Source organism: Triturus cristatus, chromosome 3_1 (assembly GCF_964204655.1).
Source record: "Triturus cristatus chromosome 3_1, aTriCri1.1, whole genome shotgun sequence".
Taxonomy (NCBI): Eukaryota; Metazoa; Chordata; class Amphibia; order Caudata; family Salamandridae; genus Triturus; species Triturus cristatus.
Genome location: NC_140583.1, coordinates 153,488,394 through 153,632,572, shown reverse-complemented (window position 1 = coordinate 153,632,572; position 144,179 = coordinate 153,488,394).

The following is a 144,179-nucleotide window of genomic DNA, read 5'->3' as shown; positions in this document are numbered from 1 at the left end:
AGCTGTGATTGATTAACGCCCGCTCACTCCCAAGACACATATCAGATATAATAACCTTGCTACAGGAAGACCGCCTAGACATATTGTTTGTGACAAAAACATGGCTCAATGAGAGTGCAGGCCCAGATATCCACCTTGCCCTCCCCCGGGTTATCAGATACACATGCTAGACCGGCCAGATACAATTGGGGGCGGCATAGCTATTGTCTTAAAGGACGAATTGAAACGCACTATAACTCAATTCCTTCTTCCAACATGTGAAAGTGCCCAGTTTCACATTGTGCTATCCCCTACCCGCACTTTCTCAGGAGTACCTATTTATAGACGCCCAGGCACATGTAGCAGATTTCGGGAGGCACTACCTGACTCCATAACCAGTCTGGCAATGGAAAAAGCCCATCTGACAATTCTCAGTAGCTTCAATTTGCATTTTGATGCGTAAGACACACCGCATATCAAATGGTTGCAGGGCGATATAGAAGCAATACAATTAATACAGCATGTAACATTACCTACTCACGAGAAAGGGCATATATTGAACCCAATTTTTTCCAATGATACACAGATCACAGTATTAAAAACGATCCGAGTCCCCTGGTCAGACCACTTTGTAGTCATTTTCAGCCTACCGAAACCTATGCAACAGATAAAACCTAAAGCCCAAACTATTACAACCAGATGTTGGGCCAAACTGGCCCCTAAAACCTGGCAGATGGTCCTCCGGGACAACACTCCCATTTTTGTTAGAAGAGAAAAACCAGCAATGGGAAAAGTGGATCACACAGTCGGCTGACATTTGTGCTCCAAAGAGAACCATATATAGTAAATCTCATCCTAGAACAAGTCTATGGTGCAATGAACAGCTCTCGACACTGGAAAAACAATGTAAGAAATTAGAGAGACTTTGGAGAAGAAATAATGACCCTGCCCTCAAATCTGATTACAAACTGCTATTCAGGATTTATGAGGAAATTCAGAGTGCCAAAGCTAAATATTATGAGGATACAATCTCTATGTCTGCCAACTCACCTAAAGAGCTCTTTAAAGTGGTCAAAACCCTGACTTGCCCTCATGGAAGCACCAACAACTTCCCCCCCCCACATTGGTGGGAAGATGCAATGAAATAGCAGCCTTTTTCTAAAAAAAAGTGACAGACATATATGAGCAATTCCTGAGGAACAGGCAACCTGATTTAGATAAAGGATTTAAGACTATATCCTCCACAACATTAGCTCAATTTCCTAGACTGGAGGAAGAGACTGTCCGAAAATTAATTAAAGCAACCAAATTCGGCTCACTCATCAATCCAGTACCCCACATATTCTAGCAGAGGCATTGGAAATCATTCTACCATCTGTAACGGAAACTACGTCTGGTCCCCAAACCCTGGAAGCGTGTGATTATCAGGCCATTACAAAAAAAAGCCAATCTTGACCCTACCATATACAACAATTTGCGTCCCATCTCCCTTCTACCGTACCTCTGCAAACTTTTGGAGAAGTATGTAAATCACATACTGACCAATTTTTTTAGAGACCAACAATATCCTTCATCCTACTTAACTGGTATTTCGAGAGTCGCACTGTAAAGAGCCAGCACTACTGGCGGTTACAGAGGAGTTAAAGGAGATACTAGATGAGGGCAAATCAGCTGCTATCCTCCTACTGGACCTCAGCGCAGCTTTTGACACCGTAGATCACACTATACTAAAAAAGAGACTAAGGGTAGTAGGAATTCAGGGCAAAGCCATGGACTTGCTTGCCCCCTACTTGGAGACCAAAACCTTCCAAGTGATGGAGAGGGACTGCTTCTCTGATCGCCTCCCAATCACGTGTCCCTCAGGGCTCATCCCTTAGTCCTACCTTATTTAATATCTATGTACGACAGCTTTCCAATGTAGGACATGAATTTTTAATATCAGTTGTGTCATATGCTGCTGACATCCAGCTGATAGTGTCTCTGACACACTGCTCCAATCCAAGCAATCTTAAGCTGACCCACTGTCTTCAGAAAGTAGTAAACTGGATGTTTAACGGCTGTTTGAAGCTGAATGGTGGGAAAACAGAGCTTATGTTACTGGGAAATCTGGCCATCCACACACCCTCAACACTGTGGCCCAACTGTGTGGGCGACCCACCCACCCCCAAACATGCTATAAAAAACTTGGGAGTCTGGCTTGAGGATACACTTACACTGAACTGTCAATCAAAGAAGCTATCAGGAATGTGCTCCTCTGTTCTCAAAATGCTAAGGAAAATTATTGAAGAAAACTGTGATTCAGTCCCTTTTAATCTCACGCTTGAACTATGGCAACTCGTTGTATCTGGGCTCACCCAAGTATGTAATAAAGAGACTCCAAGTGGTACAGATCGCGGCTGTGAGACTCTTAATAAAAATTCCCAACGGCGTATCTACCAAAGAACCACTTAAACAGCTACATTGGTTGCTCATTGAACCTAGAATCAAGTTCAAAACCCTCTGTATGGCACATAGTGCCATCAATAATAAAGGTCCTGTAAAACTTAGGAAATTGATATCAAGGTGCATTCCGACTAGACACCTTAGATGCTCCCAACAACAGCTTCTCAATACAAGCAGAGTCAAAAGGGCTACTTGGGGTGGCAGATCATTTGCCCATCAGGTACCTCAGATCTGGAATACCCTCCCTCTTGAAATCAGAGCCCTACCGAATGAAACCTCCTTCAGGAGAAACTTAAAGACCTGGTTGTTTCCCCGCTAAGTACCCGTAGACTCACTGTTGCACTAACAGAACCTCTCCAGCGCTGGGAAGCCTCTGGGCAGCCATGCGCTTTACAAATCCCATACATAAACATAACACAATGCACACAATACTTTAGCAAAAAAACACAGTAAATAGCACAAAATACACAGTGGGCCCCGGGGGGACCAAACCATATACTAAGAAAGTGGTATAAGAACCACGACTCAGATCAAGACAGGATTGTGAGGACCTAGTCGTGCTGGGTACCCAGAGAACCACCCAAGGTAAGTAGATAGGGACCCCACGGAGAGCGTGTACAGTGTGAAAACACGACCGCTCCGTACAAATCTACATGTAAGTCGTGGTTGGATGTTTTAAGATTAAGGACCCTCCTCAGTGGACCCTGAAGAAACCCTTGGAAGACAGAAGGTTGGAGAGCCACCCCACCCTTGGATACCCTAATACCCATGTTACCTACACCAAGGAAGCCGGGTGCATACGTGTGAAGTGGTGTCGGAAACCGCAGTCGAACCCAACGGAGGATTTCAGGAAAGTGCCGTTGTTGCAGAAGGAGAAAGTGTCTGGTGGAATCTGAAGGTGGAACTAGATGAGAGTTACCTGCAAGCAGAGGGGACAGAGTCTATGTCACTCAGGGGTGACCAGGAGACTTGAAAGACGAATGCCCTCCGATGCCGGGTGTTGCAGGATGGTTGACGATAACCTTGACTCTGCAGCTGTGAGGAGCAGGCGATGCCAAAGTGGACCAGGAGCCATGCACGAGCTGTCCATGAAGGATGTCGAGTACTGAGGGGTCATTGTCCGGCAGGAGCACCAACAAGTCTTGGCAAATTCAACCAATGCAGGAATTGAAGAAGGAGCAACGTCGGGACCAGCAAGGTCTAGGGGACTCACCACAAGCTGGGGAGTCAGGATAGGCCCTGAGCAATCAGTGGAGCCCAAAATAAACAAGTGTGACTCTCAAGTGGACCCACAGGGCGAAGGCACTGGAGTCGCGAGAGGACCTCAAGCAGCTCACCAAAAGATGCAGGCCACGATGTACACAATGGGGTGTGGCTGAAGATTCTGGTCACTGGAGATGTTCGAGGTTGGGGTTACTGGGAGCCCAAAGATCTTTTTGGAAGAAAGCTAACAAGCCTTTGCAACTGCAAGTTGATGGGGTTCACAGGGGTTCGGTTATTGCAACCCCCACAATGGATACTGGCCTCAAACTTGGAGAGCGGACAGGGCAGGCCGCCGAAGCTGTGGAAAACCACCACCTGTGGTGCAGAATCGTACGGAGTCCAGAGGAGCTCAGGATCAGCAGACCGGTCGACTTAGTTGTGGTGCCTGCGAATGCAGGCGACTGACTCTTTCACTCCAAGGGAGATTCCTTCAAGTGTCTTTGATGCTTCACATGCCTTGGATGGTTCCTGTATGATGCACAGGAACAGACAATGCAGCAGACTGGAAAGGAGAAGAAGTAAGGCACAGATGAAGTCCAGGGAAATCCTGAATGCCCAGACGGTCGAAGAAGTGGTGTCTGATCTGTATCTTATCTCACGACGAATCTAGGGACCTACACCCAGGTAAGCCCTTAAGTACCCTAGAGAAAGGGTTGTGAAGATTCAAGGGACCCTCCCAGGGGAGGGTCTGGACAGGGGAGAGGTTACTACCAGGTCCTTTAACCAGTTTTGCGCCAGAGCGGGACCCAACGGCTTCCCGGACTGATTTGAACTAGACACCAAATGAGTCCGTCATGCATACTTTGTGGTGCTGGAAAGCGCACCCACCTGGTCCCAATTCCCTAAATCCTGTCTAGGAGGTGGTCATACCTCCCTGTGACAGGATGCCTATTGTCCTGCCTTTCCCTGCTCAAGCTTGGCTCAGCAGCTGTCCAGGTCTAGAAGGTTGGCTCGAGAACACTGAGAGCCTAACGGAGGGCTCTTACAGTGTTTGGAATCATAACTCCCACACCGTTTACGGTGTGGGGTATGATTCCAACATGTTTTTTACCAAACATGATAGGATTAGTCGCAGCTAGTTTCGGGAAGGTCATCGTGTAATTACGCAGTGCCCCTCTATATAGTATATGGCTGCTTCACTGACAACCCAGGAGAATGGACTCCATAGGCTGTAGGGGTGTCCTTCTCTGGCAGGGGTACCCTCTCACTTAGAATCAAGCACCCTGCCTTCAATGGTCTGATATAGGGGTGACTTATAGGTTTTAAGTGCAGTGACCCTAGATGTAGGAAACCTATATCTTTTGTAAGTGGTGCAGGCACCAACTTACACAGGCTGCAATGGGAGGCCTGTATTTCCATTTTAAATGTTCTCTCATGGGTGGCATAATACATGTTTCAGCCCATGGGAGACCTTTGGGGTGCCTATCCTCTGGGTGTGTACAGGAGTACCATTTACTAGGAACTTATAATGTTACCCCAGGATCCAATCTGGGGTGTACCTATGTACTGAACATAGCAATTTACGGAGAAAGCAGATAGACTGGGGTCCTGATTAGGTGGATCCCAGTCAGACCAGTCAAATACAGCTTAGTACCAGGCAATAAGTGGGGATAACCATAGTAATAGTTCACAACCACAGACAACATGTCCACAAGTGCTTTAAATGTCCATACACTAATAAAATATATGTAGACAACCTCTACATCCAAAAGCATATTAACAGAGAAACCTGATCAATGCATTCATCTTCGTTTTGGCAAGTTAGGGAACCCAAAAACATGTATTTTGCACTATGCATAGAAACACAAGAGAGAGAGAGATACTTTATTGCCATGTAAATTATTTTAACGTTTGAAAATGTATTAGTTGACAAGTTTTACATTTCTTTAGACAAAATCACTTTATATATTATATAGCCAACACATTTAACATTATTACATTATTGATTTGAAAGTCAACACTGTCATCAATCTTTAGCAAAAATATACAATGAAAACAACAATAATGTATTGATTTGACTGGAAAAGTAGTTCAACAACAATAAATAATGTACTGTATAATGAAAAGGTAGAATGTTAATTTCTAAATAAGAATAACTTTAAAAGAATGATAAATATTGACATACAAACATTTTATGACATACCTTGTTGTCATGATTAAAGAAAGTCTAAAATGCCCAATATATATTAATATGTATTGGTTTTGAATATTTGTATCTCAGTGTATTTTTCTCTTAAAATATTTATAGAATTTTTAATTATTAACAAAAATGTTTAGAAACAACATTTGTCATTACTTAGGGACTGATTCCGATCCCGGTTGGAAACCGTACCGACCGACATGGACCTGGACTGGAGTCCGACCGACACGTACACACGCCGTACGACTGTCCAAGTACAATGCAATTCCAGTGAAGTACGAACGTTTCGCACTGAGCACAATCTGCACAATCGAAACGTATGGAAAATGGTGATTCGGCCAGAAACTGAACGGTAACCATTCTGAAAAACACGGACCGGGAATGTGTCCGACCGACACAGACACGCGCTGTAGGTCTGGCCAAGCACAATGCAATGCGTGTGAAATAACAACTACTCGCGCGGAGCACATTCAGGAAGACAGAAATGTATGAGACATACTGACTGCCACGTAAAAGAGCCCGTCGCAATTGACGTGTATGCGTATGCTGCAACATAGCATAATGTGAGTGTGACAGACGCGGATGAGTCTGCAATTGCCGCTTTAAGCGTCCGTCCCGGAAAACTGAACGTCTCCGTCATGTTCACCAAAATGACATAGAAACAAACTGAAAATGACCAAACAAACAGTGTCAAAGTCAATAAATAAAAAAAATATATATATATGGAACAAAGACAAACCCACAGCTCCACCTACATGAAGGGCCAAAATGCCTACCATGATCCTTTGCAAATTCCTCACATATGACAGCAGAGAACACCACCACCCTGCACTCAGAGACACACTCACAACTCACCCACCACACAACCTTCACACCATTTGCACCTCTCAAACACACTCTCACAAACACCCAGATAAACTGACACCCACTCACGCTCACTTACACCCTCACACACACATCAATCTCCACAACCACCCATCACCATGCCCCCAAAGAAGAATCCAAAGTTCACAGATACAGGGTTGGAAGTCTTGGTTGATGAAATCCTCAGAGTAGAGACACATTTATTTGGCACATTGGTTCAACAGACCCTCATGTCACAGAAAACAAAGATGTGGGAGAGGATTGTCGACAAGGTGAACGCAAAGGCACCTTGCATGCACACAATGAAGGATATCAAGAACAGGTACTACGATGTGCAAAGGAGGGTCAAGAAGCTAATTGCCAGAGACCATGCCCTGAGCCAGCAGACCAGCGGTGGCCGTCCTGCAAAAGCAACGCACTTCACTTCCTGGAAGTAGAAGGTGCAGGCCATCCTTCCACTGGAGGGCATCCATGGATTCATAGGAATACCAGAGCCTGGTGAGTACATAACCAACTAGACAATATTGTGAGGCAATACACACACAGACATTACTGTCAAGGAGACAGTGTAACCAATCACTGTTAGCAAAGCCATAGCAACCAAAACTGTTTATCATGCAATGTGTATGCCACTTAGATAAACACAGTACCTGCAATCTCTGAGTAAGATGGAACTATGTCATAACATGTACAAACTTACTAACAAATACAGAAACGCATTGGCCCAAAACACCAACAAACATAAGATGAGTCAAAAGGAAGGAAGGTTGGGTATGCTGGGAAGGTGGGTGTAGCCCAAAGCATTATGGCAGTCGTAGTCACAGCCAACAATCCTCCTCCCACATGGCCCATCAAGCTCACCCGGAACCATGCTCACCTCACAGGGAGTGGAAAGAGACTGACAATATGGCTGACACCGATCTCTGCCATGGGGAGCACTAGGCCCTGGTGGGAGTACTGCTCAAACAAACAACAGGACACAACTGCCTGACATCCTGAATGTCAACTGTGACTCCCTGCAATGGAAGCATGCTTCATGGTGGCCCATCTGGCAGGGTGGGGAAGGAGGAGTGCTAGCTCTGACTACATCTACCAGCAGGCCATGAAACACACACACACCTCCCACCAACACCAAACAACACACCTGGGACTATGCTCTCCAAGAGAGTGAGTCAAAACCCACTTCCAAGATGTCTGTCACTGGGCTCTGCTGTAGGGAGCACAAGGCCTTGTTGGGAACTGTGCACAAACAAACACTAGGCCACCACTGTCAGCCATACTGCCAGCACAGTTACACCACCTCACAGGGAATCTGATTCACAGGAAGGAAGGTTGGGTATGCTGGGAAGGTGGGTGTAGTCAAAAGCATGATGGGAGTCGTAGTCACAGCCAACAGTCCTCTTCCCACATTGCTAATCAAGCCCACCCTGAACCATGCTCACCTCACAAGGAGTGGAAAGAGACTGACAAGATGGCTGACACTGGGCTCTGCTGTGGGTAGCACTGGGCCCAGGTGGGAGTACTGCTCAAACAATCAACAGGACAACACTGTCAGCCATCTTTCCAGCACTGTTACACCATCTCACAGGGAAGCTGAGTCACAGGAAGGAAGGTTGGGTATGCTGGGAAGGTGGATTTAGACAATAGCATGATGGAATTCGTAGTCACAGCCAACAGTCCTCCTCCCACATGGCCCATGATGCCCACCCTGAACCATGCTCACCTCTCAGGGAGTGGAAATAGTCTGTCAAGATGGCTGACACTGGGCTCTGCTGTGGGGAGCACTAGGCCCTGGTGGGAGTACTGCTCAAATAAACAACAGGTCACCACTGTCAGCCATCTTGCCAGCACTGTTACACCACCTCACAGGGAAGCTGAGTCACAGGAAGGAAGTCTTGCTATTCTGGGAAGGTGGGTATAGCCAATAGCATGATGGGATTTGTAGTCACAGCCAACAGTCCTCCTCCCACATGGCCCATTAAGCCCACCCTAAACCATGCTCACCTCACAGGGAGTGGAAAGAGACTGACAAGATGGCTGACACTGGGCTCTGCTGTGGGGAGCACTACGCCCTGGTGGGGGTTGTGCACCAACAAACAACAGGACACCACTGCCTGTCATCCCCAACGTCAGCTTTGACTCCCTGCAATGGTGACATGCTACGGGGGATTAACTGGGCTCTGTGGGTAAAGGAGGACCTGCAAGGACTCAAAATACTATGAATTCCGGCTCAACACACAACTTCACAGCCAGAACAAATAGCACCCTTGGGACTAGTCACCCTGAAAGTAAATGCCCTGGCAAGATGGCTGACACATGAGCATGATGTATACATTGGCTGTAAGTCAAACCCAGGCACTGATCCCCAAGCACGATCACATACACAGCCATCGCAACTGTATGTTTCCACTCACTGTCTGTGGAAGCAGTGTCCCAGAGGTGCCGCCTGGCCTGGCTGTGAAGGTGTGTGGGTTACATGACAATTGGGGAGATGCAGACATAGCACCTATCAAAACACACACAAAGCTACATATATATCATTGACAGGGGACATATGACAGTGAATGGAATGGCCACAGCAAGATAGCTGACACTGTTGCATGGTGTCATGTACACAAGGTGCTGTTGTGAGATGCATTCCACTCCTACATCATGCAGCGTTGTCAGCATCGTTGACACAACACACCCCTCACTGTCATTGACACTTGCAACACAAGGAGTAACCTGAACTGGGTACGAGGAGGCATACAACTTACAGCAGCATAACTCAAACACTCAAACCATTGACCCTCACTGTGATGAGCATTGAAAATCAAGAGAGCCACCTTGGTCAACTCTTCTTTCCATGGAGGACATTGACAAGATAAATGACGTCATCACGTACAAAGCTCAGCAGCAACATCATTTGCTACGGTAATACCATCACATGTGTACAATGAGATGTAAACAAGGAACACGTACATCAATATGGTAGCTCACAAGAGATATCAGACATACCGGACTGTGACCATGTTGTACGACAGACCAATGTGACTCAAATGAACATGCACAAAGGTCAGCACACAATCCCCAATCTTGCAACACATCAAAGGGGAAGTGCATGTATGTCCTTGATAAACCACTAATGATGATAAGGAAAACACACCTGTGTCAGGCACAGGATAGCACTTAAGCAGCAATGGCTGTACCTGAATCAATACATGAGCTGACCATGCACACAGCTCCAACTGCCCATAAAAACGCCTCAGGTTGCCAAGGTGCTTAACCAATATAGACCTCTGTCTGTGACAAAGGAGGACAAAGCAATGTACATACACTTATCATGAAGTACAGTAGCAACTGTAATGTGTGTGATCTGTTGAGGTGTGCTGAAAAACAACATACATTGTATGTCTCTTCCACCCAAAGGGGATTCTGGGGACATTACAGGGACCGAATAAGGATACCAGTCCCAGACTCAGGTTGACCCGGTGGGGATGTCTCCCAGTCCTCTTCTGACGACGACGAACGACCTGGCACCTCCGATGTGGCTCCGCATCCAGCCCCAGCAGCTGTAACATCAGCACCCCCTGCCACCACTCCTGCCACATCTGCAAACACACCAATGACCCCTGCCTACACGGACAGACCAAGGCAACAGCACACCAACGGCACAGCTACACAGGGCACCCTGGAGGTGACGGACAACAACAGCAGTGCCAACAGAGAAGGGGGACCAGTGTCGTCAGTGCCTGCCACAGCAGGTCCTGCCCGTGTGGGAGGGGGTGTTGTGAGGGCGGGCAGGCTGAGGCCATGGACTGCAGATGGTCCTGGCCTGCAGGATGATCCACATTTGGGACGCATCATAGATGCGTACCAGGAAAGCACCGGAGGCTTTGGCCTGGTAGTGGGGATCCTCAGGGACATAAAACAACAGCATGCAGCCCATCATGCCAGATTGGACTCCCATCATGCCAGATTGGACTCCCAAATGTCCCAGGTGGAGACACACATGTCCTGAATGAAGTCCAAAATGGACAATATTTATGACCTCACGTTGGTGCATAGGGACATACTCACCTACCTCCACCAGATAGCTGACAACATGACCACACCTCCCTGTGTGCCCACCACATCTGTTGCCACTACATCTGCAACTGCCACAGGAAGGGATGATGACTCCGGCGGAGAGTCCCCGGCAAAGCAGCAGCCTGCACTTGAGGGTCCACCTGGAAAGAAGAAGGAGGGTTGTCCGAAGAAGGACAAGTGAGAGGTAGATGGCCATGCATAGCCCCCAGGAAGTGAATACCTGTTCCAGACATCCTCCATTGTGTGCAAAGCGTTCACCTTGTTGACTTCATCTACCAACACTACCAACTAATCTGTGAACTTTGGATTCCAATTGCACTGTATAGCACTTTCATTTACTTATACTATTCAAACACAGGCATGTCAATAAATTCACAATCACACAAAAATTGCTTCTGTTGTGACTTAAACTTGTTTTGCGTCATAGAGATGATGACCTGCCAAAAGAATACTGTGCATGAAAACTACTACAGCAATGTAAAGACAGTTATGTGAGTCATGGTGATGTGACACACATGAGGGAGACACAGCACTACGTCAACACAACACATACCTACCATGGCCATCTAACTCATCGCATACACTTCTGTGAACTGAAAATACAGTGGAATGCACGTACACAACACACATCCTGAGTCAGTGGCAATCAGCCCACAGGTACAGTGTGCAATAGATTGTCGGATGTGTGGACACAGACAAAGCACAGTCCAAAGTGATGCACAGGTTTATTACACAATCACTACATGTGAACTCCACAACAGATGGAAGGTAACCTCATGTGACAGTGAGCACAAAGTAACCAAGTGGTAAACAATGATAGTCCAGGGGTGTGTGGCACATCATCAGGTATGACAATGGCAAGTTGCACTCTGTAACAGGAATCCTTGTTTTGGGGTTCACACATGAACAATCAACAGCCAAAGGACCATGTGAAGGACAGACATACAACACTATCAATATCACAAAATAACAGCATACATCTCCAATACACATGCCAAACACAAATCTTAAGATACGTGAACAGAACCTAGTAATCATGTCAACACTGTTTGGGAGTACATACTAACTTAAAGGACACATCACTGCAAGCATCCTGTCAAGTAGCACACAGTCAAACATATGCAGCAACATTGCACCACCTACACACATCAGGCCATGACAAAACGTTGACAACACATCACTGTATACTCACAATCATGTGAAAAAGTTGTTGATGAGCTGTGTCCGAACATCCCCCTCACCCTCATCATCACTGGCAACATGACCCAGAGCAGGATTCTCCACGGCTGGCGGCCATCATCATCCTGGATGGGAGCCAACTCCTCCCTCACTGTCAGGTTGTGTAGCATGCAGCACACAATTATGATTTTGCACACCTTCTGAGGGGCATATGGGAGGACCCTTCCTGTTCTGTCCAGGCAGCAGAATCTGCTTTTCAGTAGACCAAATGTCCGCTCTATCACTCTCCTGGTCCGCCCATGTGCCTCATTATAATGTATCTCCGCCAGTGTCACAGGGTTCCTGAGAGGTGTCAGCAACCACAGCATATTTGGGTATCCGGAGTCACCTACATACAAACAACCAAACATTTTATATGTCTGAAAAGAGGTTTGAAGACATTTTTTACCAAAAACACACACGGGAAACAGATACTACACACTGACAAGCCAGGCACGCTGGTTCTGCAGCTGTGACATTGTTGGGATCCGACTAGTACGCATGATGTAAGCATTGTGTTCTGAACCAGGGAAACCTGCACACACATGGGATATTGTCAAGTCCGGCAGACATACCACCAGGACATTAATGGAGTGGAAATGTTTTCGGTTCCGGTATGTCTGCTCATGTGCTTGTGGTGGTACCAAAGCCCCATGTGTCCCATCTATGGAGCCTATAACATGTGGCATCCTTCCCAGTACATAAAAGTCACTCTTTATGTCAGTGAATTGTCCTGGGGTTGGGAATTGTATGTACCGGTCCAGGACATGTAACATCACCACCAGAACATCGCGAAGCACACGGCTGAACATGGTCTGTGACATCCGACCAGCAGAAGCCACAGTGTGCTGGAAGGTACCGGTGGCAAAGAAGTGTAGGGCCGCCATCACCTTCACCTTGGGGGTCAGCGCTGATGGATATGTCTGGCCAGGTTGTAAATGTGGGGCCAACTGCTCCGCCAACACCTCAATTAGTGGTCTGGTGAAGCGGTACCATCGGATGCAGTCACGTTCAGCCATTGTTGCTAGGTCTGGGAACTGTCTATGGACAGCTGGTCTCCTGCAGTGCATAGGTGAGCAAAGAAAGATTGTCAGTTCCGCTACATACGTTGCAATGACCATGCCCAATATCACATGCTACATCATAGCAAGAAACAATTACTTGATGTGTGTGCTGTTGGGCATGGACACATATGTCAGCTATGTGCCCTAACCTGACATCCCAGCTCAACATGGTGTCACAACAAGTGCAATGCTGTGCTGGGAACAATCTATGGGGTCTGTCACAGTACATCTGCACAAATGTCACATACCAAACACATACCTCAGTGACTAGTAAGGATAGATGTGTTCCCTACATGGCAGGTGCTATGTCAGTCACACACACAAGGATCTTTTCATGCCACAAGGACACTGTCATGATGTAGCATCTGATGTACACGTACCAACACACCCATGAAACCGACATGATGTGCTACCAGATTTGTACTCAGGGCATACATGGATGTCTGTGACACACAGACACAACAGCAACGCACATGGACAAATCACATGAATGTTGTAAATGATTGACATCTACCACATACAATTAGAGACATGTGTGTAGAACAATATGCATATACTCAGGACCAAACACACAATGGTAGCCCTGGGACACCCTGTGACACACAGTCCATTTCACCTATGAGTCAGGGTGTACATAACATGTCATCACACAATGTGCACCCTGAACTGTGTACAGGGCTCAGGGGTTTGATCTTCAAAGTTGGGAGTGTGTGCCACTAAGTCCCACGTCCAATATGACATGTGGAGCCATACACAAACACATGTCATGAAGCCTGAAATGTCCTTCCATATACTGTCTGACAGGCTGTATGTTTGTTGTAGAGCACCGGCGTCACAGCCAAGATATTCTGTGTGGCACGCCTTGGCTCTTGACTGCAATGGTGATAGACCCATGTGAGTGTTTCAAAAGATGAGACGTACATTGAGGGTCCGAGCCGGGCGCTCGTCTTGGCTCCTGACTGTAATGGGGACTGACGCATGTGATTTACCAAAAGACGCAATGTACATTTAGGGTTCGAACTGGGCGCACGCCTTGGCTCTAGACTGTAATGGGAACTGACGCGTGTGATTTACCAAAATACGCGATGTACATTTAGGGTCCGAGCCGGGCGCACGCCTTGGCTCTAGACTGTAATGGTGACAGACATGTGTGATTTACCAAAAGACGCGATGAACATTTAGGCTACGAGCTGGGCGCATGCCTTGGCTCCTGACTGTCATGGGGACTGACGCGTGTGAGTTTTCAAAAGATGCAACGTACATTCACGGGCCGAGCCGGGTGCACGCATTGGCTGCTGACTGTCATGGAGACTGATGCGTGTGAGTTTTCAAAAGACGTGACGTATATTTCCAGGACAAGCCGGGCGCACGCATTGGCTCTTGACTGTCATGGAGACTCTCGCGGTATTGATACTTGTACGAATGGCATTCAAAAAAGACCTTTGCAACCCATCAACATTGTATCAAAGTCAATGGTGTCATTATGGGGAATATTTGAACGATGTGTATGGCGTGTACGAAGCGTGCAATGGATTGGCCAATTTCATACAAAAGCAAACGTCTCAGACCTATCGCTTTGGACGCATGGGACAGATTCTGCCTCTGCAGCACAGATATAAGGCTGTCTGTTCCCAGAGACTTCACTTGCCTGCACTACATGCCACAGGACTACATCTACCACTACCACTGCTGCTGTCTCTGCATCCCCTGGCTACTGCAATGGCACAGACTGTGAAGAGGGCTCCAGCATTCACTGAGGAGGAGAACCAGGTCCTGCTGGACGGCCTCCTGCCACAGTAGAGCAAGTAGTATGGAAAACCAGGGGAGCAGGTGAGTATGCAGTTCACTGCCTTTCTAATTGTGCACGTTGTCTGACTAGCACTACTAGCATTGTGTTCACCAAGGGCAAGCAGGCTCACTGAGTAATTGTATGTCTCCAAGTGTGTAGAAATAAGTAATGTACAGGTGCAGTTTCTAAGACATGGCATTTTGTCTTTGCTTTGGATTAACATGCACTGTTTTCATGTTGTCAATTCTGGCTTGCACAAAGGACAACTGTCCATGTCCATAGTTGCACTACCTGTTTCCATCATATGCACTTCAGCAAATGACATGTATGTCCAACTGTGTGATGAACAGACATATTGCATGTGTGCCAATGGTGTCTAACTTTGTCATCCATGCAGGTTGATGCCCATCTGAAGCACGAGATTTGGCTGACCATCGTCCGGGCAGTAAGATCTGTGGCGGTCTACAAACGCCGCAACTGCCACTGCCAGAAGAGGTGGCAGGACCTTTGTGGCTGGACCAGGAGGATAGCCAGAGTCTAGCTGAAGCCTCCACGAAGACGGGGCAGATGATGGACACTGACCCCCCACATGCTCCGAATCCTGCTGGTGGTCTTCCGTGACCTGATGGGTAGTTGAAGGCTAGACAGCAGTAAGTTCATGCCTTTTTGGTGAACTATGTCTAACTTCAGCCTGATAACACTCCCACAGTTCATCTGTCTGCTGAGACAAGACTCATGTGGCTAAATTTGGTGATGACGCATTCTCATCTGATACCCAGGTGTGTCCCTTTCTGTCTGTGACTTGTGTCACTTGGGTTGTGTGTTCTTGCTGTTGTCCAGGGTTGATGTTGAGAACAGCATCTGCTACAGGTGCATTGATTTGGGCTTCATTATTGGGGCTATTGCCTGACGTATGTCAGCACATTGACAAAAATCTGACCTGTACTCTGTGTGTGCAATACATAAATGTTCAAATTGCTGACCTGGGTCACCATAGGTGTCTGAGGTATTGACCACACACCCATGCAGCAGGTAAGACCAATGTTGGGGCCTCAGAGCAATGAAATGCATGCATGTAACTGATGCATAGCCACCTGACAAGTGTTCCTGATAATCCCATGTTGCACATGGTCCAGGACAGGTATGGCAACATCGGCCATCCGAGACACTCTGTCCTCCTAATCCTGGGTGTCATCCAACATCATGACCATTGCGAAATATGCAATCAGGTGTCTGACTCTGTGTCATTGTAGTGTGGCATAGCTTTTTGGGACTTCAGGAGTGGTAAAATGTTTATGATGTACTGACATATGATTTGTGGCTGTTGGATCTGCACATAGGGTAGAACATATGTGTGTAATAATTGGACTGTGCCTAATGGGGTATTCCACATTAATGTGCAAGCAGCTTTACTTTCTTTTCGTATGCCGGTGATGTGTTCATGTATACTGATTTGTGTTATCACACACTCAAATGTCTCTTTTGGTTAATGTGTGATCATCAGATTGCTTCTTATGATGGCTATCATGGGGTGTACATGTGTACTTGACCACTACAGAGCTTACATTCACCGCAAAAACATGAGTGTGACATGGTGCATACTGTTGTGTTTGGATGCACGGTCCCTGTGACAGGAGCCAGTAATGACTCATTGGCCAGACAGGCCTGTGGCATGGTGTACCACATGCCATTCTGGAGCCTGCAGCATTGTCAGTTGTCCTGCATGAACTCCATTGTAGCATTGACTATCAAGACATGAGGCCATCATGGTGTCTGATGATGGAAGCATATCCGTCATATCAACAATGAGCACGGGCAGCCCATTTGCTGACACAAGTAGTGCATCACTGACAGGAGATGGTATATGTGTGTAAAGACACATTAAACTCACAATCCTTGCAGATGAGTAAACTGGCAATGTGGTGCATGTTTGCACATATAATCAGTGATATCATACATGCACCGGAAAGATGGGTCCATTCCCAGGATAGGTACGAGGGGCATTGGTGACTGGCACACTGACAAGTGCCTGGTTCACATATGTGCCATTCATTTAAGCAATTATTTTCTGTTAATGCCAGGGCTTGCTCTTTGATGTGCTGCGTCATGAGTCATGTGTCAAATCAATACAGGTGACTAATGTGCTTATGTTTTTCCTCCTTGTTTCCAGCACCATCTTCGGCTAGTGGAGGAGACAACTCCACGGACCAAGAGGAGGCGCAGAGCCAGACTGGGTCCACTGTGGATGAGGCAGAGGAGCCCAGTGGCATGGAGGGTGAGGGGAGCCACCCTGAGGGACACTCAGCAGCAACCACCTCAGCTGAGGAACACTCCAGCTCCAGTGAGAACTCCCTTGTGGAGGTGGGTGTTACAGGACCACAGGCCACAACTAGCGAGTCTGTCCCCGCCACCACCACCTTCTCCACCCTCCCAGCTGCTCCCATCCCAGATGTCCGTGGAGCCCCTGTGTTAAGGAGCATGTGTCCTTCAGTCCAGGCACTGCACCCCCTGCCTCTGTCTCCCCTGCTGCCCTGAGTGTGGAATCTGTGGACGTGCTGAAGCAGATCCATGTGGGGTAGACATCGATGCTGAGTGTCCTCCATGCTCACACTGGTCTATTGACACAATGGGTGTCATTTATGGAGGGCATCTCTGCAAACATGTCGGCCCGTCAGCGGACCACTCAGTCCATGGCCTCCTCACTGACAGCAGCAGTGTCCCTCCTCCAACAGTCCCTCACCCCTCCTACCTCAGCCCCATCCACAATCCCCACTACCCTATGTGCCCAACGCACACTGACACAGGTACATGCACACACAACAGACACAAGCACCACACAGCAACGCCAGTCCAAGGCAAAACGCGCAAACACGCACACTCAGGGGACTGATGGCACACACACAGGGGATAGGGTACAGACACACAGACAGGCATCCACAACCACTCCGCAGTCCTCAGATACCTCTCCCTCCAAAACCCCTTCCCTTGACTCACCTGCAACCCCCCTTCCCAGAAGCTCTTCCCCACAGATCCATCAGGTCCAACTCACAAGGGGAAGAGGAAGTCTCCACACACAGAGGGTAGACCCCCCACATGCACACTCTCCCCAGGAGCAGGAACACTGAGGCCCCCACCAGCAAATCCCCCAGGAAGAGCAAGACCCCACCACAATCCCGCACTCCCACTACACAGTCTTCGTCCTCCAGCACCCAGGCCACCACTCCTTGGGTTCCCATGCCACACCCTGCCCCAGGTTCACCCATACACCCCATCCCCAAAATGATTAGGCACTCACCCCCTTCCACATGCACTTTCACCCCGACCTCACACCCTCAGCCTGTTCCTACGACTGTTGTGGAGACCGTGTCCCCCCATCTGACCTACACACTTCATCTGAGCCCCAAACAACACCTTTGGACATTGGCACTGCTGTGGAGACCCCGTCCACTCAGTCTGACTTGAGCACTGCAGTGGTGGTAGTGTTAGCCATCCCCCCTATGACTTGAGACTGCTGGTAGTGGTAGCCATCCACCCCCTATGGGTGAGGACTACTAGTAGTGATAGCAATCCCCCACCTTTGAGTATGGACTGCTAGTAGTGATAGCCATCCCCCACCCTATGGGCTGGACAATGCTGGTATTGGTAGCCATCCCCCCCTATGGGTGAGGACCACTGGTAGTGATAGCCATCACCCCACATATGATTTGGGACAGCTGGTAGTGGTAGCCATCCATCCCTAATGGGTGGGGACTACTGCTAGTGATAACCATCCCCCCTATGAGTTGGGACTGCTGGTAGTGGTAGCCACCACCCCACTATTGGTTGTGCAATGCTGGTGGAGAGGGATATCCATCCCCTATGTGTGTTTTGTATTGCGGTGGTTCGTGACGTTTGTTTGTGTGGTGGGTGTATGACTGCGACATACGCGTCGTTTGCTGTTGTTGATCTGGTCATAGCCATCCCCCACCCTATGGACTGGACAATGCTGGTAGAGGTATCCATCCACCCTTATGGATGAGGACTACTGGTAGTGGTAGCCATCCACCCCCTATGGGTGGGGACTACTGGCAGTAATAGCCATCCCCCCTATGAGTTGGGACTGCTGGTAGTGGTAGCCACCCACCCCCTATGGGTGAGGACTACTGGCAGTGATAGCCATCCCCCCACATATGATTTGGGACTGCTGGTAGTGGTAGCCATCCATCCCTTATGGGTGGGGACTACTGCTAGTGATAGCCATCCCCCTATGAGTTGGGACTGCTGGTAGTGGTAGCCACCACCCCACAATGGGTTGTGCAATGCTGGTGGAGAGGGATATCCACCCCCTATGTATGTTTTGCATTGCGGTGGTTCATGACGTTTGTTTGTGTGGTGGGTGTATGACTGCGACATACGCGTTGTTTGCTGTTGTTGATCCGGTCATATATGTACAGTACAGGGATGACCTGCTTGAGCGCATTCATGGTTGGTTCGTCTTGTAGGCGTAGATCGGTGGTTCGTCTCGTAGGCATAGATCGATGGTTCGTCTCGTAGGCGTAGATCGTTGGTTCGTCTCGTAGACGTAGATGGTTGGCTCGTCTCATAGGCGTAGATCGTGTTGTGGCACGTTTCGGACCTGATGTACTGCTCTTCCGGATGCTGTGACGTGCTGGAGGTGGCGACCTGTTTGGCGTGTAGGACGTATGCATCGTACTTTGCCGACTGGAAACTGCTGTGAAAATTGCTTCCGGACGACTCTGCTCAGCATTTGCGCATCCGGCTCGTACGGGAAATGTAGCTGGAATCGGAGCGTACGTGTTGCTCGGGATTTGGACACATTTGCGCATCGTACTTCATTGTTCAGACGGACCGGCTCCCGGGATGAGTAGGTCGTAAGGTAACGCTATGGACAACCCTCATAGGGCTGTCCAAGCGAGATCAGAATCGGCCCCTTAATATGTAAATAGTTTGTCACTTACAGATTGTTTTCTGTTATATATGTTAACAATGTCAAAATAATTTTAAAAAATTGACACATTCTCATTCTTCCTTTGTGTCAAACTCTCCATGTGGACAGGATAATCTGAACTGAAACCTGTGCCTGCCCCACTCTAGCCCCTGAAGAGAAGTGTCTGAAAATGTCTGCAGAGGTTTCTGCTTAGCTGCAGAATGCCATAGCCTTTTTTCCCATACCATATATGTAGTCATATGCTGGAGAGTCAACCAATCCATCTTGTCTGCCAAACTCTGCAGGTCTTATATCCGACTCACCAGATGTTGTACCAGTTCTGTTCTGGGCCCAAAGCCATCAAAGGAATAGATCCAATAATAGGAAAAAACCCTTGAATGTATGAAAGGATTATGAATAAAGATGAAACTGTAAATCTGTAACAAATCAGTTAGCAATAATGAACTCAAGTATTTGGGAACAATTCAGCACAGTCTGAGACAGAGGAAACTGAACATAAACTTATATGTGGTCCCCAGAGCAGAAAGTAGGTGCATTTGTCTGAGTCGGTCTTGATGAAGGTTTGACTATCGGCCCCTCGACCCTGGTTTCGACCATGTTCCTATAGCTTAGCGTTTTACAAAATCCAGGATATTTTATGTACAAACCATATGTATACGAAGTGCATGCGTATTAAGTGTGCACAATGGTGTCCATATTATAGGATCTATTAGGAGTGGTACACACGGAGCTGGTTCCCGTGGAGTCCTGAATAAGAGCCAATAGGGGCATGGCTTGAAACATGTTGGCTATCCATTACTGAGACAACCAGACTCATTATGGTCTTTGTTTTCAGTAATAACCCCTGATTTTAACCTTACTAACTAGGGGAGGGAATGAAATAGTGACCCACTAGATTAGGTATTTTTAACTACACTTTATCCACTCCCCTTTACTTCACCTAGTTTATACCAGTAAGTGCTCCTGCGTGATCGCCAAGTCGCAGCACGCCTCAATCCGTAGAGGATTGGGATGAACCCCAATGATGAAGCATGCCACCTACGGGTAACCCTGGTGGGAGAGGGGTGTCTAGGAAAAAAGTATTTTTTTTAGTAAGCGATTAAAGTGGATTCTCGCTGTATGCAATCACCATTCCCTTGGGCAGGTTTTCTTCAAAGTATTTTATTTTTGTGTGTTACATATTAATAAGGAGGATAAACCTAGCCTCTACCTCTACCTCTCCCCCTTTTTTACGTATACATAAACTTACATATCCTGGAAGAAGCAGTCAAAGGCAATTCAGTGAATGTAAGAGTCTGAGCTGTGCACCTCATTGCCACAAGACTAAGAAATGAGCTCTAGAAAATTAAGGCAACAACACTGATAAACTATCTCCTGCAAAAATAAGCATCCAATATAAGAAAGGTTTGCACTGTGTAGGGGCCAAGTGGACAAGATAGACCACAATTTCTGCACTGCCAGAGGGCTATTTGCTGGAGGAGGAGCCTGCAGCACTTTATAGCTCACCTGCTGCACCCGCAAAGTGGGACAAAAAGACTGCATTGTATAGGGGAGAATCAGACTACAACATCCACAATCCCTGCACTGCCAAGGGGCTGTATGCTGGAGGTGGAGCCTGCCGTGCTTCATAGCATACCTACTGCACACACACAGCGCGGATCAAGAGCAGGATCATCTGCACCAATCAGAGCCCAGAAGAGGATGGGCTGGGCCCGGCCACTCCTCTTGGCCCCTCAAAATAAGATCTTATGACAGTCTTTTGAAGACACCTTGCAATTTATCTAAAGCCCTGATGACCATAGGGAAGAGATACCAATTTCAGTAATTTATAGACAGGTTAAATCAGGTTCAAATGCCTTATTTACCAATTATCTGACAACTGTTATCCTGTCCATGTTTACTGTAATTGGATTGGGAGAGGTACAGTCAAGCCAATTATCTGATGAGGTGCAGTCTCTAAGCTAAGCCAGGATTCAGCACTATCTGACTTTTGGAAGACACAGGTATTGATAGTGGAGTATAAAAAGATGGAATGAACCACTCTTTTTACCTCTCTTTCTTTGTTACATTTTGCAGCTATGGTAATGTGTTCATCCATAATCATGGAATAAAGCGTGCCCCACATTGTTGCAATGCATATTTTGAATATTTCATTTACTTGTATGAAATGCTAAATTGCTCCATGTACTTGAGTTTGGACCTCATCTATTCGATGAGGTGGTGATTTCATCTCTAACTATGGCCAGCACTAGGCGCGTGAGAGTGTCTCAAAGTTATGCATATCAGGGAGTCTCTGACAGAGTGAAACCTCTGTTCTCTACTTGTTCAGTTCTAGCTAGAATATGGAATGTACCAAGAAAATAATCTAGTCTGGCATAGGTTTGCCTAGATTCAGAGTAGAAAGGGAAATCTTTGGAAGGTGCTTCCAAGAGTGCTATAAATCAAAAAGAGGTCTTTAGCCACTCCAACTTGCTGCGGGATAAAGAAACTGCCTGACCTATTCATTATGCTGACCTGTACATTTGCCTGTCCAAGACTTCACTTAGGTTACCCATTATCAGTATTTCCTCATCAAGTAAAGTCAACTATTGTGTAAATGGCCTAATAACTTTTCTTGATTTTCATTGAGAGCGGATATTGCCAGATGGTGAGTGGGAGGCCATTCAGAGACTGTCACAAGGCCAGGAGCATCCTTCCCACCACTGCAAATGTGGTTAGAAATGTCCCCAAATGTCAGGAAGAAAAAAGTCTAAAGAGACATCTGGATCTCAAGCTGCCCTTCGTGTCCAGGATGATGGTGAAACATCTGAGACCTTCCCAGTAACCAACAGCGTCAAGCAAGGGTGTGTTCTAGCACCACGCTGTTCAGCATGAAATTATCTGCCACTCTGGCCAATGCCTTCCAGCACTGCACTGAAGGAGTAAGCCTGAAGTACAGAACTGATGGGAAAGCATTCAATTTGAGACGACTGATAGAAATGAGGTTTCTGATTGGCTGGAGTTTGCAGCTAAGCGAGGTAGAACTTACCACTCTATTCCAGGTAAGAAAATTACACACCCAAGATAGCCCCTGCTCACCGTTTGGTAGCTTGGCACAAGTAGCCAGGCTTATCCCAGAGGCAATGTGTAAAGTGTTGGCGCAACACACTCACACCAGTGACACAATAAATGCACCTCAAAAGAGACACCACCCATGATTTTATAAAAATACAGTATATATTGTGCACATAACATAGACCAAAACAACATGAATCAATAATCACTTTGCCGACTAGGCAATTCTCATAACATCAAAATGCGTGCAATAAACGAGAGGTCTCTGTGGCACATGTCAACAAAACACCATCGCTGTACATATTATGCAGGTCCTGAATCTGTACTCATTATCCTGACAAACAGGCATCCAAATTACATAGGTATTATAACATCAGGCCAGAAAAATGCAGTTGTTATGTTGAGGCATAACACCAAACATCATGAAAAAAAGCATTATAGTGCACACTATGCAGCCCCTGAATGAGTAGTCGTTATCCTATTAGTAATGGGCATGAACACTACATACAATAATACTTAGGACATATAATGCAATCTACAACATTAAATATCACTAGCAGTACATAAATCAACCAACATCACCATACAAGCATAGGAGACAGGGTACGTGTCCTCCTACCACTACTACATGTTGTAGAGTAATTTAATGGTGCCTCGTGAAGTACAGGGGCCTCTGCGCTCCTTCTAGCACCATTACAGTACTTCCTTGAGCATTACCTACACAGGGTACTGAAACTCCTGCGCTTCTATTTGTGGTACTATGGGGACTGACAGCTTAAGCGGGAATGGGGCTCCTTCAAGGATTCCTTTCCTTCCTGAAAGCCAAGTCTAAATGCCCCCAAACGTATGCCACATAGAGGGGAGGTGGCACAGACACGAAATCGATGAGATCCACGCGCGACTCAGTAAGTGTGCTCCCAATGGTGATATGGGCCAACAAGGTATGTCAACAGGGGTGGAGGCCCCTACCATCAGTGGCGGCTGTTGACATTTGAAAGTGGTAGGTCGTAAAAGTTCAAGATCAGTGCCTCGTGGCGAGTGAGCTTAGCTAGCGAGCCTGAACCTCATTAGGGGGGCTTCAGGGGTTCTCCCCCCGATAATTTGTTTAAAAAAGAGAGACTAAATTGAGCCTTTTCAAGCATATTTGAGAAAGCAAGAAGTAGCTTTGGCAAGCATTTGTAGCAAACACTGAGAAATTCATTTCCCAGTCCCTCCGCTCCTAGGTACTCAGTCAGTATGCAACCTAAAAATGATAAATTTTGATCACTCCAAAACCAATTAATAATCCCTGGCATGGCAAACATATCCTGCTGCTATGTGAAGCAGTGAGAGGGGTCTGTCGCAGCTTGGGAAAATAGCCAGGGTTCACCTGAGGTTTTCCCAGTGCATTATTCATGGACATAAAAAAGGATTTTGGGGGCTCTGATCCAAACATATTCTGGGGGCCCCTCTTCAGGACAGCTTTGAATTTATGATACAATTTCAGCTTGTTCATGCCCAGTTGGCCAGGTCACTCACAGTGCACAGGCACACTCATCCAAATTCTAAATGTGATTACATTTACTATTCAGGACTAGTGGCATGTGTTTTCAATATTGTAAAACAACAGCAGCTCACTAATATTAATGTAAATAATATCTATGACCCCCCTCCCATTTCTCCTATATGAGGTTCTGTTTTCTTTGATCAAAAATAAACTTTTTTTAAAGATGTTGCATGAAACACGAACACATTTCATTGCAAAATGTCTGTAATAGACTCCACACCCACTTTAAACATAAAGGAAAACTGTATTTAAAACTGTTTCAGAATTGTTTACTATGAAAAAATTTCTTCGGCATTATCCAAGTTAAATTAGTATTTCATAGTTTGGTGAGCCCCGGCTTGCCATTGTGTAGTGGGAACTTGTGAAAGGGCGGGCGAGTGAGCTTAGCTAGCGAGCCTGAACCTCATTAGGGGGGCTTCAGGGGTTCTCCCCCCGATAATTTGTTTAAAAAAGAGAGACTAAATTGAGCCTTTTCAAGCATATTTGAGAAAGCAAGAAGTAGCTTTGAGGGGTCATCACTGGCAGCTTTAAATAATGCAGCCTTCAGAGGCACAAGCCTTATTCTGTCTGGAAATATGACGTTATCTAACGTAATTTGTGGGCGGGCCCCAAAAAGGGCCAAAACAGTGACTACTGGGCTGGCACCATGTTAGCTCAGTAAACTAAACTTTAATGTGGCACATGCGCAAAGCTTCACAAGGAACTGCCTGCCTGTCCTGCCTGACGCCCATGCCTGACTCGGTGCATCACAGGCAGGCAGCAGGACTGGGGCAGGATTCTGCAATCATTTTAAAATGGTATGTAACATTGCTACTGCTGTTACTTAACATTTTAAAACAAATGCTGAATGCCGATGCTGGATGGCGCGGGAATAGGGTGGGCGCAGCCCCCCGCCCATTGAAGGAAACCAGCCCTGCCCACTATGCTGGTTTCAGTGGGGAGGCCTTTCTTGGTCCCCCATGCACAGTGGAGTACAAGGCGACTGCCCACTAGCATGCGGTGCAGCCGCTGCCCACAAACAAAGCCTTCCTTCTCCCCCCAAGCGCCCATACTCTGTCTCCCTTGGGGAAGGTGAGCCAATAATGCTGGAGTACTTTTTCTTCAGCAGCTACAGTGCCAGCACATGGGGCTTCTCTCTGGGGAAGTATCGATACAGCACAAAGTGCACACCACGCACTTTTTTTCAGGGCCAAAGTCAAATCCTCCATGAGGCGCTCTCCACACACTTTCAAAGCTAGTCCTAGAGAGCTCATTGTTGAAAGGGAAAGCATTTTCACACCATGCTCCAGCTCCAAGAGGCACACAGCGCTCACCACACGCAGTCATCAGTAACACAGGGTAGGCCACCAAACCCTGAGAGATCACTGGGGCACACAAGCAGGCATGTAGGCAGCAGGCCAGTAGACAGGGTCCTTTGTAGGTGAAGGGGCAGTCCATCTTAGCAGGTCAGCACAACAAAGCAAAGTCCCATGGTGGTTCCTTTTGGTAGCATAACAAGTTCCTCCGGGCAATGTGCAGCACAACACCTCCATTCAATCCCAGCCCTGGTTCCAGACAAACTATAGGGGTGTGGAGACAGTATTGTGATAGGGCAGACACAGCCGTAGTCAGGTGTCAGTGGCATCTCCTCCTATCAATCTAGCTCAGATAAACCCAACAGCCCGGTGATGGACTAAAGCATATGCAGGGCACATCTCAACTCCCTTTGTGTGACTGTCTGGAGTGAATGCACAAACAAGCCCCTGCCACTCTAAACCAGATTTTGATTGGAGTCAGGCTGCAAAGCACAAAGAGTCATAAGCACATGTTTATGTTTAGGTTTTAGTTAAGAGCCTTTCTGCCCTAATGCTTCCCAGTGCTGATTGAGAGTTGATGCCAGAAAAAAGTGGAAGACCCAAATAAGGAATTACTGCGGGAACATCCATGCCTTCAGTTTTTCCTAAAGCTAAATTACTCTTCCAGAAGTCTCAACCCAAAGAGCATGGGCTTCCAAAGCTTCAGGACAAAATGTCCCAAAGCAAATTAGTAATGAAAAATCAACCTTCACCAATAAGCAGGGTTTATCACTGCTATTTCAAACATACCAAACACAGCAATGCTACTCCTTGCAGATCAGAAATTACCACTGAAAGACATATCAGGAAATTCCCAATGCAAAACTATGAGACGAGCAGGCCTCGCAGCAATGAGACACCAAACAGGCTGTTTCTCACTACCAGGACATGCCAAACAATAAAAGCACATTGTCCTACATTTTACCTACACAACACCCAGCCCATAGGGCTACTTAGGGCCAACTTTAGGGGTGACCTATCTTTAATAAAAGGGGAGTTCCAGACTTGGCAAGTAACTTTAAATGCCAAGTCACTGTGGCAGTAAACTGCAAATGCAGGCTCTGCAGTTGCAGAGGTCTGAGACTGGTTTGAAAGGCTACTTCTGTGGGTGGCGCAAGCAGCGCTGCAGGCTCACTAGCAGCAGGCCCTGGGTATATGGGATATCACTGTGCAAGAGACTTACAGGTAAAGTAAATTTGCCAAACAGGTGCAAGCCAATCATACCAAGCTTAAAGGAGAGAGGCAAGGCAAAAGGTTCGGGGATAACCCTGCAAAAAGGGCCGGGTCCAAAAGTGACTATGTGCCACCACTAAAGTGAAGGAAACTGTGCTGCAAGACTTTCTTTTTGCTAATGATTGTGCACTGAATACTAGTACAGAGTCAGAATGGCAAACCAGTATGGACATGTTGAATAGCAGAGGGGTAAATCTTAATAATCCCACTCCAGTGAATAAAACAGTAGGGAACATGTTAGATAGCAGAGAGCTGAAAATTACTATTCCCACTCCAGTGAGTGCAACAGTAGGGAAAGTGTTTGATTTCGGAGAGGTAAAAAATACTTTTCACACTGCAGTGAGTTCAAAAATAGGGAACGTGTTGGATAGCGGAGGGGTAAAAAATACTAATCCCACTCCAGTTAGTGCAACAATAGGGAAAGTGTTGGATAGCAGAGGGGTAAAAATTAATATTCCCACTGAAGTCAATGCAAAATTAAAAAAGAACAAAATATCAACTACAATACAAAAGATGTTAAAAAACAAAAAAATATATAAAAATATAAAAGATGACAAAAAAATTACCTACAAAGATTATTTTTAAAATAAATTGCAATAATTTACAAACAAATACCTATTTTTAATTGGAATTAACTATAATCAAAAACATGAATTATTACGTAAATGTAATCTATTTTATTTCCTACCCTATAACACCCCACAATTCACAACACACATGTAAAAAATGTAAAAAGTGTACCTCCATAATTAACATAATTAATTATCAATTAATCAAATATAATTAAAAGACAAATTAAAACAGATACAAATTAATTTACTCACTAAGGTGCCGATTCCGATCCGTTAAAAAACAATTACCGTATGACTCGTATCCATATTTTTTTACGTACGAATCGTACAAGTGCCGTCCCACCGGTGAAGTATGATTCGTACGTGAAACATACATACGAATCGCTTCAGGAAAAGTCTACGAGATGTCCCCGGACAGTTTTACATACAAATCGTAAAACTGAAGTCCGAGCGCGCAAGTACGAACCGTACCGCCCTTCCGAAAACACAAGCGCATGGAAAAGGCCCCGTACGGAGCGAACGCCGTACCACTCGTATCCGGGTAAACTTGTGCCCGGGATACGAGTCGTACAGCCCCACTCCCCCCCATATGTCAGCACCGTACCCCCCCATGTCCGCACTGTACCCCAGCCCTGTACGTGTACGCACCGTACCCCACCACCGTACCCCAGCCCCGTACATGTATGCACCGTACCCCACCACCGTACCCCAGCCCCTTACTTGTACGCACCGTACCCCACCACTGTACCCCAGCCCCATACTTGGACGCACCGTACCCCAGCGCCATACCCCAGGCCCGGACTTGGCCGCACCGTACCCCATCGCCGTACCCCAGCCCTGTACCCCAGCGCCGTACCCCAGCCCCGTACATGTACGCACCGTACCCCACCACCGTACCCCAGCCCAATACTTGTACGCACCGTACCCCACCACCGTACCCCAGCCCCGTATTTGGATGCACTGTACCCCAGCGCCATACCCCAGGCCCGGACTTGGACGCACCGTACCCCAGCGCCGTACCCCAGCCCCGTACATGTATGCACCATACCCCACCACCATACCCCAGCCCCGTACTTGTATGCACCGTACCCCACCACCGTACCCCAGCCCCGTACTTGGATGCACCGTACCCCAGCGCCATACCCCATGCCCGTACTTGGACGCACAGTACACCAGCACCGTACCCCAGCCCCATACTTGTACGCACCGTACCCCAACACCGTACCCCAGCCCCGTACTTAGACGCACCGTACCCCACCACCATACCCCAGCATCACGTATGTACGAACCGTACAACAACATTGCATATGTGAGCACTGTACAACAACATCGCGTATGTACGCACCTTACATACGCTAAAACGACTCATACAGAACCAGGACACTGTAAAACAGCACAAGGATGGTCAATTCGACTCGCACAGCACCACAAAACACGTCTACAGTAGAGAAAACATCTAAAAGACTGACCTGGCACATCCAAACAGGCAAACAGAGGCCCAAACTCACAACCACCTCTTATAACACACCCACCAAAATTTCAACCCCAGCCACACCCACAAATGGACCAATAAAAAGGGCCCACACTCACAAACCATGAGCCTTTGCAACAGACCCACTGCTGACAGACACCACACACAAACAACTGTACCCATACACCTTAACTTACACACCTTCACACAACCTCCTTCACACATACCCCCTCTACACATTCACACACACCTACACATTCATACCCACACACCCACAACCGTCCACACCCACACCCCACACCATGCCCACAGACAAGAATCCAAAGTTCACAAGGGAGGAGCTAGACATCCTTGTCTACGAAGTCATTAGAGTCGAGCCACAGCTCTTTGGAACATTGGTCAGACAGACAGGCATAGCCGAAAAATCACACCTGTGGCAGAGGATCGTCGATCGGGTGAATTCTGTTGCGCCCATCAGAAGGACCAGGAATGAATGCCAAGCCAGGTGGTACGATCTGCGGAGGGCAGTCAAGCGCAAAATGAATGAGGACTACGCCCAGAGTAACATCACTGGAGGTGGGCTGCCCCACAGACCGGTACATTACCATCCCTGGGAGGAGAAGGTGATGGCCCTGCTTCTGCCGGTGGGAGTACACGGAGTCGAAGGAGTTGCCGAGCCTGGTGAGTACACAAACAACTTACGTAACATGGGGGTAATAGCATCCACACCCCAACTACAACAAATGCACTCACCTACCCCCAAGCCCTCATCGGACACAACCACACTCAAAAACAACGCTCATGCCACTAACATGTGTATGCCCCATTCACAAAGCAAGGCCATGCCATGTCCCACCCTACACAAACCACAAACCCAAGACTGGATGTCCGGGATGCTGGGAGGGTGGGGATCACTAAACATATTGTACAACTCAGAAACATACACTATTGCCCTCAGCCCATATGGCCCAGGTACATACCCATGCACCATGCTCAATGCACAGGGACTGGCAAAGTACTGACAAGGTAGCTGACACTTGGCCCTGCTGTAGGCAGTACAAGGCCCTCCTGTGACCACTGCAAACTCTAACACAAACACAACAAGCTCAGATATCTAGGACAGGAACTCACACTCACTGACATGGCAGCATGCTCCATGGGGGGACAGATACATCACCTGGGAGACCCACTGCCAAATCACACTACACCCACCAGCAGGCACCGTCAATCAATCAACAGTCGATCAGGGAACTTTTAAGGCACGCTACTTACCTTTGAGGGTCTCAAGGCGCTGAGGGGGGGTCCACTACTGCTCGAAGAGCCAGGTCTTGAGGAGTCTTCTGAAGGCAAGTAGATCTTGGGTCAGTCGTAGGTGGGTTGGGAGGGTGTTACAGGTCTTGGCGGCGAGGTAGGAGAAGGAGCTGCCACAGGCGATCCTACGTTGAATGCAGGGGACAGCTGCGAGGGCGAGGCTGCCGGAGCGGAGCTGGCGGGTGGGGGTGTAGAAGCTGAGTCTGATGTTCAGGTAGGGTTGTCCGGCATTGTGGAGTGCCTTGTGTGCGTGGGTGAGGAGCTTGAAGGTGATCATCTTGTCGATGTGGAGCCAGTGCAGGTCACTCAGGAGGGGGGTTTGGATGGGGGTCCTGCGTAGAGTGCGTTGCCGTAGTCCAGTCTGCTGCTGACGAGGGCCTGTGTCACTGTTCTACTTGTTTCGGTCGGGATCCACCTGTAGATCCGGCGGAGTGTGCGTAGGGTGTTGTAGCAGGAGGAGGAGACGGTGTTGACCCGCTTGGACATGGAGAGGGAGGATGCGAGGATCAATCCTAGGTTGCATGCGTGGTCGGTGGGTGTCGGTGCTGTCCCCAGAGCGATCAGCCACCAGGAGTTGTCCCAGGCTGAGGGTGTGGGTCCGAGGATGAGGACCTCCGTCTGGTCCGAGTTCAGTTTCAGATGGCCGCTCCTCATCCAGTCGGCGATGGCCTTCAGACCCTCGTGGATGTTTGTTTTGGCGGTGTGAGGGTCCTTGGTGAGGGAGAGGATGAGCTGGGTGTCGTCGGCATAGGAGATGTTTCTGAGGTTGGGGTGGCGGGCCACTTGTGTGAGGGGGGCCATGTGGATGTTGAACAGCGTTGGCTGAGGGATGATTACTCACCCCTTACACAAGCACACACCCCCGGGGCAGCCAATGGAGTTACCCACTCTCACAATGGACATGTGACACAACAAGATCAAGCCACAGCCAAAGAAGCATCCAAGCCCAAATTTGACATGTCAAACACCCTCGAGAACATTTCAATCAGTCCCCTGCAACATACCCATCCACAAGTGAACATTGATGTGAATGCTAGGCACATACAACTACCTGGAGGAACTGTGGCAACTAGAGTATGTATGAAACATGGATGTCACATTAAACAGCATTAACAGTGTCTCTCTCTCACACACAGGGCAACGTCATGGCTCTCCCCCCAACAATGGGGGGGAAGTACCACAGTCCCAGGCTTGGGAGGAACCTGATCCCACCGGCAGCGACACCTCACAACACTCCGCGGATGACCCCAACCCACCTGGCCCCTCTGGTGTCCAAGCCCCTGCAGCACCTGCTTCAGGTACATCTGTGCCAACCACCACCCCCATTACTGCCACATCCCAGGAGACACCCAGGAGCCCTGCCCACACTGAACAACTGAGCCAGTCTGACCTGGAGGGACAAGGTTCGCCGGGCACCCAGGAGGAGGCAGCCAACACCGACACTGCCATCCCTCAGGGGTCCCGTAGACCCGATATGCCCACAACGGCAGGCCAGGCTCGTGTGGGCAGGGGTGGTGGGAGTGGAGGCAGGCGGAGGCGAGAACCTGACCAGACAGCTGAAGGGATCGGTATGTCACATGTACGCAACATCATGGAGGCATACCGGCGTGACACCAGGGCCATCAGTAAGGTAGTGGCGACCCTCACAGACATTAAGAATCAGCAGGCCGAGCAACACGCCAGTCAACAACAACACCAAGGACGGATGGAGGCAAGACTGGCTGAGCTCCTGGCAGTGCAAAGGGACATAAGCCATTCACTCCGTCGGATCGCCGACAACATGGGCAACCCTCCCTGTGACACCAGGCGCAGACCAGCACCAGCCACAGGGAGGGAGGAGGAGGATTCGTCTGACGGAGCGTCCCAAGCATCGTCAAGACCTGCATCTGAGGTTTCCCGGAGGAAGGTGGGTCATCCACAGAAAAGACCGTGAGAGGCAGCGGACCATCCACATCTCCCAGGTCACCTGGCCTGGCACCTGGCTTTCAGGCGCAACAGCAGCACATCCTTCACTGACATTCTCTGCCACATGGACTTGCTGGTCACAGTCTGACCAATGATGACCAACACTGTGGTCTGGACTCTGATGACTTCAAATGCCAAGGATCCCATCTCCCCCTGTGAACTTTGGATTCTATGCACCCGGTAGAGCACCTTATTTTTTCTAACAAAACACGCACCCCACCGATAATAAAACTATTTATTTGTCATTAGATGTTGCAGTCATTTTGCATTAGTCCACAACATACGTGTGGGTAAATGTCAAACTGTGCCTGAGTGTTGAACTAACTCCAGCCATCCATACCCTGGGATCTGAGTCCGGTACAGGACACACATGGGTCACAATGTATCATCTGACACAGCCTGGGAGCCCAATACTCACCCGTTATGGCCTCAAGCTGCTGAGGGGGGGCTTGAAATACTGTGCGGACACACCAATCAGGAAGAGGATGATGAAGGCTGTTAGAAATGAGGGGGCTCTGGTTGGCGCAGGTGTGTACCCACAACAAGCAGGGACCCTTTACTTCTTGTCAGGGCGAAGGATGACTCCCCAGAATAACCCCTGCTCACCCTCTAGGTGCGTGGCGCGAGCAGTCTAGGCTAAGTCTCAGGCGTACACGGTTAAGCAAGTGCAATTATACATACAGTAAACCCCTTGCATGCACCACAAACGGACACCAATCAGGAAGTATATAAAAATAAGCTTTTATGTAGATTCCGCAGATTCAATACAAGGCCCAGTAACGTTAAACTGATGGGGCCACAACTCTTAGGAATGCGGTAAAGTTCTCTTTGTTACGGAAAGTTCTTAGGCGGGCACAAGGTATCTGTGGGCCTCAGCGCACTTCGTGCTGAGGTGGCGACCGGGAAGCACACGGCAGATGACAGGGAAATCAGAACGTTGCGGACCCTGGATCCGATGCGAGCTCGCGGTCGAGTTCGTAAGTACAGTACCTTGTTTCTTGACGCAAAGGCGGGTGCGGCATTTCAGCGGCTCTTCGACAGAAGGGCGAGGCGGCGTCCGGGGCTCCCACACTTCACGATGGGGGTCTGATCTTCAGGCTCACGACTAGAGCGGGGTGTTGCAGTTGGCGGGTGAACAAAGCGGGGCAGCCGGGCACGCAGGTACGTCCGGGCTGTCCGAGGCTTGGAGATGCTCACAACGCCAATTCCGGCGGGAGGGTGAAGGTGCGCAGCGAGCCTCCGGCGAGCGAGGTGACAGGGGCAGCCCAGCACAGTGTAGGGGGAGCGGCTCAGATCGAGCAAGGCTCTTCCCAAGGCGGGGGCGGCTAAGCAGTCCTGGTCACGGCTCAGGGAGGGACTGGGGCACGAGGGTCACAGCTCCGGCGAGGGAAAGGACACCACAGTCCAGCGGCAGGCGAGTGAAGATCAGGTAGAGCCCAATGGTCCTGGGGCTCAGTTCAGGGGGCAAGCTTGTTTCAGGCCCTTGGAGATCGTTTCGTAAAGCACAAGTCTTGAAAGTAAAAATAAAGCAAAGTCTTCAGCAAAAGGTTCCTCTTCTCTCCTTTGGCAGCAAGGTCATCACTGCAGGCCAGTCCCCCAGGATAGGGACAGTCTTCCTCCTTACAGCTTTCCCGGTGCCTCCTCCTCAGGCAGAGATTCTTCTTGGTCAAAAGCGGATCTAGTTTCTTAGGAGCAGGGCTCCTACATTTATACAGCAAATCTTTTGTTCTCCCAGGCCAGGGGGGCCCTTGCATAGTCCAGTCCGGTTTCTGAGCACTTTGTTTACGCGATGCAGGCTTCTTCTTTCAGAGTGCAGGGCAGAGTAATCAGAAGCTCCACAGGGGGCGGAGCCGGCATTGTGGTGGCAGAGCACTGTCCTATTCAGAGCCTAGGAGTACTCCTCCCACCCATCTACCTGTCGATCATCCTATTCACCCCCAGGCTACCTAGCCCTGCCCATCTGGGTTCCCCCAGCCCTGTCACTCACACCAGCCAGACATCAGATACACATCACGCAGAGGCGGGCTGAAATGTTTAGGCAAGCAAAGGCCAGCTTTCTAAAAGCGGCATTTGCAAACGCGGAATATTAAAATAAACCTTGGGAAAAGATGTACCTTATTATTCCGAGTTCAGGCATACTAAACTCGATCTTCTACCATGTTCCCTGGGTCGGTTAGGATCATAGGATGTAACAATCCTAGCCGCCCATGCTGGCCTATGAGAATAGGGTAGCCTTACAGTAGTGAACAACAAGATGGCGGTAATTCACTACTAGGACATGCCACGCATCCAGGCTTGTCCTACCTTATGCTTACAACGCACCCTGCCCGTGGGCCTACCAGAGGGGTGACTAACATGAAGTTAAGGGAAGGTTTAGGGACCGGCAAGTGTGGGCACTTGCCAGTCAGCATGTCAGTACCAGACTGCACGCAGGTTCTGCGATGGCAGATCCTAGACATATTTTACCGGCCACTTCTGTGGGTGGCACAACCAGTGCTGCAAGCCCACCAGCGGTGTTTGCATTTACATGCCCTGGCGCTCCTGGCGCACTTTACTGGGGTCTGACAGTAAACCAAACAATCCAATCATGGAATCCAACCAACATATATAATTTACATAGGAAGCACTCGCACCGCGACACTGGTTGGCAGTGGCACAGCGCGCTGAGCGGCCAACACCATAAAAGCACATGAGGCACAGCGACAAAAAGAGGAAGGGAGACTCACGCCAAGGTGCCAGGTCTAACAAAGTCCTAGAGGTCATGGCTCATGTGGAGGTTCCCGGGGAGGGAGTCCCAGGTATGTTTGTCCAGGTGGGAGAACCATCTCCTTCATGCTGGAGTGTTGTGGGTGTGAAGAATGGTGGCCAGGCCATGTTCGGATGCATAGAGTTGTGCCAACGGGGTCTTGGATGACAGACGTACAAGGTTGATTTTGGGGTCTGGGGTTGTTGACTGCCTCCTGAGTGTGTGTGAGTTGTGTGAAGGTCATCCTGCAGCACACAGTGATCCCTTGCAGCTATCTCAGATGGACGGTGATGTGGATGGGGTGCGGGATGTTGAAGCTGAGTTGTGCAGATGCACCCTGGATGTGGACAAGTTTCCCGTGAGTTTGGATGTACTTGCTCCGTAGAGGGCGGGGCAGTAGTTGACATGGCTGGTGTCGTGGACCTGGGGGATGGTCTGTCTTTCCTTGGAGTGGATCTATCTGTGGATCATGTGCATCATGCAGAGGGTGTTGCAGCACAGATGGTACAGATGCTGGTGATTTGCAGGTGGGTTCTGGACACATTGAAGATTGACACGCTGAGAGATGATCCCTGGGCCATGTGCCAGATGACGCCACTATACTACATTCTGAAGGCTTGAGTTCCACTCCCATGGCCTTGCTGGTGGACGGAGCCGGTGTGGAGCAGGAGGGAAATGATCTGGTTGGTGTGACAGGGCCTGGAAGGCGGGGCAGCACTGTGTAGGCAGTTGGAGTTGCACACTCAGCATGCAAAGGTGTTGTGTGTGCGCTTAGAGTATGCCTGAGACCAGGCGGTTGATTTTCGGATAGACATTGCTTGGAGGGTGGCTGCAACATCAGACTGTAGTGTGATGTGGGTCATGCAAGGACATGAGGGTCGTGCAATGTGCACGTTGCATGTGCTGATGGTCCTGCCTTTGGCACCGCGTGGCCGCAACAGTGGCACAGACAAGATGATGACAGCCAAATGAATGGGTGGAGGGAGGCAGGGAGGAGCATCTTTAAGGCGTGTGTGTTGCCGAATCCCACTACTTTGTGTGCCCTTGCTGCAGGGGCCGCAGCCAGCGGCATGTCCTGGAAACTATGCCAAAAGTAGCACACAAAGACAAGGATGTCAGAAAGGACAACTGCAACAGGCGTATGTAAAGGAAGGAGTGTCCGGTTACCCATGGCACACCCAGAGACAATGGATGCACAATCACCAAAAATGACTGACACAGGATCAGGAAACAGAAGGCCGAGCCGCGGACAGGAGACACACCCTCAGCAGGCGTTGACGGCCCGTCGTGGGGACCAAAATGCCCAAATACATACACAACCATGGACTTCATGCACAATAGAGATTCTAACCCATGAAGAACTGCATGCATGTAGCCAAACTACACATAGACTCATATGCACAATATTTGACAACTATGCCAGAGATGCCGCATGCAAAGTGGCAAGAGACCTGCATTGACAGAGATGAGGCACCTTGGAGGGTGAGGAACCCCTTTATTACTCAGGCTCACACTAAGGGAAATGCATCAATATGAACAGACTCACAGGTCATTTGGCTGAACATGTGGGACCTACACTGGACACCCCCTTCACAACACAGATGTAGTAAATCCAAATGGCCTGGCACACAAGTTAAGGGGATGAGCCAAACACCCCCTGCTGCACACGGAGAGGCTGCAATTCCCCATTGAGCCTATTATGGGGATGTCCCACACTATGTCCACCCGTAGCATCCTGTTGGACTTGGCCCTTTTTGCAGGGTCATCCCTAAACTTTTTGCCTTCCTCCTGTATTTTTTCTGACCTGTTGTTGGCTGTTTTATGACTCTGGACACCTTACCACTGCTGACCAGTGCTAAGGTGCATATGCTCTCCCTATGGTAAAATGTTGATGTTCATTGGATTCCATGATTGGCTTATTTGGTTTACTATCAGCCCCTAGTAAAGTGCACCAGGAGTGCCAGGGCTTGTAAATACAAATGCTGCTGGTGGGCTTGCAGCACTGGTTGTGCCACCCACAGAAGCGGCCTAGTAAAATGTGTCTAGGGTCTGCCATTGCAGAACCTGCGCGCGGTCTGGTACTGTCACGCTGATTGTGCAAGTGCACCTACTTGCCAGTCCCCAAACCGTCACTTAACTACATATTAGTCACCCCTCTGGTAGGCCCAAGGGCAGGGTGCATTGTAGGTATAAGGTAGGACATGCCCTGATGTGTGTGGCATGTCCTAATAGTGAATTACAGCCATTTTCGTTTTTCACTATTGAAGGCTACCTGCTCTCCATAGGCCAGAATGGGCTGCTGGAATTATTACACGCTATAATCCCAGCGGACTCAGAGAGCATGGTAGAAAGTCAAGTTTAGTATGCCTGAACTCAGAATAATAAAATACTTCTTTTAGTAAAGTTTATGTTAATATCCTGTGTTTGTAAATACTACTTTTAGAAAGTTAGTATTTACTGACCTGGCCATTTCAGTCCGCCTCTGCTGTGTGTGTGTGTTCTGCCTAGTAACAGTAAAGGAGCAGGGCTGGGGAATTCCAGGAGACAGGCTGCCTGCCAGGTGGTGGGTAGAGAGATTACACCAGGATGGGTGGGAGGAGTACACCTTTGACTCTGAATAGACCTGTGCTCTGCCACCACAATGCCGGCTCCGCCCCCTGTGGAGCGGCTGATGTCTTTGCCCTGCTGCTGAAAGGAAAGAGCAGAGTCCCCACAACAAAGTGCTCCAAAACTGGACTGAGCCAGGCCCAGGCCCCCTGGCGACAAAGAACAAAAGAATTGTTCTATAAAAGAAGGAGCCCTGCTCCTAAGAAATCAGATCCTGTTTGCGCCAAGAAGAAACTCTGCCCGATGAGAAGGACCTGGGAAAGCTACATGGAGGACTACTGTCTCTGACCTGTGAGACTGGCCTGTGGTGGGTGCCTTGCTGCAAGAAGGAGAGGAAGAAAAGACTTGAGAAGAAAAGACTTTTGATCAACTTGTGCTTTAAACAATCTCCAAGGGCTTGCTGGCAAACTTGCCCCCTGAACTGCGCCCCAGGAACAGTGGGTGCTACCTTTCCCCAAGAAGAAGAGAAGCTGCTGGAGGCGATCCTGTAACGCTGACCCCAGAGGACCTGTGTGCCCCTCATCTGAGCACCGCGACATCTGCCACCGGGGCAACTGTAAGCACCGCAAGGGCCTGCCTGCCTGGCCCAAGCACCGCAAGCAACTGCCCCCCGAGCCGTAGCTCACACCGCAAAGAAGAGACTGATCAGGCTCCAAGCACCGAGCCTCTGCGACCCTGCGCTGCCGAGATCACTGCAAGGACCTGTGCACCGTTCGTCACCTGAGTGAAGCCGACAGCGCTACGCGCTGAAGAAATTGCCCCCGAGCTGCCCCTCCTGCTTCTGAACTGGGTCGTGTGCCTGGGACCATCCGAAGCGCCCCACGAAGCATCGCCGCCCGCTGATCAGGAGAGACGACAACGCGACGTGGGACGCCCCTCTAAGGACCCCTGGGGCTGCTGCGACCCTCTTGCCCAAGACCAAAGGTATTGTGAACTGCCCGCCTTGGTGCGACACGTACTTCACTCCGTACGAGCCGTACCTGCACTGTCGTCCGTGTACGGCGCGTCCCTGTCTCTGTGCGGCCCGTCCAGCATCAAATACATTGCCGGTGCTCACACGAGAAGCGTGAGGTTTTGGAAGAGGCGTACCGAACGTGTATGTCACTTACCTACGAAGGTACGGTCCGTACGGTTCACGTCCCGAGTACGTGTGCTCACGTGAGAAGTGTGGGAAATGGCAAGGCACGTCCAAAACTTTGTACGGAGCGTACCGGAGGCGCTAGGAAGCGCACAATACCCCAAAGAAGCTTGTTTTGAGTAGAACATTGCCATTTTTACATCTGTGGACTGCCTAAAAGCCTTGAAAGTAACTGGAACCTTATTTAAAGAGAGAAGACTGTATTTGAAGCCTGCATAAGAGATTTATATAAAGAACTATATTTTCATAAGTACAGCCTTGTGTCTCTGTGTGGTGGGGTGGTGATTATTGTGTGGGATATCTTGAACACTTAACCTAATGCTCTCTGGAATCTAGCCTGACTGCTCGCACCACGTTACCTAGAGGGTGAGCAAGGGTTATTTTTAAAGAGGTAATCCTACGCCCTGACTTAGAGGAAAGGGTCCCTGCTTGTCGCAAGTGCATACCTGCGCCAACCAGAGACCCCGGATTCTAACATTGGTGGCAGCGGTGGGATTTACGGATTTGCGTTCTTGGTGTCTGCGCAGTGATTACTAACCATTGCACAGTGAGGACAGTCCAGTAGCTTAAGCCACAGAACTATTTATTTTCGCTTGCCAAGTAAAGAAGATCCCTTGTGTTGGAGTCATGCCTGGCCCAAACAGCATGGAGAAGTCCGTCTCTGAAACCTCTGAAATCCTAGGAATGGAATGGGAGGCGTCAAATCTGGACAGCTACAAGAGAACTGAACTCAAGTACTTCTGCAGGAAGCTCAAGGTTCCACATGCAGGATGCAAAAACAAATCAGATCTCTACAAGGCGCTCAAAGCCTGGATTGAATCAAGGGGTGCAACTAAGGAAGTTACACCATTGAAACCAGCGGAAAGCGTTCGCAGTTTTGGCAGAGGTCTGTCGCCAGAGGAGCTGGCAGGCAGACAGGCCACCAGGGATCATGAATTGAAGTTGGCAGAGCTGGAAGTAAAAATCCAATTGGAGCTAGAAAGCAAGAAGCTGGCTCTGGAAGAAAAGAAAATGCAAATGGAGCATGACTTTATAATGAGGAAATATGATATGGAGCTGGAGAGGCTTGAGGCCATGAGTGTCTCAGCCCAGCGACAAGAAATGTGCGTAGCTCAGAGGTTGAGCTTTTCTGAGTGGGAGGAGGAATCCAGCTCAGATGGTGGCAGCAATATCGAATTTTCTAGTACTGAGAGAGTAGTACGCACACCCAGAGATATGGCGCCTGACTTGAAGGAGGGGGTTAACATACACCAGGAGGATCAAGGCCATGAGGTAGCTCCAGTAGTGTGCAGCATCCCTGAAGGGAATAGGGTAACTGGCGCAGGGGTTCATGGTCCTAGTGGCGGGAGGGACACTCTACTGACTCTAGATGAGAGGTGCAGGGAGAGGGGTTCCCCCAAAATTGAAGTCCTGGTATGTGAGTGTGAAGACCGCCCAGAAGAGTGTGGGTTGTGTGACAGAGACAGTCAGATACTGTCTTGCCAGTCTCAGGAGAGTGGTGTGGAGTATGTGTGTGAGGCACTAGATGGTGAGGTGAGGGATAGTTTGGTTAACCCTGCTAGGGGGCTGTGTGTTCCAATTGTGGGAGAGCATATTGTAAGTCCCTGTTTTCCAAAGCTGTGCCAACACCTGTGTGAGGGTGAGTTCTCTGACCGCAGAGAGCTCACATTGGAGGCAGACCTTTTGGTGGAGTCCAGAGGGTCTGGAAAGGCATTGGGGAGTGATCCCGAGAGGAATGGTTCAGGAATCTTCAAACCCAGTGTGGTGGAAGTGGCTCAGAGTAGCCCAGCTAGATCCTGTAGTAGTGAGAGGGGTGTAGGGCCTCACGTCCTGTCTTTAAGGGGAAGGAGTGAGAATGGATTATGTCCCGGTAGTGCCCAACCTCAGTCTCAGAGCCTGGTTGGTTCTTTAAGGGAACACCAGGTGGGGAGCCTAGTCTGTCCTGAGGGGCTGCCCGTTGTGTGGGATCCCCTAGTGTCTGGTGAACGGGGAGTGTCTGTAAGCAGGCCTCCCTCAGTTCTGGTGTCTGGCAGTACCGCTCCAGTTGGGAGGGTGCAGAAGTCCAGATTGAGGGGTGAGAGGGGGAAAGAGTCCCCAGTGGAAAAACCAGTGGGTCAGGGGCCAGCCAGAAGGGCTGCGTCACCAGTGAATGACCATGGTGACACCACTTCTGTCCTGGGGGATCTTCAGGCACTGTCAGATGGACAGGGGTCGGGAGATCAGCACCAGGTAGACTGTCACACGACACATGAGTTATGTGTCACCCTCAGGGGGGGCATGCGTGCTCCCCGGGAAGTCCTGGTGCGCCAGGCGAGCGTTCAACCACATGGGTTAGCCCCAGGGTTGGGAAGCCAGGTTCAGGTGTTGTCTGACCTGGAGGGTGGGATAACTGTAATCAGTGTCCTGACCCAGGTTGCTTCTAGGGGTACCACGCCAGTTGGGAGTGGGCAGTACTCTGGAAGGGGGTGCAGAGGGAGGGAGTCCTCGCCTCTGACCCCGGCTCAACTGAAGGGTTTAGACCATAGGTTGGAGGGCCAGGTTCAGGGTGTCCCCCCTGACCTGGACGCCCAGTTGTAGGATAGAACTCCTGAACTGGTGGGCGAATTGCGCAGGACACCTGCCCCAGGTGCCCTGGCAATTCTGGAAGGGGGTACCACTCCCAGTGGGAGGGTACAGAGCCCCAAGGAGGAGGACCAGGTGTGGGAGAGGCCACCCCAGTCTTTGGTCCAGCCGCCAGATACAGGCCTGGGGCTGGTGGGTCAGTGCCAGGATGTCATCCCTGACCTGACAGGAGGGAGAATGGACAAAGGTTGCCAAGCACCTGGGGCTACTGCCCCCCGCTCCCTGGCGCCACAGAGGTTTGAGAGCTCTGAGAGGCTTCGGCCTGGGTCTCATCCCTGACTACTGTCAGTGGCCACTGTAACATTTTGCTGTCTGTCTGTTGGGACACACCTGTGGGCCAGTTAAGGTTAGGCGCTGCACAGGTGGTGTCCACAGATGAGGAGAAGGGTTCCCCATGGATTGGCTTGGTGGGCCCTGAGAGTATGGACAGAGGGATTCCAATAGGTTCAGATTGGCATAGAACTAGAGTCTGCCCCTGCAGTTGCGGGCCAGGTCCTTGTTCTATCGCCCCCCAAGCAGGGAAGACCATCACGGTGGTGATTGGTCTACCCTGCGTTTTGGCTGGAAGGGGGTTGGGTTGGACTTGGCCCTTTTTGCAGAGTCATCCCTAAACTTTTTTCCTTCCTCCTGTATTTTTTCTGACCCGTTGTTGGCTGTTTTATGACTCTGGGCACCTTACCACTGCTGACCAGTGCTAAGGTGCATATGCTCTCCCTATGGTAAAATGTTGATGTTCATTGGATTCCATGATTGGCTTATTTGGTTTACTATCAGCCTCTAGTAAAGTGCACCAGGAGTGCCAGGGCTTGTAAATACAAATGCTGCTGGTGGGCTTGCAGCACTGGTTGTGCCACCCACAGAAGCGGCCTAGTAAAATGTGTCTAGGGTCTGCCATTGCAGAACCTGCGCGCGGTCTGGTACTGTCGCGCTGATTGCGCAAGTGCACCTACTTGCCAGTCCCCAAACCTTCACTTAACTACATATTAGTCACCCCTTTGGTAGGCCCAAGGGCAGGGTGCATTGTAGGTATAAGGTAGGACATGCCCTGATGTGTGTGGCATGTCCTAATAGTGAATTACAGCCATTTTCATTTTTCATTATTGAAGGCTACCTGCTCTCCATAGGCCAGAATGGGCTGCTGGAATTATTACACGCTATAATCCCAGCGGACTCAGAGAGCATGGTAGAAAGTCAAGTTTAGTATGCCTGAACTCAGAATAATAAAATACTTCTTTTAGTAAAGTTTATTTTAATATCCTGTGTTTGTAAATACTACTTTTAGAAAGTTAGTATTTACTGACCTGCCCATTTCAGTCCGCCTCTGCTGTGTGTGTGTGTTCTGCCTAGTAACAGTAAAGGAGCAGGACTGGGGAATTCCAGGAGACAGGCTGGCTGCCAGGTGGTGGGTAGAGAGATTACACCAGGATGGGTGGGAGGAGTACACCTTTGACTCTGAATAGACCTGTGCTCTGCCACCACAATGCCGGCTCCGCCCCCTGTGGAGCGGCTGATGTCTCTGCCCTGCTGCTGAAAGGTAAGAGCAGAGTCACCACAACAAAGTGCTCCAAAACTGGACTGAGCCAGGCCCAGGCCCCCTGGCGACAAAGAACAAAAGAATTGTGCTATAAAAGAAGGAGCCCTGCTCCTAAGAAATCAGATCCTGTTTGCGCCAAGAAGAAACTCTGCCCGAAGAGAAGGACCTGGGAAAGCTGCATGGAGGACTACTGTCTCTGACCTGTGAGACTGGCCTGTGGTGGGTGCCTTGCTGCAAGAAGGAGAGGAAGAAAAGACTTGAGAAGAAAAGACTTTTGATCAACTTGTGCTTTAAACAATCTCCAAGGGCTTGCTGGCGAACTTGCCCCCTGAACTGCGCCCCAGGAACAGTGGGCGCTACCTTTCCCCAAGAAGAAGAGAAGCTGCTGCAGGCGATCCTGTAACGCTGACCCCAGAGGACCTGTGTGCCCCTCATCTGAGCACCGCGACGTCTGCCACCGGGGCTACTGTAAGCACCGCAAGGGCCTGCCTGCCTGGCCCAAGAACTGCAAGCAACTGCCCCGAGCCGTAGCTCGCACCGCAAAGAAGAGACTGATCAGGCTCCAAGCGCCGAGCCTCTGCGATCCTGCGCCGCCGAGATCACTGCAAGGACCTGTGCACCGTTCGTCCCCTGAGTGAAGCTGACAGCGCGACGCGCTGAAGAAATTGCCCCCGAGCTGCCCCTCCTGCTTCTGAACTGGGTCGTGTGCCTGGGACCATCCGAAGTGCCCCACGAAGCATCGCCGCCCGCTGATCAGGAGGGACGACAACGCGACGTGGGACGCCCCTCTAAGGACCCCTGAGGCTGCTGCGACCCTCTTGCCCAAGACCAAAGGTATTGTGAACTGCCCGCCTTGGTGCGACACGTACTTCACTCCGTACGAGCCGTACCTGCACTGTCGTCCGTGTACGGCGCGTCCCTGTCTCTGTGCGGCCCGTCCAGCATCAAATACATTGCCGGTGTTCACGCGGGAAGGTACGGTCCGTACGGTTCACGTCCCGAGTACGCGTGCTCACGCGAGAAGCGTGGGAAACGGCAAGGCACGTCCAAAACTTTGTACGGAGCGTACCGGAGGTGCTAGGAAGTGCACAATACCCCAAAGAAGCTTGTTTTGAGTAGAACATTGTCATCTTTACATCTGTGGACTGCCTAAAAGCCTTGAAAGTAACTGGAACCTTATTTAAAGAGAGAAGACTGTATTTGAAGCCTGCATAAGAGATTTATATAAAGAACTATATTTTCATAAATACAGCCTTGTGTCTCTGTGTGATGGGGTGGTGATTATTGTGTGGGATATCTTGAACGCTTAAGCTAATGCCCTCTGGAATCTAGCCTGACTGCTCGCGCCACGTTACCTAGAGGGTGAGCAGGGGTTATTTTTAAAGAGGTAATCCTACGCCCTGACTTAGAGGAAAGGGTCCCTGCTTGTCGCAAGTGCATACCTGCGCCAACCAGAGACCCCGTATTCTAACACATCCCGTATGTTTCTGAGGGAAGTTTTACACACATTGATGCCTTCATCAGAATCCACAAACCATTACAGATGACTGACGAAGGTTGACTATCAATTCATGCTACATGTCATGTGCCCCATGGTGAGTCGACATGTATGCATGGTAACCCAACATTCACAGGAGCAGTCCCCACACATTCCAAATACGTAACACCCCCAAAATGCCTTGCTGCAATCCTCACCCAAAATGACTTTTCCCCATGTCCGTGCATGGAACGCTGATTCAGCACACGTTGCAATACTCATGAGGAATAGCAGGAGGGCAACGATGACACGACCAGACAACATGCGCAAGAACCTGTGGATGACAGACACACAAGAAGTCAGCTAAAAGATTGTTATCCGCATACATGGTCATTTACTCTACAGGAATAATATTGTCACCATGCGATTTGAAAATTTAGTGTCTCAGCTAAAATGAGTGGAATGACATCATCACTCGAGTGACACATCAGAACACACATCTAAGTCACTTAGCATACAGTCAGCTGGACACACACATTGCAACACATGCCACAGAAGGTTCCAAGCGTGCACACTCAGACCCAGTGACTCACCATTATGAGAAGAAGTTGCATATGAGCTGACTCCGGATATCCTCCTCCTCCTCCTCACTTGCCTCATGACCAAGCCCTTCATCCTCCACGGTGGATGTTCCTGCTCATGCTGCTCCAGGATGAGTGGCACTGCCTTCTCCACTGCCATGTTGTGCAGCATGCAGCACACACGGAAGATTTTGCAGACCTTTGCCGGTGCTTATGGGAGGGACCCGCCTGTCTTGTGAAGGCACTGGAATCGTCTCTTCAGGAGGCCAAACGTCCTCTCAATCACTCGCCTGGTCTACCTGTGTGCATTGTTGTAACGGTGATCTGCAGCTGATCTTGGGTTGCGGAGAGGCGTCATCAGCCATGGCATGTTGGGATAGCCAGAGTCCCCTACATGGAAACATCATGTAAATAAGTGGGTCAGGAGATGCTGTAAGATACAAAGATACTGCAAAACACAGGACAAACAGAGTATACCCACCAACAAGACATGTTCGTTCGTTGTGCAGCCGCAGCATCATTTGTGGCACCCTGCTACGTCTCATGATGTAGGCATCGTGTGCTGACCCTGGAAAACGTGCACAGACATGGGAAATCAGCATGTTAGCAAGACACACCACAAGGGCATTTATAGAGTGGTAATGTTTACGGTTGCGATAGGCAACCTCCTGTGCCTGTGGTGGTACCAAAGCCACATGTGTCCCATCAATGGACCCAATGACATGGGGCATCCCTCCCAGGGCATAGAAATCACCCTTGACACCTGTCAACTCCTCAGGAGTCCGAAAATGGATGAATTCATCCAGGTGCTCCAACATGGCTGCCAAAACATCATGCAGGACACGGCTGAACATCGTCTGTGACATGCCACCAACATCAGCTATAGTGAATTGAAACGTACCTGTGGCAATAAAATGTAGGGCTGCCATCACCTTCATCTTGGGGGTCAGCGCAGTAGGATACCTGTGTTGTGGTTGGAGGTGTGGTGCCAGCTTGGCGGTCAAGTCCTCAATCAACTGTTGGGTGAATCTGTAACGGCGTATGCAGTCACGTTCCCTCATGGCACCCAAGTCTGGCATTGGTCTGGGGACAGGCGGTGCCCTGCAGAAAATTGGAATGAATAACGAACAGTGAGAACATAACAACATCAATGTCAATGAACTGAGCACATGCTCAACTGCTAATACACATCTGCTAAATACAGAGTCTGGTCTGTGCAATACATCCAGGACACGTATGCCAGCCACACCCGTTGATTGTCAAGTCTACATGACATGCCCTGAAACAAGCTGTGGGCCAGTGTCAGTGAACAGCAAGAGACATCACAAGAGTGACATACATCCACATATCAGCATTTGAAGGATGTCATCTCATACAGACAGCTGACGGCAAGCTAGACGCACAGATCACATGGAATGTCAAATGTACAGATCACACACATTGCGATGAAGGGGTACACGTGAAAACAGAAAACACAGACATTGAGACGACGCAGATATGTCCTCATGTCAAAATATCATGTTCGATGCATACAGACACACGTTACGTGGAAATCTACACGTGGCATGGTGTGCGTAGATGTGAGCCATGCCCATCTACACACAGACACATGTTGGATGCAGCAACAGCAGATGCAGTTGACGGAACACCAACAGCAAGCTCATGGGAACACATGACACACACATAACATAGTCACATCGGTGCACGCTGGTTGTTAAATGTCAGCTGTTAGTGTCCCTGTCCCTGGCATCAGGGTACAGTTGCGGGTGGTGGTGACTGTGCCATACCAGTGATGCTGTGCTTGACACGTGTGTACTACATGCACACATGTGCAAAGTGTGAAGGGGAAGTGTGCCACATAGTGTCCCATCACACATGACATGTGTACACAGGTCCTCACACATCAATTGTGCAAATACATGAGGAGACACGTGCAATATCACTGCCTGACACACCTAGGCCCTGCACATGTAGGACATCAATGACAATGACTTGATGTACATCCTTGTGCGAGTCTGAGACCTCCATTCCTTTCGTGTGCGCATCCTATCAACAGTGTAAGCGTGTGAAACGCACCGTACACACGCTCTGAGGGCGTGTGTACGGTGCGTATCACTAGAGTTGTGTGGCCGTAGGAGTACGCGTGGTACGGACTGTACAAGTACGGTCCGTATCACTATAGTAGTGGTGCCGTAGGAGCACGCGTGGTACGGACCGTACACACATACGTGTACTACCAGTGCCTACACGTACGTGTACTACCAGTGCGTACCCGTATGTGTAGGCACTGGTAGCACATGTACGTGTAGGCACTGGTAGTACACGTACGGGTACGTGTACTATCAGTGCCTACCCGTACGTGTAGGCACTGGTAGTACACGTACGTGTAGGTACTGGTAGTACACGTACGTGTAGGCACTGGTAGTAGACCTATGGGTACGTGTACTACCAGTGCCTACACGTACGTGTAGGCACTGGTAGTACATGTACGTGTAGGCACTGGTAGTACACGTACGGGTACATGTACTACCAGTGCATACATGTACATGTAGGCATTGGTAGTACATGTACGGGTATGTGTACTACATGTGCTTACCCGTACGTGTAGGCACTGGTAGTACACATACGGGTACGTGTACTACCAGTGCCTACCCATACGTGTAGGCACTGGTAGTACACGCTCATGTAGGCACTGGTAGTACACATACGGGTACGTGTACTACCAGTGCCTACATGTACATGTAGGCACTGGTAGTACACGTACGTGTAGGCACTGGTAGTACACGTACAGGTACGTGTACTACCAGTGCGTACACGTACATGTAGGCACAAGTAGTACACGTATGTGTAGGCACTGGTAGTACACGTACAGGTAGGCACTGGTAGTACACGTACGGGTACGTGTTCTACCAGTGCCTACCCATACGTGTAGGCACTGGTAGTACACGCTCATATAGGCACTGGTAGTACACGTACGGGTATGTGTACTACCAGTGCCTACACGTACGTGTAGGCACTGGTAGTACACGTACGTGTAGGCACTGGTAGTACACATACGTGTAGGCACTGGTAGTACACGTACAGGTAGGCACTGGTAGTACACGTACGGGTACGTGTACTACCAGTGCGTACACATACGTGTCAAACGCACTGTGCAACTGGTGCCATAGGGGTACATGTGAAATGCACCGTACCTGTGTGTAGATTTGAAAATATATATAGGGGACACATAAGGGACAAATAATAGGCACTAAATGCATGCTAGTTGTCATGGATACAGAGTTTTCAGTTCAAATTTTTCCATCAGGTGTCCTGTAAAAGTCAGTTGGCCACAAAATATAATGTTGCAAAGTGGTTGGTGACTTGATGCTCAAAATTTGAACAATGCAAATGCTGTCACTGGTGTATGTGGAAAGGGATTGGAGTAAACGTAAGATACGAATGAATCTGACCAATCACTATGTACTCCTCCAAATGAATACCCCTCAGCAAGACAGATATAAGTCAGCCAGAACCCATGAGAAGGCACTTGTCTGCACAACTTTCCTGTTGACAACACTGTTGCTGTCTGTGCTTCCTCTGGCACCATGTCAAGGTCTGTGGAGAGGGCCCAGCCATTCACCCAGGAGGAGAATGAGGCATTGCTGGATGTCATCCTCCCACAGTACACCAGACTGTATGGGAGACCAGGGGAGCAGGTGAGTGCTGACTCCACTACCTTTGACTGTGCACCTTTTTTGTGATTGTCACTTCTGGCATTGTGTCCAGGTGTGACAGACATGCAATGTTGTTTAGAGTGGGTCCCAGGGGGGGGAATGGCTTATGTCTCCCATGCAGAGCATGATGTAGTGCATGTGTGCACTCCTCACTTGCATTGTGCTTACTGTGACATTCACTGCATAGTGCATGACACATTCAGCCTAGCTAATCCTTTGTGGCATTTTTTGTCTATAGTCCTGAGGTGATTCAGTGGTCCCCCCGGTGTGACAGGTGACTGTACCCACAGATGTGTGTGAGTTGAGTGGAGCTGTTGTGAGAGTGTCCAAGTGATGTGTACGCCCCCTGGACATTGATGTGTGTGAATGTTCCTTGTCATGTGGGTGAGTGTCTATGTGAAGTGTTGCACCACAGCTGCATGGAGGAGGCAACAGCTCTACCCATCTGATGTGAGAAGTAAGCTGTGCTGTGTGTCTGACTTGCTGAGCTCACCCCACACCTGTGACACCCCACAGGCAAGTGGCACATGTGCAGAGTGAGGTTTGTATCCGCTGTTGCCAATGGCATGTGATTGATCTGTGTCTGTGTGTGTCTGTGTACCCTGCTGAGGTTGTGTCAGTGGCCTGGGGAATGTAACTGCTTGGAGGTGCTGTCCATCAGCCTGGTGTTGCTTGTGATGCACAGTGTGTGCCATGATCATGGAGTGTGTCGCACCCCTCATGCCACCTGTGTACTTTCAATGCCATGTAGTGCATTGGGGCTTCCACAGAGGCCAATGTCCATATTACAAAAATGCTATTCCTTGGCAGCATCCTATGCCCTGTTCAACATATCAAAGATGTTCAAATGTGTGTCTCTCTGACATGGAGCAGGTGTAGTGATGTTGTCTCACTTTGTCATCCTCACAGTTAACTGCCTACGAGAAGGGGGAGATCTGGAAGCGGGCTGTCAGGGCCATGAGATCGGTGGAGGGTCGCAGTCGGCGCCTAGCCCAAGTCAGAAAACGGTGGCAGGACATCCGGTGCTGGACCCGGAGGATCACCCGGGTCCTGCTGGGGGACTCACCTCCACGTCCCCACGGCGGGCGCCGACGCCTGACCCATCAGATGAGGCGTGTCCTGGCGGTGGTCTTCCCTAACATGGATAGGCGGTTACAGAAGAGACAGCAGCAAGGAGGGGGTAGGTACATGTGTGTTTGTTGTGTGTCACCAGCTTTTGGAAGTGCTCAGTCGCCTGAATACACTGCCAGGGTTTATATGTGCAGTGCATATCCTGTTCCCCCAAGTCAACTGGTGCTGTCCTTGCTCCCTTCACCTCCTTGACATGTGTTCCCTGGTCTGTGTGTAATCACTATTGCACATGGTCATCTAGGCTGCCAGTTAATCCAAGTGCACATTGCTTTCTGCATCATGTGTGGGGGTGGTCTGTGACATGTGTTGGTACCTTGCCTGTGCCCTGTCCTGTTCAGTCATTTGGAGGTCCATATTTGTTGGCACTGATGCTGAGTCTCAACATAGGAGTGTGAGGTTTCAAATTAACAGACTTTCAGCATGCATGACCGGTGTTGTGGCCTCAGACATGATGTGCATGAGTGGGAGATATGCATAGTGCCAGGACGGTTGCTCATGTTACAGTCAGATCATTCCAGGACCATGGAGCAGTGTGCCCACTACAGTCCCCTGAGACACCCTTGCCTCGTAATCATGTGTGTCATCCAACACTGTGGCCATTCTCTGTGTGTTCAGCATAGGTTGGCCTCTGTGGCATTGTTCCCTGGCCTCATTTGTATTTATCTAAAGTGTGCTTCATGTGTCCACTGGACAGGGTGACCCCATTTGGCTTGTGCATACTCATACTGGGCAGTGCCTGTGTGTCTATTTACAACTATCTGTTGATGGTTGTTTGTCACAAATATGTGTTGGCAGCCTCACGAGGTGATGTGGAGTACATTTTGGAATTCTTGATGCACATTTTTATAAAACCCTGATTAAGAGGTGTCACTTCTTGATCTGTCTCAATCACATTGTCTCAGGTATGGGGGGTTTGTGCGGGTGAGGCCTACATGTCCAAACCTTATGTCTCCTTGCCAGGTCTGGCCTGTATGTGATAATTGGCTGGACAGACACTCAACATGCAGTGACCCAGTGATGTTGTGCAGGCTTTAATGTTTATGCTTTGCAGCATGTGTCAAACGTTTAAATACATGATTCCTGCTCATCCATTTTTGGCACCAGTGTGTGGTCCAGATGCTACGTAGTTTTGTCTTTGTGTGCTGACATCTGTGTGGACATTCTTGCTTGCCATGAGGGTGTCTCCTCAGTGCAGGTGTGCCTTATTCTGACACAATTGCAGGCCCATTAGCTTATGCATTGTCCTGTGTTTGGACATGTGTGCCACTCCACATGACAGGCAGTGGGTCAGATGTGTTGCCAACTGTGTCATCATGGTACGGATGGCCATGTGACAGGTGGCATGATTCAAGTTGTTAGTCAAGAAGTCTTGTACTTTGGCACTCACTACACTTGTCAACATGTCTTGATGTTTTCAATGCTTGACTTTGATGTTTTGTTGTGAAGGACAATAATGTGCCTGCATGACAGATGTCTCCCAAGGAAGTGCACAAGAAACCACCTTTACACTTTCAGGGGAGACGCTGGCACATTTTAAAGAAAGGCACAGTTCGAATAAGACTGTTTTTCAGATTATACATATCCATGTTCCCACAGTGTGGTGGCATTTGGGTAAGTCCTTGGTTGTTGCTGATACCAACTTACGAGTGTCAAGTCATCCAGACCGTGTGGTGCCATGTATATGTACTTACTGATACCCCATTTCTTTCTAACAGTGGCTTCTTTGAATAAGGCTGGCAGCTCATACAATGACTGTGTAAATGTAGTTTTGTGTGCACCTCCTTGTGTGACTTCTTTTATACAGGCACATGTGTGTTCTGTTCACAAAGTGGCACATTCACACATTCTAAACATGTAGATTGTGTAAAGTTGTGTGATTCCCAAGGGATCACAATGTATTTCGTTTGGGTTTCCAAAGTACTTACAGGTCTCTGAGTGTGGGGACACCTTCAGCATTGAGGTCTGTTATTTACCCTTGGGTGCACCAATACTGTTTCTTTCACAGTAAACAACTGGTGGCATGCCTTCATAGTATTGCTGTGCTCAACTTTTCCCAGACACTAGCTTCTCAGTATATTTCTAAATCAAGTTTTTGGCTGTTGTGTCCTATTTTTCCTTGTTTCCAAGTGGCATGGTGGGTCAACCAACTGGGGAGTACAGGGCTTACATATGTGCGGAGTAATCTAGATGTTACTCATGATGCATTGCCTGATATGCACTGTGACCTATTTTGTTTGGACTCATGTGTCAGATGTATACAGGTGACTGATTCTTTTCTGTATCTTCACCTTGCCCACAGCATCATCGGAGGAAACCGAGGGAGACACCTGCACGGACCTGGAGGAGGGATCCAGCACCGGTGCCACCAATGCTGGCGAGTCTGCGGGAGCAAGTGGCACGGAGGGCGAGGGGAGTCAGACGGAGTACCTGTCTAGTGGCGACACCGACTACGATGCTGACGGGTCCGAGGCAGAACTCATTGAGGGGGCGGAGGCTGCTACAACACCTGGCAGCAGCACAACATCTGTCCCCGCCTCCTCCATTCCCATCACCGCCCTCCCAGTTGCTCCGGTCCCTTCTGTCTGTGCAGGGCACCACCATGTCTCCTTCGTGCCAGGCACCGCACCCCCTGCCCCTGTCACCCCTGCTGCCCTCACTGCAGAGTCTGTGGACATTCAGCGGCAGTTGCAGGTTGGCCAGACATCGATGCTGAATGTCCTCCATGGCCTCACCAGACTGCTGACACAAATGGTGTCGTTCATGGAGGGCATGTCAGCAGCGATGTCTGACCAACGGATGTTGCTGAGGTCCATGGACTCTTCACTGATGGCAGCAGTGAGTCTCCTGCAGCGCTTCGTTCCCCCCTACCCCAGCCCCATCCACACTTCCCACTCCCACGTCTGTCCCATGCACACCCAGACATTCCCAAGCATGCACCCCACCAGACACAGGCAGCATACCAACACGTAAGGGCAAGCACACACCTCCTGGCACGCACACTCAGGGGGATAAAGGCACACCCACTGGGTCTGGGGCACACAGACATACACGCAGCCACAGGCTGAGTCCGCATGCCTCACTACCCAGTCCCTCCAAAAGCACTCCCATTGGCTCCCCTGCCACACAGTCAGACAAGGAGAGCTACATGTCTGTGCTGGGCCTCAGCCCCACTGGGTCACCAGCCCACAAACGGGCAAGGCACTCCCCGGGTAGGGGAGTTGAGTACCCCCCATGTCCACCCCCTCCCCCATTAGCGCTGCACCCCATCCCTCCGACCCCCCCCCTCCTTTGTGGCTGTGGTTTCTTCCGGTGCAGGGGATACTCTGGACGCCCTGGCAGAAGTGTGCAGCGCCGAGCTCACCTCCACCCTTGGCGCTGCCCCACCCCCTGTGGTGGAGGCGTCCGGCCCTGCACCCACCACACCTACCCTTACACCTCCTGTCACTGCGGTGCCTGGTCCTTCCCCACATGATGCCCCCCCCAGTCGACGAACCTGAGGGTTCAAATGTGCAGGCAAGCTAGGGGAGACGCGTGCCCATGTGTCCCCCCAAGGACTTCTATTCTGGACTGGCCATTGGCCTTTGTATATAGTGTTCTTGAAAAAAAGAATTATGCTGATTAAAGCATTTTCTTTGAACACTAATGAATTTCAGGTATTGATGTTGGTTCTGATGCTCCAGGAGTTGGGGTTGTGGTAATGTGTTATGTTTCTGGCAAAGGTTCGAGTCTGATGGTCATGAGGTGGACCATGGGATCTGCGTGCCATCACAAGGTCTCTGCAAAGGATCTTTGGTTGTGAGTGTTATTTGTTTTTTGATAGATTGTACAAAGGAGTGTCCCTTCCTCCGTGGCACCTGACATCTTCCCTGCAGAGAGTTGCACAATTGTTGTGCTGACCTGTGTATATATTCCCTTTGTTGGTGACGGATCCCTTCAACTATGGCCATCCTGCTCAGCAATGTCTCCGGCTGCATCGTCTGTGCCATCCTTGCTAGTCATCGTACTTCTGTATTGAGTATGTTGCCATGCCTTCATGGAGAAATTCTCCCTTTTCCGCACTATGCATGTGTGTAATCCCAGCCTAGCACACATATGGTACTTGTTCTGCAGGGTATTTCGGCACCTGACTCACAATTGTGGGCATTGTATCTGTGGGAACTCCACCCTATTCCTTCCATGAGAGACAACATCTTGGTGGCTGTCCCAGCACCTGTACATTCCTATCAGTCCTGGGATGTGTGTGACAGTGTGTGTTCCCTTTGGCTCTCTTAGTTTAGTAGGCATTGACATGACTATACAGTCTTGTGGCATGTTCTCTGTGTGTGTATTGTGCTGCATCCGCCAGGGGTGGGTATGCATGTGTCATTTGTTCTCACACCCACATGTGGTGTGTCATGCAGTGGGAGAAAGACATCCATCCTCATGGGAGTGGGACACTGCTGTCAGTGATGTGTTGTTATGGCACTATCAACATAATCGAAAATTAGGGATGCGTACATACATCCATGGAGTTGTGGTCATCTGATAATGATGTACACACCCCCATGTCTCTGTCCACTGCTGGTATTCCTCTGCACCCACCCCTCACATGTCTCTGTCCACTGCTGGGAGTGATAGGCACCAACCCCTCACATGTCTCTGTCCACTGCTGGGAGTGATAGGCACCCACCCCTCACATGTCTCTGTCCACTGCTGGTATTCCTCGGCACCCACACCTCACATGTCTCTGTCCACTGCTGGGAGTGATAGGCACCCACACCTCACATGTCTTTGTCCACTGCTGGGAATCCTAGTCAGCCACCCACCCGCACCCTTGGTGCAGTACACTGCTGTCCTAGGCATACATACACCCCAATATACTGGTTATATGCTGCACCAGGCCCTAAGCCACCATTGTAGTGGTGCCGTAGCGGTACGTGTGGTACGGACCGTACCACTTTTGTAGTGGTGACGTAGGGGTATGCGTGATACAGACCGTACCCACGCTCTGAGGGCGTGGGTACGGTCCGTACCACGCGTACCCCTACATCACCACTACAATGGTGGTACGGACCCTACCCACGCCCTCAGAGCGTGGGTACGGTCCATACCACGCGTACCCCTACATCACCACTACAATGGTGGTTTGGACCGTACCCACGGCCTCAGAGCGTGGGTACGGTCCGTACCACCATTGTAGTGGTGATGTAGGGGTATGCGTGGTACGGACCGTACCCACGCTCTGAGGGCGTGGGTACGGTCCGTACCACCATTGTAGTGGTGATGTAGGGGTACGCGTGGTACGGACCGTACCCACGCCCTCAGAGCGTGGGTACGGTCTGTACCACCATTGTAGTGGTGACGTAGGGGTACGCGTGGTAAGGACCATACCCATGCTCTGAGGGCGTGGGTACGGTCCGTACCACCATTGTAGTGGTGATGTAGGGGTACGCGTGGTATGGACCATACCCACGCTCCGAGGGCGTGGATATGGTCCGTACCACCATTGTAGTGGTGACGTAGGGGTACGCGTGGTACGGACCGTACCCACGCTCTGAGGGCGTGGGTACGGTCCGTACCACCATTGTAGTGGTGATGTAGGGGTACGCGTGGTACGGACCGTACCCACGCCCTCAGAGCGTGGGTACGGTCTGTATCACACATACCCCTACGTCACCACTACAATGGTGGTACGGTCCGTACCACACGTACCGCTACGGCACCACTACAATGGTGGCTTAGGGCCTGGTGCAGCATATAACCAGTATATTGGGGTGTATATATGCCCAGGACAGCAGTGTACTGCACCAAGGGTGCGGGTGGGTGGCTGCCTAGGATTCCGAGCAGTGGACAAAGACATGTGAGGTGTGGGTCCGTCCCACCATTGCAGTGGTGATGGGTACGCGTACATGTCCACTTCCGTTGTTGCGGTACGCAGGGATTGGTGGACACGCCCCCCGAAGTTACCAGACCCTGGAGGTAATGTATGTCCTCCATATTGTATGTTTTAATTTGTGTAGGGGTTATTTTTCATGCCCCTCACCAGGTCGTAGGCTAGGAGGGCCGGGATGACACGTAGGATGGGGTCCATGGCTGTCCGTCGCGTATCGGTGCTCCTTAATCGCGTCGTACTCAATTTCCCGGGAATTTTTGGCTGCTGTAAAAAATGAGCCGTGCGGAGTGATGTAGGCACGAATCGTACTTGCTGGTCCGTAAAACGCTGCCTGACTCCGTATGGACGTCACGTACACGATGCCCTGGATCAGAATTGTGGGTATTTTTTAGCCGCACGTCGTTTTTTACGAATCGTACGGAAATGGTATTTCTGTACGAATCGTACTTGTTGGTTTGTGAGGTGGATTTCCTGGGTACGAGTAGTACAGAGAATACGCTCCGTACGACCATTCGTACCCGGGTTTTACAGGATTGGAATCGGCACCTAAATGTTACCCCTAGAAAAGCAAAATCTACACAGAAAATAACAATAAACAATTACCATAAATATTTATCAATTAATTCATTAATATTAATGATCAACTAATTATTCATTGATTAAACCTAAATTTCTTTCCACCCTCTACCCTAATAAACACCACAACAGAAACCTAAAAATCATTACACAATTTCCATATCAAATTTTACAATATCAAATTATTATCGATTAATAAGAACTTATTAATTAATTTAAAAGAATTTACTTTGCAGCCTTCACCACTATAAACCTCACAACTCACATCTCAAATTAATTACACATTAGCCATATTTAAATTTGTAATTAATTAATTAGCATTAATTAACAAATAATTATTAATTAATTATAAATAAATTACGTCCCACCCTATTACCCTATAATCTCCACCACCAGTTCCTAAACAAAGGACACAATTAACATAATTAATTAGCAAGCAATCAATTATTTAGTACTAATTAACAAGCAATTGATAAATAATTATTAATAAATGAATTCCCACAATTTACACTATAAATATAAAACAAATGAATATTAATGTATAAATATATTAATAAATGAATTACATTACTTTCCAACCTATTCCCCTATAATACCACCATCCGCTCCCAAACAAATGATACAATTAACATAATTACAAACCAATTCATAATAATTAACAACCAATTAATAAATAATTAATAATACATTAATTCCCACAACTAACAGTATAACATATACATTAAATAAATATTAATAAATCAAATATATTAATATATTGATTATAATTAAATTACTTTCCACCCTATTCCCCTATAAACCCGCAACCCACTCCTAATAGAAATTAACATAATTACCAATTTAATAATTAATTACAATTAACAACCAATTAATAATTAATTAATAATAACTTAATTTCCACAATTAACACTATAAAATCTAAATTTAAAAATGTTAATAAATAAAAAAGAATAATTAATGTAATATAATTAAATTACTTCCCACCATATTCCCCTATAAACCCACAACCCGCTACAGAACTAAAAAATGCACAATTTAATTAACATAAAATTAATAACTACAAAAAATTTAACACATATTAAGAAACAAAAGCAATACTTATACAAAATAATAGATCACATACTTTGAAAATACATACTAAAAAACATAAAACTAGGGGGGCGTGGCTTACGTGCCAATCAAAATGGCAGCGTAGCGTCGGAGCTCTGTGAACCGACACCTAATGCCTTTTGTGTAGAGGGAGAAGCGCTTCATTTCCTGACTATAGGATGTCAGGAATTACCTGTTGACAATGCGGTGAGCCTTCTGACATCTCTAAATGCCGCCCACATTGCCTTTTCGGCATTTTCGATGGCACATCTCGGCTCTGCTCAATAGCGGATCACTAAGCTCTCTGCTTCCACTAAAGTTGCTACGTGTTCTGACTCAGACTCTAATACTAATTTTAAGGACATGGATGATCCTTCGCCTCACAAACCTGATCAGTCTTCAGGCACCATTCCTAAAATGCAACTTGCTAGTAAATTACCTGCAATATCTACTAAACGCTCTGCCTCCATGGATTTAATTCTTGCAGAAGTTCAGGCACTGAAACCTTTCGTGGAGGACACTAATAAAACTTTACAGTTTCTTCATGACAAATTATCTTCACTGGACTCGCGAATGCTTATTGTGGAACAAACAATGGAATCCCTTCAAGCTTCTTGCTCCCGCATTTCCTCTTTAGAATCTGAAGTATCTCTACTAAAGAAACAAGCTGAAGATTTGGAAAATCGAAATCGCAGGAACAATCTTAGGCTCTATGGTCTCCCTGAAAATATTGAGGGCTCCAACCCAACTGACTTTTTCAGTAATTTTTACCTAAACTTTTGGACTTACCAACTACTCATTCTCTTAATATTCAAAGGGCTCATAGACGCGGTCCAAAAACTTCTGTGAAACTGCGTGGTGTCATTATGCTTTTCCTGCAATACACAAATCTCCTTCGAGTTCTGTCAGCCATCAAATCCCCAAAACACATTTTTTGTCATCGTCTTTTTCTTTCTCAAGATGTTGCGAAAGTCATGGCGGACCGGCGAAATACGTTTCTTGATCTTCATCCTCAACTACGTGCTATTAACGCCAGGTTTGGTCTTCTACATCCCTGCCTCTTCATGGTTACTTATAAGGACAGGACCACAACTTTTAAGGACCCCGCGGCGTTGCAAGAATTTTTTCGTCTTCATGGAAAGGATGTTATGGATACTTCAAAACCTGCTTGATTATTATTACTACCTCCTGTCTTGTACTTGTTCCCATGTTTGATTACATATTGAACGTTGTTTTGTTTATATTCTGGTAATGTTTTAATATACTGTATTTTGCTTTATATGTTCTTCTCACTTTCTCCTTCTCAATGGTATTGCTTCTATCTTTTATTAACTTCTCGTTCTTTTTATACACAGTTGTATTTCTTCTTTCGATTGCGTCTCTTATCTGTTCTCCCTGTTACGTGGTAATCTTTGATGTAGTCTGTCGGGTTGTTGGTGGAGTCTCCCTGCTGGCATCGTCATTTTTGGTGTAGCCATTCCCCACATTTGTATCCGTAGGTATGTTCTTCAGTCGTCTTATGTCTGACTGGTACTGTCTCTTTATTCTTTATCTTCCTTTTTTCCTTTTTGCTTTTTCCATTGGTTCTTTATCACCTTCCTCCTTGGTCTTTTATATCTATTTATCCCTTTATTATCTTTTGTATTCATTTTACAACAATTGCTCAATCTTACCTGTCTTCTTTTTCCATATCTTTTTCACTCATTCTCATTTTCTGTTCTTGTAAGCATGAAATTTGTTCATACATTACGGGTAACAACTTGGAGCATTAAAGGACTAAGTAACCCAATCAAAAGGCAATGGGTTTTATCCCACCTAGCTAAGTTAAAAGCTGATATTGCTTTACTCCAAGAGTCTTATATTTCTGAAGACGAAGCTTCAAAACTGAAAAGATGCTGGGTGGGGCACGTGTTTAATTCTCCAGCCTTGGGTAAAAAAAATTGAGTTCTGATTTCTGTTTTTGTGTCACAAAAAGTTGCATGTTCAATTGTTCATCAAGAAATTGATGCTGAAGGTCATTGGGTTATTGTTAAACTCATTATTGAAAAGATCCCTTTAACCATTTTTAATGTGTATGCCCCTACTATGATTGATAAGGTTTTTTGGACTAATGTATCTGACAAACTTCTTGCCTATAATGATGAGTACATTATATTTGGGAGTAACTGGAACCAAGTCCTCGACCCATACTAGATAGAAATTCTAGATTTAAGTTTTGCCCATCTAAAATGCATTCACAGTTTACTTCAACTATTCGTCGTAAAGCTTTGGTGGACATTTGGATACTTTGCCATCCTGACCTTAAAGAGTACAGCTTTTATTCAGCCCCACACCATTCCCAATCACGTATTGATTATCTTTTTCTGAGTAAATCCCTAGCCCAACTTGCCACTCACTCTGAAATTGGTTCTATTTTAATCTCAGACTACGCCCCTGTCCTTGTAGATATTGACCTTATCCCCTTTTCCCCTCACCCAGGCCGTTGGCGATTTAACAGTTCCCTTCTCCTTGATCCAAATTTTTGTCATAAGTTTAACTCCTTTGCCTCTGAGTTTTTTGCTATCAATAATACTCCTGACTACCTTTTTGTTATGGTTTGGGACTCTTTTAAGGCTGCTGCCAGAGGTTTTAAAAGAAGAATTCCATAAAAGTCCAAACCTCCCAATTACTCAATAAAATTAAACAATTAGAATATACATATTATCACTCAAATGATGAATCCTCCCCGAAAAATCTTATTGATGCTAAACTTATCTTTAACAGACTCTCTACTGTTGCTGCCTCTAATATTTTATTAAAAAGCAGTTCTCGTCATTATGGGGGTCAGAACAAAATAGGGAAACTGTTAGCAAAATATTTAAAAGTCAGAAAAGAAAGAACAAAATTTGAATCCTTGCAAGGTCCTGCCGATATTCCTATATTCAAAGATAAGGATATTTTGAACGAATGTATCTCCTTTATAAGAATTGATACACTCCTGAGAACCCGCCAGAACAGTCTGACCTCCTTTCCTACTTCCAACCCATTCCTCCTCCTCCATTCAGCCATATTGATTTTGAGTCTTTGGATGCTGATATTTCTTTAGCAGATATTTCCCATGCTGTATCGGTATTACGTTGGGGGAAAGCTCTGGGCCTAGACGGTTTTACCATTGAATTTTATCCTTCTTTTGCGAGCATACTTTTGCCAAATCTTTTACTTTTATTTCAATCTTTCCTTGACAATGGTTCTCCCCGAGGCACTTTTCAAGAAGCGCTGATTTGCTTGATTCCTAAAGAGGATAGAGATAATTCCCTTTTTAAGAACTACAGCCCAATTTCTTTGGTCAATACAGATTATAAAATCTTTGCAAAGATTTTGGCCCTCCGGATGGATCCTATTCTTCCTGATCTTATTGGCCCGGAACAGTCAAGGTTCATGAAGGGACGACTTGCCTCTGATAACTCATGAGTTCTCTTCAATGTTTAAAGTAAATCCTCTTCTTTGGATAACCCTTTTGCCATAATCTCTTTAGACGCTGAGAAGGCATTTGATAGAATTGGTTGGGATTTTATGTTTCATGCCTTAAAATGGGCCGGTCTCTCTTCTAAATTGATTACTTTCATTTCTTTATTGTACTCTGGTCCCCAAGCCTCAATTTTTGTCAATGTTATGACCTCTGATTATTTTTCATTGCATAGAGGAGTACGACAAGGATGCCCCCTATCCCCTCTACTTTTCGTTATTGCTTTGGAACCCTTTTTAACTAAAATTGGGCAGGATAGCCATATTACTGGATTTCATTTCGGTCCCCATCAAGTTAAAATGTCAGTTTATGCAGATGACATTCTTTTATATTATTCTAATCTTGAACCTTCCCTTCCTCCTTTTTTCCAACATGTGTCATCTTTCTCTAGTATTTTGGGTTATCGTCTTAATGTAGCCAAATGTGAAGTTTTACCTTTAAACACTCTATGCCAAAAACATATTTTTGATCATTCTGGGTTTTCCTGGAAACCTCTAAAAATCAAATACCTTGGTTTATGGTTTGCTCCTTTATTTTCTGAGACATTGAAATTAAATTTTGATTATATTACTAAAAAATGGAATGATTCCATCATGCATTAGCACCCCCTTTTTCTGTCCTGGTGGGGTCGTTTAGATTAATTTAAGATGATGCTATCTCCTCTTATCTTATATACCCTCTCCATGATGCCTATTCACATCCCTGAATAATATTTTAAAACGTGATTCAATATTAGTAAAATTCTTGTGGAAAGGTAAACCCTCTTGTATAGCTTTGTCCTCCTTAAAAATAGTTAGGCCTAACGGGGATCATAGGTTTCCCGACTTTAAAACATATCACTCTGCTTTTTCATTCAAACAAACGGCTAGATGGTTATCTACAGATCTTCCTTTATATCCTCCCCTTTCATTAAAAATAGAGAACGTTTTTATTGCTCCTTTCGATTTTCAAGAAATGTTAATTTTTACTTCCAACACTGCTTCTTTGCGTTCCCCTATCATTTATCATACCCGCAAACTTTTGATCCCTACACTCTCCTCGTCTTATCCATCTTATAACTCCTTACATCAGCAACGTATTTGGCACAATAAATTATTAAGAATTCGTAATTGTTCTATATACTGGAAATCTTGGCACTCTAGGGGCCCGATTCACAGAACTAACTTAAGACAAAATCCTAAACTTACTACCATTTTGGTATTCACAGAAGGCACTTACTCATTTTGGTATTCACAGAAGGCACTTACTCATTTCGTTATTCACAGAAGTTAGGAGTGCTAACTTTAGGACTCCTAAATGCCTTCTGTGAATACCGAAAGTCTTAAAATTAGGATTTTTCTCAGTTTAGTAGTAGTATAGTTAGGACCCCTAACTTTAGGACTCCTAAATGCCTTCTGTGAATACCGAAAGTCTTAAAATTAGGATTTGTCTCTATTTAGTAGTCCTATTCACAGAAGGCATTTAGGAGTCCTAAAGTTAGGAGTCCTAACTATACTACTACTAAACTGAGAAAAATCCTAATTTTAAGACTTTCGGTATTCACAGAAGGCATTTAGGAGTCCTAAAGTTAGCACTCCTAACTTCTGTGAATACCGAAATGAGTAAGTGCCTTCTGTGAATACCAAAATGAGTAAGTGCCTTCTGTGAATACCAAAATGGTAGTAAGTTTAGGATTTTGTCTTAAGTTAGTTCTGTGAATCGGGCCCTAGAGGTTTAAGCTGGATATCCCAGCTATCATCAAATACTCAACCTCTTACTTTCTCTGATCTCCAAGATCAATTTTCATCAAGCACACCCTCCACTTGTTGGTCCTGCCCCTGTCCTGCTGCTGATTTAAAACACATGTTGTTTCGAATGTCCTCCAATTCATGAGTTTTGGGAACTAGTTTGGTCACAAATCAATAAAATATTTAGAGTTTCGCTCCTTTTTTCATATACACACATCTTTTTAGGTACTCTATCCCCCTAATGGCCTCTGAGTTTTTAGCTTTTAGCTATGCTTTCCATTTAATAACCTCTAATTGGAAGCAAGCTGATAAAGTCAATTTCAAATCATGGTGGAATGCAGTCTGTTTTCATCACCGACTGGATACTAACTATGTCACCCCCATATCTTTTGCAATTAAAAGAGATTTTTATGGCTCCCTTTAACAAATTATGTATCCCTATCTGCCTCTTTTAATGCTGCTTCTAAAAATAGTTCAGATGATTTACGAAAACCACCTTAATTTTCCCCTTTGCCTCTTAATCTAGATGGTTAGTTAGTCTTTCATTATTGATTGTTTCATTACTATGCTTGTTTTATAATCTCATTCATTGTTATGCTTACTTGGTTAAATATTTTTGTATAAATTGTTTCTGACCTTCAATTGTTGCTTACTTTGTTGCATCCCTTTTCTACTGAATCCCCCCCCACGTCGCCCCCCCCCTGTTTTCTTATTGTTTTATATGATGCATTTTACCTTGGTATACCATGTGATACAAATATTATTATGGACCTTCATTCTCATCTTTGTATCTTTATGTTAAATAACGCTTTATTCTATGGTAATATTGTTATATTTATTTTCTTTGTTTGTTTTTTAATAAACTCAAACTTTTAAAAAAACATAACACTAATTAAATAATCGATATTTTAAACAACTATATTTTTGCGAACGATAATAATGACTTTGATATTTTCAAAAACTATATTTCTTACCTTAAAGTAGATATACTTGCTGTCAATATTTCTGTACCACGATATTTCCAACTCGATATTTGTGTATGTCGACATTTAAAACTCGACATTCTGTCTGTGCACCCAGATGAGTGCATCCCCAAACAGCTCTTCTTCGAAGAACTCATGCAGGTAAAGCACTCCCATCAAGGACAAAAGAAGCAGTTTAAGGACATGCTGAAGGCCTCCATGAAGTTCCTCAAGATCAATACCACCACCTGGGACACCCTCGCACTGAACAATCCAGCACAGTGCAGCCTCATTCAAAAAGGCTGCCAAACCTCCAAGGCAAGGAGAACTGCTGAGGCTCAAATAAAGTGTGAGCTGCACAAGTCCAGGGCTGCCAGCACATCACCAACAGTGTCATAAAATGTCTGCCCGACCTATGACAGAATTTTCCATGTCCAAATCTGACTACTCAGTCATCTTCAGATGCACAGAGCCAGTCAACTAATCAATAAGATGGTGAGGTCTTCATCAACAATGATGGACAAACATCACTCACCTTTGTCTCACTGTCTTGGAGAAATGCACAAAGACCACTGCCAGCGACACCTATTAATGTGGCCCAAGATACAGGCTGCAGACACCAAATGGTTGGGACAAGACAATGCCAACTTTCTAAAAGTGCACAAAAAACGCAGATCCAAACCTGACACTCTTTCTAAAGTGGCACTTTTAGAATTGTGATTAAAATCCGACTTCACCTTTAAAGGGGAGTTTTAAATTGCCATTCTTTAGACAACAAACTCAGCATTCCTACTTGCTCCCAATTTATCACTTATTAACTGTAATAAGTTAACCTAATGTTATCCTAGGGGTGAGGCAGGCCTTGCAGTAGTGAAAAACAAATGTAAGAGATTTTCACTACCAGGACATATAAAACTTAAAAATACGTGTCCAACTTTTTAAATACACTGCACCCTGCCCTTGGAGCTGTTGAGGGCCTACCCTAGGGGACACTTAGATGTATTAAAAAGGATGGTTTAGGCCTAGAAAGAGGTTTATTTTGCCAGGTCAAAATGGCAGTTTAAAACTGCCCACACAGGCTGCACTAGCATGCCTGAGACATGCTAAAAAGTCTACTAAAATGGGCGGCACAATAAGTACTGCAGGCCCATAAGTACATTTAGTTTACATGCTCTGGGTAAATGTAGTACCACTGTACTAGAGACTTACAAGTAAATGAAATGTACCAATTGGGTGTAAGCCAATGTTACCATGTTTAAGAGAGAAAGCACAAGCACTAACACACTGATTAGCAGAGGTAAAGTGTGCTGAGTCCTAAAGCAAGTAAAAACAAAGTCAGGAAAAACAGGAGGGTGGAAGGCAAAAAGTTGGGAGAAAACCACGCAAAGTATGTCGGGTCCAACAACTTCCTTACCTTTGTTGGCATCATTTTACTTGTTTGCCAGCATTTCTGCCCGGTCCATAGCACCATATAGATTAATTGGCCCTCGCTGATAACTCTGCATGCTTGATGTAAAGGCACACAACCCCTGTGGCTAAGCTGGCTGCTCCCTATAAAGGTAACATTTCTGCATCTATCTTTCTCATTCCTTTTCCCATCACATCGCCATTCACTGCGCACCATAACATGATACCAGCACCTAAGGGGTCACCATGCACAACATGAAAACACTTTCCACTTAGACTCTCAACATCATTTCAACCACACACTCTATATGGTGTAGCTTGTTATCCATGTGGGTAAACGCTCCAACTCCATCCATAGAGTAGTAAGAGCTATACAATCCCACAATACAGTACAATGCCAACAGAGGAATCTGTGCCCATAGTAATGAGGTAGAAATCAAACCTCAGGGTGGTACAGATGGAACTGCAGGGCACCGCACTGGTACTTCCCCATCTTGTCTCGCTCCTTGGTCCAGTGGACCTGTGTGGCCTTCACACGCTCTCCTGCCTCTCCTGTGCTCCATGCCTTGCAAACGCACACGAATGTCATTGGACCTGCTGCTACACCCAATGACCACTCTTGCTGCACGACTTCAAAAGTGACATTAATGAAGAAAGGGAAAAGAAACAAAAAATGAATTCGCCATATGGAAAATGGTGGCCATCTTCGAATATTGTAGTCATTGCCGCCTTTGGAAAACCCCAGTCTTAAATGGTCCCCATTGACACTTATAACTGAGAGCTGGCCTTGTTATGAACGTGGAGCATGGAGGGCGTCACTGGTGAACACACCTGCTCTTGACACTCTCCCCTGCAGCACCCGCCATTGCAAGGAACCGCCCTGCAGGCACGAGCCGCTCCTTCATCCATGCCGCAAAGGACCCCTTTATACCCAATCTTCATGATCAATATGCAGACATCAGCGATATCCCCTGGGACAATACCAAACTTGATGGACACGCTATTCACCCAATGCCTGAAGGGGGAAAACAATTGTTTGCGGGTTGTCTTGGGATTACTAAAATGGTAACGGAGTATGAACTCTGTCAAGTACGGCAAGTGCCATGTGCCAAAAACATCCATGCTGAATAATAATCGGGTATGGCGCCACGAACTCAGAGCAGAGAGCCCTCGAACTGCAAACATAAATTACCAGAGCACCACAGCTGCACGTAACAAAAAAACGACTAATTTCCATCAGCCTCGCGCCAGAAAGAGTATTCCCTTTGCTTTGTTTATCTATCGTAGCACACAACGCCCTACAAACACATCAATCACCTTCAGAGCTAATAATCCCATCACACCCCTCCGCGCTTTTCTTCTCTTTGAAAATACCAACAAGCCGAAAGAAAACATTTGCATCCCCCCCTCCGAGCCTTCCTCTGTTTACGTCTGGTGTCACTTTTAATATATCGCGCCAGCCTACTTTTCTAGAATACAACAGCGAGCTGCGCCTAAAGCTATTTAACGATCTCCATTGCAAGATGCCGTCTTTGTTTCCTATTGGACATCAATATGGTTCCCGCTGTGACATGTCTTTCTGTCATGGAAATGGGATGCTGCGCCCTTACAAAAACAAGCTTTGACGTACAAAAGAAAACACCTACTACTTCATTAGTTCATATCGATTACACGTGATTGGAATGAGTTCACTATTTCTTCTGAGGCGTGTCTGTAATCTGCATGGCCTGTTGTTTTATTTCTTCATCCAGTTAAACGCGCGGGGGTCGTTTAAAGTGGATGGTGCTGGAAGTACCGTGATCTAACGGAATTATTTGTCAGCGCCATAGATATAACGTGTAGACTCAAGCTGCAGGGGTGATCCGTGTGCTTCTTTGTCACTGCTATACATGTTAACACGAGCTGCTGTGTAGTGTGTAAGGGTTACTTAAAGAACATTATTTTTTTTCCCTTACCTGCGCGGACTGACGCGGAGTGTAGTTGGGGCGAGACCTCCCTCATCACGTCAAGTGTTGTGACACTAGGGGGGATACCTGTGAGCATTGTATGGAATGGGAGAAGGGCCCACCATCATGGTGCTCCCCTCCTCCATTCCCTTGTCAGGGTTCTGGAGATGGGATCCCGGGCCCCTTTGCAAGGGTCCTGGAGATGGGATCCCCAGCCCCTTTGCAGCTTCTTGGGGGAGGGGTGTGATGGTGCTTACCCACTTCTTTCTATTGGGTGAGGGGCCTGGAGATGAAGTCTTGGGTCCAATGATGAAAAAGCTGGCCTCGAGATTGGGATCACAGGGCCTCCATGACTCTATGGAGGGGGTACCACCACCCACGTCCCCTCTCAGGTCTCATTCATTATTAACAAGCCCTTGATCTATCCTATCATGGGGGTAGAACCAGGTGGGTGATAAAAGGTCACAGGGCTTCAAACATGAATATCTCTGACCTTGTTGGCCCATTTTGCACGATCTTGGGTCCCTCATCTCCACAGTGGTGTACTCTCCAGGGAGCTGGTTCCATTGGCTCCCTGCGATAATTTCCTTCTGGTCTCTGTCTCTAAGAAATCCAGAGCCTTCCAGCAACTGGTCCTCAGGGAGTGAAAGGGGGCCAGCCTCTCAGGCACTTGGAGAGACCCGCTGGTCTTGGGGTCAAACGGGGGGCAGAGTCCTTATTCCTTATGAGAATCAGGGGGCTTGTGCTTCCAGTTGCCCATGGCTGTCACAGTCCCAGTGTCCAGCAGCAAAAAGTACAAAAGCACCAATAGTCCTTTGTCTCCCTTGTACCGGAGTTTTTAAAAGTGTGGAGTTCTAGAAGGCAGGCTCCCATGGCCATTCCTAGGGTATCACATTATCCTCTTCACCCCCTTCCCCAGCCCTCCTGCACAGCATAATGGGAGAGTACAAGATGGCATAATCCAGGAGTAACTGGTCACATCTGCTCTTGGGGGTCTCAGCACTGTCGCTCGCAGACATCACTGCCAGGGCCTTTCCCTCCAAACTTTAAAGAGAAGTCCACTCCAGTTTTGGACCCAGCTGTCTGGACTTCCTCCTATGTTCAGTGGGCCTAGGCTGATAGGTAATTACCAGGTGCAAATTTTCATCCCAACCCCTTCCTTCCCAGGAGCTGAGGGAAGCCCTGTTCATTACTTCTGTTGTGTGGGGAGGCCTTTGTTCACTTTGCTGGGGAGAAATATAATAAACTTGGCCCAACAGGGTGACAAAAGGCCTGGGCTCTGATACTGAGCTGAGCCAGAAAAATATGGCAATTCTGGATGACCCATAAAATGTACATGTATGGTCTTGAGCTCTGCAAATATGAAGTGAGTGCACCTTTTCTACCCCAGTTCCATACCTCCCTGGTCTTTGTAGGCTTAAGGGAAGAGAAACTACACTCTAAGGCAGACTTTACCCTACGTATATAAAAAAGTGCCACTGCAGACAAATTAGTGAATCTCTCCGATTTTACCCATAAATGCCCACTAATATTAGAAATCCTATCGCGGGTCAAGATCTTACCATGCAGAGTTGCCCTGTGCCAGGCAACCTGTGTGCCGCTACCAGCTGCGCGCAATGGTAGCGGTACACAGGCAGGTCGCTGCCCCCATCCGCCAGGCAGCCCCCTGTGGGTTGAACCTCCGTTGCCGCTTTTGCCGCCTGACTGCTCGCTCCCTTTTTTATTCTGTACTCCTGCGCTTGGCTTTCTGTGCCACTTTGTTTCTTTCATTCTGTGCCCCTGTGTTTTGCTTTCTGTACCCCTGTGCTCTGTTGTCCCTATCCCGCCGTCTTTTCCCGCCGTTTTTTCCCCGGGTTTTCCCCCGCCGCTGAGCCCCTGCAGCCCCGCCCCTTCTCTCCCATTGGCCGCCCCGCTCCCACCTACCAGCTGCTCCTCCCTCCCTCTGCCCTCATATGGAGGCCGCGAAGCGGCGGCGCAGCGGACGCGCGCAGCGGGCGTGCCGCTGGTGCTCCAAGGCCGCGCCTAAGGCATGCCCGTCTGCGCCCGTCTGCACCCGTCTGCGCCCGTCCGTGCCTGGACCGCACCCAGCGCCAGAACCCCTGGACCCCGCACCCCCCGCAACACCAGACTGCACTACGACGCAAGCACCCTCCACGCACTCAACATCAGACGAGACCACCCCTGCTACCGGGCCACCCCGAAACGCACCCAGAGGCATTTCACCTGCCGGAACTGCAGATTCACCAGCATCCAACCCTCCACACCACCAGCCAGAGAACCTAACCACCTCCGCTGCATCCTCCTCAACACCCGCTCCGCTCGCAAGCACGCCATCGAACTCTGGGACCTGCTAGACTCCACCGCCCCCGACGTCACCTTCCTGCCGGAGACCTGGCTGAACGCCACCTCAGCACCAGACATCGCCATAGCCATCCCACAGGGCTACAAGATCTCCCGCAGAGACCGCACCAACGGAGTGGGAGGAGGAATTGCCATCATCCACAAAGACTCCATCAAAATCTCAACGAACACCGATGACACCCTCACCACCGCCGAGCACATGCACTTCCAGATCCACTCCGACCCCAACACCACCCTCAGAGGAACTCTCATCTACAGACCTCCCGGACCCCGCCCACAGTTCAGTGACACCATCGCCGACCTCATCAGCACCCACGCCCTCGCTTCCACGGACTACATCCTCCTCGGGGACCTGAACTTCCACCTCGAGAACAACAACGACGCCAACTCCACCGCCCTGATCGACAACCTCGCCAACCTCAGACTCAAACAGCTCGTAACAACACCTACTCACGCCACTGGACACACACTCGACGCCATCTTCTCCGCAAGCCCCCACGTCTCCTTCAACCACACCACCGAACCACACTGGACCGACTACAGATGCGTCCTCTTCACCTTCAGAAAACCCACCACACACCACCGCACCCAACAGCTACCACGCCGCTGCTGGGGCAAGGTCACCGAGGACCAACTGACTACCGCCCTCGCCCTGAGACCACCCACCAACCCCACCGACCCAGACACCGCCGCGACCAACCTCACAGAGTGGATCAACGACTGCGCCAACACCCTCGCCCCTCTCAAGACCTCTACAACCAACCACACCAACAAGAAAGCTGCCTGGTTCACCGAGGACCTCCGTATCTCCAAGCACACCTGTCGGAAGCTGGAGAAGAAATGGCTCCACGACCGAAGACCAGACAACCACACAGCCCTCAAGAGCGCCACCCGCAGACACCACCAACTCATCAGGACCGCCAAGAAGACCGCCTTCAAGGACCGCCTAGACAACAACGCACACAACACCAAGGAGCTCTTCAGTATCGTGAAAGAACTCTCCAACCCCAGCTCCAACACCAACGACATCCCGCCATCTCAAGACCTGTGCGACTCCCTGGCCACCTTCTTCCACTGCAAGATCACCGACATCCACGACAGCTTCAACTCCGACCCCCTGCACCCTCCACCGAGTGCACCACCCCTGCGACTACCACTCGCACCAGTCGCCTGACCGTCTGGTCCAGCGTCAGCGACCAAGACACCATCAAAACCATGAACTCCATCCAATCCGGATCCCCATCGGACCCCTGCCCTCACCACGTCTTCAACAAAGCCAGCGCAACCGTCGCGCCCCACCTCCGGAAAACAATCAACTGTTCCTTCGAGACAGCAACCTTCCCAGAAAGCTGGAAGCACACCGAGATCAACGCCCTTCTGAAGAAGCCCAAGGCGGACCCCAAGGACCTCAAGAACTTCCGGCCCATCTCCCTGCTCCCTTTCCCGGCAAAAGTGACCGAGAAGATTGTCAACAAACAGCTGACCCGCTACCTCGAAGTTAACAACATCCTGGACCCTTCCCAATCCGGTTTTCGCAGCAGCCACAGCACCGAGACCGCCCTCATCGCCGCCACTGACGACATCCGGACCCTGATGTACAAAGGAGAAACAGCCGCCCTCATCCTCCTGGACCTATCAGCAGCCTTCCGCTCCAAAACCACAGAGATCATCTGCGGCATCCCACAGGGATCCTCCCTCAGCCCGATGCTGTTCAATATCTACATGGCCCCCCTCGCCCACGTCGCACGACAACACAACCTCGACATCATCTCTTACGCCGACGACACCCAGCTGATCATATCCCTCACCGAAGATCCCCACACCGCCAAAGCTAACCTCCACAGAGGAATGAAGGCCATAGCCGACTGGATGAAGGACAGCAGACTGAAGCTGAACTCAGACAAGACGGAGGTCCTCATTCTCGGACCCACCCCATCAGCCTGGGATGACTCTTGGTGGCCCACGTCACTAGGCACAGCCTCGGAACCCACGGACCACGCACGCAACCTGGGGGTCATCCTCGACTCCACTCTCTCCATGACCAGGCAAGTTAACGCCGTCTCCGCGTCCTGCTTCAACACCCTCTGTATGCTCCGCAGGATCTTCAAATGGATCCCCCTCGACACGAGAAAAACCTTTACCCAGGCCCTCATCACCAACAGACTCGACTACGGGAACGCCCTCTACTCAGGAACTACAAACAAGCTCCTGAGACGACTCCAACGCATCCAGAACGCCTCGGCTCGACTCATCCTCGACATCCCCCGCCGCAGCCACATCACACTCCACCTGAGAGGCCTGCACTGGCTCCCCATCAACAAAAGGATTACCTTCAAGCTCCTGATCCAGGCACACAAAGCACTGCACAACACCGGACCCACCTACCTCAACAACCGACTCAGCTTCCACACCCCCACCCGAAGCCTCCGTTGAGCCAACCTCGCCCTCGCCACAGTCCCCCGCATCCGAAAAACCACCGCCGGCAGCAGATCCTTCTCCTACCTCGCCACCAAGACCTGGAATACTCTCCCCACCATCCTACGACAGACCCAGGACCTGCTGGCCTTCAGAAGACTCCTCAAGACCTGGCTCTTCGACCAGTAGCAGCCCCCCCTCCTCCCCAGCGCCTTGAGACCCTCTCGGGTATGTAGCGCGCTTTACAAATGCAGTGATTGATTGATTGATTAATTGATTGATAGTCTCACTTGTGCAGCCCACACATGTGTGCAAACGCATTCTCGTGTAACCAGCGAAGACCCCCTTACCCTAGCTGTATCGCAGTTGCATTATCTTGAAAAGAAGACACTGGGCGGTAAAGAGGCTCAGTTCCTTTACCATGTGATTAACATGGGTGAGACACCGAATGAGACTCACCCACAGTAAAAAGTCCAAAACCGAGTGATGCAAAAAGTAAAGAATCTAGGCTTATTTAATGGGCAGAACCTATTTCGTAACACAAAATCTAAGGATGCAATCTGCCATTGCAACAATTTCTCAAACATTTATGATTTCCCTGAATGCAGGCTCAAGTTTATGTTCAATAAAATTGATTTAGACCTCTACTGAGGTCAACAATGCAATGATAGAATTACAACACAAATTACATTATATGAGGTCAACCATATATACCAAGCCATCTAAAATAATCTCAAAAACCTCTTAAAAAATGTAAAAATACATTAGCTATAAGATGCTCTGGAAACGTAAGCTTTTTTTTCACCTTATCCTATCCGTACCTAAACATATCATACTTATGCATCAAAAATGGCCATTTCAAGCCCTCATAAGAACCAGCATTACGCGTCCATCATATATTACTTGAGCTGGTTTCCCAGGAATGTTGTAAATCAGCTTCAATTAATTTTACTGAAATCAAATTTTCAGGAAAAAAAACTTAAATGAGCACACAGCAACTTGGCATTGTCTAGTAGGTGCTCAATCATTAAATAAGCCAGATGATCCATAGCCCCAAAGTTAAAATATTTAAGAATACAGAATGTAGTGAGCTTAGTCCAAAATCTATAAAATTATGTTTTTACATCAATACGTTTTCTGTTAAAAAAAAAAAAAACAGAGTAAACATTTGCTCACAAAACCAAGTTAGGATTGTATAGCCTAGAGCTATTTATATTTCAAATAATATAAGAGGAAAAGGTCTAGGTGGAATTGCTCATCTTGGCATGCCATTGCTGTTTTAATTATCTGATGGTCGTCACAGTACCTAGAGGAGTTTGCAGAGCTCAATTTCTGTATTTTGACGGCATGTCAGAAAACCCATGTGCTGCCCAGCTCCAGATCTGAACCTTGACAATTTAGCAATTTTAATGGAGAAAGGTGTTTCTAATTGCTTCGGTTTGTGCTGAAAAGATGTTGCAGACTTTTCTTAATTGTACAGTATGAATAGCTAAATTTCTGACATTCCTTACCAAGTGTTGGGTTTATGGAAGGCTAACAATTAGCACTATCCCTATGAGGGATAAAAAAGTAGATTCCCCGCATATAAGGGGTATCGGACCTATATTATGTTAGCATGATGCATCTATGCGTATATTCCCTGTTTGATATATATGCTTTTGCATGGAGGAATTTTGTTTATTTTCTCCCCGTATATCTATTGCTAAAATAGTAGGCCGAGAACCTTACAGACGCCATCTTCTGATCACATGCCCGAGCACGGGCCGTGATCACGTGTTGATCACGTGCAGTTGTCAGGCTCCAGTTCATCTGAGTTACTGGTAGCAGCTGAAGGTAGGCTATTTTACTCGACTGTTTTAAGACTCAAGGTCGCATCTGGCTTCGGGGGCAATAAGCGCATTCCTGGAGGCGCCGTGTCTACTCTACACTCCCAGGCACCAAGACGAAAGGGAGTCACCCCTCCTGACATCCTGTGTAATAGATAGTCAAGCCCTTGTACTGATCTGATGTGTGCCATATATGGTCTTTCCCTGGAGATCGAGGGCCAACTGGTATTTTTCCTTTTCACAGTAATTGTATGTGTTGAACCAAAAAGTATATAACCTCATGTTTGAATACGAGCCAACTGTCTTCTCGGCGCACCTGATGGGTGAGGTTCGGAGAGGCTCCTCTATAGAGTATTCTGTTTAATAAACGATTCAACCTTCTTCACTGCCAACTGACTGATTATTTGTAATGGTATTGGGACTATTGGTAGGTATAGTCCTTTATTTTATTTTTATGGTACATCAGTTGGCGACTCTGCCGGGACTCCGTGACTGGGTCGTCCTCCCCGTAGACAGGTGGTAAGAACAAGGGGTATTTCTGGTCAAGCGGGTGGACGGAAAAAGGATCCTTTAAAATTTAGCCATCTTTGGTATGAACTTACTCCGCTCCCACGATCAGAGTATCCCCTGCTGCTAGTTACCCTTCACCGGAGTCCTACGGGCGCAACCCAGGAACTGACCGTGTTGGTTTTCAGGAGTTGGCAGTGGAGAACACGCGATTGTACCTGTGTGCACCAGGTGAGTGGAATTGTTTTGATGTTCTTGGCATGCACTGTTGAGCAGTGCTTTTGAAGCAGTAAACTGTGTAAGTATTTGGTGGTCAGTGTACCACGGAGAATCTTGAGGGTCTGACGGGGCAGCATTGTGATAGCTGCATGTACAGATGCTTGACGGACCTTTTGTGAATAATAGAGACGCCGATCGGACGCCTGGCGTGGCACGTGTGGTGCGCGCCCGGACGGATTGCTCTCGGAAAAGCCTGTGGCTGTACCTGGGTAGCCTTGGGGACACATCTGAAGCGGCGCTAATGAAGCGGGCTTAGTCAGAATAGTCCCAAGAGTGAACCAGGAAGGCTGCAGGATGGTCTGTAGGTCGGTCTGTGGTTATACCTGTCTTACGGTCTCTTGATAGTCTTTGGACTGCTTGATTTTGGTATCTGTCGGTCTTGGAATTTGAATTTGATTGATTCTCCACAAACAGGAGTTGACGGGCTCTGTTCTTTGTTTGAAAAGACATCGTTTTGAGTATTCTTTTAATGTATATGTATATTACTGTCTCGTGTATGTTTGAACGCGCCTGAGGTTGTATGTTTTGTGAATGTTTGAACATGGCCATGTTTGGGAGTTCAATTTTATAATTGGCTTAGGAACGCGCGATGACAATAACCATGCCGTGTTTTAGCAAATTGAGTTGTTTTGGATGTTGTTGTCGCCCTAATGATACGTGTTTGGCTGAAAGTCAACCTGACCCGCCTGAGGGCAGCCCAAGTTATGAGATGTATGTAAAGCATGGTATTACCCCTCTCTTGTTTAATACACTATGTCATAAATATACTAAAGATAATGTGGAATTACAATGGCCCTTAACCGGGTCTTTTGATGAGAAAAAGATAAATTTTCTGCAGGATCGATTACTTTCTAAAGGTAGTCGACAGTCAATGTTGGACTCCCTAAACCTGTGGCAGAAGGAAGCAAAGCGTAGACATATGCGGGAGGAGAAAGTATATAGGTTGAAAGGAAATCAGACGATTACGCAGAAAGCTATAGCTTATGATAAAGCACGCACTGAACAAGGGATTGATTGTGCAGACAGACAATTTAGATTGCAAGTGGATAAGACTTATGTGGCTAGGACTGATGCGGAAGATGAGATAGAGGATTTATTGGATATTCGTCCACCTCCACCTTATGCTCCACAGCGTATATATCCTGTTGTTCCCCCGACTCTAGTACAGGCCCCTCCGGCTCCCGCCCCTGTTGATTCCTTTTCCCTTGCCTCTCCGGGAACGTCCTCTGTTTTGTCTCTTTCAGTGTCTGGGACGGCTACCTTATTGCCTGTTACACTGCCGTCTTCCATCACTGCCACAGCTGTTTTGTCTCCCCCCACCCCCGTGTGGACGTCCCTTTCTGCGAGCACGACCCCCTCTCCAGCTGTTTCGACTCCATCACGTGCTCCGGGGGATCTTGACGCGCGGAAGTTGTTTACCTGTTTGGCTGTAGGACCGACTGAGAAACAGATGACTGTGGATCAGTCATCCCAGTGGATGCGACAGCCTATTTACACTATAGCTGACATATGGAACACGCTTCGAGACTATGATATGAGCCTGCTATGCAGCAACATGCCTTGAAACACATGGCTGCACGTATTATTACTCTCTGGGAACAGTGTTTTCCAGGAGGGTTGGCCCCCCAAGTGATGTATGACATCCGGGACAGGGCTCATAAGTCTGAACTTAGCCTGGAGGAAGTGTATAGAAATGTGGAGGTTTTATTAAATTATCGCGAACGGATGCATCAAAAGTGTTCCTCGTGGGACTCTCAGCACCCTATGTGAGAAGTTCACCCTATCTTTCATCCTGAAATGCCGGAATTAAAGGATGACCATGGCGTGGTGACTAGACCTCATGTAGAGGCCCGAGTGCAGGAGCAATGGGTTTATACCCCCTGGAAGAGGAGTGAAGTCCTCTTGCTAAAATCACAATTACCCGACCCCCGTAAGAATCCCACGGCTTATTATAAAGAACTCAATGAGGCAGCCTCTTCGGCCGTCATGACCTTAGCTGACATAGAGCTATTTTTTGCATTGTTAGTTCCCGTTGACGTATGGCGTCAGGTGCATGATCAGGACCATGCTCAAGAACTCGGCGGAACATGGGATCAGATAAAAGATTGGGATAAGGATCGTAAGCCTGGGGATAAGCCGAGACCTGAATTTTTGGCATTACATGGCCGTATAATCACTTACATGCATTCCTTAATTCCGCTTCGTAAGGTGGATTGGGACAAATAGACCACATGTAAACATAAGAAAGATGAAAGTGTTTCTGATTTCTTCACTAGATTTGAGGGCGTATTCATTGATATTACTGGACAGGATTTATCGTTGGAAGGCGGTATACGATTATTTGTTAAACGTTTTGTGACCAATTTGTTACCAGAAGTTTCTGCACGGCTACAAGCCGCTGAAAGTACCTGGACCACTTCCACGCCCTGGGTAATATTGAGTATGGCCCAATATTACGAACATAGAGAAAATGAGAGTAAGGATAAGACGGAAAAGAAAGCGAAGGATCTTAAAACACGGGTGTTGTTGCAACAAGTTGCGCAAGGACAAGGCAGAGAGAGAGGCGGTTGAGGGTTTGTCCCGAGGGGGGCAGGAACTGGAAGAGGTAGAGGCCCGGCTGTCGTTTTGGGAATAAACCAGTGTGCTTATTGTAAGGAGGAAGGGCATTGGCGATTTCAGTGTCCGTTGTTGCTGGCTCAGAATGGGCCTTTGAGAAATAGAGGAAGAGGTCGGAGAAGTGTGGATCGCAGTGATATGAGACGAGAAGAGGCGATGCAAGTTGGACAAGAAAATCATTATTTTGATAATCCAAGAGGTAGGCAGTATTGTAATGAGGAGTGTGAAATGGACATGACCGAAGGGTATGCTTATACATAGGATAGCCATGAACAGAGTGAGGGCCAGGTGTCAGTACCCGTTGATCAGCAAGGACCTTGTGTAGAGGCGCATTTGATGGGGACATCTGAAAAGTTTTTAGTTGATACGGGTGCATTGAATAATTCTATTTCTCATTCCCTGGTCCCAGGGGCTGCTCTGTCCGTGCACAATAATGTTTCGGTAGGATTCTCGGGAATTCCAGTGGTGAGCCCTATCTCCAAACCTATTCCTTTTACAATTGGTCCAGTTACGATAGACTCCCCATTTCTCTTGACTTCACACTGTGGCGAAAATTTGCTGGGCTTGGATTTGTTGAAGAAACTACATGCTACAATTCATTGTTCACCTGATGGTGTTTACTTGACTATTAATTCCCTTGGGAAGCATACTTTGCAGTGTTTCACTAAAAATGGACCCCTCCCTCCTGAGTTTGCTGCTATTCCAGCAACATTGTGGGCCACTGGCGACACCGATGTAGGATTATTAAAGATTCCGCCCGTTTCTATTACTTTGAAGCAAAATGCTCGGCTACCTCGTATACCTCAGTACAAAATTTCACCGGCAGGCGAGAAGGTTTTGCTCTCCATCATACAAGATTTGGTAAAAAAGGGTGTGGTAGAAGAGACAGCTGCTAATGTGTGTAACAGCCCCATTTTGCCTATCTTAAAGAGAGCTCCTGTTGGAAGCGATCCTGATTATGTTGATACCTATCGTTTTGTGATTGATTTGCGTGAAATTAATAAAATAGTGGTGCCTCAATACCCTGTGGTTTCAGACATCACTACTATTCTCACTATGATTCCTCCTACTGCAAAATATTTTTCTTTGATTGCTTTAAAGAATGCTTTCTTTAGCATTCCGATTCATCCTGATAGCTGTCATATTTTTGGCTTCTCATTATCTGGTCGCAGCTTCCGGTTCTGCCACGCTCCCCAGGGGTATACAGAGAGTCCTAGTATTTAAAGTCAAGCTTTGAAAACATTGTTGTATGATTTGGTCTTGCCCCCCGGTAATGTGCTTTTGCAATACGTAGATGACTTGTTAGTGGCCTCCGATACCGAGGAAGATTGTAAAAAGGCCACCGTACTATTATTGTCTCCTTTGGCTGCTAATGGTCTCCCTTTCTAAATTTCAATATTGTCGACAGGAGGTGACCTATCTCGTCATCTACTGTCGAAGGAGGGGAGGAGACTAACCCCTGAGCGTGTGACTACCATTTTTAATATGTCTGTACCTCGTACTCAGCGTGATGTTCGTGCATTTCTCGGCATAACCTCTTACTGTCGCCAATGGATCCCTAATTTTTCCCTTCTTACTAAACCTCTTCTGCATCTAACCACTAAGGATGTGCATGAACCTTTACCCTGGACGGATGCTTGTCAAGATTGTCAAGATGCTTTTCACTCTTTGAAATGTGCGCTTTGTTCTGCACCTGTTCTTGGTACTCCTGACTACCGAAAACCTTTTGTGCTTTACGTACACGAGGTGGATGGTTGCTCGCTTTCTGTGTTAACACAAGGATTTGGTGGTAAGCAGAGACCTTGTGCCTATTTTTCGGCTGTATTGGATAACGTCACCAGAGCACTTCCTAGCTGTTTAAGAGCTACTGCTGCGGTTACGGTGGCTATTCGGCAGTCGGAAGGGCTCGTTCTGAACACTGACCTCACAGTGATGGTACCGCACGCTGTGGACACATTATTGAACAAAACAAAGATCCAGCACCTCACGAGTGCGCGTCTTACTGGATACGAATTGACTTTGTTTGCTCCACATATTACGATTAAACGATGTGCCACTCTGAACCCTGCTACGTTACTACCCCTCCCTTCGAATGAAAAGAAAAATGATGTTCATGATTGTATATTTCGGACTGAACAAGAAATGAAGGGACGGGTAGACCTGACTGACACGTCTCTATCTGACCCTCAAGGGGAGTTGTACGTCGATGGCTCTTGTTTCAAGTTACCAGATGGCACGACAACTGCTGCATATGCGATAACCACTCTTCATACTATAGTTGAGGCTTCTCGAGTACCCTATCAGTCAGCACAGGTGGCTGAATTAGTGGCATTGTTTCGGGCCTGTGAGTTAAGTGAAGGATTGAGAGTAAATATTTACACCGACAGCCAGTACGCCTTTGGCGTGGCTCATAGTTTTGGTCGACTGTGGGCAGAGAGAGGTTTTCTTACGTCTCATGGTCAGAGAATACAGCATGGCACCTTGATTTTGCGATTACTGACAGCGTTGACGTTACCAAAAATAGTGGCTGTAGTAAAATGTAGTGCACATAAGGCAGTGATGGATGCAGTGGAGGAGGGTAATGCCTTTGCCGATCAAGTAGCTAAGGAAACTGCGAAATCCAAATTGACCTCAATGCTCGTGACTAGCTCTGCTAGGTGGGTGGCTGAAACAGAGATGTTTGATAATGTTTGACAGAAAGAAGCTACCCCTATTGAACTGGCTCACTGAAAAGAGCGAATTGGGAGATTAGATTCAGATGGTTGTTGGATTGATCTGACAGAAAAGCAGCGATGGCTATTGCCTAATGCATTCGTGAATGTGGTGGTGACAATGGCACATGGTTCAGCTCATATTGTGGTGAAAGGTTTTTGTGCATTATTAGATCCTGTATGGTAAAATCCCAAATATTCTAGGACCGCTGCTCATTTGGTACAATATTGCATGGTTTGTTTACACCATAATCCTTCTTAGAGGAAACTTTGCACCCCATCTTTGCCTTTTGAGGTGATTCAAATGGATTATATCCAGCTGGAGCGCGTCAACAATTTGAAGTATGTCCTGGTCGTGGTATGCGCTTTCAGTAAGTGGGTGGAAGCCTACCCGACAAAAGAAAATACTGCTTTGGCAACAGCAAAGGCGTTGGTAAAGGAGTATTTCCCTCGCTACGGATTGCCTCGCGTGATCTGCAGTGATAACGGAAGACATTTTAATGCAGAACTGGACTACAGATTAAACAAAAATTCCATGTGGCTCGACACCCCCAGTCTGCTGGGTTGGTCGAGAAGTATAATGGGATATTAAAGCTCAAATTAGCTAAAGTTCAAGAAAGTACTGGATTGAAATGGCCAGATGCTCTGCCACTGGCATTAATGTCAATACGAGTTACCCCACATTCTCTTTCTGGTTTGTCTCCGTATGAGGTCATTTTTGGGCGCCCTGCTAATGTTTGGGGCGTCCCGAGACCCAGAACATTTCGTGATATAGAGTATCCTATGCTGACAGACTATTTGTATGCTTTGACTAAAGATCTTCGTTCCATTTATTAACAGGTTTCAGCAGTTTTGCAGCCCCTGCTGGAGGACCCTGGACATCGCTTGGAACCAGGACAGTGGGTTCTGGTCCGTAATTATCAGCGTAAATCCAGCTTGGATCCTCGTTGGTCTGAACCGTTTCAAGTCTTGTTGGCTACGCGGACGGCGGTAAAGGTGAATGGCAAACGACACTGGATCATGTGTCACATCTGAAAAAGGTACCCCTCCCGCTTCCATATTATCAGCGAATCCAGGACAGGGTTTTTCCAGTGAGCGAGTTCCTCGATATATCCCTTTTTCTGATGCCCAGGTAATTGGAGAAGGGCAAGGAGAAGGTGCACCAGGCTCGGAAGGGGCTCTGTTATCAGCACAATTGATCGTCCCAGATTCTGTTGTTCCTACAGCTGATTCAGAGGCTCGCAGTGCCCCTGTTTCACCGGATTCGTCGTCCTCTGTTTTGTTCTCTGATCAAGAAGTGCCTGGTCATACTCGGTACAACCTGCAGCCCAGAAAACAACACGGTACACCAGATGAATATGGTAGGAGATAGGGAGAGACTTGAGTGATCGGTATGCTATAAATGTCTGTTAGATACGCTTCTGGTGTACTGAGCGAGACACTGGACTGAGAGCCTTGAACATTTTGAGCACTCAGGGACGGCCTACCATATGGCCAATTTCTCCGCATCAGACGGAACTGTAAATTTAAGAAGACTTCTTCCAGGAAGCTGAATTACTCTGTAAAAATCTCACAGTGAGAGGATACCTAAGATGCCTGGTTAAACGTGCCATGAGAAGGGCCTGGTACTCACACCGAGAATATCTCCTCCAGCCCAAAGAAAAGACACCACTATCAAGAATCACATGTGTCACTACATTCAGCTCAGTGAGTACCAGACTAACCAAACTGGTAAAAAAAAGCACTGGTCTGTACTTGATCCCCTAGAGTTAAGAGTAGGTACACCTCTTTTCTCTTTCAAGTGTGGCCGCAAAATCAAGGACCACATAGTGAGGGCACGCATACCCACTAGAAAGGACAATTCTATCCACTCATATTTCAATTTGCCACCTCTACTGGGCCACTATAAATGTAACCATTGCATGGCCTGCAAATCTACAGTGAATACCAAAATCTTTGAATTTGGAGATTCTAAGCATGTTTTAAAATCATTCAGTAACTGTAATTCCCAAAATGTCATTTACTGTATTGAATGCCCATGCAAATTGCGTTACATCAGCCAAACTACTCAGAAAATCAAGGCCAGGATCTCCCAACATAAGAGCAGGATTTGTTGCAAAATCATGACTGCGTCACTAGTGGAACATTTTCTACAACAAGGACACTCAGAACACGACATCACGTGGCAAGTAATTGAAAGCCTCTATCCAAACACAAGGGGAGGCAACCAACAGACAATACTTAACCGTTTGGAGTGTAAATGGATTTTTAATTGCAGGACTATTGAGAATGGACTGAACTCCACTGATGAATGGAATGCTTGTACCTAGTACCTACCTGGACTAACGATAGACCCCTGATACTGCATTCCTTTCTGCTGCATATTCTATGTGTTAACCTCCATCCTTCTATTTGGCTGTATCCAGACTTATCCATTCTGTCTGTGTTTTACATGTGTTAATCTATTGTACATGATTTTACATGATTGAAACTATGCATAACCTGTCCAGAACTCCAAGACAGTGATGTGCCACCGTACTAATCCTGCATAACAATGAGATGCGCTTCCCTTATCCCGCCGCCTCCCAGCGATTCCGCTTCAGGTCTTAATCGCAGCAAACACCCACGCTCCGCCTATCCTAACTACGTCACTCACCGGGGCATGCTACTTAAGCCACGCCTCTCCAGACATCAGCTCCGTCGCTCCAGGCCAGTCGATAGCTGAGCATCTCCAAGGAAGGGCTTCATTCCCGAGCATGACTCTCATACAGTAAGTTGTAATTAGTTAGCCGTCTCTCCCCCACCCGTTCTGAGATGCAGAAGTTCCGTAAATTGGTGTAACCTTCTGTACTGCTCTGCTTATGGCCAACATTGAATCACTGTTTTTCCTAAACATTTAACAGTATGATCATCCCACCTAGCTACCCGCAGTATTCAGTCTTGGTATCTCAGGCTTGGATCTGACTTGGCGTTCATTCTAACTCTCTGATCTGATTTTCCTATTAACTTGGTGCTCCTCCTTGCATCTTCCAGTAGTAGTCCTATAAGGTTCAGTCATGGGCTTCCTCTCTCTCCATGCATCCCCCATCCTAAGGCAAACCATCACTCCATTTGCACTTTTCTATAATCTCTATGCACGTGGAGCCCAAATTATCATTATCTCTATATTTGATCCCCAACGACAAACACAGATGTCTAATTACCTCAACGTCACTCTTCCTTGACCCAGTCATAACTAAATGTGGTAGTATCCAATCACAGACAGGAAACAAAATGGAAGTGCTTGCTAACCCCACGCAGCCTCCTGCTAAGGGCTCTAATACAATAGCCTTACCATAGTACTTCCTGCTCTCTTTTCTGTCTCCGATGGGATACGGGGGACACAGAGGTAACTGGCAGGCTTTTGCCTCCAACCTAACTTGTACCAGTCTTTCGTACTCTGCTAGGTTTTGGGGGCACCTGTGACTCTCGTGGGAGCATCAGGAGTAGGGACGCATTTTGTGGGCTCCTGTGCCTCCTTCTCTGTGAGATGCCATGAGTATTTTCATGCTGCCGGGAAAACTGCCTGCTTGGCTTGCATTGTTCTCCTGGGTCAGCGCTGTGTGGTCTCTGCCTGATATGTGCCCTGACTTGGCGGCTGTGCAAATCTGTGCTATTCTCACCAGAGTATGGACCACTCATTAGTATCTATTCCCAGCATTCGAAGTCTGCTGTTGGAGACTGGCTTGGCTGAGGCTGCCCTCCAATGTCTGTCTGCTGCGGTGGGGGGGGGGCAGGACAGAGAGGATAAAGTTAGAATAGATGGGATTTGAGGAGTTTCCTGAACTTGCAGTAGTACAAACAAGTATGAACGTAAAGTGGCAGCTTGTTCCAGTAAAGAAGAGCAAGATAGGAGAAAGCCTTTCCTCCACTACGCGATAGACGAATTCGGGGGATGCAGAAAAAGGCTTTGTCACAGGATCTAAGACAGCGTCCTGGGGTGTAACTATTAATTTTTTGTTGCAAATATAGCGGGCCCTTTCCATATAGAGAGTTATGGGTGAGGCAGCAGATATTAAAACAAGACCTTTTCTTCATTGGAAGCCAGTGCAGCTCCTTCAACAATGGTGCAGAGGGCGTGCTGGATGGGCGATTAAGAACAAGCCTTGCAGCAGTATTTTGGACTACCTGAAGTTTATCCACCAGAGTCTCGTTGACATCTGCAAAAAGAGCGTTGCCATAGTCTAATCTTCTTATTACCACGGCTTGTACCAGGATCTTGCGGGCAGAGGTAGGGCGGTAAGGAAAAATTCTGCACTGAAGGCGCATGTTGTAATAGCAAACTCCTGAGGTAGTCAGAATGTGCTCTTTCATAGTGAGAGGTTGGTCAAATGTTTCATGCCCAATTCTTTTACGGCTTGCTTAGGGGTAGACGTAGCGCCCAGTTGATGCAGTCACCAATCGTTTGTCCAGATGGAGGCTGCATTTCCAAACAGCATAATCTCTGTATTATCCGAGTTCAATTGGAGATAGTTCCTACTCATCCACTTAGAAATGGCTAGCATGCCCAAGGTAAAACGGCTTTTGGCTGCTCTCACATCCTGGTCAAAAGTAAACATCAGCTGGGTGTGGTCCGTGTATGAGATTATTTCAAAGCCAAAACACTCAGCAATCCTGGCAGGGGGAGTCATAAAGATATTAAATAGAGTGGGGCTCAAACAGGAACCCTGTGGAACGCCCCTGTCCAGGATTGTCATACCGGAAGAGTATGGACCCAGGATGACCAAGAAATGCTTCAAAAAGAAAAAACCTGGTTCATAGACTGGGAGTGGCCAGGAGCTGTATTCTGACATTTCCAGCTCTGATCTGCCTGAGGAATCATCTATGAGTTACATGGAATATATGAGAAAGTATATCTATAAAGACCTGTTGTCGGACATTCAAACCGATGTTAGTGAGAACATGGGATTTTCCGGTGACATAGTGGCCATCACTTCTAAAGACTTGGTGCTGCCACAGTTTAGAAAACAATCTACTAAAGCCCTGCTCATTCATCCCTTTTTGATGGACATTCTGCTAAACGAGTGGAAGGATCCAGAGCGTATTCTGATGCCTCACTTCCTGTTCAAGCTTAATCCATTGAGGTATATGGAGGATTCAATTCCTATTGTGGCCAGTCTGGTGGGGAGCCTATCAATGGCCGAAGATAATGTTCTTAAGTAGGGCGCTGACAAAATGATTGACTCCTCTTCGAAAAAGACCTATGCAGGATCTGGTAAATTTGGGGCATATGTTGCACAGTCGTTGTCAGACTTCAAGACTTTGTTTACTACTATGCAGGAGGGTAGACATTATCCAGATTTACTAGAACCTTTGGAGCACCAGACTGAATTTCTTCTGGACATTGCATTTGATTCAGTCAGAGCATCAGCATAGTCCTGTTGTGCTTCCATTGCGGCTAGGGGCATCCTGTTGCTGAAAGGGTGGAACACAGATGCTGCACAGAGGTCAATGGCTTTGAGATTGCCATTTACAGGTCCAAGATATTTTGTGAAAGGACTGAAAGAGAAGTTGCATAAGGTTTTCAAGGTGTGGAAATATTCTTTTTTCATTGGAAAACAGCGGCAGTAGAAGCAACCTTGCTTCTCTTTGGCGCAATCCTTTCATTAGCCTTCTCGTTGGCAGAAGCATGCTTTCAAGAGTCAGAAGGTACAGGAGAAGGGTTTTCAAGGCACATTTCAGAGTAAGCCTCATCCAGAACCGGGGAACCATGTTCTGTGTCCTTGACTATGCCTCTGCCAGGGAGCAAGTTGGCATGATACCAGAGGTGGGTGGCATGCTGCATCATTTTCTGGTGTCTTGGCATCACACAACGTCGGACAAATGGGTGTTGAGTATTCTGGAACAAGGTCACCAGATAGAGTTTGTGTCCTTTCCCCCATCAACACAGACAGTTCAGACGCTGCTTTCAAGCGATCCTCTCAGGAAGGAGGCATTGTTGGATGGTGTTCAGTTGCTGGAGAAGAGAGCAATCTTTCCCATTCTGGCATCAGAGAGGAGACGGGGCTATTATTCAGTTGTGTTCTTATTCCCAAAGATTACCGGGGGTTTCGAGATAGTAATCAACTTCAGGTCACTGAACAAGTATGTGCAGAGGAGCCCATTCAAGATGGAGACCCTACAGGGGATTATGTCATGGATTTGAGCAGGCTATGGGATGTCAACATTGGACCTCCAGGATGCCTATCTCCATGTTCCTGTGGCATTAAGACTTTAGAAGTATCATGCAGTTCTCACTGAGGGGTCATCACTGGCAGTTGTGTGTCCTCCCATTCGGCCTGTGGTCCTCGCCCAGTGTTTTCACCAAGGTGGTGGCTCCACTAGTTGCTCACCTGCCTCTCCTGGGGATCTTGGTGTTTCCATACCTGGACTACAGGCTGCTCCAGGCCCGGTCTGTTCAGGTGATGCGCCAACATGTAGACTTAACCATGTGTACTCAAAAAAGCCACAGTTTCCTCCTGAATTTTCCAAAAAGCAATCTTCAGCGTGCGGCCATTTCTATTGGACCAGTATTCAAATTCTGTTTTGGGCAAGGTGTTCCTGCCTCAGTCGAGGATCCAGCAGATGCCGGGCTTGGTGCTGTCACAGTTGTTGCATAGCACAGCTTCTCTGTTTCAGTGGATGGAAGTGCAGGGACACCTGGCAGCCTCTGTTTTCGTAGTTCGGTGGGCCAGGTTACACCTTTGACCATTGCTGTGGCACCTACGCTGGTTTGTTTGTTTATTGTTCATTTAGTTATGACTGGGTCGATGATGAGGGACTTAGAGGTAATGCCTGTATTACTTACCGGAAATCTTCATTACTCTCAGTCTTCCTCGTCCTCGACCCAGTCATACTTCCCATCTACCCTCCCGGTATCAGGCCTTTGTGTTGCTTGATATTTTAGGACATGCAATAGTAAGGCTATTGTATTATAGGCAGGAGGGTTGGTGGGATTAGCAAGTGGTTCCTGTTTTGTAATTGTATACTACCTCATTTAGCTAGAACGAGTATTAATAAGAGTAATGTGGATTACAGGGAAGTAATCAGGGGATTTTCTTGTTGCCATTCTTAAGTAAATGACCATCACATCACTTATGCTACAACCACCCAAAATGGAACTAATCTACTCTCCTGCCACTTCAGCACCAGCCTCTTTCCCCGACCCTAATCACTTACCCACAATATCCTCCCCCTTGCACCTTGAAACAGAATCCTTTAAGTAAACTACAACACCTCCTTGAAAACAGTAATATTCAGATCCATCTCATCCACACCAGGTAGATTTCGACACTAACAAAATCTTGCCAAACATTTGTTTCCACACAACCAAGTTACTAGTTTCTTTACTTGTCCTCAGTAAGCATACCTAGTAAAATAGCATTATTGTTGTTTTTCGCAGTAGCACTATACAGAATACTCACCGTAGTGACAATTTCAGATACTCACCTTTGCTGCGATGTCTCTTTACTATCTTCTACAAAACTTACTTCTGACTACCTTAACTTCACTTTACTTTACTTCTAACTAACAGCATCAGGCCAGCAGACTGTCAGCTAATTAAAGAGCTTTCACAAGTTATTGACCTGGGTCTTCAAAGCCACACGTGTCTTCTCTTCCAATTACTTCTCCTCAGTTCTGGAACTCGTAAAGACTAATCATCTGACCTAGAATTTCTGGTGACTTAAAAATCTCTGTGTGTATCTTCTCGATTTAAACCCTTCTGAATACCGAGACCACTGTTCTGGAAACCTAGCATAGCTAAAATGTGCTCTGTGTTTCTTCTTACAGATCTGAAGACGCACTTCATCTCACCAGAATTAAAACTATTAACCATACATCATTATCGCCTCCCTGCTAAATCAGGCACCGCCATTAATATGCATATGTGATATTCGCACTGTCATGTTTATTTCAAACATCTGCCATCCATAAACCTCACAACTTCCTGTATATGTTGCTATCCCGACATATAACTTCGTATTACTGTGCAAGTATTTGCCATGTCCAGTATTTCATGTTGAAATGCATTTGCTGTTACAATAAACAAAACCTAGTATAAGGAACATAATTGGAGATTAGCTTCAGACCCTGAAAGTTCAGGAAGAGCAGAGGGCCTGTCAGAGAAAGTGTCCCCTAAGAATTAAATCAGACAGTAGGAGCATATAAAATGTATCCCAGATGGGGCCAGAATCTGTGCCCCTCCAGATCCCATCCAACCACAGTAGTGCAGTTTCTTCCAGTGGTCTGAATTCAAACATTTACACGTAGAAAAGGGAATACATTTAAATACTTATATGCTGATCTAATTACCTGCTTATATTAAAATGATTATGTCCAGTTGGAAGTCAAAAGATAGATAAAATTGTACCTCTTTGTAACGTACAGTACTAATATTTTAAGTATAAGGGACAACTGTTGTTTTGGAATAATTGATACCCAAGGTCCCTGACCACTAATTGGGTTCCCTTGTTGGTGCAAAATACATAGGTCCAGGACGCCAGCAACAAGGATCATCCATTGCAGAGAAGCAGAAACAGGATAGGAATGCCGCAAATGAGGAATAACAGCAACCGGAATCCTCTGAATACTCTAGAGAAAAAGGAGCGGATAAAAGCCGGGATTACTTCAAAGATGGTCTAAAAAGAACTTACAAGGCCAGAGCCTACAACCCTTAAAAAGTGGGGATGGCCGTCCTTACTAGAGTCATTAAAGATTTTATGAACTAATTCTCTGAAATGCAGGGGAAGGTTTGTATTTAACAATGACTGTATTTCACTAAAAGTTCTAGCCACCTGCAATTCGAAGGTCTCGAGAGTATATGTAAGAGATACTTCTTGTTGGACCAATAATGCTTCTAGTTTGCCACAATGAGATATCTACAATCGCATGTGGAGTACGAAACAAGACGTTGTTGCAACAAGTGACTAACTAGGAAAAAGACAAAATATATGGGAACACAGCCCGCATAGCGCAACAGTCTTCATCACTAAGCATGAGCTAACTCCCATTAGAGATTATCATAATGAAAGGGAGAATTACAGGAACTGCAATTATGTGTAAAGGAAAGTGACCATAATTCATGACTGAAGCTGCTTCCGAGTGGCTCATATCAACCTACAGGGAAACGTTTCATGCAAGCTGTGAATTGAAATGTCGAGATAGGCAGTGAAATAACATCTTTTATTAACCACATCACCAAACACGTTTCACTTATGGCGAATGAGAGTTGTTCTTGTTTTTTCAAATGCAGCATTGTGTAGCTTGCATCTTTCATGGTCATCAGTTGCAGTTTACGTATTATATTATAAGGCTGAAACAAATCGCTGCAATTCAAATAATGGCATGGAAATGGCCCATTTTTAAGGGCTTGAAGCATCCGGCTTAACTGCATAATAGATCTAAGCTGACTTTGCACATGATATACCATTGACATATCACTCTGCACAATAGCAATAACGGATGATACAATTTTGTTCAAATTGTAAATATGAGATGACAAGGTATTCTCAACAACAGCAAACATTTTTTCCAAATGTTCTTGGTCAATTTATCTTAAATGTGCAGCAGCTTCTATTTGGGATAATTTCCAAATTTCATTATAAGTAGCAATGGATTCAGAACTCGGCTGTCTGACTACTCTTGCATATCAAATGCGAGATCGCATCTCACCTGCCTTGAAAGCCCTGCATTGGTTACCGGTTGCTGGAAGATCCACATTCAACCTACTTTGTATCACTCACAAAGCAACACATGGAATAGGACAGCTCTTCATCAGGAAGAAAATCACCAAACACATTCAACAAAGGAAACTCCGCTCTAGAGTGGCACCTCGCCTCAAAATCCCCAAAAACAAGAAAACAACCATGGGTGGCACATACTTCTCTATTCAAGCAGCCAAACTCTTTACCCCCCAACATAAGATCCACAGAAAACCACCTTATCTTCATAAAACTACTCAAAAATTGGCTCTACCCCACATAAGCACCATACGCAAACATAAATTTACAGCATATCCCTCTGTATATAAGCATTTATTTGTACTATAGATATGTACCTATCTTTGTATATTGCTTTGTATAAACATGTAGAATAATTATGTTGTTAAAAAATAAATAAAATACTTTTTTAGTACAACAACACTTGAAAACCATCTAATGCATCTTTAATCTACATATACTTACTTCCTTTATGCATCTATCAGGCACATGCATCAAGCTCGGATTTTGTGAGTCCTTAATTGCAAATATTAAGGATTCGCAATTAAGAACTCGCAAAATCCTATGCATGTAGCAATCGCTATAATAATAGCGATTCTTACATATTCCTTATTTGCGACTCGCTATAGGAATAGCTTCCCATTCATTCCTATGGTCCTACAGGCCCATAGGAATGAATGGGAAATTGGTACTCGCAAATTGCTCATGCAATTTCAAGGGTGCAAGTGTGTCAAAAGAACACCCTGTTGCACCCCTGAAATTGATCTGTGCACAAATGTTGCGCACACACATGTCCCAAGGACATTTGTGTGTGTAACCTACAACTTTGAAAAATGCACTTTAGTGCATTTTACAAAGTTTTTGCAAATTACCATGAAGTTCAACTTCATGGTAATTTGTGCCCCCTAGTAACTAAATCGCTACTTCAAAGTGGTTCTTGCATTGCATTTAAGGAATCGCAAAATGCGATTCCTTAAATGCAATTGCAATTTGAGAACTCGCAATTAATTGCGAATTCTCAAATTGCGAGGGCCTTGACCCTTGATGCATCGCAAAAGCTAATTTTGCGATCGCAAACGGACGATTTTTGCAAATCACACCGTTTGCGATCGCAAAAAGCTTTGATGCATGTGCCAGTATATAACTTACATGTACTTGGATCTATATAATTATTATTATTCTCCTAAACCAGCATATTCAATGCACTAGCCTATTTCTCATCCTATACCTATATCAACTATCTTTAATCTACATATACCTACTTCCTTTATGCATCTATATACTTTCCATGTACTTATGGATCTACATATTTATTTATTTCTTCTAATTCAGCATATCCAATGCACTACCCTCTTTCTCACCCTATACCTTTCTCAATATATCTTCTACCCCAACTTTCTGACTCGTCTCAAACTTCTTTCTACTACTCTTTCCAATGCACCACCCTATTTCTCACCCTATACCTCTGTCAATATATCCTCTACATCCACTCTCTCATTCATCCTAAACCACATACCACTACTATGATCCCCAAAATAACCCTTTCTAGACTCTCCCCTACTCTACCCATCCTTGCATCATCTGACACCTCTTTAACTATACCGATCCCCCAAAACAAGCCTTTCTAAACTTTTTCCTCTGACTCTATCCCTCCACATGCCTTTTTACTCATTCCAAGCCTCCTCCTACTGCTATGACCTCCAAACCAAACAAAAAAAGTCGATTCCTGACATTGTACGCTCCTTTCCCTCCTGAGGCGGAAGCCGGGAGGTCTCCTATCTATTCTTGCCACAATTGAATTATTTTTAACAGCTTACCTGGGATATTGTTTGGTCCCGTGAAATTTTATGTTTTTGCGGCTGGCGTGCTGTTGATGGGCCATAACCCCTGAGAGCTCAGCAGCGCCTGGATTTTCACCCCTACCCCCTCCCTCCAGCTCCAGTCCCGCTCTCGCCTGAGTCTCGAGGCTGAGAGCGCTGGGCGTCGAGTTTGGCGGCCATCTTGGGCTGGGATAGGTGAGCCAGGATATCGTCAGCGCCATAAAAACGGGCTGGGATGTCTCCGCGCAGCGGACGCGATCAGCGGACGCACCGGAGCTGCGCCGGAGTCGTGCCAGAGTCCTGCCCGTCTGCGCTCGTCTGCGCACGACCGGGCTTAGGGCTTAGGGACTCTGGCCCACGCACCTGTTATACTTCAGCGGACCTTCTCGGATTGAACTCCGACAGGTATATCCTATCCCCGAGTACAGGTGCCACACTCAAGGAACTCAACATCCTGTATAGCTCTAGTTATAAGAACCATAGCCTCTTAGCCCCTGTGAAGCTAGCGACCCTCAACACCAGGTCGCTGCAGAAACATCACTTAGAGATCTTTACCCTGCTACAGGATGAGTCCATTGATATCCTGACACTCACTGAAACATGGTTGAGTGATGCCTCTTCCCCGGATATCATCGCCGCCCTTCCCAGCGGGTATGACATGGTCTGGCACAATCGACCAGAGGGTACCCGGGGCGGGGGGGGTAGCAACGATTTTCAAAAAGCAATTTAGGGTAACAAAGATCCTAGCCGAGACAACTAATATCGTCGATCTACTGGGTATAAAAATCACTATGAATAACTCCTGTCTCATCATCTTAACGGTATACTGCCCTCCCCAAAGCACACCTGGGTTCAACGATCTCTTCCATCCAATTATTTCTGATCTTTGCACACGTTACAAAAACATTCTGGTAACTGGTGACTTTAATGTCCACTGGGATAAAAGTCTTCAAGACCTATCAGCCCAGAAACTACAGACCATCATGACTACTCTTGGACTGATACAACTAGTGGAAGCTCCAACCCACATAAAAGGCCATACGTTAGACCTTGTATGGTCTTCATCCCCAAAAGCATGTATCACAAGCGTTTTACCTTGTCTCTGGTCAGACCACTACCTCATCTTATATGATTTACCGCAAGACATCTGCCAGGTTAAATTACCCATTAAAACTAAAAAAGTGCGCCAATGGAAAAGGGTGAATGTCGAGACTCTGACCAAGACCATGCCCAAGTACATACAGAACTCTATGGTCCCTGCTGATAGCACCGATCTAGACTCCAAGTACTATCTGATAACAACTGCCCTTAGGTTAACCATTGACGAACTAGCTCCTGAAAAGATACAAAAAATAAAAGGGGTAGAGAAAGGAGCCCCTTGGTTCTCTGAAGGTCTACGCGAGAATAAGAGAAAGCTTCGCTACCTCGAAAGGTGCTGGAGGAAATCTAAAAGGACCACTGATAGGGAGCTATACCGGAAGTCTTTCCAAGCATACAAAAAGCTTATTATTATAACAAAGAAGGAGTACTACGAGACGCGCATTAATAACGCTACCAATATACAGAGAGAGACCTTCCAAATACTGAGAGAGTTAAGTAAGAAAGAGGAAAAGACCGATACCCAGATTGATTGCGACACCTTTCAAGGATATTTCTTGGGTAAGGTAGCGACCATCTTGACTGAGATTAAGAAGAACAACCCAGTCTCTCATGTCAAACAACCTCCCCTCCCAGACTCTCCCTCTTCTAACTTTACTGACTTTCCCCACATTGACCGTAGTATTTTGAGGAAACTAGTAGCGTCTACTAAATCCGGCTCGCCTGCGGACCCCTGCCCGCCTGACACCCTTCGGATGGCAATACCGCTTCTAGAAGACCAGATCTTAGATCTTTTAAACACCTCATTAGCCACTGGACTTCTGCCATCCACCTTTAAAGAGGCATGTGTCAGACCCTTGATAAAAAAAACGGGAGCCGACCCGTCTAGCCTGAAGAATTATAGGCCAATTTCCCAGCTGCCATTCCTGTCAAAAGTACTGGAACAACATGTACTTAAGTCCTTGTCAGCCTTCCTGGAAGGTCACCATCTTCTCCATGACCGGCAAGCAGGTTTCCGTGCACACCATAGCACGGAGCTAGTAATGCTGTCGGTACTGGATGATCTAAGATGCATGGCTGACAGTAAAAAGCCATGCGCGCTGATATTATTAGATCTTTCAGCAGCGTTTGATACTGTCAGCCATGCACTGCTCTTGGATAGGCTGGCCGGGTTCGGGATAGGGGGACAGGCTTTAGAATGGCTCACAGCCTTTCTAACAGGAAGGACGCAGAGGATCCATTTGGCAGACCAGGTCTCAGAGGTGGGCAGGTTAGTTTGTGGGGTTCCGCAGGGGTCAGCGCTTTCGCCACTCCTATTCAACCTCTACTTGCAACCACTGGTAGAGTCGCTGGCAAAGATGAAGTGCAAAGTATTTAACTATGCCGACGATACTCAGCTATTGCTGAGCATCGACAACACTTCATCGGCACAATCAGTGGCTAAAGACATCCTACGTTTCACAGTGAACTGGATGTCATCTAATCTGCTGAAAATCAATCCGGATAAAACGGAAGTCCTGGTTGTTTCATCCGCTGTGTCCCCTTGGAGCGATCTATACTGGCCCCAAGAGCTAGGCCCTGCCCCGAAATCATGCCCCAATGTAAAAAACAATCTAAAAGGAGCTTCAAAAATTTTACTAAGGAGACACTTGCACCTTTTATCCGCAACATCAGTATTTCAACTAAACAGAAGGTTGATGACTCGGCTCAAGATTTAACTGATGCCATTATCAAAGCTGCTGATGAGCTAGCCCCCCCTTCCTTTAAATCTGCAGCTAGACAGAAGCCATCCGCCCCTTGGTTCTCTGCCGATCTGCGGTTGCTCAGACAAAAATGTAGACAGAAGGAACGTGGCTGGCGTAAATCTTGGGATTTAAAAGATAGAGAAGGTTATAAGAGTCTACTACGGGAGTATAGAAAGCGAATCATTAAGGAAAAACAGGACTATTTTTCTAACTTAACCTGTTCGTTAACATCTTCCAGAGAGCTTTTTAAAATTGTAGACTCCCTTTGCTCCCTTCAGGTTCCTGATCCAGTAGTTGCTTCCCAGGAGCTATGTGATGATATATCGAATTTTTTTTATACAAAGATAGACGATATTTACATAGCCCTAAAGACGCAGAGGAACTCACTCAGTTTGGAGGATTCCGTGCAAATCACACGATTGGAGGCCTGGAATGTAGATTCCCCTCAGTCCCTTGAACACTTCCCGGCTCTTACGCTAGAAGATCTCAATAGCCTGTTGGATAAAACTAAATCTTCATCTCCCCTTGACCCACTGCCCCTCAGGGTGCTTAAAAACTGCAGAGAAATCATTCTTCCTCCGATGCTTGAGGTAATGAATGGAGCCTTGGAACAGGGCATTTTTCCATCACTTTGGAAGAGAGCCATCGTAAAGCCGCTTTTGAAAAAGACCACCTTGGACCCTGGAGTGCTGAAAAATTTTAGACCCATCTCTCTGCTGCCAGCCCCTGCTAAGATGTTGGAGACCCACTTGAACTTCCATCTTTCGAACTTCCTCGACGCCTCTGGCTTCTTGGATGGGTCCCAACACGGCTTTAGAAAGCTACATAGCACGGAGTCTGCATTGACAAAAGTCATGGATAACATCCGCAGAAAAGTAGATTTGGGTCTTACCTCCGTACTGGTGCTGCTTGATCTTTCAGCAGCTTTCGACACCCTGTCTCCCCTGACTTTAACATCTAGGTTAAGGGAGGCAGGGGTAGTCGGACCAGCGCTCAGTCTCATGAGCTCCTTCTTACAACATCGAGAGCAACGTGTCATGCTAGGTGAATACCTCTCCCCTGTCAAGTCGTTGCAATGTGGGGTGCCACAGGGGTCGGCATTGAGCCCGACCCTGTTTAACATCTATGTGGCCCCCCTTGCAAGACTTGTAAGATCTCAGGGGATGGAGGTAGTGTCGTATGCGGACGACACGCAGATTATGGTATCCCTGACCCACTCTGTCAGTAAAACTGCCTCTAACTTTAGGGCCTGCATGCAACTTGTTGCAGATTGGATGGTCTCCAACTCCCTAAAGTTGAATGGGGACAAGACAGAGGTCCTGGTCTTTGGCAAGGACCAGGACATATGGTCAGATGACTGGTGGCCCCCTTCTTTAGGTAGCTGCCCTATACCTACCAAATCTGCTAGAAACCTAGGTATCATCTTTGACACTCAGCTCTCCATGGAGCTACAGGTGAATAGAACGGTGGCGACCTGTTGGGGTGTCATCAAGACCCTAAAAAGGATTGTGAATTATTTGTCCCCACAGGCGCGGAAACAGGTGGTGATTGCCCTTGTTGGCTCAAGGCTTGATTACTGTAACTCTGTGTACGCCGGGGCCAACAAGGGCTTGCTCCAGCGTCTACAGGTCATACAGAACGCTGCAGCGCGGTTTGCCCTCGCTTTGCCCTGGTTGTCATCAATGACCTTAGCGAGGAAGAACCTCCATTGGCTCCCCATTCCGTCAAGGATCACTTTTAAACTTCTTTGCCTTACATTTAAGGCTCTAACTGCAGGCTCGGCTGATGCTCTTGGTTCATTACTTACCAGATATGTTCCGAGTAGATATCTACGTTCCAGCGAGCAACACCAACTGGTAATCCCCAGAGCCAAGAAGGTTAGATGGGGGTCCAAAGCTTTTTCCATATTGGCACCTCTAATGTGGAATTCACTCCCCCTTGAAATCAAACGACTTCCTTCCCTTGACCTCTTTAGGAAGTCCTTGAAAACTTGGCTCTTTATTAAGGCATACCAGTAGGTTCTGTTTCTGTCTGCTATCAGCTCTATATTTTGGTTTAGGCGCCTTGACGCCCACTGGGCATAGCTGCGCATTATAAATAATATTTCATTCATTCATTCATTCAAGAGTCTTGGGATGAAAATCGATCAAGATCTCTCAATGGCTAATCAAGTTTCTGCTGTAGTTGGCTGCTGCACTAACTTAATCAGGCAACTACGCAAACTCGCCCCCCTGCTCTCGAGAAATATGCTGCAAACTATTGTGTCAGCCACAATAGTGTCTAGAATCGACTACGGAAATGCGCTGTACCTCGGCCTTCCGAAGTATTCCATTAGCCGTCTCCAGGTCATTCTAAACGACGCAGCACGCCTGGTCTTTGGAGTTTCAAGGAGGACCCATGCCTCCCCCCTGCTCCATCGATTACATTGGCTGCCCATGCTGCAGAGAGTGGAGTTCAAGAGCATGTGTATCTGCCACAAAGCATTACACGGACAGGCGCCAGCCTATATAAAAGAAAGGCTCGAGCTCCACGAACCTAAACGCATCTTGCGATCGTCGGGTTCCTTCTTACTGTCTCAACCACGCTTTAAGCTAACAACCAAAGGAGGCAGATCGTTCTCAGTGCAGGCCCCTATCAACTGGAATAAGCTGCCAGAGGCACTTCGTAGAGAGCCCAATCTCCTCCGCTTTCGGAAGTCTTTGAAGACTCTACTCTTCAAGAACGCGTTCCCACTTCAATAATGAACTGCTAGACCCGTCACCTTCTATCTCTCCCGTCTTTGTTCTGTACTCGGTCAGTAGCGCTTTGAGACCTGTCGGTGAGTTGGCGCGATACAAAACCCAGATACAAATACAAATACAAATAACCTTCAATATTCTATCCCTCCACTATCCTTTTCAATCAAAATAACAGATTAACATGTCCACTTCTCAAATTTCATATTTCACTTTACTAATTCACCACTAATCCTTTATGGGTTCCAGAGTAGCGTGCTACTCGCCAAAAGAGAACTATATAAATGCAAACCTTTTTTCCTCTTCTATCCCTCCGCTATCTTTCTCAATCCAAATAACTGACTAACATATCCACCACTCAAATTACTTGCATATTTCACTATACTAATTTAACACTAATCCTTTATGGGTTATAGAGTGGCATGCTACTCACCAAAAAAGCGCTTCAACACCCCATCAGGGGTAGAAAGCGCTGTATAAATGCAAACCTCTTTCCCTCTTCTATTATTCCGCTATCCTTCTGAATCCAAATAACTGACTAACCTATCCACCACTCATATTAATTTCATATTTCACTATACTAAATCAACACTAATCCTTTGTGGATTCCAGGGTAGCGTGCTACTCGTCGAAAAAGCGCTTTGATGCCTCATCAGGGGTAGTAAATGCGATGTAAATGCAATTACAATACAATACAATACAATATATGAATCTTTTAGGACGTGGGGATTTGGTGCCTAAAAGTAAATCTGATAAATTAATGTCTTCAGACAGGAGAGAAAGATGTAATTTCACTGCAGACAGTGTGGAATGTTCCAACCATTGCTGACATAACTTTCCCACAGAATAGGTGGTAACGATTCCAGAATGATTTTACTGTGAATATCAGGGATCAGGTCTACTTGATTTAAAACTGGGTGTTGTATTAAAAAATTGATCATGACAATCATTTGTGTCCACTGGCCACAGCAACTACCCACCAGGACTCGAAAATGAGGAATTAAATGTACCGTTCTGCACCATGCCATTTAATTGTTCTTCAGTGTAGTGTGTCAAACTCTGCCAATTATCAAAGCGGGCAACAGAGGCGATGTGGTTTAATTTTTGCCAATTCCAGACAGGTAGTCTGTTAGATTGTTTCATTCAAGAAAATCATTTGGGTGGGAAATAAACAGGCTCGAAATCAGGTTTCTGTGCCTTAAACTTGCCAGGACTTACTATCCCAAATTGATTTCAAATCGAAGTTGTCCCTCCGGTTATAATAACCTTTGAGGGTTAACTGGTTGACAAATGAAGCTGTATGGATGAGTTTAGTCTGAGTAAGCATATATTCTTTGGTGGGATCGGAACCAATTTGAAATAATGACTTTGGATCTGAAGTGTCGTACCCAGTAAAGTATGGAAGCTTGTCTTTTTGCTTTTTGGAACTCCCTTGTGGGGGAGTTGGATAATGTTCCCATTGTGTATAATTAAAATGGGGATGCTGCCCACTGGATCTGTGCAGAAAAGGATGTCTATAATGACGATAATAGAACGTATCGGTATAATTAGCAGAATTAAGATATACATCCTCTGATTCAAAAACAGTTTAAAACTCTAGTTCAGAAAGCATAGAATTTACAGCCAACATCCCATTCATCCAGATGTAACACATATGGTATCTGCTGGAACAATTGAAATGTTGACAAGGGCCAAGTCTCTTTTCAGTTTATGCTATAAAGAATGGACGGCCAACACTAAGGGTGGGCGTAGTGCTCCGCTCCGCCCACGGAGTGTGCGTAGTGCTGCCTGCTTTGTGGGCCACGAAGTAGGCGTAGCAGGCAGCGCTACGCACACGCCACGGCGGAGCAGAGTTGCCCGCCACCCACCTCCTGCCCGCTCTCATTTTAAAATAACTTAAAGTATTTAAAAGTAAGAAAATGTCTTACCTGAGGTGCGGCGTCCCGGGGCTCCCTCTTCCTCCTTCAGCGGCATCTTCTTCTTCACAAATGCGAATGCGCGGACGCCCACGCATTTCTCGCGGTTAGCGCAGTACGATGCAATGCGTCTAAAACCAGACTGACTCGCACAGAGACCAAGCCGCACGACCGACACGCACAGACAACCCGGCACACAAGCAATAGAGAGCGCCACGAACAACGCATACCAAACACAGAAGACAGGCAGTGTAAACGAGGCGGAGAAGCCCGCACGAGACAACAGCAGCGTCCGTTTCCATCACATGAACGTCTCCTTCATGCCTACAAAACACAAAGGAAAAAAGACTAAAAAAGGACCAAACAAGCAATGACTAAGCCAATAAATAACCCACTTTTTTTTTTTACAAAGACACACCCACAACTCCAACTATATAAAGGACTACAATCACTACCATCATCCCTTGCAAACAGGAGACACAGCCAGCAGCAAACACCAGTACACAGCAACCACAGACACACTCACAACTCACCCATCACACAACTCACACACCATCAGCACCTCATACAAAAGCACACACACATACACACAGCAAAACCAACACCAAACCAACATCACTTGCACCCTCATACACACATCCCCCACCACCACCACCCATCACCATGCCACCAAAGAAGAATCCAAAGTTCACAGATAGTGAGTTAGAAGTGCTGGTAGACCAGATCAACAAAGTAGAGCCACATTTGTTTGGTACATTGGTTCAAAGGACCCTCATCGCACAGAAAACTAAGATGTGGGCGAGGATTGTGGACAAGGGGAATGCACAAGCACCAACGTTGCGCACAAAGGACGATATCCAGAACCGGTGGTATTACGTGCGCAGGAGGGTCAAGCAACTCATCGAGAAAGATCACGCCTTGAGTCAGCGCACCGGCGGTGGCCCTCCTGCCAAACCAGTCTACTTCAGGACCTGGGAGGAGAAGGTGCATCCTACCACCAGAGAGCGTCCATGGCCTAACAGATGTCCCAGAGCCTGGTGAGTACACAAACAACATACCCAAGATTGTGTGGCAAGGGGACAGTAAAACCATGCACCGCAAGCAAAGCTACACTAACCAATAGATAATCAACCCAAGATGTGTATGCCAGTCACACAAACACAATACCTGCCATCTCATAGTGACTGGGGGCTGTGTCATGACATGCACCAACATACAAACAAATAGAGCAAGCCAGTGGCACTAAGCCAAATACACCCAGACAGACAGTTTGACACCACAAACACACCACCTCACAGTGCAGCTGACTGTCAGGAAGGAATAGTGGGGATGCAGGTGAAGTGAGTGTAGCCAAAAGCATGATGGGGCTTGTAGTCACAGATAATGCACACCCTCCTGATTGGCCCATCAAGACCCCACTGAAACATGCCCACATCCCAGAGAGTGAAAAGTGACTGACAAGATGGCTGACACTGGGTCCTGCTGTGGGGAGCACAAGGCCCTGCTAGGGCTTGTGTGCAAATCAGAAGCAGGACACCACTGACTGACATCCTGAAAGACAACTTGCATGCCCTACAATGGAAGCAGGTTTCATGATGGAAAGGAGGACTGACAGCCCTGACCATATTACTCAGCATGGGGAGACACCCCCCCAACACAAACTCCACACAACTCACCGGGTACAATGCATTGACACACACCTCATTGAAATATCAGCAAAAGATACCCCGTACTGGGTGCTGCTGTGTGAAGCACAGGGGCTCACTTGGGACTTGTAGCCAAACAAACACCAGGATTTCACAGTCAGCCATCTTGCCATTGCTGTCACACCCCCTCACAGGGAAGCAGAGTCAAGAGGGAGCAAGCATGGGCATGCTGGGAAGGGGGGTGTAGCCAAGAGTATGATGGGAGTCTCAGTCACAGACAACCTACACCCACCCACATGGCCCAGCAAGATCAAACTGAAACATACTCGCCTCACAGGGAGTGGGAAGGGACTGACAAGATGTCTGACACTGGGCTCTGTTGTGGGGAGCACAAGGTCATGCTGCCAAATGGCCAACATCATACATCAGGTCTACACAGTCAGCCATCTTGCCATTGCTGTAACACCCCTCACAGGGAAGCAGAGTCAAGAGGGAGGAAGCATGGGCATGCTGGGAAGGGGGGTGTAGCCAAGAGTCTGATGGGACTCGCCGTCACAGACAACATACACCCACCCACATGGCCCAGCAAGATCAAACTGAACCATACTCGCATCACAGGGAGTGGGAACGGACTGACAAGCTGTCTGACACTGGGCTCTGTTGTGGGGCGCACAAGGCCATGCTGGGACTTGTAGCCAAACAAACACCAGGATTTCACAGTCAGCCATCTTGCCATTGCTGTCACACCCCCTCACAGGAAAGCAGAGTCAAGAGGGAGGAAGCATGGGCATGCTGGGAAGGGGGGTGTAGCCCAGAGTATGATGGGAGTCGCAGTCACGGACAACCTACACCCACCCACATGGCCCAGCAAGATCAAACTGATCCATACTCACCTCACAGGGAGTGGGAAGGGACTGACAAGATGTCTGACACTGGGCTCTGTTGTGGGGAGCACAAGGCCATGTTGGGACTTGTAGCCAATCAAACCCAAGGATTTCACAGTCAGCCATCTTGCCATTGCTGTCACATCCCCTCACAGGGAAGCAGAGTCAAGAGGGAGGAAGCATGGGCATGCTTGGAAGGGGGATGTAGCCAAGAGTATGATGGGAGTCGCAGTCACAGACAACCTACACCCACCCACATGGCCCAGCAGGATCAAACTGAACCATACTCGCCTCACAGGGAGTGGGAAGGGACAGACAAGATGTCTGACACTGGGCTCTGTTGTGGGGAGCACAAGGCAATGCTGGCAAATGGACAACAACAATATCAAACTCTGTCTGTGACAAGCTGGGAAAAAGCAGTGTACAGGCAGGCATCTGTTTGAAAAGTTGAAAATGTCATGTTTGTGAACCAACGATGCATGTAGAAACATAAATCACATTGTGTGTCTCTTCCAAACACAGGTCGTGCTGGGAACCCAGCACCAAATGACGAGGATACCCAGTCCCAGACTCTGGTGGACACTGAGCTCTCTAGTCTGACTCTCTCACTGTCCTCTTCGGATGACGACGACCAACCTGGCCCCTCCGTTGTGAGCCATTATGCAGCACCAGCAGCAGCAACATCTGCCCCCCTGTACCCATGCCTCCAGCATCTGGACACCGACAGGGCACCCCCGCCAACACGGACAGACCAAGGACAATCAACACCCACTGCACAGGGACACAGGACCCCCCAGAAGCTACAGCCAACACCACCAGCAACACCACCCAAGGGGTCCCAGTGTCACCTGTGCGTACCGCCGCTGGTCCTGCCCGTGTGGAGAGGGGTGCTGGGAGGGGTGGGAGGCACAGGGCACACCTTGCAGAGGGGTCTGGACTGCATGATGACCCCCAACTGGCACGCATATTAGATGCCTACCAGGATAGCACCGGAGATTTTGGCCAGGTAGTGGGGATCCTCAAGGACATGCAACATGAGCAGGTCACCCACCATGCCCGCATAGAGGCCAAGTGGGATGACATCACTGCAGTGCATCGGGCCATAATACAATGCCTCCGCCAGATCAACACAAACATGTCCACACCCCCCTATGTGCCCACAACATCTGTCGCAACACCATCTGCCAGTGCCACAGGGAGGGCGGAGGACTCTGGCGGAGATTCCCCTGCACTGCAGAGGCCTGCATATGAGGATCCTCCCCCGGAAGAAGAGGGGTTGTCCGAAGAAGGACATGTGAGAGGCAGATGTCCCAGCACATCCCACAGGGCCTCCATACCTGTTCTGGACAATGTTCTTTGTGTGCAACCCGTTCACCTTGTGCAATCGCACAAAACTCACACACATTACATGGAGGGTTCATGTTGGGCCAATGTAGCAGACGACTGTGGACTTTACTCTGGACATTTCATCTACCAGCACTTCCAACTCCAATGTGAACTTTGGATTCCCAAACCACTGTACAGCACCCACCATCCTGTGCACTTCACTCACACATGTTTGTAAATAAACTCACCAGTACACCATACTTGCCTCTGTTGTGATTCCAACTTGTCATGTTCAGGGAGATGTCGATCTGCTACACAACACAGTGCATGCCAAATACTGCAACAATGTGACCAACGTAAGGTGAGTCATGGGGATGTGACACATGTGAGGGAGACACACCACTATGGCAACAGAAAACATACTCACCATGGCCATGTTACTCATCACATACAATGATGTTGACCTGAAACACATTGGCATGCACAAACACAACACCAAGCACAGTCAGTGGTAACAAGTCCACAGGTGAGGTAAGCAGATGTCACTCAGAAGTGGGAAGACAGACAACGCACATAACAAAGCGTAGCACAGGTTCATTACACATCAGCAACACGTTTATTCCACACTAGTTGCATGGTAATTCTACGTAACAGTGGACACATGCTCACAATGTGTTGGAGAATGGAAGTCCAGGGATGTGTGGTACATCAGTTGATGGGAATTGTCAACTTCCACACTGGTGTTGGCTTCTGGGTGTTGGGGGTCAGTGTTGACCACACAATAGGCAAAGGACCCTGGCAAGGACAGGCAAGATACAGTCGAAAGCACAGACGAAAAGGAGAGAAATGCAATACACATGCACAAAACATGTTGCAAAACACCTACACAAACACTAGTTAGTAGTACTACTCTATTGTGGAGTACACACCACCTGAATGGACACATCACATCACGCATCCATTCAAGTGGCACATAGACACACTCAGACAGCAACAAAGCTGGCTCAACACATTCCAGGCTACCTCCATACATTCACATAACAACACTGGAAACTCACATTCAGGCAAAGAAGTTGATTATGAGCTGGGAGCGGACGTCACCATCATCTTCATCATCACTCGCATCTTAGCCCAGGCCGGGATCCTCCACAGGTGCCGGACGTTGGTCGTCGTCATCGTTATCCTGGATGAGAGGCAACTCCTTCCGCACCGCCATGTTGTGTAGCATGCAGCAGACCAGTATTATCTTGCACACATTTGCAGGCTCATATGGGAGGGTCCCTCCGGTCTTGTCCAGGCAGCGAAAGCGGCTTTTCAGCAGGCCGAATGTCCACTCTATCACCCTCCTGCTCCGACCATATGCCTCATTGTAGCGCAGCTCGGCTGGTGTCACAGGGTTCCTGAGGGGTGTCAGCAACCACGGCATGTTAGGGTATCCAGATTCACCTACACACACAAAAATGAACAAGTAGCTGAGTTTTGTAGGAGTGCGGAATACAACACTGACAAAACACATAATGAGAAACAGTCAGTACACACCGACAAGCCAGGCACGCTGAGCTGGCATCTGTGACATCAGCGTTGCAATGTGACTACTCCTCATAATGTAGGCATCGTGCGCCGAACCAGGGAACCGTGCACACACATCTGTGATCAACATGTCAGCAAGACAGACCACCAGAGCATTGATCGAATGGTAGTGCTGCCTGCTCATGTGCATATGGTGGTATCAGAGCAACATGTGTCCCGTCAATGGATCGAATGACGTTTGGCATCCTCCCCAGTGTATAAAAGGCATCCTTAATTTCAGGGAGTTCATCTTGGCTAAGGAACTTGATTTACAGGTCGAGGAATTGCAACATCCCCTCCAAGACATCGCGTAGCGCCCGACTAAACATCGTTTGCGACATACCACCAGCAGTAGCCACAGTGTACTGGATGGTGCTGGTAGCAAAGAAGTGCAGGGCTGCCATCACCTACACCTCTGTGGTCAGTGCTGTAGGGTATGTCCGGCCAGATAGCAGATGTGGCGCCAACTGCTCCGCCAAGTTGCAAGGTCTGGGAACGGACGATGTACAGCTGGTGCCCTGCAGTACAGAGATGCACAAAGGAAGATTGTCAGTACATCCACCCATGTGGCCATGACCACGATCACTATCACATGCTAGTTCATGACATTACACAATGAACTGAGGTGTGTGCTGTTGGTCATGGACACATATGTCACCTACGAAAACACCACCTCACATCTCAATTCCACATGTTCACATGAGTGCCATGTAGTGCAATAGGCTAATCATCTGGCTGTGTCACCCAACCTGTGTGCTGCTGCAACGTTAAAAAAACACACCCGAGTGACAAATGAGGACTCATGTCTCCCAGGAATCACAGATCTTTGCCATGCAGAAACCCAGGCTCCCTGTATTGCCACATCAACACAGCAATGGACATGGCGTAGCACGTACACACCACAAGGCAAGCGTAAGTCCCACAGGTAGTGGCCACTGTTGTTCCTGCCGGCCCTACATGTACGTCTCTTAGACACACACCCCATCAAGGTTGTTGCATATACCACATGGATGTGGAGACTGTCACCCATTGGTTACATGTGATCAGACACATCTGAGACACAACATGCACACAGACTGTGGGTGCACATCAATATTGGGGCTACAGGTCTCACTGTGACGTACATGCCATCCCCCCCAGGACTCAGGGTGTATCTGACATGTCTTAAACATATCCAACCTGACACTGTGGCCTTCACTCATGCCCAATACTGTCAAATTGCACATCACAGTGGTAATGTGCACAACACACAAAGGACTCTACCCCCATATACAAGATAACAGCCTGGGAGTGGCTGCACAAAGTGCCAGACAAAAAAACAGCTGTGGCCCCCTCAAACAACCAGGGAATGCAGCCTTATATGCCATGGGGCACTGTGTGGCCAAAGCTATAGTGTGGCAGGTGTGCGCAGGTGTCCATGGCCAGTATATGTGTGTTGCATGCGTATAATAGTCATAATAGTCACAATAATGAGGTCCGACGCGGGTGACAATGCGTACGCATTGCACGGTTCATGAACGAGCCATGCGTACGCTTTGTCATTGAATCCAATGAGGTCCGACGCGGGTGACAATGCGTACGCATTGCACGGTTCATGACCGAGCCAGGGGTACGCTTTGTCATTGAATCCAATGAGGTCCGACGCGGGTGACTATCATGCATTCGTGTCGGACAGGCATGGTCCGAGACTGGCGTACGCCTTGGCCATTGAATCGTATGGAGACGGGTGCATGTGTATATTCAAAATACGCGTTGTACAGTCAGTTGAATGAGCCGGGCGCACCCATTGGCTCAAGACTGTCATTGGGACGGATGCGGATTCAAAACTTGTACGAGTTGTGCACTGCAAATTCAGTTGGATGCCTACAACAATGTTGCAATTTCAAGTGTTCCATGAAGGTGAAGGCATGTACGAGTCGTACTTTTGAATGGATTGGCCAGATTCATAGAATGTAACCGTGTTGGACCTATCACTTGGGACACATGGCACAGAGTCTGCCTCTGCAGCACAGATATAAGGCTGGCTGGCCCCCAGGGAGCTCATTTGCCTGCACTACATGCTACTGGACCACATCCCTGCTACCACTGCTGCTGTCTATGCATTCTCTGGCTCCTGCTATGGCACGTACTCTGGAAAGGGCCCCAGCCTTCACTGAGGAGGAGAACCAGGCCCTGCTGGATGGGCTCCTTCCAGAGTACAGAAAGCTCTATGGGACACCAGGGGAGCAGGTGAGTGTGCTGTCCACTGCCTTCCTAATTATGCATGTCGTCTGACTAGCAGTACTAGCAGTGTGTACACCAGTAGCAAGCATTCTCACTGACTACTTTCATCCACCAAAGTGTGTAGGTACATGTAATGAATAGTTTTCCTGCTGGTAAAGTGCATTATTGTAAGCTTAAACTATCCAGGCATTGTTAACATTTCAGACATGCATGTGAGTTTTCATTCCCCATGGTTGCACTACCTGTAATTTATTTCCCTTTGTGATGATGACATGTATATCCAATTGTGTGCTGCACACATCTGGGGCATGTGTGTTAATGTACTTTTCACTTTGTCATCCTCACAGGTTGATACCCACCAGAAGCAGGAGATCTCGCTGACCATCGCCCGGGCTGTTTGTTCTGTGGGGGTCTACAAGCGCCGCATCCGCAACTGCCAGAAGAGGTGGCAGGACCTTCAGGGCTGGACCCGGAGGATAGCTAGAGTCCAGCTGAAGCTGTCACCTCCACGCAGGAGGGGCAGACACCGGACCCTGCCTCCCCACATGCTCCCTATACTGGTGGTGGTCTTCCCGGACCTGGATAGGCAGCTGAAGGCCAGACAGCTGCAGGAAGGGGGTAAGTCTATGCCTAATCTGTGTACTATGTCTGACATGCAAATAGCAGTCATTTGTCCTGTTCACACTTCCACATTACGTGGGTCTTGTAGTCCCAAAATCAGGTCCCTCATTTGTGTGATGCACCCTCCTCATCTGTTTCACAGGTGTGGCCCCTACAGTCTATTGCTTGTGTCACTAGGGCACTGTGTCCCTGCTGTCAGCTATGCTTCAGGTACCAGTCAGCATCAGTTCCCGTGACTCTGTTGTGTGTTTCATGGGTGAGTCAATTGTTTACACAATGCCTGAGATCTCACATGTGAACTGTGTGTGCCCTTGAGATGTGTACCAATTGCTGGTCTGACTCGCAACATGTTTCTGGGGTATTCCAAACAAAACCATGCAGCAGGGGACTCCAATTTTTGGGCATCAGGAGTATGTATATCAAGTATGTCACAATTGCTTAGCCACCTGACTACTGTCCGGGGCAAAACACTGTTTCACTTAGTCATGCCCCCTCAATAGCATTCAGAAACACTCTGTAATCCCAATCCTTTGTATGAAATTGCAGGTTGTGCTTAGTGACATGTGCCCTCAGGTGTCTGCCTCTGTGTCATTAGGGTGTGGCTTGTTGCTACGTACAACTGGGGTGTCCATGATTCAGAGTGTCAGTGTTGGACAGGCCACATAAAGGGCTTGCTCCCTCCCCGCATGACAGGGCCCAAGCCCTGGCCCTCCAGGTGTTACCCACAGAAGCAACCCGCACCCCGTCTCATACGGGACTCCTGCCCCCGGACATCTCTGTATCATGGGGCCGAACCACTACCGCCTCCCTCGCCCGGCCCGGCCGCCATCTTGGACACTGCACCACGAGGCTGCGTGGCCTCAGCTCGACCCTAACCCTGGGCCTGGCCAGGCCCCGACATCCCGGCACCACCATCCACCCAGGAGGTGAACGGACCACTTGGCAGGTCAATGGGAGAAAGAATGTCGATGGCTCTCCCCCGCCAGGTACCGATCGCCCCCCCAGCTCCCCCGGGCGCTGGCTCCACCCCCCTGCTGGGTGTCTGGACTCCCTCCTCCCGGACCTCCCGACCTCCAAGTACGAGGGTCCGGACATCAAAGGGCGCCAGACCTATAACTGGGGCAGCTCCAGAGCAGGAAGGCAGTTGTATCCTGGAGTCGAGAGACACCGTGAAGAACTCATCCTTGACGGACTATTGGCGCTGCCGTAGTCCTGCCTTGCGAACTATCGTCCTGCCTGCTGGCGCTGCCGCAACCTTCTGCATCCTTCATCCTCGTCGGGACCTGCTGGCGCTGCCGCGGACCATTGTAACTACCACCTTCACCGGGACCTGCTGGCGCTGCCGCGGCCCGTCCATCTAGAACACCGAGCTCGAGGATTGTGAGCTATCCATCATATCATCGCATCTACCAGATTGGTAACAAGACTGTCCCGCTACCCCCTTTCCCAACCAAGAGACTAGAATCGAGGGGACCCCTGAGTCCTGACCTCCTTGTACCATTCTATCGTACCTAAAGATTGCTTATAAAGAACGTTAAACCTTATCTTCGTGTGGTGTACATCTGTGGGGGGGAAGTTACTCGTCTGTACGATCGCTGGAGACGGCTCTCCCCGGAGACCTCTCCCCTTGTCCTCGGCCGACCCTCCCGGTCCGTCTAACATTGGTGGCCAGCGGCGCGATCCGAATCAACGCGTAATCGTACAGAGAGTAGCTCACCCCACGACGAAACCACAATGACAACCAAAGAGAGCGGATCCACCGAGAAATTCCAGATGGAGAAATTGGAAGAGTACAGCCATCGTGAGTTGAAACAATTCTGCATTGAACTAGGCATTGCTACCACCGGTCTGAGTACCAAAGACGATTTCAAGCACGCCATTGAGTCGTGGGCAGAAACCGGGGCCGCCAGACCCCCGGACCAAAACATTGCAGCATCAGAGAGGAACACCACGGCTCCCGAGGAGCGAAGAACAGGTCTCTCGCAGAAAGAGATCCAAGAGAGAGAAAAAAGCAGACTACATGAGTTAGAAATGGCACGGCTCAAAATGGACGGTGAACTAAAATTAGCCGAACAAAAACTGAACCTAGAACATCTACGGCTCCGAGAAGAACGGGAAGAAAAACAGAGGCAGAGAGAGCTCGAAGAAAAGAGATTAGCGTACGAACACGAGTGCAAACTGGCAGAAATAGACCTACGGAAGCAGAACAAAGAACTGGGGGTGCCCGAGCAACCGCGCACCCCAGGAACGACAGAAAAGAAAGTCCACATCCCCAAGGATGTCGTTCGAGAGTATTTCCGAGATGACGACATACAACAGTGGTTCAAGGCCTACGAGATCGCCATGACCTCCCACCGGATCGATCGAAGTGACTGGGGAGCCGGTCTATGGGGGAGGTTCGTCAATGAAGGCCGCGATGCCCTGTTACAGCTCCCAGACCATCTGATGACATCCTACGACCACATGAAGGCTGCCCTCCTCACCCGATATGGGCTCACACCCGAAATGTACCGTCAGAGGTTCCGAGACTGCACCCGGATCCCGGGTACAACTTGGGTGGAATATGTAAACTATTTCAGCCGAGCCTTCGAGGGTTGGATCAAGGGAAGCCACGTAACGACCTACGAGCAACTTTTTAATCTCATGGTGTGGGAGCACCTCTCTAACAACTGCTTCGTCGAGCTCCGGCAGCACCTCCTCGACAGTAAACCGGTCCATGGCCGCCCGTGCCATCCCCCGACCAGAAGAACCAGAATGGCCAGCCCCTCCTCCCCCGATCACTCCAGTAGAGGACACCGACCATACCGACCCCCCAGAGCAAACCCCCGAAGGGCTCGCTCAGCCCCAGGACCTTCCCGACCTGGCTCAGTGGCGTCAAGAAGGGGGGCCCACCCAAGAACAGTTCCGTCAAGAGCAGAAGGCCTGTCCCTCCCTCGAGGGACTCCGCCAGCAAGCCCTCGCCCAGAGCGCAGGGGACACCACCGGAGCCCATTGGATCTATTGGGACAACGACCTGTTGTACAGTGAACAGAGAATCGCGGAGTTAGGGGCCAGTCGAGTGCTGGTGGTGCCCCTCCGTTTTAGAGACTTCCTGTTAAATTTGGCCCACGATGTCCCTCTGGCTGGACACCTGGGCCAGGACAAAACCTACAGTCGCCTGGTGACCCACTTTTTCTGGCCAAAGATGAGAAACGACGTCCTCAACCACTGCCGGTCCTGCCCCACGTGCCAGGCCAGCGGGAAGAGCGGCCACAAACTTAAAGCACCTCTGCAACCCTTCCCAGTTGTCACCACCCCGTTCGAAAGGGTGGGAATAGACATTGTGGGGCCCCTGGATCCCCGTACAGCACAAGGACATCGGTTCATCCTGGTACTGGTGGACCACGCCACCCGCTACCCCGAGGCTGTTCCCCTGCGAACTGTAACAGCCCCGGTGGTCGGCCGGGCCTTAATGGGGATCTTCTCCCGGGTGGGCTTCCCCCGAGAAGTCGTCAGCGACAGAGGCACAAACTTTATTTCAAAATATATGAAGTCCCTCTGGCAACAGTGCGGGGTCACCTACCGATTCACGACCCCCTATCACCCTCAAGGAAACGGACTAGTCGAGCGGTTCAACTGCACACTCAAGGGAATGATTGGGGGGTTGGAAGAGCCCCTCCGTCGCCAGTGGGATGTGCTACTTCCGTGCCTCCTCTTCGCATATCGAGAAGTCCCCCAGAAGTCCCTCGGCTTCAGCCCTTTCGAACTCTTGTATGGGCATCCGGTGCGAGGGCCCCTCAGCCTAGTCAAAGAAGGTTGGGAGATGGCCCCCCTAAAGACCCCTCCAGACGTCTTCAAGTACCTCCTGACCCTACGCAATCAGACCAGGCGATTCAGAGAAATGGCGAAAGCGAACCTTGAGGCCAGTCAGGAGGACATGAAAAAATGGTACGATCAAAATGCCTCCTCCATCGAATTCGAACCTGGCCAACAAGTGTGGGTGATGTCCCCCACCGAACCATGTGCCTTGCAGGACAAGTGGACGGGGCCCTTCAAAGTGGTCGAGCGCAAGAGCCCCGTCACCTATCTCATCGATATGGAATCTCCACGGAACCCCCTCCGGGTCCTCCACGCCAACAGACTCAAACCCCACTTTGTGCGCTCGGAGCTCAGCCTCCTGATGGCTACAGACAGTGGAGCGGAAGAAGACTCCGAGCCTCTCCCTGATCTCCTAAAGACTCGTGAGAAAGATGGTTCCGTGGACGGGGTCCGACTCTCAGATGCCCTCACCCCGGAACAGCGCCAAGGCTGCCGGGACCTCCTGCTGCAGTTTGCGACCCTGTTTTCCCTCACCCCAGGGGTCACCCCCTGGTGCTTGCACGACGTGGACACTGGGGACAGTCCCCCTGTCAGACATCGGGCGTACCGCATACCAGATCGGGTACGGGCCTGCATCCAAGAGGAGGTGTCAAAGATGCTCACGCTCGGGGTCATCGAGCCCTCGGACAGCCCCTGGGCCAGCCCGGTCGTGCTGGTCCCCAAAGCTGCTGCCCCCGGCACCACTCCTGAGCTCCGATTCTGCGTCGACTATCGGGGCTTGAATGCTGTCACCAGAACCGACGCTCATCCCATCCCCCGAGCGGATGAACTGATCGACCGCATGGGGGCTGCCCGCTACCTCAGCATCTTCGACCTGACAGCGGGCTACTGGCAGATCGGTCTCACACCCCGGGCTCAAGAACGATCCGCCTTTTCCACCCCCGATGGCCACTACCACTTCAAAGTCATGCCATTCGGCATGAAGAATGCCCCAGCTACTTTTCAGCGACTGGTGAACCAGGTCTTGGCGGGACTCGAGGAGTTCAGCGCCGCCTACCTGGACGATATCGCTGTGTACAGCCGCCACTGGTCCGACCACCTCCACCACCTCCGAGAGGTCCTGCAGGCCCTCCAACGGGCCGGCCTCACAATCAAGGCCAGCAAGTGCCAAATTGGTCAGGGGTCCGTGACCTATCTCGGACACCAGGTGGGAAGCGGTCTGGTGGCCCCTCTACAACTCAAGATCGCTGCCATCCAGTCCTGGCAGCCTCCAGTCACGCAGACCGAGGTCCGAGCCTTCTTGGGGCTCACCGGCTACTACCGGCGGTTCGTGAGGGACTATGGCAGCATTGTGGGGTCCCTCACGGAACTCACATCCAAAAACCACCCGAAGAAGGTCAACTGGACCCCAGACTGTCAAGCGGCCTTCGAGAAGCTGAAGGCCGCCATGTGCACTGCCCCTGTGCTCCAGGCCCCCGACTACAGTTGGGAATTCATCGTACAAACAGATGCCTCCGACCATGGCATCGGGGCGGTCCTCTCCCAGTTGAACTCCGAGGGACTTGACCAACCAGTGGCCTTCATCAGCAGATGCCTCCTGGCCCGAGAACAGCGCTGGAGCACCATCGAGAGGGAGGCCTTCGCAGTGGTGTGGGCCCTCAAAAAGCTCCGGCCCTATCTCTTCGGTACCCACTTCAGGGTGCAAACAGATCATCGGCCCCTGCAGTGGCTAATGCAGATGCGGGGGGAAAACCCCAAACTATTGCGTTGGTCCATCTCCCTGCAGGGGATGGACTTCACTGTGGAACATCGACCTGGCCAAGACCACGCCAACGCGGATGGCCTGTCACGCTTTTTCCGCCTCGACGAGGAGAGTCCCCAAGAGGATGGGTGACTCTCCCCGCCTTCAGCTGGGGGGGACGCATGTTGGACAGGCCACATAAAGGGCTTGCTCCCTCCCCGCATGACAGGGCCCGAGCCCTGGCCCTCCAGGTGTTACCCACAGAAGCAACCCGCACCCCGTCTCATACGGGACTCCTGCCCCCGGACATCTCTGTTTCATGGGGCCGAACCACTACCGGCTCCCTCGCCCGGCCCGGCCGCCATCTTGGACACTGCACCACGAGGCCGCGTGGCCTCAGCTCGACCCTAACCCTGGGCCTGGCCAGGCCCCGACATCCCGGCACCACCATCCACCCAGGAGGTGAACGGACCACTTGGCAGGTCAATGGCTCTCCCCCGCCAGGTGCCGATCGCCCCCCCAGCTCCCCCGGGCGCTGGCTCCACCCCCCTGCTGGGTGTCTGGACTCCCTCCTCCCGGACCTCCCGACCTCCAAGTACGAGGGTCCGGACATCAAAGGGCGCCAGACCTATAACTGGGGCAGCTCCAGAGCAGGAAGGCAGTTGTATCCTGGAGTCGAGAGACACCGTGAAGAACTCATCCTTAACGGACTACTGGCGCTGCCGTAGTCCTGCCTTGCGAACTATCGTCCTGCCTGCTGGCGCTGCCGCAACCTTCTGCATCCTTCATCCTCGTCGGGACCTGCTGGCGCTGCCGCGGACCGTTGTAACTACCACCTTCACCGGGACCTGCTGGCGCTGCCGCGGCCCGTCCATCTAGAACACCGAGCTCGAGGATTGTGAGCTATCCATCATATCATCGCATCTACCAGATTGGTAACAAGACTGTCCCGCTACCCCCTTTCCCAACCAAGAGACTAGAATCGAGGGGACCCCTGAGTCCTGACCTCCTTGTACCATTCTATAGTACCTAAAGATTGCTTATAAAGAACGTTAAACCTTATCTTCGTGTGGTGTACATCTGTGGGGGGGAAGTTACTCGTCTGTACGATCGCTGGAGACGGCTCTCCCCGGAGACCTCTCCCCTTGTCCTCGGCAGACCCTCCCGGTCCGTCTAACAGTCAGCATGACATATGCAATGTGACTGTGGGAGACAAGAACGGTGTGACATATAGGTGTGTGATCATCTGACAGCGCACAATGGTGTATGCAACTGTGTCCCTCATGCAGCTGGGATACATGCATGGCAGACCGTGATGTGTTAATGTACATGGATTTGTGTTGGCTGAGACTCATATGAATGATTTGCATGATGTGGGGTCTTGGATATGTTGTTTGCATGGGATGGGCAAGTGCGCCGGTCATCTGCAGAGTCAGCTTTACCCCTGAGCTAGGATTGTGAGTCAGTGCATATTGTAGTTGTCTGGATGCCCTGCCCCTGTGACAGGAGACAGTGTTGACTGACTTTCAGGGCATCCCAGTGCCATGGCATAGAACTTGCTATGAGTGAGCCTGCATTGTGTTCAAGTGTGCATCATGCACCCCATTGTGGCCTTGCCCATCAGGACATGAGTACATCATAGTGTGTGTTGCTGGCATGCATCCCAAGCATGTGAAATGAGACCCTGCCCATACCTTCATCCGGACACCTGTACTTAGTCAGTTGCAAGAGATGTGCTGTGTGTATGGTGACATACTCCTACATGTTCACTTGCATGTACAATTAATATGTGTGGGTGATGCATGTTGGCACATTGGTGTGTTAGCATCCAACATGCAACGGACATATGTGTGAAAGTCAAGGAGGGATATGTGTGCAATGGTTGATGTTGAGAATGACAATTGTCTTATCCTAAACAGTGTTGGCACTTTGAGCTGTGTTCAGATGATGATGCCAGGGCTTGCCCTGTGATGTGATGTACTCACTGTGGTGTGTGCAGTCGGTGCAGGTGACTGATGTAGTTCTGTTACTTCCTATTCCTATCCAGATACATCCACAGCCACAGGAGGGGACAGCTCCATGGACCAGGAGGAGCCACAGAGCCTTAGAGGGACAGAAGGAGAGGAGTCAGGTGGACCCAGTGGCACGGAGGGCGAGTTGAGCCACACAGAGGAGTCATTAGCACCATCCCCCCAGCTGAAGGCCACAGCAGCTCTGAGGATGACTCCCCTGTGGAGGCGGGTGTCAGCAGCTACCAAACACCAGCTAGTGAGGCTGTCTCCGCCACCACCACCACCACCCCCTCCCATCGGCTCCCATCCCAGAGGTCCCTGTGGCTCCCGTGTTCGTGAGCATGTCTCCTTTGTGCCAGACACCGCACCCCCTGCCCCTGTGTCCCCTGCTGCCCTGAGTGAAGAGTCTGTGGACTTACTTCAACAGATCCATGTAGGACAGACGTCGATGCTGAAGGTCCTGCATGCACACACAGGTCTGTTGACACAACTGGTGTCCTTCATGGAGTGCATTTCCTCGGGCATGTCTGCCCTACAGAGGACCAACCGGTCCGTGGCCTCCTCCCTGACGGCAGCAGTGACCCTCCTCCAACAGTCCAGCACCCCTCCTACCCCTGCACCACCCATGATTCCTAGCACCCTACCTGTCCCAAGCACAGAAACACCCAAACCAAGGTCTAGACGTGCACACAAGCAAGCACAGGGGACTGATTCCACACTCACAGGGGCTGGTTTGCTGACACACACACAGTCATCCACAACCACTCCACAGTCCTCCGAGACCTCTCCCTCCCAGCCCCCTTCCCTTGCCTCACCTGCAACCCCATCCCCCTAGAAGCTCTTCCTCTGTGACCTTGGCCTCTTCCCCACTGACCCAGCAGGTCCTGATTACAAGGGGAAGAGGAAGTCCCCACACACAGAAGGGAGTGCCCCTCACACCCTAACACCCTCCCCCAGGCACAGTTAGACCGAGAAGCCCACCCGCAAGTCTCCCCGGCGCAAGAAGAGCAAGACCCCCCTGCCACCACGCAACTCCAAGGCAAAGTCTCCGTCCTCCATCCCCCAGGCCACCACTCCAGAGGTTCCCCCGCCACTCCCTGCCCCGGGTTCACCCACACACAGATACACCATCCCCAAAATGCTAAGGCCATCCCCCCCTAGCACTTGCTCCTCCACACCTGGTCAGACAGTTGGTGCCACTGATGTGGGGACCATGTCCCCCCCGCCACCCTGCCGACCTCACCTGTCCCCCATTCCGCTCCCATGGATGTAGGCACTGCTTTGGAGTCCACGACCACCCCGTCTGACTTGGGCACTGCAGTGGTGAGCCAATCCATTCCATCTAACCTGCCCACTGGAGTTGTGCCGGCACCCACCCCATCTGACTTGTGTCCCACAGTTGTGACAGTGCTCCAGCGCTGAATACCACAAATCCCCTCACTACAGCCCAGACCACAGATCTTTTTCAACAACCACATTCATTCACTCATTCACTGGTGGGGCCCATAACGATGGGAGGAAGATTTGCACCAATCACCTGATGAGTAATAACAAATTTACCTATTCATCCCTACCTCACCAGGGTCTCAATACCTTTATAACCTAGCAGTTCCTCCCATGCTATTGGCCATGGATCAGCTTAGCTGCTGGGTAGAGCGACACTTAATACCTCTAAACAATATACATCAAAACACTTCAAATAATAACACGACACAGTTCTTAAATGAATTTAAATGTTTATCTAATTAAAGCATAAGGAAATCATAAAGTATTCAATATTTGATTTGCATATTTACCTAATCTGGCTAAATGGCGTCCTCTATGTCAAATTCAGATCTTTCGTCTCTATGCCCATAAATCGATCAATCAGTTTGTAAATTAATTGGGCATCTGATCAGTCCATCAGAGTCTCTGGCAAGCAGCTGTCCAGCAGTGTCACCGTCCTCTCCGTCAGCATAACGTCAGGAAATCAGGTAAAGCATGACAAGAGGTGAAATCTACCCTCACTGGTCTACTTCTTTTATAGTTAAATCAACAACAAATGTTACAATACATGTTTTAGGACAAATCTGATTGGTTGAACCAGGATCATTCCTCCTGATTCCCATACATTCAATGTTGCATTAGATGTAGTTCTCAATTTATTAATAAAATTGTAACAGTTTCTAGTCCATTCAGGGCATGTTGATTCCCATGCGGGTTTGTGTCCAGTGTGCCATCAATTATAACAGTTCTTAGTTTATGGAAGTTCATTGTTTGAGGATTGACACTCCTCCCGGGGCGTCCTTCACGAGTACAGTCTGCCTGGGGTCAGGACGAGGTTATTGTTGCTCATCTTTAGCGCAGGCGCACTTCACTCAGTGACTTCTGTATCTCGTCTGTCCGTCAAAATAGAGATGGCAGCCATTTTGAGGCTACTCCAGAAAGGTCAACTTAAGCAAAGAGACACAAAACGTAATTAATACATGGAAATGACTATTAAAATGTTATTCCCTCACTAAACCCTCTATGTGTGTGTATTAATCTAGCAAAATTAACACGCATTGCGGTTTATACTCACAATTTAAAGCACGATTCACAAATCACATCACAAAAGCAACATATAACATGCAAATTCTAAATATCTGACATTAATATACATACTAAATTAGTTTACGTATCAATCAGGCCATGCAAATGTGATTCCCACATGTATTTCTAATTAGTAATGTTGATTAATCAAACCCACAGCAAACCATTAATACTATTAATGTTAATCAGTGATTCATTTTAATTCTAAATGATAAAATGGAGGAGGTATACGATTCTTAGGGAAAACCTCGCTCCAGCAATAGCACCCACCACTTCAGTCATCTCCACTGCAGTTGCAAGTGTCTTGCCTGCATCCCCCACCTCTTCACTGCCTCCTTCTGCTGCGCCCTGATCCTGTCCCTGCGGTGCCTGGCCTGCCCCCATGTATGCCCCTCCAAGGGGATGACCCCGGTCCTTAGCAGTGCAGGCAAGCAAGGTGTGACAGTTGTCACTCTAGTTCACTCCTTTGCATTTTGACATGGACTGGCCATTGGCCTTTCGGTTGCACAGACGTTTAGAATTTCATATACTTAATTTGTCACTCTAGTTCACTCCTTGGCATTTGGACATGGACTGGCCCTTGGCCTTTTGTTGGAACAGACGTTTCACTTTTCATATGCTGAATAAAGCTTTTTTCTTTGTGCGTGTGAGCTTGATTTAGCTGTCCATCATGTTGATGTTGTTTTACATGCCCTTGCATCTGTAATACTTGGTTTACAATGTTGCGTACTGATGTGTTGATGTGAGGTACTCCCTGTGGTCCATGAGATATGTATCCTATTCTGGTGGGTATCCATGTCATCCTTTGCAGCTACCTGGGTGTGTCTGGATCAACTATTCGTGTACATCTCTCTGTGAGCATTTCATTGGCATTGTCACAACTGTGGCTTGCACCCCTGCACATATGATGTGCTTCCCATTGTCCAAATTGTCACTTCCACATACTTCGAGCTCATCACTACTGACCCTACAGGTGTGGGCATCATTGTAATAGGAGCAACTGGGTCCTCTGTGCAACTTGCTAGACATATGTTTTGGGTATGTGCAGATGACTTAGGGGAGACTCCCGTACCCAGGCTGTTGTGACCAGAGCCTTCATTGTGTGGTAACTGATGGCTGACTGACCAAGTGTTCTGCAGACATGAGTGGGACTTACGGTGAATATGTTTGGCACAGCTGGGCTCCCACTGGAGTTGTGTCCCCTCAAGTTAGTGTGTTGTCCAGTGACATGGCCTGGGCCCATGGTGTGTGTTGTATGTGCATGTGTGTGTGTCCACATCACTGTTCATACACAGACAGTGTTTCCTTGATATGTTCCTGTTGTTGATGCTTGCTGAGTGGTACTGGGTTCATCCCACTACTTTTCCAATGGGCTACCAGATGTGTGGGTGCATGACACACTACTGTTAATTGGTGTGTCATCAGTGTGATTTGTCAGTTCTGAGTGGTGATGATGTTGTCAGACACAGATGGGACACAGTCAGGGTTCCTCAAGGCACTTGTTTGTTCGCAATATCATGTAGTTGTCCCTAGATGGTAGTTTTCAGTGATTGAGACATTTGTATGTGTGTGTGACTGCTCCCACTTGTCGGGTTCACGGCTGCGATGCTGGCAGGTGTCAGCATGGGTGCCTTGTGTTTCTCCTTGGCATCTGCATAGTCCTGGGACTGTGGCAGGGATTCTGAAGGTTACATGATCTTTGAGGTCATGGCCATGTACCACATACTGTGCAGTGTGTCTGTCATTCCCCAGGGTTGTAAACAGTCCTTGTTTGATGTGTGTGTGCACCTTAGTTCCTGCCAACATTCCTGTGTTTGTCATGGGTGCATGTGCAATGTCACCTGTCCATGTGGACTTCACAGATACACATTGTTGCAGTTCAGGTGTGTGGTGTTGAGGGTGGACTAATGTGAATGTTTGCATGGATGGTCCCCTAGCTCCCGTTTGTCCATGGATGAGGGGCCATGCTGAGTGATTTGTGTTTGTGTATGTGTGATGTACGTTTGTGGCACAGGACACATGTCTGGATTTCCCAGTTTGTATGAAATCTGGCTTTGTCATCACAGTGGAGGTGTCAAGCATGCTTGTGTCACCCCACTGTCTGGTCCCTGGGGGTAGTGGTTTTGTGTGTCAGTCTCTTGCTGTGTTAGTTGGTGTTCATTTCAGCTTGTGTCACATGTGTCTGTTGTGCTTCCTCTCATCTCCCAATGCCTGATTGCCCACTGAGGGTGTCCCAATGAGGGTTTACTTTTGTATGGCACTGTGTACACATCTGTGTCACTGTGGTTCAGCTCCCCTCCTGTGTTGTGTAGTTGCCTGGGGATACTGTGACACACACACTCACATGTTGTGTCCGATGTGCAGTATGAGTTTGCCTGTTTGTGCATCTGCACCAGTGCATTGGTATTGCTGATGTGGGCCTTGGTCTGGATGCTGTTTCTGTGATTTTGCATGCTGTCCCTGTGACTCATTTCACATCATTGTGCACATTCATCCTGGTTGTTGGGTGCCATTGCCGGCATGGAATGTGAGTTTGTGAGCTGACACCTACAGTCTACATATGTTGTATTGATTGGTGTGTCTATTTTCGAGATGTGTGCATGCTTGGTGATGCTCACTTCTGCTGTTGTGTCATTGTATGCTGTGTGTCAGCCCCCATATGTGGTGCTTGTCTGCACATGGCCGAGAGTGTTATGTTTTCACTGCACTGTTAACCTCACCACATCTCTATGTGTATGGGACACAACCACTAGTTTGCCCCAGAAGTGTTTGATGTGTTGGGAGCAGGGATCATACATGCTGTTTGTTATTTCCAGCTTTGACCATGATGACACTTACCTTTTGGTCACTGTGATGAGGGGGGTTTGGTCCCCATCACCACAATGCTCCACATCTGCTGCATTTTGTGAGCCCCCACTTAACTTCTGCTCTACACAGTGAGGGGGTGTTCTTTTTACATTGCCACAGCGCTATGGTGAGGCTTGCCTTGTGTATGTCAAACTCATTTGTTGGTCACACATGTGCTGTTACTTACATTGTATGCTCGTAGCCATAATCACTGTTGTGGGCATTTGTCACAGACTACACACTGTTGTCATGATGTCATGGGGGATGTATTTTGCGGACATACCTGATGTTTGCGTATGCTGGATGTGTTGCGCTTCACCCATCCTATGGGTGTGGGTGGCAGGGGTGATGGGTAACAGGTCTGTGAGTGGGGGTGGCAGGGGTGATAGGCAATATAAGCCCTGTGAGTGGGGGTGTCAGGGGTGATGGGCAACATAAGACCTGTGAGTAGGGGTGGCAGGGGTGATGGGCAACAGGTCCCCTGTGAGTGGTGGTGGCAGGGGTGATGGGCAACAGGACCCCTGTGAGTGGGGGTGGGTGGCAGGGGTGATGGGCAACATAGTCCCTATGGGTGGGGGTGGCAGTAGTGATGGGCAACAGGTCCCCTGTGAGTGGGGGTGGCAGGGGTGATGGGCAACATAAGCCCTGTGAGTGGGGATGGCAGGGGTGATGGGCAACATAGTCCCTATGGTTGGGGGTTACAATAGTGATGGGCAACAGGTCCCCTGTGAGTGGGGGTGGCAGGGGTGATGGGCAACATAAGCCCTGTAAGTGGGAGTGGCAGGGGTGATGGGCAACATAAGACCTGTGAGTGGGGGTGGCAGGGGTGATGGGCAACAGGTCCCCTGTGAGTGGGGGTGGCAGGGGTGATGGGCAACAGGTCCCCTGTGAGTGGGGGTGGCAGGGGTGATGGGCAACATAAGCCCTGTGAGTGGGGGTGGCAGGGGTGATGGGCAGCAGGTCCCTTATGGGTGTGGGTGGCAGTAGTGATGGGCAACAGACCCCTATGGGTGGGGGTGTTAGTGGTGCTGGCCATGCAACCCCTATGGTGGGCTGTTGTTAGTTTCCAGGATGTGGATCCCCTGTGTGTGTGTGCCATTTTGCGTGTACGTGTCATTTGTGTTGTAGGTGTCTGACTTACCATCTGCGCCATCGGCGTCGGTCCCTGATCTGGTCATAGATGTAGAGTACTGGTATGATCTGCGCGATGGGATTCATGATGTGTTCGTGTCGTACACGCTGCTTGTTGCTCCATCTCGTACCCGCTGCAAGCTGGTCTGTCTCGTAGCCGTGTATTGATTTGTGGCAGGAATCGTAGCTGATATGCTTGTTTTCCAGATGCTGTGACGTACCGTATGTGACGACCAGTCCGGCGCGTAGGAAGCACGCATCGTACTTGTCATGCCAGAAACTGCTATGGATACTGCTTCCGGGCGACTCGGTTCCTCTTTAGGAGTTACGGCTCGGACGGAGAATGGGGCTTGATTCACAGCCCACGTGTCGGTCGTGTTTTTGGCAGTTATGCAGAACGGACCGGGTACGTGTCGGTCGCACGGTAAGGCTACGGACAGCTGTCCGACCGGCCATCGGAATCGGCCCCAAAGTGTTTGTCTTTATTACTGAAGAGAGGTGGCAAATCACAGTTTGTGGACCTTATCTTTCAAGGACTGGAACAGAAGCATGGTACATTGGGCCAAATGCCTTTTCCATGGCCACCTTTCCCCAAATTTGATCTCCAATTTTTGGAAGCCAGACGGAAACTGGAAGATAATCTTCAGTACTTGAAGATTGAGATGCAGGCATGTGTTTGTGCCATTGAGTGTCTTGTAGGCCCTGTAAAACAGCACAATGGATATCAACATCAAAGGAAGCGGCAGCTGCCACAATGTCTGGACCGTGAAGGTATGGAACATACATCCTAATGCCATAAAGCATTTTGAATGAGATCCACCCACCCAGAGATCTTTACGGGAGGTTATTTAATGCTCGTTGAACCCCATAGAAATAGTTCAACCAGCCATGCCCTGTACCTAATACCCTAGCTGTCAAGGACTGCTTTAAGTCATGTTTCATTCTTTCCACAACAGAATTGCCCGAAGGCCTACATTGAGAATAATAATGCGCTTGCACTAGGGGTGGGCGGAATATGCGAAATTCACTTTCGCAAATTATCGCGAAATGTTAAAAATCTCCGCAAACACACGGAAATATCGCGAAGATGCCGAAGTTTTTTTCCCGCCCGTTCGCGGTATTTTGTGCGTGGTCGCGGCTCGCCAACTTACCCATGCGGTTGCTCGCGGGCGCGGCCATCTTGTTTTCACTTGTCTCGCGGTGTATGATCGCGAGATGAAAGACGTGATTGCGTGACGAATGACGTTACTGCGGGGGCGAACTGTCACGAGACAGCGCAAATGGCTACCAACAATCCAACATCTCGTGGAGAACGCGACCGGATCGGGAAAACTTGTTGGCGAACGCGGGGATTCAGGTAAGGCGATCGCGCGTGCGCGAGAATGTATTATTTTACAGCGAGAGCAAGCAAATAATTTCCGGTAAAATGCGGATTGCGGGAATTTTGACATTTTCGCGCTCTCCGCGGAACGCGAAAATGTAAAATTATCGCAATTTTCACGAGCGGAACGGAATTTTAGCCCAGGCCTAACTTGCACACCCATGGACTTCATTGAATCATGGTACACTTTAGAAGTGAAAGCCGGACCTTGGTCTGAATGGAATGGGTAGCAGGCTTAAGTGCCAATAAAGACTTGCAAGTCTTCAATAGCAGTTCGATCATCAGCCGAGCATTGTGGCCAAACCCAGAGGAATCTAGAGCAGAAGTCAACTGCAACTAAGATAAATTTGAATGCAGGATCTGAAATCAACGGACCACAATGATCTAGCTAAATGCAGCTAAAAGGTTCATTAGAAATAAAAAGATGTGTTTGTGGTTGATGAGACACAGTAGAAGTTTTAGTCTGTTGGCACAACAGAGAACATATTTTGTAGTTTGCTGCTATAAGGCCTGCCATTAATAAGTAAGAGGGAAATAGTGTCAGCTACTCCCACATGAGCAAAAGCTACACCTTAATGTGCAGCTACAGTTAAATCATCACTAATTCCAGAAATAGTTGCAAAAGGAACATTCTGGTCATTTAAATGACAAGAATATTTAGAAGGAAAGCCCTTGCATAGGGGTGCCATTTTTAAATGCATATATGACAGCAAAGATATCATTATTGACACTAGTTTTAGAGCGTGTTACTGCCGCAATTCTAGCAGTGGCTGTTGCAGATTTGCCTGTTTCATCAGTCAGAGAATTCCCTACAGCGTGTGCTCCCACACGTTGATGACTCAATGTATGTGCAACAAGAGTTTGTAGCAACCTATCTTTACTATTTGCCACTTTCACCCAAAACAGTTTTTGCTTGATTGTGTCATCCTTGGCATCTTTAAAGTCATTCGGTCACCAAAAGTGTAAATTATCATTAAAGGATTGTACACAATAATATAAATCACACACAATAAAGAGTGGGGAATTCAGGATTCATATTATCAAGTGCAAGAATACTGCTGCTTAGAACCTATGGCCGGCTGAGCTGATCTATCAGTATAAATGATGTATTTGTGTTGGTCAAGTGACCGAACCGAAGAAGGAAAAGGAGACTCATGTTCATATTGCAAAAGTTCTTGCGTTTGCAAAAAAGGGTCAAAGATGAAGTCTACATTAATGGTTGTTAAGAACGTAGCCCATTGTATCCATCGATGACAAATGACTTTTGCATAAGGAACGCTGGCCTTGGTGACAGCCTCTAAGGCTGGCACTGGAGAAATTATAGTAATGCATTTTCCATGAGCAAGCGGTCTTTTCTTTAAGGATGGCCATCTGTACGGCAGTCAGTATTTTTTTAATAGAAGCAATATGCATTTCTGATGTGGCATATAAATGCAATTTCTGTGCTATGGGTACTGTTTCATCTTTGTAAAAGGTGACATATATAAGTCCAGTTTTACCCGGTAAGACTCGGATGACTATGTTAGTTGTATTAACACATATATGCAGGTGTTGTATTTCAAGCAAATCAGATTGTAAAGATCTGAGGGTTTTAGTGTGTTGTGACGTCCAGGAGAAAGCAGAGACATCAGGGTGTATTAAGGCATAAAGCGGTTTAATGGTAAACAGTCTAAATATCGAGTTTTTAATTTCGACCTACAATAATATCGAGTTTGAAATATCATAGGGACAGAATATCGAAGTCAAGAATATCGACGACCAGAATATCGACCTGAAGGTAAGAAATATCCTTTTTGTTAATAAGTTAGTAATATCGATAGCAAAAATATCAATGTTACTAATATCGATATTTATATTAGTTTTATGTATTTTATTATGTATTTTATATGTTTATATTTTTTGTTAATTATTGTACTAGTTTTTAGAATATATGTATAACATTTTTAGAAGTTAGTTATTTAAAAAAAGAAGTAAATTATGAGTTTTAGTACCGTAGCGGGTTGTGGGTTTATAGGGGAATAGGGTGGGAAGTAATTTGATTGTAATTAAGTAATTATTTATTTTTATTGTTGGTATTGATAATTAATTTTAAATTAAATACTTATTAATTGGTAATTCATTTTTATTAATTGGTAATTCATTTTTATTAATTGATTAATTGGTAATTATATTACATGTATTCATTTATTATTGAAGTGTCTTGTGAGTTTATAGGGCAATAGGGTGGGAAGTAATTTAATTGTATTTAAGTAATTATTTATTTTATTGTTGTCTTGATAATTAATTTATTGTTAATTAATTATTAATTGGCAATAACTTTTCAACAATTATTGCTTTTTGGCAGTGAAAATTAATTATTTTTTATTTTATTATTATTTAGTAATTAATTGTTAATATTTATTATTTAAGAACACCTAGAACACCTGACCTCCTGAGGCGGAAGCCGGGAGAGACGCATTGCTGCTTTTAAAAATTGATTGTATTTTGGTGATTTTAAACACAAATCCTACCTTCACTCTCCCCTGGGCACTACCGCGCTGCAGTTGAGAACGCTGCCGCGGGATACCTGATTGTGTTGCCGCCATTCCCCGGGACACAGAGGCCACGCCCACAAACTCCAGGCCACGCCCCCTCCGATCAGGCTATTTAAAGCGCACTGATTTGCTAGCGCGTCCTAGAACACCTGACCTCCTGAGGCGGAAGCCGGGAGAGACGCATTGCTGCTTTCAAAAATTGATTGTATTTTGGTGATTTTAAACACAAATCCTACCTTCACTCTCCCCTGGGCACTACCGCGCTGCAGTTGAGAACGCTGCCGCGGGGTACCTGATTGTGTTGCCGCCATTCCCCGGGACACAGAGGCCATGCTCACAAACTCCAGGCCACGCCCCTTCCTGTTCACTCACTCCCTACTTAACATGTGCGTCTTCCGGACGCGCAGCGGACGAGCGCAGCGGGCGCGACGATGGCGCGCCGAAGGCGCGCCTAATGAAAGCCCGTCTGCGCCCGTCCTCGACCAAACCGCGGCCGGGGCCGGACATGCTGGCGGTGAGGAGCATAAGGGCAGAATCGTGCGGTCGCGGGAAAACCTGTGGTCTTTAAACACCACGGCTGATGCCTGCGCTCACAGGACCGACCTTGGGACTACCACCCTCCCTCGGGCTTGTGGGGCGTGTGGGATAGGACTAGGAATGCCGGATGGCTGGAAGGTGGAGGGGTTGATTAAACCCAAGCCACCAGCCAACAGAGACCTCAGAGCGGGCCTTCTGAACTGCAGATCCCTTGTTAAACATGCAGATGACATCTGGCTGCTACTAGAAGGGCATCAGTGGGATGCGCTGTTTTTAACAGAAACTTGGCTCAATGAGGACAACATGCCTCTCCAACCGGATAGGTGAAAAAAGGGGTGGGGGTGTGGCTGTCATATTTAAAGAACAGCTCACACTTACATCTTCAACTCCTACTCTTATTCAGGGACTAGAGGGACTTCACTTCTGTTTCCAGGTGGGACCTCAACTATCCCTAGCGGGACTAGTTATTTACCGCCCTCCTGAGGGAGAAGAGTCCCACCTGAACACTTTGATGGATACTATCATTCAGAGTTCCCTACTTCACCCTCAATTTCTCGTCGTTGGTGACTTTAATATTCATATGGATAGGGAGGATTGTGTCCCCGCAGAAATTCTGAGGTCCTCATTACAGACAGCCAATTTAAGACTCATCAACAAGGGCCCCACGCACAGAGCGGGCCACACGCTTGACTTAATATTTTCTAATATTAACAACGTGACGGCAGAAACACCGCTGCCGCTGGTTTGGTCAGACCACTCTCTGATTCCATTTCAACTAAAGTTAGCGGCTGACAAACCTGCAACTAGCAAGTGCTCTTTCATGAAGAGACAATGGAAGAAGCTAGTCCCCGCTGCGATGGGACCAGTTCTTGTCCAGAGCACACCTACCCTCACCCCAAATGTAGACATTGACGCACAGCTACTTAATGACTGGGTCGGTAATATGGTGTCATCCATTGCACCAGCATCACACGCTATATCCAAGCGAGATTCTCCATCCGCCCCCTGGTTTTCGCAGGACCTCAGAATACAAAAATCTGATTGCAAAAGGCTAGAGCGGCTTTGGAGGCTTAATTATGAACCCCTAAAGAAAGCCCGATACAAGGAAGCATCAAAAAAATTACACAAAGCCATTAGAAAGGCAAAAAACCAGTTCTACGCTGATGCTATTCAACAAGCTGGACGTTCGAGCAGAGAAACCTTTAAAATAGTACAGTCTTTCTTTAAACCTAGGTGTATTGAGAGGGAGGTTCCCCCAACAACCACGCTGTGCAACAACATTTCTGACTTCTTCGACTCAAAAATTAAACAAGTCTATGAGTCCTTTGGACCAGAGAAGAAAACGGTAAAAATGGACTTGGCCGATAAAATGTCGAAAGGCGCTACCTTGACACAATTTGAGCCGATAGCTCTAAACGCGGTTACGCAAGAACTAAGCCAATGTAAGTCAGGATCTCCTGACGACCCCTGCCCTCCCAAACTCTGGAACACCATAGCTGATTTTGTGGCTCCCACCTTTCAGCAAATATGGAATAGGTCCATCTCTTCCGGGGTATTCCTGAACATCTGGAAGCACGCCACTCTCCTCCCGCTAAAGAAAAAACCAAATGGGGACCCCAAGGACCTTAGCAATCTTCGTCCGATCTCTTTGCTGGCAGCCCCAGGCAAAATGCTTGAGAAACTTATCCAGCGCCAACTGAATAAATTTATTGAAGATAATAATATACTACACGAGACGCAATCAGGCCTTAGACCCGGCTTCAGCACTGAGACAGGTCTAATTGAGGTGGCGGAGTCAGTGAGGTGGTCGATGGATTCAGGAGACTCAGCGATGCTGGTGCTCCTGGATCTGTCGGCCGCTTTTGACACGGTCGACCATGCTAAACTGCTGTCACGTCTAGCGGAGTTAGGTATCCAGGACCAGGCACTGGGGTGGATACAGTCGTATCTGACCCAGAGAACACAGAAGGTGGCGCTAGGGACTGTCTCTTCAACACCCAAGGCGCTCAGTTGCGGTGTCCCCCAGGGTTCGGCTCTTAGCCCACTTTTATTCAATATTTACCTGGCTCCACTTTTCACGCTGATTGCCAACTGGGGGGTCAAGGCAATTTCATATGCCGATGACACCCAACTGGTGTTCCCGTATTCAGAAGTGTCGGAGGCGTCCTTTTCAAATTTCAAGGGTTGTCTCCAAGATGTGGCCTGCTGGATGAATACAAATAAACTAAAACTTAACGCCAACAAGACGGAAGTGATTTTTTTCGGCAACGGTCCACCTCCTCCACCTGATCTCTGGTGGCCGGCAGAGATGGGACAAGCCCCCTCGCCCAGCCACTCGGCAAAAAATCTGGGAGTGCGGTGGGATGACAGGCCGTCCTTTTCATCACACATCCAGCAAATAGTTGGCTGCTGCCTGTGTAAGCTGAGGAATCTTCGTAAGATTCTGCGACTCTTACCTGTAAGCTGCCGAAAAACAGTTATCCATGCCACAGTGACATCAAGGCTGGACTACGCCAACGGCCTGTATCTGGGCTTACCTAAATACCTTATACAGCGACTACAACTGGTCCAAAATGCGGCTGTGAGACTACTAATGCGGATCCCTTTTAAGCACTCAGGGGCATATGCATCAACCAAACTAATACCGATTCCTTAATAGCGAAAAATAAGGAATCGCCGTTAAGGAATCGGTAATTGGCATGCATCAACAGATTCGGTGAAATTTAGCGATTCCTTAAAAATCGCTAAATTTACCGATTCCTTAATAGCGGGGCACGCAAACGGCCTCACTAGCAAATAGCGAGTTCGGTAATACCGATTTGGCTAATAGCGAGTTCGGTAATACCGAGTTAGCTATTACCGAATCGGTAATAGCGAAATCGCAAATTGCCGCGTCGCTCCGGGAACGGGCTGATGACATCACCAACCAGGAAATACTGCTGCCCCACCCACATAGCCTCGACAGAGGAGCAGACAGGAGCTGGAAAGAAGGACAGGCTGTGCAGAGTGAGGCCACACAGATTCTGCCATTCACATCAGACAACCATCATGTCGCAGGAAGTGCCATCCAGCGCAGAATCTGCACGCAAGCGCAAGAAGAAGTTTTCGGACAGGGAGCTGGAGTACCTCATCGAGGGAGTGTCCAGCAAACACGACCGCCTCTTTGGCAAGCTGTCCCTCAAGGTGCCTGAGACAGAGAAGCGGCGCATCTGGCAGCGCATCCGTGAGAGGGTCAATGCGGTTGGCGTCACTACCCGCAGCATCGACGACCTTAAAAAACGGTGGTATGACCTGCGGAAGCGCGCCAAAGAGAGGATTGCTGAGAGGCTCCGGGAGGCAAGAAGGACTGGAGGCGGAACATCCACTGCACCATCCAACACAGCCCTGGAGGACCTTGTGGAAGGGACGATAGAGCGGGAAGCCGTCGTGGGGGTGACCAAGATGGACACGTCCGGCGCAGCCGCAAGTGCCCAAGGTAAGATGCATGCCTGTGCCACACCCAGCATAGCGTAAATCCATACCCATGCCCCCAGCCCAATCTCACTGTGTCTGCAGCTCTGGCACAGACTGCTCCACACATGACACTACTGCATCTTGGGAGTTGTAGTCTAGTCAGCCCAGAGTGCATGTACAGGCGTAAATCCTATGAGCATACACCACATATTTTGTACATGGCTGTAGACTGTTCATTTGTTGGACCACAGAGGGACATTAATGGGTACAACACTATGTAGGTGTAATCATCCCACTAATCATGCACTGTTTCACACACAGATGCATCACCTGGGGACTCTGACGACAGCGACCAGCTGATCATTTCTGAGACACCCGTGGAGTCAGACCAGGAGACAGCGCAGGATGCGCACGCACCGCCAACACCTGCCACCCCACCAGCACCACCTCCACCAGCGCCACAATCAACGGCACCAGCACCAGTGCCACAAGCCAAGGCACCAGCACCTGCGCCACAAGCAACGGCACCAGCAAAACAGCCTGCAGCCAGTACAGCCACAATACCGCAGAGGCACAGGCACCAAGTTGCGCCCTTGCAGGAGATGGCAACCCCCCCCGCAATTGGCACCCACGCAGCGCACATCCACACCACCTGCTGCACCACCTGGAGGCTCAAGACACGCACGGCGTCACAGGGCCCGTCGCAGTTCCGTCTCCTCAGCAGACCAGGATGTCCCAACAACCTCTGCAATCGAGGAGAGGATGCTGCGTACACAGAACCTGCAGGGAAGACATGTGGCTAGCATCAGCTGCAATATCGTGCGCCTAGCGAGGGAGATGCGCGCCATGACTGCAGCAGTCACCGACATGGGCTCCGCGGTCAGGGACATGGGCACGGCGGTCAGGGACCAGACCACTGCGGTTGCTGATGGCAATGCTCAGCTCAGGGAGGAGGTACGTGAGCTCACCCGTGCCATCAGGGAGGGCCATGAGTCCCAGAGGAGGAGTAACCGGCAGCTAATGTTGCGTTCCTCTGCCGCTACCAAGGCCATACAATGGCAGGTGGACCTTGGGCACTTCTGCGGTGATGTGGCCAAGTCACTGGGACACATCACCACTGCTGTGGAACAACTTCAGAGCAGCACATGCAGTGCTGCAGCATTGGGAGGGGATGACACCAGTGAGGCTGCCTCCAGTGTCAGCAGCGTGTCACTGGCAGAGGCCAGCACCAGGCGCCGCAGTTCGCGTGCCTCCACGGGGACAGGCCGTGGTGAGGCTTTGGATGCACCTGAGCGGAGGCTTGGTGTACGTGGCAAGCACCACTAGAAATTTGGACATGCTGCAGGTCCATGGTGGAGCAACCATGGCCATCCAATTATTGTGTTTGCACAGGCCTGACTTTAAGGCACCTTTTATTTACATGTATGCAATCGGAGCATGATTCACAATGCTAGTTCTGTTGCACAATCCTCAGTGCTACTGTGCATTAAACAGTTGCACCCAACACCAACTTGTAATGTCTCATTTTACCCAGGGTCAAAAATGATTTTGCATTATGTATGTCCGCCTCCTATGGCCCTCTGCTGTGTTTGGGATGTGTGCCGGTCGTCGTTGGGCGGGTGGTTGGTCAGCCTGGTGGTCGTCATCCCTGTCCACCTCCATGGGTATCCCCCTTCTGGTGGCAATGTTGTGCAGCATTGCACATACAGCAATTATTCGACAGCATGTGTCTGGTTGGTATAGCATGGCACCGCCAGTCTTGTGGAGGATACGGAAGCGGCTCTTGAGAATCCCAAAAGTCCGCTCTATCACATTCCTCGTGCTGATGTGTGCAGCGTTGTAGCGATGTTCCTGCGGGGTTGCTGGATTTAGGTCTGGGGTGAGTATGTATTCCCGCAGGGCGTAAGCACTGTCACCTAGAAGATAGAAGCATAGACTTAGCATTGGTGATGTACATACATGTGTGGTGTTGGTGTGGGGAAGCGTATTTCTACGTACCTAACAGGAGTCCCTCTCCGAATTCTCCATTGATTAGTCGCCTGTGCATTCCACTGTTGCGGAAGATGTATGAGTCGTGTGTGCTCCCTGGGAATTGTGCCACTAGGTCCGTTATGATGTTGTTGGCATCGCACACAACCTGCACGTTGATCGAGTGGTATGACTTGCGGTTCCGGAATAGGTACTCATTTGTTGACGGAGGACATATGGGGATATGCGTGCAGTCGATGCATCCAATCACATGTGGAAATTGGGCCACCTGGTAGAATGCCTGTTTGGTGCGGTCCAACTGCTGTGGGGTTGTGGGGAAGCTGATGTGTGTGTGGAGCATTGTCAGCATGGCATCTAGGAATTTCTTGAAGAAGCGTGACAGTGCGCTTTGCGAAACACCTCCGGCCACCGCAATTACCCCCTGGAAACTCCCTGAGGCCAGTAGGTGCAGGCTGCATAGGACCTGAACGTGCGCAGGGATAGCATTTGTCCTGTGTGTCTGGTGCTGCAGTAATGGTTCCAGGTCTGCAATCAGGCGCATGATCATAGCGCGATTGAGGCGATACTTCTGGTACACCTCGTCCTCATTCTGGCCGAGCAAGGTTATGCGCAGTCTGAACACTCGCTCCTGGACCCTTCTCCTGCGCTGTCCTGCTGCATTGATCCGCATCCTCCTTGCAAGCACGTAGAGGGCAGCGATTTTGTGGGAGCCAACAGGGTCTCCTGGGCCACATTTAAGGGTTTAGTGATTGCCTCAATCATTTGCACATGTAGGAAGAATTTATCCTCATCTTTTTTTTTTTTTATGTAACTTTACCTCCAGGTTTTGATTCCCCTTATTTAGCTCTGGCAAAATAGCGATTTTTGGGATTTTCGTTATTAGCGAGTTTTGTTGCATTGGGGTGCGATTCGTTATTTGCTATTGGCAATTTCCGGGAGCTAATAGTGATTTCGGTAATTGCTAATTCGGTATATAGCGAATCGGTAAATTAGCATTTTGGGTATTAGCGATTCGGTATGTTCGAGGTTATTTATTTAGCGAATCGTTATTTGCTCGGGTTTTGGGTTGATGCATTGGGATTGGGTATTTTTCACGCAATACCGGGAGCTATTAACGAATCGGTATTTTACCGACTGGATTTTGGCTTGATGCATAAGGGTGTCAGTCTCTCCGCATCTTCTCTCCCTTCATTGGCTACCAGTAGTAAACAGAATAAAATTCAAGGCACTCACATTGGCCTTCAGATCACTGTATGGCACCTGTCCAAACTATCTGGAAGCCCGATTACCTAGATACACCCAAGCTCGCTCCCTCCGATCCAACAACCGTGTTCAGATTGCAGTCCCTAGAGCAAAAAGAGCACGGCTGGGAGGACGCACTTTCTCGGCCAATGTGGCTACAATCTGGAACACCCTGCCACCTGCTCTTCAACAGGCCCCCTCCGAGGCTTGCTTCAAGTGCATGCTGAAAACCTGGCTCTTCGCTCAACCACGCTAGCTGACTACACCTTTAGCCCTCTTGGTCAAAATTATCTTGTTCTTGCAGCGCCGGGACACCTCCGTGTGAGGTAGCTGTTCGCGCTTTCAAAATTCCGTATTATTATTATTATTATTATTATTATTAATTGTATTTATCATCAATTTAATTGTTAATTAATTATTAATTGGTAATTATTTTTAAGTACTTATTTATTGTTAATTAATTTATTGTTATTTAATAATTAAAATATTATTTATTTTAAACAAAAATTTTAATTATTTTTACCCCTATGCTATCCAACACTTTCCCTACTGTTGCACTCTCTGGAGTTGGAATAGTAATTTTTACCCCTACGCTATCCAACACTTTCCCTACAGTTGCATTCTCTGGAGTTGGAATAGTAGTTTCAAACTCTACGCTATCCAACACTTTCCCTACTGTTGCACTCTCTGGAGTTGGAATAGTAATTTTTACCCCTATGCTATCCAACACTTTCCCTACTGTTGCACTCTCTGGAGTTGGAATAGTAATTTTAACCCCTAAGCTATCCAACACTTTCCCTACTGTTGCACTATCTGGAGTTGGAATAGTAATTTTAACCTCTACGCTGTCCAACACTTTCCCTACTGTTGCACTCTCTGGAGTTGGAATAGTAATTTTTACCCCTACGCTATCCAACACTTTCCCTATTTTTGCACTCTCTGGAGTGGGAATAGTAATTTCTACCCCTACCCTATCCAATATTTACTGTTTTAGTTAATGTAGTGTATAATTTATTTAACATTTTATTTTTTCATTTGTTATATATATTTGTTAGGCAGCATTTTACGGACCAGCAAGTACGATTCGTACCTACAGCACTCCGCACGGCTATATTTTTACGGGAGCCAAAAAGCACCGGAAAAGCTAAGTACGCTGCGATGCATGAGGAAAAGGGGGCCCGCTACGCGACGTACACACCATCACCCACATCATACGTGTCATCATGTACGGTGCGTACCCCAACATTGCATATGTACGGCCCGTACCCCCCACCCCCGTATGTACGGCCCGTACCCCCCACCCCCCGTATGTACGGCGCATACCCCCCACCCCCGTATGTACGGCCCGCACCCCCCACCCCCAATATGTACGGCGCATACCCCCCACCCCCGGATCGTACTTGCGCGCTCGGACTTCAGTTTTACGATTTGTATGTAAAACTGTCCGGGGACGTCTCGTAGACTTTTCCCGAGGCGTTTCGTATGCATTTTTCACGAACGAATCGTACTTCGCCGTTTGTACGGGACTTGTACGATTCGTACGGGAAAAAAAAAAACTGGATCGGAATCGACCCCTATATATGTTACTTATAATTTTAAACATATTTTTAACTATGTTTATTTTAAATATCTGTATCATTTACTTTATTTTACATACATTTTTTACATTTAAAAAAACTATATTTTTAACAACGATATTTTTGAAAACAATATTTTTTCTCTCAATATTTTTGTACTTACCATAATGTAGATAGGACTTCGATATTCTTGACATCGATATTTCAGCTCCGATATTTTTTACGTTGATATTCTATCAGTGATTCAGTTTAATACGTTGTAGTCAAGTATGAACGTCCTGCACATTTTTGAAGTGTGTTTGGAGGTTGCAATTGTGCTAATTTCTTCAAAAAATTAGGGGCAAGTCTTGTTTCCTCATTGGTAAATTCATATCCTAAGAAAAGGACACTGAGAAAAGCATTGTTAGAATTTTTAAAGTTTAACTTGTAGCCAACTTCAGCAAATCCCAATATTATGCAATCCACTCTCGCCAAGTGGGAGTTTAAATCAGGGTCTGTCAAATAGATATCAACGCTGTAGGACCGAGAATCAGGGTCAATTTCATGAATAATTAAAACAATTTGTGCTGCAAAAACTTCTGGGATGTTCTGATGGACAATAGGAAATTGGGCGTAATGCAGTTGAAATCCCAATGCGCAAAAGGTGGAGCAGACTTAGGTCTCAGGAGCCAAATTGTGACTGAAAAAACCGTTGGAAATATCCAAGGAGGTTTTATATTTTTTACAGACCACATTATTATTAAGTGCCGAACTGTGGGTATTTGAATTGCAATTGTGAATGTATGACTGTACAAATTTCTATAATCTAAGAGAGTACGATATGAATGATCTGGTTTCAGAACAGGAAAAGGAAGATTATTTATTTGAGAAATACTGGGTTAAATTACTCCCTGGCAGTCCAGTTGGGGTAGAATTTCCTTAACGGGTGCTTTAGCCTCCCAACTAATGGGATACCATAGTTGTACTTGAGGTGTGGATCATATAGAAATAACATGATAAGTGGAATCCTTATCCCAACCAGCATGGTTACGAGAAAGAGCAGGGGTTAATGCAAGGGCCCATTCAGATGTATAAGCTTGCATCCTCAGCCTGGGGGTATACATGAACAAAAGGTGGGGGCAAATTGATCACTGTCAATGTCATAAGATGTAGTCATGATGTCCCAGAATATTGCCATAATTTAATGGTGTTTTTAACATTACCTTCAATTTGAATAGATAAATGATATAGTCCGTCCTGTCCTGTTCACAAGGAGGGTTCTCACTATCTGTGGCAAATTTTGCAGTTAAATCTGCAAATTTCTTTTTCTGAAAGGGACTTTATTTGGAGGAGGTCTATCCTCCTATATCTTCACATCAGATGAGTGTTGTGTCTCCATTGGTGGTGTCATGTACTCTTCTTTTCTGCGGTAAGATTAGATTACCCTCCTCTGTCGTACAGTTGGTCAGACGAGTCCTGAAAGGAATGGGGAGAACAGGGATCAGGCCTCTGATACCTGTTTGGGGTCTTGATTTTATTGCCATCACGAAAATCATGACATTTTTCAGAGGAGTCCAGGGCGGAGAACCTCCATTGTGTTTACCTTTCTGTTTTTGTTGTTAAGATTTAGCCCATGGTTGTTTAGTAAACTCACGGGTAGGTCTGGCATCCGTGTCACAACTAGGCTTGTCAAGTGGCCGTACTGAAAGTCTGGTTCCCAAACTATTGCTTCCTAAAGACATGTATACATTACTAATTATTACAGGCAACTCATGTTCAGCTACTGCCACCACGGCAAGTCGCTGTCATGTAGCTAAAGATGCTGCTTCACCATTAACACTAGAAAGAATAATTTCAGAGGCAACTGTAAAATTACCCAAAAGCTTCATCCCCCAATCTAGAGCAGGACATGGCCCATGTTCATTCTGTATTTGTTTGAGGATGTTCGGTAGAACGACCATCAAGGGTCGACATGACAAAAAGGGTCAACCAAGGCAAAAATTTACCCCAGTTGTTGCTAGAGTGGGAACTAGTCCGGTGGGTAAGCAAATGGTGAGAATTCTGGGCTTGTCTGGTAGAAACAGAGCTTCCAGTTGATCGTTTATCTAAAATGGTATTTCCTCCTGATTAGTGGGTCATTTGCCCATAAATGAATGAGCAATTATAGGACTAGTTACAGGGGCTGCAGGCATTTGAGCTTGCACTTGTAGGCCAAGTCTAGCTGGACCAGCCAGCAAAGTATGTGAAATATACTGCATAAGACGTCTATAAAGGATGTCAAGAACATTATACATAGCGTAAGTTTGTACCAAATTCAAATTACCTAGATATGGGGTATAACCTAACCTGCTAGTGCCAGCCACATAGCCCCTTCATTGCTAAGGGGACACATTTGAACAGTCCGAGGCACATGGGGAATGGAGCCATTAAACCAGGTCTGATGTTTCCAGACGATAAGAGATATTCCAACAAGTGCAGAAGTTCTTTATGCTGCAGGTGCCTGGGGTGTTGTGTATTCACGAAAAGTATTATCGTTAGCCTCCACAGTTGGAAATGTGACTCAGGAATCTGAAACACTTCACAGCGGAGTGATCTGTCCGCTTCTGTAACAAAAATCACAGGATCCCCCACTGCGGGGACTCTACGTTGTGTCAAATGTTGAGTTACCACTAGGCGGCAGTTAACAGCGATAGCAAGGTGTTGCGCTCATAACTAATTTGTAACAGTAGCACAAACAGGGTATAAACATTTTAATCTTCAAGCTTGAAAAAACCAACATAACTAGGTGTTCCTTAAAACTGTGGATCCTTAACACCACGGATGTCTCAGATAAAAGGTGCAAGGGTATTGTGGACCAGCACAAGTACTACTCCGGATTCCCGCAAGTAATCATCTGACCAAAACGTTGGTGGCGCCATGTTGCAGGAATTTTACTCAGGAACACAACTATGCTTGGGACCATCGAACATCAGCCTTAAGGACTGAGTCACCATACCACCTCAGTACCTATGAACCAGAGTCCGACAAGCCATAGTACCCCACATGCCCTCCTAACCTTACCAGAGGAACCAAATAATTGCCACCCCTGAGCACAACACTCTTGATCCTCTCAGGGATCACGGCAAAAAGGATACCCCCTTTCGCTCTCTCACTCATAGTTGTCCACAATAAGAAAACCAAGAGACACAAAGGAAGTTTAAAACATTTATTTAAACCATTGTACTCTAAAATGCAGAATTCATGCCACAATTAGAAAACAAATGCATACCAAAAATACTGTTAGCTTGGTCAATAAACCAAATAAACCATATGCCATAAAAGCCCTGTCATGTTATAAGACAGAGAGGGATTAGTGGTGGACCCCGTGCCTTCGTTCGCATACATAGATCGGTGTTCTACATCTCAGTTTACGTGGTAATCTTGCCTCAGGAACTTCGCTCAGTGTCTTTTCTTAAACTCTTGTTTAATTAGGCTAAATTAGGGAAAACTACAATGGGCCATGCAGGATACACATGACAAGGTTACCCGGGAGATAGAGGTGTTGACGATGCTGGTGAGTTCCGGGCTGATTGGGTTGGCTCCAAAGTTGAAGAGATGGTGAGGGAAGGGGTAAATGAGTGCCCTGGAGTGGATCAATGGTGGTCTGAGTGCTGAGTGGAGACAAGGTGGTGTTCCTTCAGCTGGTGTGCCCTGGTTGGTTGAGGTTGTTGGTGTTGAGAGTAGTGAGTCGAGGGTCTAAGTTGTACATGGTGGCAATTTTGCTGTAGAAGTAGTCTGAGATGCTATCGCAGAATTCTTGGGAGGGGTTGATTGTGTTCTTTGTGGCCGCAGGGTTGGGGATACGGGCTTTGCCTCATTTACAAGGAAGCATTAACACTGCCTTGTAAATAAGGCACCCTTTCACACAATACTTGTTTGAAAGGAGAAGACATTGGGTGTTGTGGTTGGTGGTTCACTGCAACACCTATTGATTTTGACGCGACCCATATTTACAAGGGTGGCATATATATGGGGCAGTGTCAAAATTAAGACCAAATGATGAGAAATGCTATATTTCTCCTAGTTTTTGCTGTTTCTATCTGTGCTGCATTGTGGATTGATTATTTATGTGCAGGAAGGTGTCCCTTCCTCCACATTAACAATCTGTAAAATAAAAATGACGCATTGCAACTTCTGTGGGGTCGATTCCGATCCGGGTCGGAAAGCACTCTGACCGAGCCGGATCCGGAGTGTTTTCCAAACGAGGCCTGCAGTCCGACCGAGCGAGTACGATGCGGCTGTATGCTGCCGGACTCGGTTCGGTCGGACTCCCATAGAGGTCAATGGGAGCCGGTCTTACAACGAGTACATGGGCTCCCATTGACTGAATGGGTACGTCGCGGACAAGTGCGCCCCCTACAGTGGGTATACATCAGTGCCATCCACACCGTACATGCCTGTATTGGGGAGACCCATGGGTCTCCCCCTGTGTCCGAGTCGTAGGGCTGCGGGTGTCAGGGGGTCCGACGCGGACCCCCAAAGGCAACCACCTGGGCGTTTTGCGAGCCGAACACTCCGGTTCACACAGGCTATCCGATGCGTGCATCGTACTGTCTCGGTCGTAAATTGCATCCATTGCACGCCACGGTTAGCTTCCGACTGAGACGTACGGAGCGGTTCGGACCCGGGAATGACTCGGTCGGCGAATTTCACGTAGCTCGCATCGTACTTGCTCGCTCGTACAGCTGTACGAGTTGGCAGGCAAACACGCGTACGGCTCGTAGTTTTTCCGGCCCGATCGCGTTCGGTGCACTTCCGACCCGGATCGGAATCGGCCCCTGTGTGTGCTGCATTCTGCAACACACATAGAAGTTACAAAACGCCATTGGTGATTCTTTATGTGCAGGAAGGGACACCTTCTAGCATATAAACAATCTTTTCCTGCATTGCAGGCACCCTTGTACAAGGGTGCAAGAGTGGCTAAGTTGGTGCTGGGCAGCTGCAATTAGTACCAGCGCAGGGTGAAACACAGGGCTGCACCGTATTCTTGTAAACAGGTGCAGCCCTGCATTTCTGCACTTCATTGTAAATATGCCCCTAAAGTTCCTTTGCCAAGCCTTACTGTCCACAGCCACAGCTACCAGGGTATAGCTAAGGTAAAGTAAACAAGCCTGACTGGACCCTAGACAGTGTGTACAATTTAACTCCAGGCTATGTCCCCACAGCCATATCATACAATACACCCAAAACCCATATTGGTACCCAGTGGTGGAATCCAGTACTTGTTATTAGTTGTACCAGACACCTAATAGGTTAGTTATCACTGGAAGAGATAGCCAAGTTGACATTGAGAACAAGTTAAGGAAGTGGCCAAGTTCTAAAATTCCTGTTCTCTAGAAGAAAAAGGCAAAAGGGGGTTTTCTACAAGACTTCAAAAATAGAGAGCAGGATAATCAACTTGGCTGCCCTGACCACACTAAGATTAATACCCCGAGGTTACAGTACAGGGTAAGAAACATTTTCCTAGGAAATACAGCATCTAAAGAAGATCTTGAAAAAGCCCTCAAAGCTTGGGAGGAATCCAGGAGGCTCTAGGTTCAAATGGAAGAGGAGATCACTCCTACTGATAGTGGAGAAGAAGAAGATTATATGGATTTTATGGACACAAAGGGGGACAATGAAAGTGGAGTCCCAACATTTCAATTGAGGATCAACTCTCTGCCTGGAAGTGAAAGAGCTCTTCCTCAGTGAGGAGATCCCAGAACCCAGCAGCCCAGCTTACCTTTCTAAAGATCCAGAAGAGAACGCTGGCCTTGGCTGCGAAGAAGCTGGTTTTAGAGGAGAAAAGGGTCAACATGGGGATAAAACCCGAAGAGTGGCAGTTGGAACTGCAGAGGACGCCAATGATCCCAGGGGACCCAAGGGTATTGTTTCCAAATACTCAGAAAGGGAAGACATAGACAGATGGCTGGCATACTATGAGAGAGCTCTTAGGATGAGAAGGGTGGGTGCAAAACATTTGGTGTCTTTATTGTGGGAAATCATTCCAAAAATAAGGAGAGATAGGTTGCTGACACTTGAGGATGAGGTGGCAGAGTCTTACACCCACATGAAGGAAGCTCTTTGGTCTTACCCCAGAGGAGTATAGACAAACCTTTAGGAGCATACACAAGGGGTCAACACAGACATGGGTTAATTTTGTAGATGCCTCTATGAAGTCTCTGGAGCGCTGGATTAAGGGTAACAAGGTTGATTCCTATGAGGACCTATACAGTTTAGTGAAAAGAACACATACTTAAAAATTATACCTACGAGTAGTTATACCAGCATCCTAGAGAGCTGCGAAAGATAGCTGATGAGCGGGTATGCTCTAGGGTGCCCAAAAAGTATCAAGGTTTTAAAAAAAGAAAGAAGGATAGCCCCTACCCCCACAGGAGAAAGATAGGGGCAAGTTTAAAAAGTCAGATAAACACAAAGAGGCTCCAAAAGGAACCCAAGGAGGGAAGCCCAGTGCCACATTCCAATCAAATTGGAGGGGGAATCAGGGAAAGAATTATGACCCACCAAAGGTTGGGATGTGCAATGCATGTAGACAGCCGGGGCACAAGCGAGATGAATCTGCATGCACCAAAGAGTTACCCACTTGTGACACTACCAAAGGGTATTGCCATATAGGGATTGGGTTGGAAGTTACACTAAACCCACAATAGTTTTCCTTGAGTGGTGAGGAAATTGAACCCTTGGCCCACTGGCCTGCAAGTATGGTAAAATGCAGAGAGTGGCAAAGAAACAATGGGTGGAAGTCCAGGCCTTGATAGATACAGGTGCCAGCATAACCATGGTTATGGTGAAGCTGGTTTCTAAAAGCCAGATCCTACCTAAAGATGCGCAGGAAATCATTATCTGACCTTGAAACATTTGCCTGGGCAGACGTGGAGATAAGGACTCATGCAGCAATGCTGTGTCTTCCTGAGTGGGTTTGTGTCTCCACTAGAGCTCAGAAGGCCTTCAGGGAAAGTCAAGGGACATTGGATCCTGAAAGAGTGGACATAGTCCCTAGTACCAAGAGGAGAGGGAGAAAGCGTGGGAAAGCCTCTGTCAAAGAGCCAGAAGGAGCCTAACCCTCAGGGCGAAGCCCTGGTCTCTGAAGAGGATGGTGCTGTCCTGAAGGACTAGCCTGACCTGGCTGAACTTCACGGAGCAAGTGGTCCATCCTGAGAGGACTTAAGTCAGGGACAAAAGACTTGTCTCACTCATGAGGGCCTGAGACAGTTGGCTGTCTAACAGGAGGAAGGAGATGTCAATGGTAACTATGAGGTATACCGGTAGGAGGGAATCCTGTACAGTGAGGCAAGAGACTCCAAATCCGGGGCAACCAGGAGAGTGGTGGTCCCTCGACAGTTCAGAGAATTCCTCCTTAATCTGGCCAATGACATCCCCTTAGCTGGCCATCTGGGGCAGACCAAAAACTGGGACAGGTTGGTCAATCAATTCTATTGGCCTTAGATGTCAGAAAAGGTGTAGGAGTTCTGTTGCTCCTGTGTTACCTTCCAGCCCATTGGCACAACAGGTAGCAAGCCAAAGACTCCCCTTGTACTACTTCCTGTGGTGGGGACACCCTTTGAGAGGGTGGGGATTGATATTGTTGGCCCCTACACCCAACTACTGCCTCTGGGTATAGATGTATCCTGTTGGTAGTGGACCATGCCACTGGATATCCAGAAGCCATACCCTTAGAACAGCCACTGCCCCTGCAGTAGCTAGAGCCTTACTTGGCATTGTTACCAGAGTAGGTTTCCCAAAGGAGGCCATTTCAGATAGAGACACAAACTTTATGTCTGTTTATCTGAAAGCAATGTGGAATGAGAATGGACTGACGTACAAATTCACTACACCTCACCATTCTCAAGGTAATGGCATTGTTTAAAAATCTAACAAGACTATGAAAGGAATGTTTTTGGGTATACCAGAGAAACCTAGGAAGAGATGGTCTCCCTCCCTAGCCAGAAATCCAAACAATTCTGGCCTGGGAAGCCCCAAATAATCATATCCAAGTCAGAGCCTTTTTAGATCTGATTGGGTACTACAGGTGGTTTGTGTAAATGGATATGGTACCATAGTGGCACCTTTAACAGAATTAACCTCCAAGAAACAGCCAAGAAAAGTCATATGGACTGACTTATGTCAAAAAGTTTTTGACACCCTTAAGGAAATTATGTGCTCAGTGTTAGACCTGACAGCCCGAGGATGAGCTTCCACCAACGTTCTGCCTGGCCCCCTCTATTTTTCTGACCTTCTTTTTGCTGTCTTTAGGTCTCTGTGCACTTTATCACTGCTAACCAGTGCTAAAGTGTTTGTGCTCTTGCCCTTTGGGAACAGTTTCTTTTCTGGCAGCAGCAGTGCACTTCCCCCCACCAAGAGGATTGGGGGCAGTGAAAAAGAGGCCAGCACACCCATTGATCATTTCTAAACCCATTTTCCTATTCAAAAAAATCTTTAGTGAACCATAAAATGGGTTTGTACATATGTAAACACATTGTTTGCAAGTGCAAACTGTTAGACCTGTCAGCCTTACAATGGTCTTTCCCCGAACCTTTTGCCTTCCTCCTCCACTTATTCTGACCTCATTTTTGTTAGTAGGACTATGTGTATTACCAATGCTAACCAGTGCTAAAGTGATTGTGCTCTTTCCCCTAAACATGGTAATATTGGTTCATCCCCAATTGACATATATAATTGACATGTAAATCCTTAGTGAAGCACACTACATGTGCCCGTTTGCAGTCAATTAAATACTACTAGCGGTCCTGCAGCACTGATTGTGTCACCCACATAAGTAGCGACTTAACCATGTCTCAGGCCTACCACTGCATAGACTGTATGTGCAGTTTCACACTGTCATGTCGATCTGACAAGTAAACCTTCTTGCTAAGCCGGGAGACGGCCTTTACAACACAACTTTTACAACGCAGGTGAAATTACATCGCATGCCTTTACAATGTATGATATTACAACGCATGCCATTACAACGCATTGAAAGGTAAGTTATCGTTTTAATTGAGGTACGTTGTTTAAAGTGGTTTTTCATGAGTTTTTCAATTTTTTCAATTTTTTACTTGGAATGGGATGTATGGGGAAATAGGGGTTTGGGGTGAGGGAGTGTATTAATACTCAGGTAATAATAATATTTCTACTTGAGTATTTATTAATAATGAGATTTACCTATATGTTTTATGAAATAATATTTTCATGTATTTTTAATAATATTTGAAAATATTTTTTTAAAAGTGGGGAGTATATTATTACTCTGGAATTCAAGTATTAATAGTCAGGTGTTTATTTTTAAAATAATATTTATATTTTAAGATTGGTATTTTAATTAAAAAAATATATAATTTATAAAAAGTCAGTTGCACCTATCCTCTGGGACAGGATGCACGGGAAACAGGGGTTTAGGGTAGAGGAGTATATTAATACTCAGGTAATAAATTAAATGCTTGAGTATTGTTTAGTAATAACATTTAAAGGGGTCCATTAGGTTGTAGGGCGGTGGGACCACCGCTGCGCCGGCGGTGCGGAAAAATGATTTTTTCCGCCCGCTAGCAGCGGACATCACGCCCTCCATATTAGTATAGAACAGAGCAAAACACCCTCACACCATCAAAGCACACATGGCTGGCACAGTCAGTGATATCAAACCACAGACAGCTCAGTGCAACAACACAGGGAGACATCAAGGCAAACCATGTATTGGCACAAGGATGAAAGGATGAAAGGAAGGCCCTGAAGTCAAACTGGGAACAGCCACACATCCATACAACTACTTCACAGGAGTACACCAGCAGCACTACACACAGGGACCATCTACACACCTCAGGACTGACAAACACCAGAAAGAATCTACACACATACCCCCCTCACACCAGCAGCACACAACACCAGTGCCAAACACACTGAAGGCTGCCAATACTTGACAGGCAATACACACACAAACAACCACACATCCTGGGCTCAGCCACAAACATCACACACACATACAGGGATGCCACCACAAATGTGGAAACAAATACAACAGACACACATAACCGAACAGAAACACACACAGAGCCACAACAACAACATACATGCCCTGTGCAGCAAAACTGTGGAAAGGCAATGGGAGCACAGACACAACAGGAGTGCACAACCTCATCACTCAGGAACAATGCACAGACAACATACCACAACACACACAAGAAGTTCACCATCACAGAACAACACAGCCACAGCAAACAAACAACAGATGCACAGGCAGAACAATCAAATAGCAAACATAGCACAAAATGAGGGGATGCACACCAGGCAATCACAAGGCAACATACACACACAGCACTGCATGCACAATAAGCTGTGTGTGCACGCCAAGCATACCAGACACACACAGACATCAGTGAGAGAACAGCAACCCACACAACACCATACAGCACAACACAAAGA